Genomic DNA, 112,191 nt, shown 5'->3' on the forward strand with positions numbered 1-112,191 from the left:
TTTTTTTTTTTTTTTTTTTTTTTGCTTCCAAGCACTTTTGCATGGCAAAGGTCACGAGTCACAGGGGAGCTACTCCCGCGTGTTTGGTAGTTGTCTTCCGTGCCTGTCCCCCTGATCGCCTGTACACTCTCTGCCAGCTGTCTTTTACTTTCCTCCTTTCTCCTAAGCAAGTTTCCAGGTCTCTGTTTTACATATTTGGATTCGACAGGGAAGAGCCCGAAGGGGGCAAGGCCAAAACAAGTCCTGCCCTGGAAGCACTCATTGCTCATAGCCATGGGAAGAGCACATCCGAGCCAGGCGTGGTTGGCCATCCTGCTGTGGAGTTCTAGTTGTACTTTTTTTTTTTTAATAGATATATATAATATATAAGCAGCCATCATTGAGAGAGGAGAGGATGAACAAGGAAGGGCATTTACAAGTGAGAGGCAAAGAGGGACCCAGAGGGCCAGAAGACTCCAGTCGCCGCAGCCGCGGAGCCTCGGCCTGCCAACACGGTTCCCTCCGCCCTCAGCAGCAGATCTCCGTCCACGGGAGCCTGTGGGTTCCCAAACTGGCTTCCATCGGGCTCTACAAAGCGATTTCCCTCCAGCCCGGTGGCCCCCGGCTGCTGGCGGGAGACGAGGGTCACTGCGGGGAGGCCGCGGCTCTCTAGCCCAGGAGGCTGCCCGGCCTCGGCAGCTTCCAGGATCAGGTCCACGTCCGAGAAGGCCACCAGCGCCTGGGTGGAGTCGCAGGAGCTCTTGTCCAGCTCCGCGGCGGCTGCAGCAGCTGCAGCAGCAGCAGCAGCAGCAGCAGCAGCAGCGTAGGCCGGGGCCCCCGGGGAGCGCGGGCTCGGGCGGAGCCTCCGCAGGTCCTCCCGGCAGTGCGGGTTGAAGAGCAGGTAGAGCAGCGGGTTGAGGCAGGCGGGCAGGGGCAGCACCACCAGGAGGACGGACTTGACGGCCTCGGGCGTGACCGGGAAGAGGCCCAGCATGGAGGCGAAGCTCAGGAAGGCCACGGGGCAGTGGAGGAGGCCGTCGGCAAAGATGAGCCAGGCCACGTGGCGCACCATGGCGCAGTCCCACACGGCCTCCAAGTCGCCGCGCGGCAGCTCGCAGTAGAGCTTGATGTAGGCGCCGGCCACCACCAGGAAGCAGAGCGAGTTGACCATCACCAGGGCCACGGCGAAGCCCAGGGCATCCGGCCGGCCCTCGGGCGGGGCGTAGGGCAGGCAGAGCGGGGACGCGCCGTACTCGCCCACCGACGCCAGCGGCAGCGCGGCCGCCAGCCCGGCCAGCGCCAGGCACCCGAGCGCGCCCGCGCGCACGCTGCCCGCAGCCGGCGCCTTGCCGTAGGCGCGGACGCAGGTCACCGACACGCTGCACTGCACGGCGGCCAGCGTGAGCAGCAGCACCGACGCCTCCGACCCCAGCACGGCCAGGAAGCCCGTGGCCTGGCAGCCTAGCCCGCTCTCCCAGCGGGCGCCGTACTCGGCGAACTGGCCGAAGGTCAAGGCGTCCACCGAGGCCAGGAGACCGCACGACACGCCGGTCAAGGCGTTGGCGCCTGCGATCGCGCCCACCACCAGCTTGACCGGGGACAGCGGGCCCGGCCCGCCGGCGAAGACCGTCAGCAGCACCAGCCCGTTGCAGAGTACCGAGAGCAGCACGATGGCCCACACCGCAAGGCGGATGCCCCAGCTCTCAAAGAGATGCTCGCAGGGCTTGAAGGGGCCTGTGAGAGAGGGGGACACACATAAGCCCCGCGCACGGCCAGGCTGTAAGCTCAGACGACTCCCAAAGCGAGGGACACTAACACTAGAGAGTTTCGGGCTCAGAAAGGCAGACTTGGCCTCCTCAGAAACTCCTGGAATCAGGGGGAGGAACTATAGAGAACCTGCAAAGGTAATACACAGAAGTAGATGCACGGTACGACGGAAACCCAGGCCTGTGGAAATGCTACGAAAAGCAGTCTTTCCAAAGAAGCAACATTTGGAGAGGCGGAAGGAACTAACTGGCGTACACGGAAGTGAAGGGCAAAGGCAGATGAGGAGCTGTCCAGAGTAAGTGGCTCTGGCCAGAGAATCATTCGAGTTTCTGTGGTCGAGAAGTCCTGAGTAGATATAGGCTAGTTCTCCGTTGCATTAAACACAGTGCAGGCCCATCAGGCAATCAGTATTTGGAGACCAAGTACATAATGGAAATGTAGAAAAATCTGCCAAGTATGGTAAGTAGTTCACGTCTGTAATGCGGCACTCAGGGAGCTGAGGCAGGAGGATAATGACTTTGAGGCCAGTCTGAGATTATAGCAAGGCCCTAACTAGAAACAAAGAAAAAAAAAATACTTTGAACTTCTGGAGTTTTCCAACTTGACTCCACATTAGGTGGGTTAGACCCTGGCGTTTTTCCGTCTGTCTCCAGTGCCTATGCTCAAAGTCACCTTGTATAACTTTGGGCATATTATTTCTTCACTTCCTTTGGCTTCAGACTTGTTTTTCAGTGTATTTCTAGGTGGCTTGGGAATTTAAGAGATTTCTGTGGGAGCTATTTTTAAAACTTTTTTTCTGATTATGAAATAATAGATGGTAATTGCAGGAAATTAGAAAAACATAACATGGAAAAATTAAAACTGCTTATGACCTCACCTCTCAAAAAGGGCTCGTTATTTTAGCATATTTTCTTCCAGGTATTAATTTATTACTTAAAATACATTGAGTTTTTTTTCTCTTTAGGTTTTGTATATTTCCTTACTACCTCAAAATGTACTTTCAGTGGCATATAATAAATACCCCACCATAAGATGTTCAGTAATTCACTTAACTGCTCGTGTGAGCTATTTTTAAAGTTGGACCTTGTTTTTCAGAGTTTTCTCTTTACCTCACCCTTGCTGGTTGCTGACTTTCCTATATGCAATTCTTGAGGCCGGTGAAGCCTGTGTTTTCTGGCAAACTATGCCGCTAGTTTTCGTCCCCATCGGACACTAGGGGGAGCGCTATTGCCACTAAGTGCTGAGAGTTGGTGTTGAGCAAGGTCAGGACAGAAAGCTTTCTGGGCAAGGGGCTTAAGCCAATAAAGTCTGGAAACCTGGAAAACGGAGGTGGAATGAAATAGAAACAGCTAACTGTTCATCGTTTTGTGTTTATTCTGAACAGTTCTTGGCCCAAGCAGCTCTCTGCTGTCTTTTGGCATGGCCTGTTGGCATTTTATTTTATTATTTGGTTTTGGTTTTTTTGAAACAGGTTCTCACTATGTAACTCTGGCTGTCCTGGAACAGGGTGGCCTTAAACTCACAGAGTTTATCCTCCTCTGCCTTCTGAGTGCTGGAATGAAAGGCGTGCACACCAGGCCTTTCATCAATTGTTTTGCTAAATGCTAATTAATTTAATTGTTAGCATTTTATATACAGGAAAGGGACTCTTTACTCTTAGAAAGAAAGAAAGAAAGAAAGAAAGAAAGAAAGAAAGAAAGAAAGCTTAGGTTGTCTGTCCTCAAGGAAAAAGAGCCCCTCCCTTCTCCTTAGAAGGAGAACAACGTGGCTCTAATGTCTCTAGGTTAAATGTCAGAGGAGGCTTCCTTGGGGTTAGATAGACATTAGAAATTGTTCAGAGACGCTGGAGTGTTTCCACCCTGGAAGACTTTAATGAAGAGAGCTTCCACTCTTTGTGGGATGGAGAAGGTGCTCTTTTAGAGGCCCACCGAGCTCTGTGAGCCTGTGGTGTGTGTTTAGGGAATGTTTGTTCAAAAAGCAGCCACCGCAGCCACCGCAGCCACAGCCACGATTCTGTCTCACTTCTCTCTTCCACGAGAGCAAGTCTTTCCTAGACACATAACCTCTGATTGTCTGAATTGTGATGGCTGTTTGACCCTTCCCCTCCACCCCCACCCCGTGCTTCTCCTGTGTAGACACCCGAGGGAAAGAACGCCTCTCCTCGAGGATTATAAGAGGCTCCCCCACCCCACTGGGAAAAAAGAATATCTACAACATGGCCGTGGACTAAACTGGCTGCTCATCCAGGTGTCTGTGCCCTCCCCAGCCGCCCATCTCACCTGGAACAGGGCTGCATTGGACACTGGGTTGTGGCTTGGAGTCCTCCCTCTCCAACTGGAGCTCGTCCAGGTCTAGGTCATCTGAGAAGGGGAAACAGAACATGGCTAGAGTCTCAGTGTCTGTCAGGAAAGCCCACCTTTGTCTTAACTTGCACCCGTCTATGCTGACATGCCCCCTCCTAACTGCTCAGCGCTGCTCATCCAGCAGTCCTGTGCATCCATGTCTACTCTTGGGTGTTGGTATTTGGGTAGCTCCACGTTCTCTGCTTGTGGGTTTTGTGTATTTCTAGTTCTCCACAATGAACATTTCACTGTCCGATATTCTTCATTTGCTTGTGCCGAGTCATCTTTAGTCCCTGAGTACTGCTTAGAGTGTGGCTGGTGGCTGCTCTAATAAGAGAGGCTAGTGATTACATAGTTCTCCCTCCAGCCAGCCTGTCTTTGCAACTCCATGTCCTGTTATGAAAACTACGCATTAAGAATGTTGGTGCTGGGCATGGTGGGGCATGCCTATGATCCCAGAATTTGGTAGGTGGAGGCAGGTGGATGGAGGGTCCAAGGTCATCCTCATCTACAAAGCAAATCTGAGGCAAGTCTGGGCTACGTGAAACCTCTTTCTCAACAGCAAGCACGAAGGCTTGACTTAGACCCTCAGCAGCCACACAGAAGCCAGGCATGGCGGGACAGGGATGGGAAGATGGGATACAGGGACGAGAGGAACCCTGTATCTCTCTGGCCATGAGCTCTGGGCTCAGTAGGGGACCCTGACATAGAAAATAAAGTAGAAAGTAATAGAGGAAGACATGCACCATCAACTTTCGACCCTCAGAGCCATATGCATACACACACACACACACATGCACACTCACACACACACACGCACTCAAACACATGCACACACACACTCATATGCACACTCACACACGTGCACACACTCACACACGTGCACACACACTCACACGCACACACACACGTGCACACTTACACACACACTCATATGCACACTCACACACGTGCACACACACACACTCAAACACATACACACACTCATGCACACTCACACACGTGCGCACACACACGTGCACACACACTCACACACACACTCAAACACATGCACACACACACTCATATGCACACTCACACACGCACACTCACACTCGCACACTCACACTCGCACGCACGCACACCCACGTGCGTGCACACACTTACACACGCACACACGTGCACACACACTCACACGCACGCACACACGCTCACAAGCACACACACTCACACACATGCACACGCACACACACTCACACATACACGCACGCACGCACACACGCATGCACGCACACGCCAGAGTGGCTTCTGGACTAAGGCTGGTATCTGGGGCTTCGATTGTCTCGTCAGCTTCCTCCATCACAGAGGAGCAAACAGATGACATTGCTGTGTCCTTGTCTCAATCTTTGGCTCACGTGGGCTGGTTCCTGTGTAGATGCTTTCTCCCCCTTAGCAGGTAAACATCTGCTAGGAGTTCCCTTTAGCCGGGGCAGCCTCGGGGCAGATGGAAGGCAAAGGTGTGCCCACGCAGTCCTGTCCGTTTCCTCCCTTCTCAACCTTTCCTTCCCGCCTGCCCATGAGCTCCAGAAAGGACTTCAGCAAGTCTTTGAAATCAAGATGCATGAATGAAATACAAGGAGCGAACCCTTGCAGACTCTGTCTGAGGCTGGGAAAGTCACAGCCAAGGTGTTAAGTAACCATTCTTCAAATGAAGAGGAAATCGAATCTGGCTGGAAAGCAGCTCCTGGCTTTCTCTCTGCCCCTTTGCTTTCACAGGAAGTGGGGGGCCCTGCCCTAGCTCCTGTTACAAGCGGCCGGCCGGCAGCCCACTAACCCAACGGGCCTGTGGTTCTCCAAGACCTAAGCCCAGCGGAAAGTTTCACCTTGTGGAAGGAAAATTTCCTTTGCTCTTTCCAGCCCCCTTTGACTCCCCCAAGCCGTATGCAGCAGACATCTGGGACTGCCCCTGGGGGACAGCCCTCTGCTGGCCCAGCTAGTTTCGATGCTCCTCCTCCAGGGAGCCTATATCCTCTTTGAGGGATGCTTCTCTCCTGTCTCCATCCACTGGGAGGGAAGTTCTCAGACAGTATGGTATTTGACTTCCATAAGCTGTGTTCTAGATTATACAATGACACTATCCCCACCTAAGTGTCCCTGACTCTCAAGGCAGTATTGACAAATGCACTTTGTCTTGTGTGGAACCCTCCAGTCCTCCCTCACAGCCATTGAGAGGTATATATCTTCCCTCTCCCTCTCTCTCTCTGAAAGGTATAGAAATTAAACTCTGTTGTAGAATACTAGTTTAAGATATGTTACATTTGTTTATGCTGCAGAATATCTGCTTGATGACGCAAAAATGTGTCGCATCCTTTTATGTTGCTTTTGTTTTGCTACGTAAAGCTGTGTTGCCTTGCCCGTCTAAAACACCTGATTAGTCTAATAAAGAGCTGAGTAGCCAACAGCTAGGCAGGGGAGAGAAATATGTAGGGCTGGCAAGCAGAGAGGATAAATAGGAGTCTAGGCTTGAGAAGAAAAGGGAAGAGAGAGAAAAAGGGGAGGAGGGGCCAGCCACCCAACCACACAGCCAGCCCACGGAGGAAGATTAAAGATTAAGAAAGATTAAAAAACGCCCAGAGACAAAACATAATCGAAGAGAAACGAGATAACTTAGAGAAGCTGGCTAAAAGCAAGCCAAGCTAAGGCTGGGCATTCATAAGTGAGAATAAGTCTCTGTGTTTACTTGGGAGCTGGGTGGTGAGGCGGAGAAGAGGGAAAAAAAGAAAAGGAAAACAACAACGACAACTACACAACTCAGGTTAAAGCATGCTGAAGGCAACCCCAGTGGTACATGGCGTGGTTGGGTTTGGACCGAGTTCTCTCTACACCATCAGGCCAGCATGAGGTGCTGTAAATGAGTCTCGTGTAGCCCAGACTGGCCTTGAACTGACTCAGTAGATGACAATGGCCTTGACATCTGATCTTCCCGCATGCACCTCTGGAGTCCCGCGTTGCAGACGAGCTCCAGATTTAAGGTTTTGTTTTGTTTTTTGTTTTTTTTCTGTTCAGCTTCTCTGAGAGAGTGGGGAAGTTTAAGATGGAAAATGAAATCCAACAGGCAGTACTCCTTTCTCTACCCTAACAGGGCCTGGAGATGAGGAAAGCACTTTACCTCTCCTTTTCCTAAGATGTCCTTTATGCATAACCCCTCAGAACCCCCTGGCTGCCTACCCCCAACTTTCCCTTCACCCCAATTCTTCCAGAAATAGACATAGCTGCCCCAAGACAACCTATGCGCTCTGCAGGGCTATGTTCTCAGTGGCCGCTCAATTTCACGTTTGAGCTCATAGGAAGAATAGAAGCAAAGGGCATCCAGCCTTGGGAGCAATAATCCCTGAAATGTTCCATTTAGTTCCAGGACATAGTATAAGGTGTTTGTTTGTTTTTTGTTTTGTTTTTGTTTTGTTTTTTTTGTTTTTTTTCTCTCCCCATTGGAAACAGGTTTAATTCAATTAATATAATCCTATTCTGTTTGACTCACTTGGTATACCAATCAATCATCTTCTCAGAGAACACCCAAAGGGTGAAGGCCCGTACGCTACAAGGAGGCAGCCACTAAGATGGAGCGAATGAGCCACGCAGGGGGACAAAGAGAGGCGGCGCACGCACGAGGGGACTGCAAAGATCAGGAAGGTGTTGACATCCCAGCTCCCTTCCTTATGGTCTTTTTCCATCCAGCATTCTTGAGCGTGCAAACGGTTCCTTCCAGGTCACACACATCCCTACTAACACTTCCTCATCCCAGGGTCCCCGGCTACTCACAGTGGTTCTCAGCTTGTCCAGCGAGGAGACCCAGGGGCCTCTTGGGTGTGTCTTCTTCCTCCAGGCGAGAGTCCTCAGCCTGCCACTGCCCAGAGGTCTTCAGGAAGCCGGCACAGATTCCATAGGCACAGCACTGGTAGGCATATGGTACCTCCAGGATCCTAGGGTGGAGAAGAGGCTGACTTTGAGGGTTTGGGGTCTAACCCTCACACCTTCCTAATGCTGTGACCCTTTAAGGTAACCCCTCACGTTGTGGTGACCCTCAATCATGAGATTATTTTCGTTGCTACTTCATGACTGTAATGTCGCTACTGTTACGATCATGACGTAGATATCTGCATTTCCCAGTGGTTTTAGGTGACCCCTGTGACAGGGTTGTTTGTCCCCTTTGGGATAGAGGACCCACAGGGTGAGAACCACTGCTCTGGACCTTTCTTTAGATGAGTCTTAAAGCCTGATTCCTGACCCCAAAGGCCTCTGGAGAGATTGTAGTCTTCTCGTCTTCTGGTCCCTCATCTGAACTGCCTATTGATTAGAAGTCAAGCTCAGCAGGCTCAGAGCTGGGGGCATTTCCCCCGGGTCACACAGTGTTCGGAGTACTCTGCTCCGCCTTGGCAGAAACTCTTGTCTATATTTAAGAAGGCAATAGTAAGGCAGGGGCTGGGATTTGACTCAGCAATGGAACACTTGCCTGGGTTTGATTCCAAGTGCTGGGGAGGAGGGGCGAGCATTCTTTTTCTTTTCCCCTTCCCTGCTTTCTGTCTTTCCTTCCTTTCCCCTCCCTTCCCATCCTTCCGTCCTTTGGTTTCCTGGCCTCAAACTCTACCTGTAGCCAAGGACGACCTTGAACTGCTCACCTTCTTCCTTCTACTACCCAGCTATACATGGCCATGCACAACGGCTACCTTGCTTTCGTTATGTTTCAGTGTGTGCCGAGTGGCATGCAGACGTGGCCTCCCCTATCCTGTCTGCCTATTTCCTTAAGGACAGGGGTTCTCCCTGTCTCTGCCCTCCTCAGAGCTGGGATTACAAGCATGTATGGGATCTCAGCTTATTTTATATGTGCCAAGATCTGAACTCCCATCCTCATAACTAAACAGTAAGAGCTCTTAACCACTGAGCCATCTCTCCAGCCTCTCTCACTTTAAAAAAAATTTTTTTTTTTAAAGCAAAGATTTCCCCAGTGACTTTTTATCCTTGTCTTCTGTGAAACCAACACCCTGTCCCCTTCCCAGCTCCTGGCTTTTGTGCCCTCTGAGGGTGAGGACAGACGCCTTGGGCATCTTGTTAGCTTGCAGCAGACAAAGCTTGGGCCACACAGGCTGCACGGCATTGAAGGAAGCCTGGATGTCATTAGCACCAGGGACTGGCTGTATAGCTTGTTTTCCATTCACCAGTGCCCTGGGCTCTGCCCCGATTCTGTGCCTCAGATGATGCCTAAGTAAGGATGGGGCAGCCTGGCTGTGCAGAGAAGAATAAGGCAGCCGCAGGGGCCTCTATATCAGCTTATTCCTTTCCCCACAGGTCCCTGTGCCCTTAAATCAGTGGTTGGGATAGGGAGAGGGGATAAGGAGGGCAGAGTCAAACTCTAAGCTACCAGGCTATTGTCAGGGTGAGATCTGACTTCAAGGCATCTGGGACGCACCTCCTCAGGCACAGGGCAAGCCAAGCTCTCACCTCAGTTTTGGGAAACTGTCCTTGGAGAAGGCCTGAGACAGGGCCAAGTTCCCTTTGAGCTTCAGGTGCATCAGGCCGCCAAGCCCGGCCAGGGGCAGTGTGGTCAGCTGGTTGTTGGTGAGGTCCCTAGGACAGTGGATGGTCAGGGTTACTGGCAGTCAGTGGGGCTGCTGAGGGGGCAGGGCTTTGTGGAGGGCGTGGCCAGCGTGCCTGGGACGAAAGCAAGAGGGGAGGGGCAAAGGACGGAGGAAGATAAGTACAGGGGAGGCAGGTGCGTGCCTGGGGTCAGGGTGCTTACGAAGGCTCTAAAGGCATCCTCTATTAACTCGGCCATCATTCATTCAACAAACCTTGGTGACTGCTAAGTATCAGGGGCACGTCTAACTTAATGTCAAGCTGTCCCAGTCTATCGGTAACAGCCCCGTAGTTGGTGTGTCTGCGTCCCATCCAGGAACTCTTGCTCAGCCTCCTGGGAGACCTCTCTGCTCTCTCTGCCCGTGTCCCATGCATGCCCCTCACTTCTCTAATGATGGAATAGGCCAGGGCCAGGCAGAGTGGGGCAGAGCTAGTCATCCAGCCCTCAGCGGGCATTGGATCATCCATTCTGCCCTGCAGAACCTGCCTGGTAGCCAGAGGTGAGGACATACACAGACCTCCCCTGGAGACATCATTAGACTAAGCCGGGAGTCCAATGCAAACACTCGGACCACAGACTGTGCGTCGTGGAAACAGCCCTGGACTGGCAGGCAGGAAACCAGGCACTGTCGCCAGCTCACCGCGTAACCAAAGGGAGTCACGAATCTGTCCAAGTTCCAAGGCCCTCACCGTGCAAAGAGTAAAAATATCTGCCCCACCTACCCGGCCGGAGTATAGTAGAGGGAAGATGGCGGTGAGACTTTTACGAGGCCCAGAGAGCCACACGGACTAGGGAGGGGGACCCCATGCCACATGGGAGTCATGGGCAAGTCCTTAAGCGGGCTACTCCTCCTAGAAGTTGGAGATGTCAGCAGTGAAGTGTCAGTGGCAATATCCAAGGCTAGAGCTGGAGCTAATCTCGGGGAGTCTATGTTAGTCAGAAAGGGGCCCTGTGTGGGTGGGAATGCCTTTGGCAGGCAAGCAGTCAGGTGGGAGGCAAGCTCCCCCTCGGGTGGAACCCTTGCATAGTTAATAACGTGCTCCACGGTGTGTGGCAACCAGTTCAGAGGCCCCTTTCAGCCTGGCACAATGACCATGCACCAGACCGTCATACTTTCTGTTTGAATCCCGGGTAACTTAATGAATCCCTACTGCCTTGCAGCTCTCGGAGACCCCCGAGTCGCCTGTCATCTGCCATCCTCTTGAACTGGGAAGTTCAGGCACGTATGTTCTCTCTGTTGGCGCACGTGGAGGATGCAGAGGCCAGGGAAGAGATGAGGGAGGAGGCATGGTGAGGACCGGTGTTTGCAGGCAGCAGGCTCTCTGTTTACCAGGCCTCACCATGTGTCAAACGCACTGTGAGAATGATTGATTAGGCTGCCCAGGCCTCCCTGTGATGTGTGATGAAATGTTTATACAAGTCCCTGCTCAGTGGTGGCCCTCCTGTGCCACCAACCAGCTCACAGTCCTGATCGGTCCCCAGCATCCTGGAAGAGAGTTCAAGGTGTACTTACAGCTTAACCAAGGAGTGCAGGGCTGAGAAGGCCTCAGGGTGGATGGCCCGGATGGCGTTCCAGCTCAGGTCTCTGTGAGCAGAAGCGTGAGGTAGGAGAGGGTGTAAACACGTGGGCCTATCTTGGACTCGCTCTCACATACTTTCCATCCGAAGTGGCAGTGGCCTTGGCCTTTTGAGGAAGGTTCCTACTACTGCCTAGTTCCCAACCTGGCTGTAGCAACTGCAATGGGGCCATCATATCTTGGCTCTAGAGTCTCAGAAATGCCTGGGTAGTGGCGGGAGAAGGGGTCTGACCAACTGTCTGGATTGGAAAGTCTGTCTGTCTCTCTCTCTCTCTCGTCTCGTGTGTGTGTGTGTGTGTGTGTGTGTGTGTGTGTGTGTGTGTGTGTGTGTGTGATGGGGCTGTGGAGAAGAAATATGCACACATGTCATGAGTGCTTAAACTGGATACGCGCTATGGGAATGAGCTTGGAGGGGACATGGGGTCCTCCAGAACGCACCCCTGGTTGCCACAGGTACTCACAGAGCTTGTAAGGAGCTCAGCCGGCTGAAGGTGTCAGCACCAATTTCCCAGATCCGGTTGTGCTGGAGGCCACTAGGGCAGCAAGAGAGACTAGATGAGCCTGCAGGCCCAGACTCTGGCTCTGCTCCATGCCCCCTAAGCACTGGAAGGAAGAAAGGAGAGCCCCCACTTCTGGCACGGGAAAAAAGGCCCGGCCCGCGGAAGTCACCAGAATTAGAGGGAGCACAAGGAGATCCGGTTGCCTTGGGTAAGTGGGTCAGGAGACAAAGCCACAAAAACCATCCCTGTGGCCCTAAAGGGAGTCAGCTTCCAGGGTTCCCACCGGGCCTGGCACCCAGCCCAGCTGAGGTGCTCCCCACTTCCCCCCACCGCCATGGGCCCTCCAGACCCTAGCCTAGCCACAGAGCATGCCCAACTGACTACACTGAGTGGAGAGCAGGGTTCAGTAGACTGATGGTCTGAATAGGAGATCGACCCTGGACTCCAGCAATGTTGAAGACATTGCCACCCAGGCAGTGGACAGGCAGAAGGACAGACCCAGATACGTCTGCCCTGACACCACCCCATGAAGCATCTGCCGTGCCTAGAGTCAGGGGCAGCTATGAGGAACTCAAGAGACCACAGTTGTTTATAGAAATTGGAGGTGGGCAAATGGGACTCAGGGAAAATTTTAAAGCGACATTTATACATTGCCACGTATTATCTATGTGCCCGTGAGCACACGTATACGTGTAAATGTTGATGGGCTGTGGAACAGGATAGCACACGCTCCAAAAACCAGGGTTCTTCTAGTTCCTCTGAAGACTTCTTGTGTCTCACACAGAGCAGCTTGGTGGGCCCGCCCGCCCCTGGCTCTGACTACAACTGCGTTTGGGTGCTGCTGTTATTTCAGAAGCCATCCTGAGACTCCTTTGGGCACCCATTCCTAGCAATATCATCTGCTGTGAGTCCTACAGTATGTGCCCAGGCCTTACTGAGCTCCCAGGCCTTACTGAGCTCCCAGGCCCACGTCTGGGTCCAACAAACCGAAAAGAAAGAGGCGTTAGAGCACGCTGTAGTCCTTGGGTCCCCTCCCCACAGACCCGCCCAGAGCCTCCCTTGCATGGCTTTCCCCCTAGCAGACCCACACTTACATTTCCTCCAACTTCTGACACCTGTGCAGGCTGGGCAGCGCTTCAATCTGATTATGAGACAGCTCCCTGCAGAAGAGACAGAACCCGGCTCAGCGGGGAGCAGCTGGGAAGGTCGGGGACAGGAGCAGGGAGAATCTTCTGTGGGCAGGGCTATGCCTTTCTGTCATGCACTTGATGGTCATGAGGACCATGAGGGACACAGTATGACAGTACCAATCTCCACCATTAGATTTCGTTACCCTCCTCCCTGCTAAGCCCTGCCCCCTTACTGAGCCAGATAGAACCAACTTGGCTTTTTTTTTTTTTTTTTTTAAGCAGGGCTGCCTTAGCAACAGGTAAATCCTGCAGAACCCTTGGAACATCCTGGGGGGGGGGGAAACAGAGGACAAAATGAGCGGCATGGAGAAGAGGAGAGAGGCCAAAATCGGGGCACGGGGTGCTAAAACAGTCAGCAGGGAGCATGGGTGTCCCCGATCAAGATGGCCAGCGCCACCCATGGAAGCAGTACCCCATGGAAATTGTGCTTCTGATCACCATTTATGGAGCTGGCAGGCGAGAAAAGAGCTTCGAGCCCTCAGGAACATCTGGCCCAACCCTTCCTTTTAGGCAGGGGATATGAGGCCTAGGACCTCAGCATAGAACCTGCCCAAAGACACACTGCCAGTTAATAGACAATGGGGGTAGAGCCCACATCCCCAGATATCAATGTACCAATCCTGAGCTCAGCAGGACTCTGTGTTGACCACTCTCCAGAAAGACATGTGACGGAGTTAGACAGAAGCAGAAGAGGCTTTCGCGGGGACACGGGGCCAGGGGTACAATGCCAGGACTGTAGAATGCGCATGAGCCACACTCACAGGATTCGGAGCCTGGGCAGCTGTTGGCACATTCCCGGTGGGAGCAGCCGGATGCCTGCTCGGGTCAGGGTCCTGCAGGGAGATAGAGCTGGCATCAGGCCCAGAGCCCTGCCTTTCCCAGCCACCCGTCTCGAGCACCGGACCCGATACTGTCCGTGGGAGGACAGAGCTGGCAAAAGAGAAGCCCTGGGATAAACAGGGCAGGGGGTGGGGGATATGGGAACAGGAAGTAGTCTGCTCTCTCATCTGAGTGATAAGTTCCCCTGGCCTTTGGAAGCTGGGGTGCGAAGTAGAGAGACATGGGGTCCCGATCCGCAGGCTCTGCTTGCCCGATGATCCACACAGATCCAAACCTACTCATACGCCTTCAGCCCACACACATCCCACCTTTCATAACGGTCCCGGCAACACTGGGCCTTAGAGACTAAGTCTTCCCGGCTCCTGGGGCCTTAAAGGGGAGGGACAGCCCTGGCAGTGAGTAGCTAGGAAACAGCTCCAGTGGGACCATGGGAACACAGTACATGCTCTTCTCCCTCTGGCCGGGCCCAAGGCTGGGGTGCGCAGAGGTTGTGAGGGCAGACTGGAGAATGGGCCTGGATTAGGCACAGAGTAGCCCTAGAAAGACTCCAAGGCCAAGGTCGTCCTTGGGAAACCATTATTAACTCCATGGAAAAATTTCCGCACGCCACTGAGCTAGGAAGAAGACAATGGGAACACAGAGAAGTCCGAGCAGAGCCATGAATGGGCCTGTGGTGTGGGCAGGGGCTGACTTGCTAACACGGGGGTGCCTGCTTGCTCCAATTCCACTCGCTTAATACGCTTTGAGGACATACTGCGCTCTTATCCATGCATGCCCAGTATTTTGAGGGCCTATTATATACTCATCCCAGGATCCAGAGTAGCATGCGTACACCAAGAGAGGCTTTGCTGGACCCAAGCCCCTCAAACTCACAGGAAATGGGTCCTCATGCACCATGGCTGGGGATGAGGAGCTCTGAAGCCAGACCTGACAAATCTCAGCACAACAGAGGAACGCCAGCCTCCTCCCCACATCCTGCTGCCCCTGCCTTGCCTGGAGGCAACACCACATCTGGAGATGGCCAAGGCCCTGGGGCTGAGCCAGTCGCAGAGGCAGAGAGAGGAGGGGTAGCCGGAGGAGCATGTGGCCTGGGCAGCCTTCCGGGTGAAGGGAGGTGGAAGGCACCAGTGGAGGGTGGAGGGGGTCCACTCACAGGATCTCCAGGCTGCTGGTGCCTTTGAGGTCTGGGAATTCCTGGATGTCAGTGGCACCATTCAAGGACCTGCAAACAGAGGAAACAGGCTCTGGAGGGCGGGTGAGTCAACATCTGCTCTCAGCCCTGGCCTTCTGCTCTACCTTTTTGGGTAAAAGACATCTTCCCCAAGCCTCCTTCAAATCGGCCTCTCTGGCCCTGTTGGAAGTTGAGCCATGTTTAGCAGACTCCGATAACTTGTTTGTTTACTTTTTAGAGACAGAGTCTCTCTTTTATATAGTTCCGGCTGCCTTTCCTGGAACGCACTACATAGACCCGGCTAGCCTCCCGAGTGCTGGGATTAAAGACGTGCGTCGCCATGCCCAACTCTCTCAATCACTTTCTTAAGTTGATAGACAGCCCTGCCCAAGCCCCAGAAGTGCTGAGATCGAGCCCATGGACACCAGCATTGAGACTCTGGCTTGTAGAAAGACAGAACAAAACTCAGACAAGGGACATGGGAAATGTTTCGTGTTGTTATTATTTGGTTTTGAGATGGGGGTCTCCTGTAGCCCAGATTGGTTTCAAACTCATTATCTAGCAGAAGTTAGCCTTGAACCCCTGATCCTCCTGCCTTCCCGTCTGGAGCACTAAGATTGTAAGTATGTACCACCACTCCTGGCAGAAATGTTCACCTGAAAAGGCAAGTGTTAAGAGTGATGTCACTTGGTGATGTCACACGCCTTTGGTCCTAGCCCTTGGAGAGTGGAAGCTAGACCGTCAGGAGTTGAAGGCTAGCCCTGTCACAAACAAAGTGTATGAGAGACCCTGAGAAGGCAGAGTGACATCCAGTGAGCCCAGTACTGGAAGTTAAGGGCCTGGGCTCATGCCCGTTCAGTGCCTCAACACCTCACATTTCATCTGTGAAATGGACTGAAGTACCAGCCTCACAGTTGGGATGAACGGGAAATGCAATTGGGAACACAAGAGCGCATGCCTGGAGGAGGTTAGCTGTGCAGTGAGGCCACAGTGAGCTGTGAATAGTCCCTGGATTTTTTTTTTTTAAGAAGTGGGTGGGACCCTGAAATTGGAAGAGTGGGTCAGGACACAAGGGGCTGCCTTCAGGCTCAGCGTGAGGAAGATGGCATTAGCAGTTGCGCCGCAGGTGGCTGGAGAAGCAGCCTGAAGGACACACACAACCTCAGTCCTGTGCACTGTTTCCCTGTGGGTATGTAGGGAGCAACTGCCGCAAGCCAAGTAAGACCAAAGAGGTGAAGGAGGCGTCCCTAGGTGTGGAGGAGGACTTCCTTCATTCACATGGGGCACGGGAGACCATCGAGCTCCCGGGGATCCAGGCCTGACCCCCTTCCAGCTGAGGGGTGCCTGGCCACGGAGAGGTCCACAGCAGAGGGCAGGAGAGGGCAGGCAGGAGCAAATGGGGGAGAAGTCCCGAGGACAGCACCATACGGCAGCCTCTGGTGCCCACTTACAGCGTGTGCAGTTTAGACAGGTACTGGAACGCCGACCTTCCCACAAACTGGATTGGGTTGTCATAAAAATGTCTGGAAGAAAAAGACCCGAGCCCCAGGTCAGACGTTCACTTCTTTTCACTTCTGAGTGGAGACTGAAAGAGGACAACAGGTCTCCCAGCTTCCTGTCTCCCCTGCTCTTTCTAGCAGCATCCGGTCTATCCGCCCCGGACACCCTCCATCCTTTAAAATGCACAGCAGCAGGTGCAGTACTCACATTGTCTGCAGGAGGGGGTTGCCCATGAAGGCCTTCTCCGGGATAGCCTTGATGTTGTTGTTATGGAAACCCCTGGAAGACAGCACCCAGGAGCAGTGAGGATTGGGAGAGAAGCAGAGAGAGGAAGAGCATGGAGCTCCATGGGGCTTTCTGACAGCTGAGTAGACAGGTCCTGAGATCAAAGGGACCTCAACCTGGAAGTCTCCACCTCCAGCCAACAAGATACTCCAGCGGGTCTCTCTCTCTCTCTCTCTCTCTCTCTCTCTCTCTCTCTCTCTCTCTCTCTCTCTCTGTGTGTGTGTGTGTGTGTGTGTGTGTGTGTGTGTGTGTGTGTGTGTGTGTTGGGAGGGAAGTAGGAACAGTTCCAGAGTAAGTAGTTGAGCTCAGGTCCTAAGAAAGAAATCCACTCCTTGGTCATATGTGGTAGGAGCCATGGTAGGCCCCACAGAGGAAGCTAAGGATGTGTGGAAGGAAAAGGAGCATACAAAAAGGAAAGAACTTCCGGGGGATCCTGAGGGAGGGAGGGAGGGAGGGAGGGAGGCGCTTCCAGAAGTGAAGACACATTGAAGGACCAGCAGGGGGTGGGGGGGGAGCAGAGTCAGGTGATAAATGACTATGGATGGCATCTGTGGGTGGTGAACAGTGAAGTACCCCACCACATTTCTGGGGTCTGGAAACCAAGAACAGTTTGTCTGGGTTGCTGTGACGCTTTCCCAAGAAGCAGCCTGTGGGTTGCAATCACACAGCCCCGTCTGAGCAGGCCTCTCTCAACATCTCCTTCCCTACTGCAAAGCTATGGCTTTGTGCGTCCTAACCCTGCTCGCTTCTTGCCGTTTCCCATCATTCCTTTCACTTCCAAACTGTCACTCAAGGTTCATCCACAGACATCTCTGGATGGCGCTACCCAGCAAGGCTTGCTACCGTCTTCATTCCTTCTAGACACCCTTTTGTGTACCGGGCTGGGTCAAGCTCCGGGAAGTTGAGAGATTTAGATAATAGAGGCCCTGTCTGCAAGCAGCTTTCTCTCGGTAGATCATGCATGCACGGGTGGGTGGGTGGATGGATGGATGGCAGATGGATGAACTGAAATCTACATGTGTGCATTTTTTTTCTCCAGAAAAACTCATGAACCTTCATGTCTCCTTAATTGGATTCTGGACTAGCTATATGTTAGACTTCTGAGGTCACTGAGCATACCCCATCAAGGTTGGTGTCCCTTTCGTGGCCATCCCACCTTAACCACTTCCTGTCAGGTCTGTGCTTGTACTGTTCCACTGACTACCCACCCTCTTCCACCGTCACTGTCCCCCGAATCCCAATCATCCTTTGGAAGCAGTCTCCGCCGACCTCTGGGCATAGTGAGATGTCTGCTACTCTGAATTTTCATAGCTATTTTAGCCAACATACTATACCACAAGTTAAGGCTGGGATTAGACATTGCCTTGTCCTGTTCCTGTTTCATGACTGCTCCTTCGTGTCACGGATGGGTTTGAAGGGTCCCCACGTCTGCCTTACGCTTGGTTCACCTTAGCACCAAGCACAGAACCCAGTGTACTGAGTGTTCAAATAGAATGATAAATGGTTGGGTAAACGAGATGGCTCAGCAGGAGGGAAGTGCTTTCCACGCAAGCTGAGTTCTATGCCTGGAACCTACGTAAACGTAGGAGTGACTGACTTCATAAAGTTGTCCTCTGACCTCCACACATGCGGTGTGGCATGCACGCCCCCACGCTTACATACACCGCGCATACACGTGCATGCATGCTCACACACAACTAAAATGATAATAGTAATAAATGGCCATGGGGCTCCAGAGTCAATTTCTTAATCCTTCTGGGGCTGAAAATCAAGAGTGGCCATATAAACCAGTCCCAGGTTCTTCTAATTCTTCCTCAGACATAGACAGGGCAATGCCAGGCCCAAGCTTCAAGAGGTGGTTTCTTCCCTGTATGCTCCCAGGCTTCAAAGCCCCAGAGCCATTTATGCTGCTGATGTGGCCCCAAGAGATGTTCAAAGCCAAACTACCAGGAGCTGTGATTGCTAAGGGCTGCTCTGGGGCTATGGAGGGTTTCCAGCCACAGCTTCCATGAGGACCAGTCATAGGACTATGGGAGGTGATTTGGTGAGTTAGCTGTCCTCAGCCCCTGGGAGAAGCAACCCCGGAACACAGCAACAGAAAGAAGATCTTACAGTTCCTGCAGCCTGCCCAGGCTCCGGATGGCCACGGGGAATTCCTGCAGCTCGTTATAGTTCAGGTCTCTGAAATGGAAAGCAGAGCGGTCATTAGCTCAGAGGCTTAACAGGGCATGTCAGGGTCCCTGAGACATGGAAACTTGGCTAGAGGGTTGGCCCGGGAGATGGGTTTTCCAATCTGTTGGCTCCAGCTGCCAAGGTCTGAAGACACATTTTCTGAATGTTTGTACTCCATTCCTGTTCCACAAATCCTCAGGCTTGGAGCCTTCCTGGCAGCAGAACTGTTTTGAGTGGGGACAGGTTTTAGGGGTGTGCATATCTGGAACTGCCCACCTCGGATTGATCTCTACAAAGCTCAGGAAAGTCTGTTTTAGGTCTTTGAATTCATCCCTAATCCTCCCATTAGGGATGGGAGAAGAGAGAAAAGGAAGTGATCTTTAACATATTACCAGATCTGGTGATTCCAGAAAGTTCTTCAAATTACAGCTACCTTGGCTACAGCCTCTGCTGTTTTGAGATGAAACCTTCCTGTGTATTTCAGATGCCTTGAACTCTCTGATCCTTCAGCGTTGGACTCCAGTGTGTTGGAGTTAAGATGTGTGTCATCACACCTGGCTGGCTGGCTGGTTTTTACCATTGGGCGGTGTCATGTGAGTTAACCTTTACTTTCTCATTGTTTTGCAGCATTTTCCACTTTCCCTTTTACCCGAGGAACACTTATCACATGCATAATCAGGAAACAATGGAAGAAAGTTTTTTGTTTTTGTTTTTTTTAAAGGGGCAGCAAGCCAAGGTGGCAAGGATGAAGGAAACCAAGCTCTCCAATAAACTGAATACGTACAACTTTTAACAGCATGGTATCAAAAAGAAATTCACATAGTCAGGCTCTCTCATGTCCATTATCATACAGAAAAGCCCATTCCTGCATGTGAAGATATTTGTATAAAGACACTCATGATCGCATCCTTTTAGGCACTACAAGTCAAATACCAACTGAACCATAAGCAACCATAGCTCCCGCCCCCAACACACACACACGCACACTCACACACACTCATACTCCACAATACACATTCACACACTCACACATACACACACACTCATACTCCACAATACACATTCACACACACACTCACACATACACACATACACACACACTCATACTCACACACACACTCACATATACACACACTCACACACACTCATACACACACACACTCACACACACACTAACATATACACACACTCACACACACTCATACACACACACACTCACACATACTCATACACACTCATACTCCACAATACACATTCACACACACACATATGCACACGTACTCACACACACTCATACACACACACTCACCCATACACACTCACATATACACACACACTCACACACTCATACTCCACAATACACATTCACACACACTCACATATGCACACGTACTCACACACACACTCACACACACTCACACATAGACACATATACTCATACACACTCATACTCACACATACACATTCACACACACACTCACACATACACACACACTCACACATACACACAGTCACACACACTCGCATATACACACACACTCACACACTCACACATACACACACACACTCACACACTCAGTAGCCAGTGAATTAGCCTGTGTGGGGTGTGCCTAATTTGGGGTGGGGGTGTCTGGATGCCTCTAAAATCCTGTGTCTGGGGTGCACAGTCCCAGGCTTTGGGAGTGTGTGAGCTTCTCTAGTCCATCTTTTCAGCCCTGACAACTTTAATGGCTGCCCAAGGCTACAGCAGGGGACTATGTGGAGGTCTTTCCATTGCAAAGTAGCTTGGCAGAGTTTGGGGGATAAATGCCATGCTAACACAGAGATAATGACAGGCTATTCTGCATGGGAGGGTCATTACACTTAATAGGCCACAGGTAGAGCCAGGAACCCAGCCTAGGAGGCCAGAGGAGCAGGGACAAGCATCTGGCAGCCAGTGAGCTACAAAACTGTTCCCCTCCACACGCAGGCTAATTACGCATTACCCTCAGACTGCCCTATCGATCGTGGGCAATTAGGCCAGAAAACCCTTCTGCTCTGCTCCATCCTTTAGTAAGCCAGACACGTTTGGTCTCCCGTCTCTCACAGTTATATTTGCTCACAAAGATGCTCCCACCGTCTGTGTGGGGACAGGGCTGGGGACAAGCGGTGTGCAGGATGACTCAGGGGCAATGCTGAGATTGGGGGGGGGGTTCTAACTGTGGGGTTGGTTCTCGGAGCTCTGTCAAGGGCTGCACAGGTCACCCAGTGCATCCAGTGAGGAGTGTGGAGGGGGGTGTGGGCATCAGGGGAAGAGACACACACTTTTGTGGTCCTCGACTCCATGAATGGTTTGTTGTTAGGTCTCAGTGTTTTGAAATCAAGAGCGCCCTTTTATCTTGGTCCAGTTACCTTTAGGAACACCTCACTGTTGCCCATGAAGAATTGTATTTTCCATAAATAAAAAAAGATGTGTCTTCATTCAAAATACGTCATATGGGATATTGATGTTAATCTTAGAGATGATGGAATTATCTCTAACAAAAAAGAATTGCAGTGACCTAACCTGAGACCCTTTAGTTGCTAACCATTCCCCCTACCTAGAATATTCTGCGCCCAGGTATTTGTATAGCCATTTACTGTTATGAGAGTTTTTCTACCAGCCTGGTCCCACAATCATGTCAGCCCCAAATGACACACAGAGATGCAATATTAGATATAAAGCTGTTGGCCTGTTACTAGTGTTTCTTATTGGCTAGCTCTGTCTTAAATATTAACCTATTTCTATTAGTCTAAGTGTCTCCACATGGTTTTAATCTTACCGGAGAGAGGATCCTGACCTCTGCTCTCTCAAGTTTCTTCATCTTGAATCTCCTCCTATTTCTCCCCGAATCCTCCTTGTCTCCTAGTCCCGCCAATCTTGCTTTCCTATTGGCCAACAAGGCTTTATTCATTAACACAAGAGAAACATATTTACAGAATGACATCTCCCATCAACTTACTTATTTCACTCAGGTCCTTCCCTGATTGCCCCTCTTCAGAGACGCCTTCTCTGGCCAGTGGATTTTAAATGCACCAGGTACCTCCCCACTCCTTTGTACTATATTACAACACACCTCAAACACCTCACAGTTTCCACTTCAAAATGCAGCATCGCATAGCCGGCTCATCTTCACGTCTCACTGTTTCAAAGTCAAGTGCCCTCTTTTAACTTGGCTCAATTCCTTCAGAAATCTTCGATTTTTGCCCACGAAGAATTATATTTTTCATATAGTAGCAAAGATGTGTCACTCTGAAGACATGCCTAGTCTTCTCAATGGCAGTGACCAGAACAAGATAGAAGTAATATGGCATGACCTGGTCCTAAGTCATAAGAGCCTTAGCTTTCACAGCCTGGGAATCCCCAGTCTACACTAGAAGGAAGCCCAAACTGGACTCATGAGTGGTGAGCTATGTGGAGAGGATGAACTGGCAGCCAACAGTGTGGCTGCCAGTTAGTGAGCTAGCCTTCCTCCTAGCAGACCCCTTAGCCCTTGCTGAGCATCCAGGGACTACAACCGTCTGAATGAGCCCAGGGAGCTTAGCCAAGCTGTGGACTCACGAGAAATAATAAGGTGTTATTTTAGGACACTAAGGGATTGGAGTGGTCTTTTTACGTCTCAAGAGACATCCTGCTTGCTTTGCCTTCGTGGAACTTATTGGCAAATGACATATTTATTTTCTTCCTACCCACCAGAACAAAAGCTCCTTGAATGCAAGAATTTTGTCTGTTTCAAATTTTAAACACCAGGATAATATCTGACACAGAGCAGAACCTCAAAAACTATGTGTTGAATGAATAACTGAAAAGCTCTAAACAAGTTTATTAATATTTTTTTAAAAAAAATAAGTGAACTCATGAGAATTCACAGTGATTTGAAGCATGTTCTCCGTGTTTGTTTGGTTTTTTGTTTGTTTGTTTTGTTTTATTTGTTAGCTTTTGTATTTGCTTTGGTTGTTGTCAAAATGACACAAGACAGTCTGGAGTGACAGTTGGGGTCACCCTAAGCCACAGAGACCATGGAATGTATCCTGTGTGGCTTTGTTCTCATGGAGCTCTTACACAGCTCATTGGACCCATGTCCAGGCTGCCAAATTGAGTGGTTCCAGTTCTCCTTGGCAGTTTTTGGTCAGGAACTTTGCCAGGAGTAGACAGACAGTGGTAAAAGGCATGTGGTAAAAGGCATGCGGACCAGAAGGCTATTTTTATAGAGAAATGTGGGAGAAGAGAAATCGTACAGTTGTCCGAAAGAACTCTGCAAACTTCTTCCTCGTGAGGTGGCTACACTGGGGTGTCTGCCAAACCTAGCTTTGCTTGGTGCCATGTAGATGGAATCTAGCTCTGGCTGTTCAGGGACTGTCCTTGCAACCCTCTCTGCACCCAAAATACACAAAGAATTCTGCTGTGCAGCATGGACGATAGAGAGATCGATAAAAGCACACCTGTCTAGACAAATGCACCAGACAAGATGAGCTCCCTCAGTACATGCGATGATGTTGCAGGTCCTGGAGAGTAAGTCCACAGAGCATCGGGGCTGTCACATACCTGGAGAGACCACATCTGGAGGACTGTGTGGAAATGGGATATTTGAACTAGGTTTGAAGAGAGAAGTGGCGTAGCTCAACCGAAGCAAACGGAAACACGCGGAGGGAAGGGAAACTCACCCTCATGGGTTGCCACGTACTATCCAGAACAACGTTGGCTGGGCACTCACTATGGTGCACTGACTGATTGATCACCGCCCTCCCGTGGCCTGGAGAGACAGATTCTCTTCCTACACCATTTTGTTTTTATCAGTCCAAGGGAGTGAGAACACACCAGTTGTTCAGTCATCAATACCCAGCAAGTGGCTCTGGCGGAGATCAAAGCTTATTTGCCCAGATCCCTCTTCCCTTTGCTTTATAAATTGCACTATCCAATACCAGAGCCAGTAGCCACATACGGCCATTTGATTACAAGTAAACAAAATTTTGATCTTAGTTCTTGGTAGCCACATTTCAAGTGTTCTACACCAACATGTGGCTAGCAGCTATTGCATTAAACACACAGATATAGGACATTCCTACCATTGCAGGGAGTTCTATCGGATGGCCCAACAGAAGGAATATCTAAAAACACATCTAAGAGTATATTTCCCAGCCTCCCTTGCAGTACATGTCCAGATTCTCCCAAGGAAGGTAGGCAAACATTTTAATCTGCCATTTCTGTGTGTGTGTGTGTGTGTGTGTGTGTGTGTGTGCGCGTGCGTGCGCGCGTGCATCATTTTTTATATTGAGCTATGCTTTTTCCTCTCCTCCCCTCCCCTCCCCATCTCTCCCCTCCCCTCCCACCCTCCCCCTTGCCCCCCATGTTCCCAATTTACTCAAGAGAGAGAGTCTGTCTTTTTCCCTTCCTAGGTGGATCCATGTATGTCTTTCTTAGGGTCCTCCTTATTATCTAGGCTCTCTGGGGCTGTATTGATTTTTAACCCTGATTTTTATATAATAGCGGGCTTTTCTCCTCTGTGGCCTGTCTGCCTTTCCATTGGCTAAATGCTCTGGCGATGTTGATGCCAAGAACCCAGGTTCCAAGACCACCGCTTGAAGGAAATGTCACAGCGCCCCCCTCCCCAGTGTTTTTTCCTGGAACTGCTACATAATCCAGGAAACAAACCCAGCCTTCTGCTGTGTGTGAGCCATTGTGTACATCTTAGTCTGTTTGTTACAGCAGTTTATCCTATTGTAACAAATGGCTGGACTCTGGGGTCACCACTCATAGTTACTACCAGGGAGAGCTTTGTAAAACACAAAACTGGCTTCTCCCACTCTCCAATTCCCTAATGTCGCTTCATCTGCGTTTCAACCCTGCATGGATTTTCATAGGCCACTTCTGCCTTCAGCCTGGAATGCCCTTTCCCTACATCCTCAGCTGCTGAAGTATTAGTCATTCTTTGAAACTGGGTTCGAGTATACCTTCTCCACGGACTCAGCCTCATCCCTACAGTTAGAATGAGTCTCTCACTTTCTCGTGTTTCCTCCGTCAGCATGTAGGACATTCATTGTTGACGGTGGTGTGTTGGTAAGGACGTAAATGTCATGTTCCCTGGGGGTTTGTATATATTAATCCGTTCAATTCCCACCATTCCCTTGGAAGTGGGGACTGTCATCAGCTCCATTTGGGAGATGGGAAATGGAACACAAGACAGGCAGTCATTTGGCAGCTGGTAGTGTTATAATTGGGATTGGAGTCCAGATAGGCCAAGAGCACAGTGAGTTAATCTGCACAAAAACCACCCCTCCATGAGACAGGAAGCTTGGTGAGGTCAGAGAGCACCCGACTGCTTCTTTGGATCCTCTGCAGTCCAGGTACAGGATTACTTGTGTGACTAGCCATTGCCAAAGATTATCCACGTGGTGTGGAGACCCTGTTAGTCTTTGTGACTGGCTGCTTCAGGGAAGCATTCCAGCCCTTTGGTGATCTACTCCATGCTTAGAAACCACAGGTTAGTCTGACCCTTACAATGCTCTAAGCTTTTGATAGGAAGCTCGTCCATGGGTCTACAATGTCCCTAGAATCAGCCAGAAGCCCAAGAAGTTCATTGTTCTGTTTGCTTCTTGCAGAAGCTAAAAACAAACGGGGAAGGGCTAAGTTTAAAGAGAAACCATCCCCATCTCCAACTGGAGCTTGGTCTGGAAGCTGCCACTGCCCATGTCTTATCCTCCCCTTCATCTGCTTAGTAGTTTTCAGCCAAATCCAGTCACAGCGATAGCAAGCCGGAGTAGCTGGTCAGAGCATCCCAGAAGGCCACCCAAGCCTTAAGAGACTTCAGGGCCCCCAACTCTAGTCCTCTCCTTTCCAGCTGGGTCTGCAGAGTATCCAGCTCCTGAGATCTCTGGGGAGCCTTGCTGCGGGTCAGTGGGCACAACTCGTAGGGTTTCATACAGCTTCCTTTTATTGACGAGGAAAGGTAAGTTGCTGGGATTCTTAGAGGCAGACCTCAAACCCAGGCGTTTTGGCCATTGGCTTAAAACGTTTTCTCACCCAACCAGAGCTGGATCCCGGTATGTCTATGAACAGCAGGGCTCAGAGAGAAGGGGGGAAGGATGAAATGTTGAAGGGGAGGGTTCCATAGGTCTTCTTTTAGGTGCTTTTAAATATATGACAGCCAAATGATTATTATGTAGGAGCCATGTGTTTGTTTGTGGGTTATCTGCATGAGAGTAGGAAGTTGCTTTATTTCTCAGCACGCTCCTTTACCTGAAGTTGAGGGTACCATTTGCAGACATCCTTTTTGCCTGACCCAGAGACTGGCACAGAGTAGCTGATCAAAGGACACCAATGCCGTTTGCCCCGTCCTTTCCTAGACTCTGCACATTGCCTTCATCACGCTACAACTGCAGGCATTCGGGTTGCTCTGTCTCCTTTTCATAGCAATTAAGAAAGGTGAATTACATTAATTGGGATTCCACTTACATTTTATTATCAAGGCTAATATTTACGTTTATTACCAGATCTCAGATAAGGGTACATGGGGAATGTAGGGGAGTCCGCAGTGTGAGACACAATGCGCAGCCATTTTAGACAAACTGTGAACTCTGATCCGCTTTACCTCCCAAGGCCTGGAATAAAGGCAAGCCGACACAGTGAATGCATGTCTTAACTGCTCTAGCTATGCTGCAGATGGAGCACCCGTCTTGAATCTTACTGCACGTGCATGCTGCAGATGACTGCATGGCCAGGAACCAACACTTTATGACTAACAGCATTGTTTCACCTTCTAAACAGCCTACATAAAAGGCCACCCATTAATAACTGCAGCAATTAGTAAAATTGTCATCAGTTTCTATTGAGAGACACAGACACACCCTCCTTCTGCCTACACAGTCGTCCTTGCCAGTGTACATTCAGAACAGACCTGGAGCAATAGCAGGCTGATTTTAACAACAGAAGCTGGTCTTTCATACCGAGATTGCTTGTTTTTCTGATCTAATGAAACCACCTGGGATCGCGGAAGCCTAGGCTTGGAAACGAGATAAAAGGTAATAGTCTAATCGGCCCCCACAGCAGGAATCAACTCCAAGACTCTGGTCAGGTGGGAATCCAGTGTTTGCTTGGACTGTTGCAATGGTGGAGGAGCACACACTGGGTCTGCTGGCTGTCCAGTGCAGCCAGGGTGGGGTTATTCTACACACTCAGCAAACCTTCACCACCCTGAGACAGGACACCGCCTCCCTTAGCTCGTACTGCTGGCTGGAAGTCCATGCTTCCCACGTCTAACATCACACCACACCCAAGGCTTATTTATCCCCAGCTCTTCGAATCCATTTTGTAGGTACTCGTCCCCCTCACCTAGAAAGCCCTTGTCCCTCTGAAGATGAGCTACCCACAACAGGATCTAGTCTTCTGGGTTTGAGGAGATTCCTAAGATAACCTTGGCTACCAGAGTCCTGCTAGCTGGGCAGTGGTGGCGCTCGCCTTTAGTCCCAGCACTGGGGAGGCAGAGGCAGGCAGATCTCTGTGAGTTCGAGGCCAGCCTGGTCTACAGAGCAAGTTCCAGGACAGGCTCCAAAGCTACACAGAGAAACCCTGTCTTGAAAAAACAAAACAAAAAACCAAAACGCCAAACAGAATCCTGCTAATGCAGAGCACCTGAAGGCTCTACCTCCTGACCTCAGCAGTGTGAAGGGTGAGGAATCGTGCAGTGAGCATGACCCACATCCAGGGCATATCAGCAGGTCAGAGCATGGAACAACTATGCTAGTTACCAGGCAATGACGACTGACTTAATAGACACTTAAGTCTGAAGTTCACGGACAAGGTCTGGCTTGGAGTTATCAGCAAACTTGTAACATTAAAAGCTATGAGACCAGCTGGGAATGTAGACTGTATGTAGAGTCTAGACAGAAGGAGCCCCTGGGTATGATATTGCTAAGGGCTTGGGATCTCGAGTGACTGGATGTGAGCAGTACATTAGTGATAAATTTAAAAGGGCTCAAGACTTCGGGGCTAGAACCCTTTGGTATCGGCCATGCCTACCTGTTTCGGCAGAGCCTGCAGAGGGTTCTGGCTCATAAGAGAAGTTCAGAATTTGGGGGATGACTGAGCGCATGTCAAAAGAAGCAAACGGAGTGGCGATAACCGATTCTTCCCAGCTCTTCCTCCCTACAGATACGCAAAGGCCAGTCTCCATTTCCTCTCCGTGGCCCCGGTGGAGCTCTGCACCCCTACCCTCCCATCTTTCTCCATCCCAGTCCAGCTGGCTGTGGCTCCTGGGGGAGTATGGACCGCAGCTGCCGTCAGGGAGGAAGGGGCGGCAGTGACAGGAGGCGGCCTTGGCGACCCCCAACACCAGGGCGACGGGAAAGGGAACGCTGCTGGGAACAACTATTAATAACTCGTCACGGTCACAGAACGCAAGGCAAACTCATCGGGCAGCTCAATTTTCTGCCTGTTAAAAGTCATTAGTGGTTCTGTGGGGGAAGCCAGGGGAAAAAAAAAAGTTTTATATGGAACAATAAATTCCTCCATAAGCCACAGAAGCCCACAAATTTGCAGCTAATAAACCCACAAATGTGAGGTGATTAAGAATGGGAGAGGAAGGAGATCCTTGATACCCTGCCTCAAGAGGCCTTGTGGTCTGAGGCGCTGACACAGGCCCAAGGGCAGAGAGACCAAGTTCTGCCTCTCACCTGGCTGAGTGGCCTTAGATAAGTCACCTCCTGCCTGTCTGTCTGCCTCGGTTTGCCCATTATGACGAGAGGGTGCACAGCTCCTGCCTGTCTTCCTCGACAAGCGGGGGCCGGGGGGGGGGCAGGAAATGAGACGAGAGATGAACTAGCTATTGAAGAAAGGACATTCCACCTTTCCTAAACATAAGGAATGAATGTTAGAACGGGGATAAGCTGGGCAGGGCAGCTCACAATGGCAGTCCCGGCACTCCGGGACTCCGGGGGATTGAGGCGAGATGCCTGCTGAGAGCCTAAGGTCGGCCACGGACGCCTCGATGGACCCTGTCTTGAGACAAAACAAACAAAAGCAACAGAAACTAGTGAAGTGACCCGATTTGCCCTGAGATACAAGGCCAGAAAAGAGCAAGCCATGCGGCTTATCGGGTAAAGGTAATTGCCGCCAAGCCTAATGAACGGAGTTTGCATCCCAGGAACCACAGGGTAGTGTGAGAGGACTTACTCCTGAAAGTTGTCCTCTGACCGGAACATGAACATCTGTACACACACACACACACAGAGAGAGAGAGAAAGAGAGAGAGAGAGAGAGAGAGAGAGTAAATGAATACAATAAAACAGAGAAGGAAAGAGGGAGGAATGAATGAATGAATGAATGAATGAATGAATGAATGAATGAGGACAGAGGTTCGTGGTGACACACCTGTAGTATTAGCACTGGTGTAGGATGGTGTAGGGTGAGCACTGGGCTACATAGGAAGACCCTATCTAAAGACAGAGGAAAGAGAGTGCCCAGTGAAGTTCATTTAGCCCTCTGCCCACCCTCTGACGTGGAGCTTGCCAGTAGGGAGCCATACTGTCTACACTGTACTCTCCAAAGGATATTCCCAACTCAGTCCTAACTGCTGCTACCTATGAAGGTGACCTTGAGTTCAGTAGCTTTGCAGTAGAATCTAGCGGGAGAGCTCCAGACGTCAGCTTAGTTAATGGGGCAGACCCTAAGTCCAATGGTAAGAATTCTCGTAAGAGAAGGCACAGACATAGCTTTGTGGGAAGGGAGGCAGAGGCTGGAGGATAGTCTCTAAGCCAAGGGATGCCAAGGATGGCCCGCATCCATCAGAAGCAGGGACAGCCGCAGAAAGCACAGACTCCTACAGAAGTAACCAGTGCTGTCGACCCCTTGATTGCAAACTTCTCACCTCTAGAACTGTGGAAGAATAAATGGCCGTTCTGTTAAGCCACCAAGTATGTGGTAGTTTGTCATGGCAGCCACAGGAAATCAATACAGTAGTCCTGTGAGGCTGAGAATTCTGATTCATCGGGAGTGATGAGTCACGGCGGGAGCCCTGTGAAATGGTAACCCCCCGGGTAACACTGTCCCTGCCACCTCCAGCCAACGCCAAGCGGTGAGTAGGGAAGGGAAAGCCGAGTCAACTAAACACCTGGGCTTCTCCTATGGCTGCGCAGAGTTGCCTTATTTAACGTGAACGTCGCAACACCCTCTGGGTTGTAACAAGTTGGCTTTTGAGAGGTCAGGTGACTTGAGCATGCCTCATGTTAGTGGTAGTGTCAAATCTGCTGGTTCTGGCCTAACCCTTTGCTCCTCTCTGGAATGCCCCAAGCCCTAGAAGAGTCCTGGAGGCAATCACCCGATGTTCTGTTCCAGATGAAAGGTGGGTGGTCAGCCCAACGCTGAGGTGTAGCCAGACATTTCCAGGGCCAGTCCTGAGTGAGTGAAACCTGTTGATATTTGTGTGGTTTCTATGACAAACAGACGGGAGTGTATTCTGTAGCCACAGCTACTGTTGAAGTAAGAGTGCCCTTTGGAGACATCAGTGAGAGTCCCGATGGGGAATGCACAGTTCTGTACTTCGGGGTGGAATTCTACGGAGTCCCACCCTGTCTGTCACACTTCCCAGCCCCGTGCCGAATGCGGCTCCTGATTAGAGAAGGAGCTGAGCCAGGAGGCTTCTGTTCTCACTCAGGCTCAGGCTCTCTTCCAGAAGGAAATGTCCAGCCAGCCTGAGCCGCACAAGGACCAGATTTTTTAACAAGGTCATAAAAAGGCCCAGAGATCATTGCCTGGCCTGAGGAATGGGGGCTCTATAGTTTAGAGCATCCTGCACCCACCCTAAACCTAGGTTCTGCTAAGATACAGGCATCAAGTACCCAGACACGGGATTAAAGGTCGGTGGGCCCTTTGGGGTGCAATTGGGGGTTGCTAGTCTCATCCACATTTTTGTTAAATACATACATACATACATACATACATACATACATACATACATACATGCGGCCAGGACTTTGAACACTGGTTGTCAGACTAGCATAGCTGTCTGTGTTCCCCAAACTTGAAATCCCAATGATTGACCAAGGTGCCTTGGCACCTGTTTAATGGAGAATCTTCCTGAAAGGTATTTTTTTTCAATATGGATTTCTTTTATATCTCAACCTACATACCTAGGGAGTCCCGGAACTGATCTGCCCTTGAGGGTACTAGTGCCTTTAATGGTCCATCATGAAGAGAGAGGACACACTATTTTAGAGATGGAGGGTTAGACCATCTCCATTTTGGCATTTCCCCAAACCCCTCACACCCTCACAGTGGGAGAGCTGAGGCCTATGGATCTGGAACAGGGCGAGCCTGGTCTGCCTGTGGCTCCAAACCTTGCCAAGGTTTGGAATAGTGATGACCACTCTGGGAGAAGCATCCCTCCGGGCAATGCCAGGATCCTCGGGGAGCAGCAAGGTTTGTTGTTTAGAGCTTCGTGACTCTGCCCAGGAGCAGAGGGCATAACAGAGACTCACCCGAGACCCTACTCAAGGCTTCTCTAGAACCAAGAGTGCGTGGTGCATGACTTGTTTGCCCTTTTCCTGTCTGCTTTTGTTTGAGACAGAGTCTCATGTAGCACAGGCTGGCCTTGAACTCCTGAGCCTCCACCTTCTGAGTGCTGGGATTACAAGCACACACTACCGCTCCCAGCTGTGGTGGCCTCTTACATGAGTGGAAAAAAGCCGGGTTCCCGGAAGTGAGGATGTATGCTTTCGCAGTCCCTGCCTACTGGCAGAACTGGTAACCTGGCCTTCATTGCCCGGAGCCTGAGAGAGGTGTATCTTCTGTGGAGCACATTGCTGCTGTGTCGATACTATGAGGAGAGCGGTCTGTACGGAGAGAGGATGGCGGAGGACGGACGTGTGCTGTGTTGCGTGTGCTGCCTAGTTTGGGAGCCTGTGTGGTCACGCATGTACTGTACGTGCCCGCACCTGGCCCTCCGCCCTCCGGGTGGTAGAGCTGGGGGCTGCTCTCCCTCTGAAGAGAACGCTACAGTGGAGCCAAACCACAGCCTGGGCTGTGGGGGTTTGATCTTCCCTCTGCTGCCAGAGATGAGAGAGGTCTAAGTGGCAGAGATTTACAGGGCCTGAGGGAGAAGTACCCTTCCAGCAAAAAGTACACATGAAAGCTCCCGAGTAATAGCCAAGGCTGCTGAGTGCGCCAATTATGCAACAATTAAAAGACTTGACTATCATTTCTTTCCCCCTTTCATTCTCCCAACTGCCCCTCCTCCTCCACATCTGCCTTCCCCTGCAGGCTCCCCGAGAAAATGCTCTGGGGAACAGAAGACAAAGAACATCCCCCTTTTTTAATTGGAGATCAAAAGTTGGAAGAAGGGTTTGCTCTTCCAGGGTGGGGAGGAAATGGGGTGGCGTAGACACGAAGCCTCAGACGGAGGGCTGGGGAGGGAAATGGGAGAGGAGGGCATGGTCCTACGTATCAGACTCTGCATCAGTTTTGTATAACCCGGTGACATTGTGTGATGGTTTAGAAAACTAAGACTCTCTAGCAGGCAAGCGGCTCAGCTCACCGGGAGAACTGGCGTTTCGGGCTAGCTGCCAAGGGATTAACCACTGGGCTTTTTTGTCTGCACGGTGTAAAGGTTGGAGGACTTCTCCCCATCTCTTGGTCTTGGCTTTCCCGTCTGCAAGGTGGGCATAGCCCGGGGGCCTTGTGTGTTGAAGCCAAGATAGATGAAAGAGACGGCGAGAGCTTAGCGGCAGCTCTGCTCTATAATTCAGCCAACAGCAGCTGAGCCAAACGCCCGGCGTGGCAACACAGTGGCTAATTGAGAAAGTTCGGCTGCGTGCCCCGAAAGTGAAGAAACAGCTGCTTGTTGGCTTTTTTGAGGTGCCAACCCACACCCGGTATCTATGCCCCCATCCTCACCTGATTTCCCAGCAGAGCTACACAGCCCCACGTTCCAGGATGGCTGGTGGTATACTCCCTCCTGCCGTGCAGCTCCCAGCACCAGAACCCTGGAGCTGCACTTCTCCAGCCAAGTGTCCAGAGCCTAGCACGCGGTGGGTTCACCAGTTCGCATCCGACATAGCATAACAAGGCCCTCTCCTAAGCGCTTCTGGCTTCTCCTTAACACCCTGGTCTGCTCTGTGTACAGGTGGGTGGGGAGGTGACCCTGGGAGGACCCACCATCTGGGACGGACGATGCAGCCCTCTTGGAAATGAACTTTCTCTTAGGAAGAGTTAGAGGAGTAGACTAGCCGTTCTCACTGTCTGGGCATATGAAGGAGGAGAGCATTGTCTCAGCTTGCCCCGTAGTAAGAAAGAACAGCGTGAATGCTCCGAGTCCAGCCCGGGCGGGACATGCTGCCCCACACTACACGCCCCGGTATACCATTGGCAACAGTCTGGATGCCAGGAGAGCTGAGCCCAGCTCTGCCATTTGGCCTGCTATACACCGAGCACAAGAGAGCGGCAGCCATGTCCCCAGGAGCCGTCCCCACGGGAAATAAGATGTGACTAGGTATGAGCCTCTCGTCTGTCCCCCACACAACCATGGCGTCTGCAGCCAAGGCCTCTTGGGGTAGACGGTACACAGTGGTTTCCCCAACATGTTCCTTCCCAGTCACGGCGCATTGTCCAGAATGTTCTCATGTTCTCCTCTGCTGCTTTCGATTCCTGAGACCTCTTCATCTCAGGAGCAGTGGGGGGGGGTGGGCTGAAATTGCTTACAACTATAGTAGGCGCTTCGAGAGGAACTGTAATCAGCTCCTCATGTCATTAGCCTTTCCCCAGCCTCGGTGGCTCACACTTGGGGTGACCTGGGGCTCTTCTCTCCCAGAACCCCCCAACTCCATGCCCTGCACCAGGTGGCTGTGGCAGCCAGTTCCCTCAGGGGAGCCGAAGACCCCGGCTGGCATGACCGATCGATCGATCCCTCTTGCAGAGCCTAGATGGTTGTTTGCTCAGCCCACTCTGCAGGGGCTGGCAGGCCTCCAGAGGAAGTTGATGGGAGGGCTTGGGTGCATTCTGACCTTAACTGAATTCCTGGATGATGATGTGTGAATAATACGGCTTTTTAAGAGTCAACAGCTTGGGCGCTTTTTATAGGCGGGCTGAGGTGCTGAACGGGCCATCTCCCCATTAATCACTTAGCTAGTTAGATCAGCTGGCAAACAGTCCTGACATTATTCTGTGGGATTCCTCTCCCTCCTTTCAGCAGCTACCCTTAAGCAGACATCAAAACCGCCATCAAGTCAGTCCCAGCCCTACCCCCAAGCCTCCCAGTCTCCAAGATTCACATCCTAGTTTCCTCTGACTTCTGCTAGGCCTTTCATGTCTCGACACTATCCGATATCTCTGCTGGCAGGGGCCCTGCATCCCCGTTTCCTGGGCCACCCCGGCAGAGCACCCGGTACCCACCTAAAGGGAGAAGGGATTTGTGCTGAGTGACCTCTCGAGAACAGTCCCAGGAGGGACACATGGCTGACAAGCCTGGGGCCAGATCGTCCCCAGCCCACACCCCCCACCGCAGTCACAGGTGTCATCACCAAGCAGGCTACGACTCTGTCGGGAACTCCCACTCACAGTGTCTCCAGATTATGCAGCCCCTCGAAGCTGTGGGTCCCCACATGCTGGATGCGGTTGTTATGCAGATGCCTGTGTGGGAAGAAGAAACACATCAGAAATGGAGACACAACCTCAGGACCAGCCGGGGGCAGATGAGCATACCCAGCAGCAGGAGCAAAGCACAAGCAGAATGAGCTCGGTGGTCTAACCCCTTCTCTCCAGGGACAGGCAAATCAGCCAAGATCTGTCTGCGAAGCCACAATTGCCCAGGCAGGCTTGACCGTGGGTGAAGCCACAATTGCCCAGGCAGGCTTGACCGTGGGTCAGATACCTTTTTGCCTCCCTAGGAAAGGAACTGGGAAGAGGAAAGCCCAGGCCAAGACTACAGCAAGCTCCGACTAAGCACTGATGTCATAGGAGCTCACATCTGAGGCTTCTTCTCTGGCCCTACTCCGGTAGGACCCAGCCAGCCTGACTCAGTGGCCAGACGTTCATAGAGGAGCCAGCAGCAAACCGCCGTAGACAACATATAATTAAAGGCCTAGCTTTGTTACAACTGGAGAGAGCTGTGGTCATTCTGAGTAAACCGGGAAGCCCGTGAGGCTGAGGCAGCAAGGAAGGCCGGGCAGAGGCAGTGATCCCCAGCCAGGCCTTGACAGGCCATCTGCGTGAGCAGAGGGAAGGGATTCCAGGCATAGATTGGAGGCGGGGAGTTGCATGGGCTCTCTGTCTGTGCAGGCTTTTGGCAAGAACAGTTGTGAGTAAAAAAAAAAAAAAAAAAAAAAAAGAGGGTTTGGGAGAGATTCCCAAGGTAAACAGCTCACTGAAAGTAAGATGGAATTGTTCAGAAATAATCAAACCAAAATCCACAACACCTGAACCCTCATAAGGCGCAAAGAGTCTAGAAAGGCTCACAGTCTGGCATGGATACAGGAAGATCTGTGGCCAAACAGACAGTTGGGAAGTCCGTATCAGGGCTTTCTCTAGAGAATAGACAGGTGAGAAAACAAAATTGGAGACTGCTCCCTAAAAAATAAAAAATAATAAAAAACAAAAACAAAAACAAACAAACAAAAAAACCCTAGCTTGTGAGAACTAGCTAGGCAAATAGTCTTTTCTTCCCTATTCTGTCTTCCAAAGGGAATGGATGAAAGAAAGAAAAACCAAAGCTTGAGGCTACTCATTGAGTAGGGAGCCGGGTGCTAGCCTGGGGCACTCCGGTAGAGGGAGTGAACGCCACCCTTAACACCCAGCGGGGAGGAAGCAGCTCTAGGTGGTCTATCCAAGACTGGCCACCACCTCAGAGCATGGTGCAGCTCTCGTCCACCCTACCAGGGTACAGAAAATGGGACATTTCAGATGGGACAACCAAGGGGGCCTAGAGATGATGTGCTGGACCAGAGCTTTGCGAGAGTTGCCAGAGGAAAGAGACCACAGGGCGGCAAAGGGAGGAGATGATTGTAAGGGACAGCAAAGTTCCAAGCCCTAAAGAAAATACATTAATGCCAAGTGTGCTGGTGGAAACCTGGAACCCCAGCACTTTGGAAGTAAAGGCAGGAAGATCGGGAGTACAAAGTTATTCTTGGCTACACACAGTGAGTTGTGGGCTACCCTGGGCTACATGGTTCCCTGACTCAAACAAAAAAAAATCTACAGTCAATGAATGAGGAGCAGAAGGAAACGGATCACGGTTGCCTTCTGCTGCCAAACAACCTAAATGACGTTTCAAAGTCAAAAAAAAAAAAAAAAAAAAAATTAAATGGAAGGAAAAATGATATTGTAGGTTAAGGTAGTAACGCTAAGGCCCAAACTGCACTATTAATATACATGATATATAATATATGTCGCATATATTATATAATATATAGAGCCGATCAATTTGAAACAAGGAACAGAGTATGTAGTGGTGAAAGTTGACTCCTATCAGAGAGAAAACTGGCCACAAGGCTGGAGAGAGGACTCAACAGTGAAGGATGCTTGCTGTTCTTACAGAGGACTTGGATTCAGTCTCCATCACCCATACTGGGTCCCTCAAAACCACAGGCAACTCCAGCCTCAGGGGACCTGATGCCCTCTTCTGGCCTCTGTGGGCACTGCAGGCACGTGGGGCGCAGACACACATTTGGGCACACACACATAAAAATAAGATGATAAAGAAAGCTGGACATAGTCAGGGTGGGCATGGCAGAGCGAAGCAAAGGTTAAAATAGTTAAAAAGCCGGGGCACATCAGTCACTGAGGTCTCTGAAGGAAAGGATCCCCAACAGGAGGCTGAAGACACAATAATACAAAAAATTCTCCAGAAGAAAGAACAGAATTCGCCCTCAAAGGCATCCATTGTTCCAGGAAAATTAGATGCAGAACTTTCTACACTGTGGCATATTTGAGTTATGCTGTTAAAGTTCAAGAATTTACAAACATCTTTAGGCAGAAAAGGGAAATCACTTACGAGGGGTAAAAAGCAGGCTGGCTGGCAAAGTTGTTGCCGAGTTGTGCGGGCGCTCAACCAAAGCCGTCCAGCTAGGTGGGGAGAGCTGAGGGTCTTGTGAGGCTCTGTCCTCCCATCCCCCAGCTGCTCCCCCCGGGTTCCAATAAGGAAGACAGATCCTCCCCCCAATTCAGGAATCTTTTGGTCTTGTAGGAAAACAACCCCTGCCTTCTGAAAATAAGACCTCTTCTCTTACCAAGGCTAGGTAATTTTTCCTATTTCCTTCACCTGTCTATCCCAGCTGTCACCAAACGCCATTCAATCAGCCTCCCAGACCCTCTCCTCCTCCCGGTTCAGCTCTGGTCTAGACCGTCTCAGCTTTCTAGAACTCTAGTCCCAGGCTTCTCCCTCTCTCCTTTGAGCTTCCCATTCAGCTCTAGAGTTCCAGCATCTCTAGTAGCCCAGCCTAGACTGGGGCTGACAAGTTATATGCTGGACATTACTAGACAGTCTACTTAGTGTTGTTTCTGGTGCCTCCAATGTGGAAAGGATACACACACACACACACACACACACGCACACGCACGCACGCACACACAGGCACACACATGCACACACGCGCGCACATACTCACACACACTCACACATGCACACACACACAGGCACACACACACGCACACAGGCACACACGCGCGCACACACACTGTGAATGCGTATTATTGCCCACGTAGCAGGGACCCCTATAAAGTCTCATCTTTCCAGTCGTCTTATCGGGATACTTATCATCCGGGTACTTGATCCCATTCCCATGTGGGGTCACAGGGACATCACCACAACTAAAACCAACCACACCGACTCCCAGAAGGATGGAGGGTATGGCCATTGGAACAGAAGGAAATACTCTACTGGGGACAGTCACACTCAGATCCTGAGTTCCCGATAAAGAACAATGGGCAAACAAATCACTACCTACACCTTCATCTGTCACGCGGAACTAAGCATCATCCATTCATGCCGGCCTAGAAAACCACAGCAGATTTCCAAGAACAAAGGAGGCAAGGCTGCCATTCAGCAGAGTCACTAACATACATGTTCCTGCAGCAATTAGTATGTAACCCAGAGCAATTACACATGACCCCCAAGCCCTTAGTAATTAGACTATGAACTTACCAATCATTCATAGCAATTAGCTAGAAGCTAATTTGCACTGTAAAAGTTCCCACTAGGAAGGCAGAGTTAACCCCAGCCCCTATCCCTGCCAGGGATGCTATCTCCCAGGTAATTACCCCGATGGGGCTTTGACATCTAATTACATGTGATGGCCTTTCCTGCTTCTTTAGGCCTGCGAAATTAGGTGGGTTTATTCTATCCCTATGCCAAAGCACATGATTGCATCTTTTGGTTGTCAAAGGTGGCGGGAATTACTTAAGAGACCCTTGATTTATATTCCAATTAACATGGGATGCTTATTATACTTGTATAGAAAATAAAAAAAACAAAAATATTTCCATTTTCTGATTGTAATGATGCTGCTTAGTCCCTAAAATGACCCTCAGAGTATCTCTGCAGGCTGACTGTCGCTTGGCTTTGAGACTACCCTGTGGACGACTCCATAGGATGACAGGGGGGATGGTCATATTCATAGTGCACAGAGAAGAAACTGAATGAGAAGGCATGACTACATGCAAAGGATAGCAAAGCTCCTGAGCCAGCTGGAGGAAACGTGCAGCTTCCCGTGCCCGCAGATGGTGGGGACCGAAATAGCACTCACAGGACCACAAGACTGGTGAGGTTCTGGAAGGCGTAGTCGGGAATGAAGCGGATGTGGTTGAGAGCCAACGTCATAGCCTGCAGTCCAGGAAGGTTGTTGAGGGCTCTGACTGGGACCTCAGCGAGTGCATTGTCATCCAACCAAAGGTGGCGGAGAGAAGACAGCCCCTCAAAGCTCCTCTCGGGGACCAGGGAGATGAGGTTTGCGTCTAGGCGCCTGGTGGAAGGAAAAGCGGATGGAGAAGGATCGGTTAGGTCAATGCAGGTTGCAGATCAAGCTTTTGGATGCACTGGGCTTGGAGAGCCAGGCCCCCAACAGCACTGTGCACTCTTAAGCACAACTTGTACATTCTACCTTTTCAGGTTCCTGTACACCAACCCACAATTCCTGGTCCTTTATGGCGTTTCTATTTATGACCCCAAATGCTCCTCTCAGATCCAACATAGAAGCCATGATAACCAGAATTTCCCCGACCCTGTCCACTGCAAGGGAATATAATGGACTTATCCCCTGCACTGGCGGAAGGGAAAACCTCAACCTTCTAGACATAGACATAACCAATGCAAAATGACTCTCCAAAGATGTAAGCCGTTCTTTGTGAGCCATCCCTAACACTACCTGTTCCTTAACCCTTGGGAGTCCCTGATAAGTTAATGACCTATGGGAACGTCCAATCATGCCACACGCAACACCCTTTCTGGTGGAAATAAGAATGGCCTCCGTAGCCTTGTATACTTGAACGCTTAGTCATCAGGAGGGGCACTACTTGAAAGGATTGAAACTGTCAGCAAGTTCCCAGTTAAACGCTTTCTCCTCCTATAACAGTTGCACTGGTCACGGAGTTGCTTCACAGCAACAGAACAGTGACCAAGACACCCTTCGATTGCCGCTTCTCAGAACAGGTAAACAAAGGATGGGTGGCTAGGTGCACAGAGATTCCAGGACACAAAACGTGTGATGTGGCCCCTAGACATCTCAGTCGCTCAGCAGAATAGAGTGCCCGGCTTAGCTTCTCCAACGTGTGCCCAAGCCAGAAGATGTTACTACTCTTGCCTCCTAGTGTGGGTCTTTCCAAAACGCTTGTTGTGTACAGCTGGTCCCAAGGGACAAAGGCGAACTGATCTGTGACAAGCTCTTGGGTGTATGCTTAGACTTTGCTGTCTTGAAGGGGGTCTTAACCCTGAGTCATGGCTTCCCCACACAGACCTCTGGTACACAAATAATGGAAACCCTAGGTCTTGTTCACAAAGCTTGAAGTCCACAGTCCTAAATCCAAAGGAGAATTGTTTGACTGAAAGAGTGGGAAGAAACGGTTTTCTTTTATACCAACAGCACAAGCCTGCTTGAGCGTGTCATCATCGGCGGGTCTGTCTCTTGCCTGCGTTACTGTAGCAATGCTGTCTCCGACACCCGGGGGGACTATGGTGGACAGGCTGACACACAGCCTTTGGTTATGAGGATAAAATGACTAGGACATACTCTGAAGGCTGCAGTTAGGAAGGACCTCCCACCACTCAAGCAGAGCCTGGCAGGAGGTCCTTGAGCATCTCTGTTTCTTGCTGCAGTATTCACAACAGCCAACACAAGGAACTCGAGCCCATCAACGGTGAATGGAGGAAGAAAGCATGGTAAATACAGACAAGGGAGGTTTCTATGACTCAGAAAGACAAAAACCGTATTAAAGTTTCCTATGGTGTGGAATCTTGATTAAATATATACTATGTATAGGCTGGGGATATAGATCAAAGGCAGGATGTTTGCATAGTATGCTTAAGACGGATAAAAAAATAAGTAAACAACGTGCGCGTATCTAAATACATATATGTAAATATGGACATGTAGACATATGCACAGCGTGATATAAAAGTAGAAGGAATATTGTGCACGCTTGGAGGAAGGGGCCTAAATTGGGAGAGGACAGAAACAAGACAGGATAATGAGGTCAGGGAGCAGTACAAACAGCGTCTGATTTTTCTCATGAAGAATGTGGTTATAACCACGCATGAATGCTTATGAGGCAGGAGAGATGGAACAGCAGTTAAGAGCACTTGTTCTTACAGGGGGCCTGGGTCAGTTCCCAGCACCCACCGGTGGCTCACACCCCTCTGTAACTCAGTTCCAGGGGATCTGGCGCCCCCTTCTGACCTCCGCAGGTACTGCATGCACACGGTGCAATGTATGGCTGTTGATACAGATATGCAGGAAAACACGCATTCACATAAAAATTAAATGAGCCCCCCCCCCAAGAAGACTGTGAGAGTACCGAGGGCAGCGGGCAGGAGGTTCGGGGGAGAGTAGTTGGAGATGGGTAAAAAATGAGCAGTGATACACATGTACGGGAACGGCATAATGCGACTCATTATTTTATCCACTAATTAAAACTAATTAATTAAGTTTTAAAATTGAATGCCCTCTATTCAAAAGGCCTGTCACCACAGACATGGCCCTTCGATGGTAGTTACTATGCCTGTGATGCCTTTGACTGGAGGGGACCCTGTAAAAATTATAGGCTCACCCCTTGCCTGCCGGAAGAGCCCAGATGGACTGGGATGGGGCCGGGATTTATCTCTGAAGATGTCACAGATATTTCTAGACACAAACAGAGGTGGGAACCACCGTGTTAGGAGAAGCTACTTGGCGCCTTGAGGAAGAGGCCACTCTAACCTGAAGCCCTCCTTAGGAAAGCCGGGTTAAGAGTCTCAGCGCAGCATCGGGATGTCCAGTCCAGGACATCAGGGAGCCAGGGCCACCAGCAGGACATGACACTGGCCACCAGCAGCACATGACACTGGCTGGAGACCTGGCAGCCAAGTCGCATCAGTCCGGTGAGGGAGCCAGAGCGTTCCAAGCAGAGCAAGCAGCATGTGGGCAGATGGAATAAAGTATCGCCCGAGACCCGAAGAATGCGGGCTTCCAGAAGAAATGTGGATAAGAGGGGGAGAGAGAGGTGCCTGGTGAGGCTTCAGGGGCCTCAAAACCAGGCCATGTGGTAGGAAATGGGAACCGGAAATGGGAAGGGTCGTTCTTTTGTTTCTGTTTAAGTTTTGTTTGTTTCCTTCTCTCCTACATTACATCCGTTTTCCCCTCCCCCCACTCCTGCCAGCCCCACCCCCGCCCCCTCCCCCCTCCCCTCTGAATCCACTCCTCCTCCTTTTTAAGCCTAGGAATAACATTGCTTTTTCTTTCTTTTTTTTTTTTTTTTTTTTTTTTTTTTGCTTTAGTATTAAGACGAGACCGGTTATTTTATATTTAATATATACTAATTTTTAAAAGAAAGAAAGGGCCGAGTGTGGTGGCACCCTAGCTCTTGAGAGGTAGAGGCAGGGGGATCAGGAGTCCAAGGTCATCCTCGACTTCCTGTGGAGTCGGAGACCAGCCGGGCCTACCTGAGATCGTACCTCCAAATCATCTTTTCCCCCCAAAAGTCCAAATAACTAAACAAGTGGGAAGGAGGGAAGGCACTCTGCAGTGAAGGTGGCTTAGGTGTCGGGACCGGCGACATCAGGCAGGGAGCTGGTGCTGTCCAGTCTGACAGGTCTGAACTTCGCCCTCTACATCTGCCTGCCTTCACCGTGCCGTGAATCCTGATTTCCACGTGCAGGCGACTCTGCAGTGACACAAGCAATAGTCACTGCCAGGTACTGGTACCTGCCAGAGCCAGGTACAAGTAGGTGACCTGTGTCCTCCTTACAGGGGTTGGGCTGCTAAGTCACTCGGCTAGTGAGCCAAAGAAATACGGTGTGAACCCTAGTTTGTTCACACTTAAACCCATGTACCTCCCATTGTGCGATGCCGGTGCTGCTGGCACATCAAGGGAGATGAGAACATGCTCACCTACTTAAGGAGGCAGGAAGTACGACAGGAAGGGGAGGGGCTTTTAATCCTGTAAGCCTAGAATGGGTGGAAGTCACTTACTAAAAATATGAAAAGTTAAAAAAAAAAACTTGCTTTGCACTTACGATTTGTTTTGTACGTTTGTGGGCACACATGTGAAGGTCAGGGGACAACTTTCAGGAGTCAGCTCGCCCCTCCCACCTCAGGAGAGGAGACTGAACTCAGTTTGTCAGACTTGGCAGCAAGTGTCTCTACCTACTGAGTCATGGTGCCAACTCTCTAGGAAGTCACTTCTTTGCGAATGGGCACGTGTGAACACACAAGCCTGCCTACACACATGCGTTGCAGGCTTCCATGTGTACACCACAGTCCTGTTCAGTTCATCTCCTGCATTTTGTGCAGCTCGCAGGCAGGAGAGCTTGGGGAGGGCCACCGCGGCCAGGCTAGTCATTTAACATCCAAAGACTTCCTGGGTCTAGTTTGTTTCAACCTCGTTTGGACAGGGCTCCTTCTCGGACCTCTCAAGGAAGGGCAGAACCTTCAGGCCTCCTTCTCCTCAGGCAGGAAGCCAGGGTACCTCCACAGCTCACGCAGCTCACCTCAGGCAGTCTCTTAGAATGCTATGGTAGAGCTGCTGTAGGCCTTGGGAGCACAGACATTTGCAGCGTAGACCCTGACACTTGGGGACAGGGCAATGCCAAATCAAGCAAATTGGCAAGCAGAGACAGACAGGACATGGACATGGAAATAATCATGCTGGCCTGTATTCCTGTTTGGGGGGCCATACCTGCTCCCATGCCAGCTTGGCTCTGTGATGGAACAGACCAGGGGCAGTACGGTTGGGAACCATGAATCCAAACACGCACTGCCAGCTGGGGATAGTGGTACCCACCAGAAATACAGATACCTAGAGACCGAGGCAGCAGGATCAAGAATCCAAGACAGCCTGGACTATATATATCATGAGTTCAAGGCAAGCTTGAGATTCAAAGTGTGACCCTGTCTCACAAGCAACAATAACAGCATATATGATATGCTATCCAATTAAATTTGAATTTCACATAAAGGAAAATTTTTAGCAAAAAAAAAAAATGTCCTGTGAAATATTTAAAACCATGCCAGTAAAATTTAAATATCAGATAAAGAAAAAGAAAGACTAACTTTATAGTATATGTGTGTCCCTGGCAAGATTTTTATTTTAGGGGTTATAGAGATGGTGTAGTGGTTGAAAGAACACCCTGCTCTTTGCAGAGGGCCTGAGTTTGGTTCCCAACACCCACGCTGGCTGTAAGCTGTAAGCTGTAAGCCCAGCTTTAAAGGCATCTGATGAATCTGTCTTCTGAAGGCACCCACACTCAACACGCACACACCCACACAAGTCATACGCATGCACATGCCATTTAATAGTAAAATTTTAGGTGTATTTATGTGTATGAGTGTTTTGCCTGCCCGTGTGTATTTGTGCCACACGCATCCCTGGTGCCCATGGAGGTCGGAAGAGGGTATCAGGGTCCCCTGGAGTTAGGGATGGTTGGGAACCATGCGGATTCTGGGAACTAAACCTGGGTCCTCTTTAAGAGTAATATGTGGTTTTAATCACTGAGCCCCAAGAAGATAAATCTGGAAAAACATTTGAGTTTTGTCGGGCAACTCTGCTCCTGCGTGGAGAGTGGGGGGTTGGTTGCTAGATGCAGCCACACACCCCACACCGTGTGTGGCACCCATGTCCTGGGTTGTTCCCCCTTTTCCTCTATCTAGGGGGCCCTAGGGAGGACGGGGAGGAACCGGGCACCTGGAGACTTTGACTGCGTGTTGTGTTCAAGGCGTCCGGCCGGAGTTGTGGGGGAGATGGCCCCGCGGAAGAGCGGTGCACTGGCCCTAGCTCTGCCCTCTATAGTCGCCCGCTTCCCGCCCAGGATCGCCCCACTCTTAGAGAAATCTCTCCTACTCTTTCCTCTCCTGGTTCCTTCGTAGGCTGGGGCACTTTCTGCACAAACCCTCCCAGCCACTTTGAGGCGGGCTTCAGGCTCCCCAGGGATGCCTACTCCTCCGCGGTAAGTGGGCTTCCCTGCCACCTGGGAGGGAAAGGGGCTAATGGGGGCTTCTGTTCAGACAGCCTGCAGGACCTGCCTCTGGGGACTAAGAACTTTGGGAGCCGCTCCCGCCCGCACGCACGCACGCATGCAGGTGGGAGAGCCAACCCCGACTCTGGTTTGGCAGGCGGAAGAGAGCAATTATACCAATTAAGCGCTGGAATAAAATCAACAGCGTGCCTCTCCCCCACGTGGGCCTGGCCCCTCCAGGGCTTTCCGATTAGAATGCTTCCCTGCGGTGATAGGGCAGATTAGCAGGGCCCCGGCAGGCCAGTTGAGGCTTGCCTGGGTTTTGGGGAAACAGCTTAGCATCTCCAGGGCCCAGCTGCTCTTCCTACTTCTCAGCCTCCTGCTGAAGTAGTAGCAACAGGTAAGTAAGTGGCAAGGGTCTAGATCCAGAACTTCTCAGGGAAAGGGGAGCTTGGCTGTCCCTCAACCCAAGAGAACAGAGGACCTAAAAGGGGGTAGGTTCTAGCAGAAGCGTTCCAGATCAGGCAACAGGAGGCAATCCACAAATAGTGACCCTGACGATTGTATAAACTCAGAACCACATTATATGGGGACCCAAAGGATGCCGGGCTCACTAATGTCACACCAGGATCTTGATACCCTATTAAAGGAAATGCCGAATGGACCATCAGGTCTGGAACTCGAATTCAGGGCTTCTTTCTGCCCTACTAGTCTGACTCCCCCAAAGTGATGAGAGGGGTTTGGGGTGTGGCTGTTCGTAGAGCACTTGCCTAGCATGTTCAAAGCCAGGTTCAGTCATCCAGTACTACATAACAATTGCTGTAGTGCACACCTGTAACCCCAGTGCCCTGAAAGTAGAGACAGGAAGTTAATTCACAGTTACATAGTTTGTGGTCAGCCTGGGCTATTGCGGACTTTGTTTTAAATAAACAAAAATAGGTAGGTAGGTAGGTAGATAAGATGGATGGATGGATGGATGGATGGAAGGGAGGACGGACAGACAAATAACAAAACAAAGATGTGTCTCTCAGCTGTAGGAAGTCAGAGCTCTTACACAGGGGAGTAGTAGATCGATATAAGGGAAACTTTCTGAAACTTTTCCCTCTATGGGACACTAGCTGACTCATGAAATCATCAGAGGTTTTTCATTCATCTTTTTAAATGTATTCGAGGGTTCATATGATTGCAGTGTCGCACGCGTGTATGTTCATGATTGCAGGGTCAACAGAGACCAGAAGAGGGCATCAGATCCCCTAGAGCTGGAGTTGTAAGTGGCTGTGAACCACCATGTGAGAGTTGGGAACTGACCCTGGGTCCTCTGGAAGAACAGCTGGGGCTCTTAACCCCTCTCTCCAGCCCCAGCCAGGGATTCCTTTCGGGGGGCAGGAGCCTCAGGAGCTCCAGGTCTGGTGTCTGACAGTTCTTGCTTTCTGAGTCTGGACTGATGAGGATGTTAAGGCCAGTTGGCTCCAGAGAGACCAGGAAGGCAGCTGAGAAACCAGGGCTAGCGTGCATCTCTTCTGTCCTGCTCAGGTTAACTGTGACTTAGGTCTCCTCTCCAGCCAACCCACATGATGAGACAGGACACAGCAAATACAGGACAGGCATCTCCAAGAGCAGTGAGGGGCTGAGAAGCAGGATTCGGGTGGGAAGGTGGTTTGAAGGAGGCTTCACCTGGCATGGCTTCTCGGCTTCTCATCCAGTTAGAGAGAGCTAGGCCTTTACGTCCCTCTGTAACGTCACCCCTTCATAAGAAGAAAGGCCTTCTGCCAGGCCTAGGGCTCTGAATGCTCCTTGCTCTCATTGGCCCACCAGCTTTTTGCTTATGTTTGGTTTGGTTTATTTTTGGAGAAAGAAGGGCACAGAGGTTCTATTTCAGACATTCAAGTTCAGAGAGGGGACCCCTAGCCAGCAGTCATCCCAGCGGCCACTCAGATTGGTGGACTCCTCCGCCCCAACTCCGCCCATCCTGGCTGCCTTGTCTCTCTTCGGAGTCATCCTCCCCTCTGACCCTCAAGGCCAGATGCGTAATTCCCAAGACTTGGTGCAAAATAGACTATGTGACATCCTTCAAGATGATCCTGGGAATGCCGAGTCTTGCACGCATTCTCAGCGCTTGGGATGTGGAAATAGGACTGAAGGTATTGGACCAGCCCAGACTACATAGTGAGTGCCAGGCTAGCCTGGATAAGAGGGCCCAGACTCCCCACCACCATAAAAAAAAAAAAAAAAAAAGGTAAAAACAGCACTAAACTTTGCTCAAAACTTCCCCAGGAGTTGTGGCTCATTTCTGTTCTCCTTTCCTAGTTGGAACTGTGAAGAGAAGGAAGAAATACGATGGGAGAGACCTTGAGGACAAGGACGGCGTACACGCGGGCCTGGGTTTTCATCTCTAAACCCTACCTCCAGCTCAAGAGAGGCACGGGCTGACTTTGAGTGGTGCTCTGGAGAGCGGGTGGGGGTGGAGGCTCCCTGGACTCTGACGAGGGTAGAAGAGGGCATGGGGAAGAGAATGGGGACAGGCACTGTGGAAATGGTTATTCTGTGGGGAAAATATTCTCCATAGAAGCCGTTGATTGCCTGGAGGGACCAACAGCCCTGACCAAGAGCCTGCCAGGGGAGGTAAGGGTTCCAGAAGAAGCAGGCTAGCACCTGCAGAGCAGCGAGGGCCCCTGGCGCCCACCCCAACACTAGCCTCAGTACCGGTTGCCAGATTCTGCAGAGAGGGCCGTGGGGCTCCCGTGGTGTGGGTGTGGGCTCCTTGAGCACGGCATGCCCGGGCCCTGCTTGGCATAAGGACTCTCTATCCGGGAACTAAGACTATACTGACTCAGGCATCTTAGACATCTTAGTGTCTTTGCCCGTGATGCTGACACTACTCCAGGCCTCTTCTGTTAGGAAGACCTCCAGAAAGCTCTGCTGCCCTGGGGGTATCCCCTGCTGCCTATCGGGTTTCCTCAGATGCCCCTCACTGCAGACAGCATCCAACCAATGGATGAAGCTCAACGATCCATTTATGCCAATGTTGTCAGGGTCGTGCTCAGCTCTGAGAGTCGAGCTTGAGTAACACGTAATCTCCCCACCACGGAAATTCTCAGCCTATCTACTTTATTATTTACTAAGACCGGACAGGCCTGGCTAACATACAGTGAGGATGAGCTGACTGGCAGGTGTACACACACTATCCTTCTTAATCTTTCCCCCAGCCCTTTGCATACAGTGAAGGAGGCTCAGGGAGGGGAAGCCACTGGTCTGATTCCAAAGCCTCTGGCTTTAAATCCATAGCTACACGTTCTTTGATCTAGCTTGTAGAAAACACTCTTGGAGCCAGAGCCAGGGTCCAGGAAGGCCTCCCAGAGGAGGTGGCGTTTAAACCAGCACCCAAGGTAGGGCTAGGGATTTTCTGAAGGTGCAGTGTTAGAGAACAAGGACAGCGGGCAGCAAGAACAGTGGGAGCAAATGCCCTCCCTTAGAGGAGAGAAAGGGTTTGCTAGCGGGTGAGCCAAAGCTGGAGAGGAGGTTGCAGAAGCAGGAAAAGGTGGGCGGCAGTAGATCACAAGCTGGGGTGGATGAAGATTACCCAAGGTATGATGTTAACCCTGGACTGGGGGTGGGTGGTAGGGACACTCCCCCGCCCCAGTCTTCAGCAATCGAGCGCCTCTTATCTCTATCCAAGGGAAGACCTGGGTAACCCTTGAAGCACAGCCCTTCATCTTCAAGGGACTGCCATGCAATCCAGGCTCCTGGCAAGTCTTCCTTCATGCAGGTGTGAGCATCTGAGCTTGTCCTGAAAGGCCCTACCTGGTATCCCAGATCAGGAGGGCAGTCCCAGCGCAGGCCCTTGGGGAGTCCCACTTGGAGCTTTTTCCAAATAAAGACCGGGCAGAATACTGGTTCTAGAAATAGTAACCAAGCCTAGAACATGCGATAAGACTCCACACCCAAAGTTCCTCATGCAACATCTTCTCTGTGCCGTGTGGTCTAGGCAATGAAAGATTCCCTAGACCCTCCCTTCTCCAGGATGGTGGCCGAGTGTCCCTGGTGTTTAGGGGAAAACTGTCCAACAGAACATTCTATGACCAGCGGAACGGCGCTGTCCAACACAGGGGCCACGAGGCACCCAGGGCTGTTGGCGGCTTCAAATCTGAGACATACCTGATGAATCAGTTTTTGATTATTTCATCTTCATTAACATGTCAAGCTAGAGGCCGTCAGACTGGATGGCGCTGAGGAATTAGGTCCTATGTAAGGCGTCGGGATTTCAGTGACACGTGAGAGCTGTTCTTGCCTTTTTTGGGGGGGGGACATAGTACACATGAGCACCAATCCTGAGGCTATGTAAGCGTGTCCCCGTCCCGGAGGAGAGGAAACAGCGTCTAAAGAGGTGACAGAGTGACCCGTGTGATCATTAGGACACGGAAGGCAGGCCAGGCTTCCCAAAAGAAGTGAGGGTGTAGCATTCACAGTGAACCTTACCAACAACGAAAATCCTCTCAAGTAAAGGGGGGGTGTCTGGCAGTGGGAACACATCTGGCCAAAGCTTGTGGAGTGAACAGGAGCTGAGGGAAGACGGAGAGGAGAGGCAGGGGGGAGGAGAGCGTGCTGGCCTTGAGGGTGTGGTGCACCTGCTCTCCAACCACAGGGACTGGGAGGGCTGAAGCTAGGAGTGGGTCTCAGGTGGTGACTGTTGGGGTCTTGTTCCTTTGAGGCACGGAGCATCCAGCACATTCCTTTCTTCCCCCTGGGTTCAGTTTCTTCGCCTGCACAGGGTGAAGGGTTCTTGGGTCTGTACCCAAGAACAGGGGGTCTAAGCCTTCTCTGGATAAAAATCTTCCTAATGCTGCCCCTGTGCCCCCAGACAGGGGCTCGCCGAACAGGACAGTTTACAAGCATACGGTATGATGAGATGCGGAGGCTCAGGCGGCCAGCTCCACCCCTACGCTGTAAGCATCTCAAGATGACTGAAGTCCCACCATTTGAACAGCATTACCCTTTCCACCGTGCAGGGTCTGCCTGCTATTGTTTTAAAAACCTGGTAAGTATTATTTGCTAACCCTTCTATTGGAGAACAGCTTTTTGAGGGAAGGTTCCGAAAACGGGACACAGGCGTGGAATGAAGGGAGGGGCCAGACACCCAGGGAGCGGGAAGGGTGTCAATCAAGGTGGAGGAAGACGAAACTGACTTTGGATCTCCTATCTCAAGGCCCACTTCGATTTTTTTTTCCCCCACACTATCCTGGGAAAGCCCTAGGAAGAGGAACTATGTCACTTCATTCCCTGAACCTCTCCACAGTGGATTTGGATGAGGAGTGGTACTGGAGATTGAAGGCAGGGCCTTGAGCAGGCTGGCCAACCACTGCAACCTTATGCTCCCAAGAATGTTCTCTTATTGGTCAAATTCAGCACTGGGGCTGAGCGCCAAAGACCACCCAGGTAGAGCAGCTAGCTCCCTGTGCTATTCCCTGGATCCAGTCTCTAGCAATGGACTTCCAGCTCCATCCAGAGAGCTGCCTGTTATGAAGGGACCAGGGTCATGGAAACGAGCACTGGAAGTGACCCCGTTTAACCAGAGATTTCTGAGGGACCAAGCGATTTGGCCAAAAATCGCAGAGTGAAGATAAGGCAGAACCTAGAGGATGGTGGGGTCCCAGGGAAAGCTTGGGTGCCAAGAGCCATTCCTTGAAGACACCCAGCATTTTGGGTCCTCTTCCGTGCCTCCCAGCCATGACCTCCATATCTGGAACCTAACCTTAAGACCTCACAGAGAGCACACCCATACAGAAGCATCCTCAGACTGAACTCTGAAGATCTGGGGCTGCATCATTCCTAAAGGCTGGGTCCCAAGCAGACACCGATTAAAGAGCAGAGGGCAGCTGCCTGAGCCATCAGGAGCTTGAGCTGAGGACTGTTAGGGGTGGGGTGGATTGCTGCTGATGTGTTCCCAGCAGTGGCTGGAGGAATGGAGAGGCCTCGGGGGAGAGATCCCTCTCCCCTCCCTTGCCCTACACAAGGAAGGGCTGAATTTGCTGGCATAGAGGGATTTCATCAGTTCTGATTTATGTCACCTAGCGAGATGCTTTTCCTCTTACTGTCAGCCTTCCAATAGATCAAAAGTAGGATATTAACATGAAGGCAATTCCAGCTCGTTCTCCAAGCCATGCTAATGCCCAAGCCACCCTTCCCCTCCATCTGTCAGGAGACTTGATGGGTGTGCAAGAGCCCCAGGAGGCAGAGCAGTTGCTTCCTTTGTGTACATCAAAGGCTGCTACCTGAGCGTTTCTGCAAGCCATCCCTTGTGTTCTGTTCCGCAGCAATATATAAAAATAATTACATGCCCTACAGGAGGAAGGTAGCAGGAGACTCTTTAGCCTTTGTGAGCTTCCCCTGAAGACATGGACCTACAGATCTGGGCAGAAGGCCAGCTTTGTGGGTGACAATCCCGGAATCTGGGGGTGGGGACTTCGAAAAGTTATCCCATCTCCTCCCCCGCCCCATTGGATTCCAAACTACAGGCTGGTTTCTTGGGGACCTGCCTGGCCGTCTGAGATGTGTTTGGGAGCCGAGTTCTGTGGTTGCTTGGGCCTGGTGCCTGCCCTTGGCAGAGGCAGCTGTGGTTGGTGGAGTAGGAAAGCAAATGGGGGTTTTCCCCAACTTGCCACTCCAGACAGAGGACAGTGATGTCAGAGCTTAGGGAGTATGAGCAAAACCCAGTGTTTTAAAGGCACAGTCAGCAGGCTCTGTCGTACATAGGTACAAGAGGTTAAACCAAACCAAGTCTTCTGTTTTTTTGAGACAGAGTTTCTCCGCATATCCTTGGCTATCCTGAGACTCGCTTTGTAGACCAGGCTGGCCCCAAACTCAGAGACTACTCTGCCTCTGCCTCCTGAGTGCTGGGATTAGAAGTGTGCACCACCACCTTATCTTAACACTTGTAAAGGAAGAAACAAGAGAAGACGAAAGGGTAAAAATCCATATCAGTTCTGGCTCTCCTAGCTTGAGGTCAATGCCCGGGACCCACATAGAGGAAGTAGAGTATTGGCTTCTACCACCCCACGTACTCCACTCTAGCGCAAGCACGCACAAATGGGTAAATGTGAGAGCGACTTTGAAGGGGAAATGAAGTAAAATAATACAATTGTTCATAAGGAAACATGCTGTCCTCGAAGTAAACGGTAAGGGCGACCTCTTGGGACCTCTGGCATACTGCACGCCAGAGACCAGCAGAGCTGTATCATTGAGTTAGTTGGGCATCATTCATGAAATTGACACAAATGTGTTCTGTGCATGTGTATGTCTGTTTGCATGTTTCTGTGAGCGTGCATGTGTTTGCGATTACACACTTGTATACGTGGGGGGGGGCACCATGCACACATTGAGGCAGAGTCTCTGACCGTCTCGGAGCTTGCCAAGTTGCTTGGCTGGTCAACTAGCCAGACCCATGCGTCCGCTCGTCCCTGTCTTCCCGGTACTGGGATTACAAGCATGTCACCGCATTCAGCTCCTTTACACGGGTTCTGGAGACCAAACTCAGGTTACCATGCTTGCAGGGCAAACACCGATTGCCCCAGCAAATATATTCCTAACCATGAAAGCTCTGCGTCATAAGGGATCAGAAAAAATGACAGCCAGCATCGAGCTGGGCTTAAGAGAAAATTACTAAAAAATGACGAGCAAGGAGTCAAACCCAGGCATGAGGGCTTTCCCGGCCCCTCTCAGTTCAGGGGATCAAAGCCAGGCCTCAAGCCTGTTCCAGCAGCACTCAACACAGAACTATACACCGCTAACCTGGAGAACGAGGGCATCATGACGTCTATTTCCAGGCAGGAGGAAGCAAAAAGAACTGGGCCTGCCCTTCTGCCTCAACTGGAAAACCACAGGCCACAGGCGGCACAGGACTGAGATTCTTCAGGGAAAGGAAACCGGTGTTAGAAACCTTCCGTTGTCGCTGTGCCTAGAGAGATCGTCTAGGCCTCCAGACAAAGCAGGGTCTCAAAGAGAAATCAAGTTTGTGGCACCTGAGGGGACAGCATTCAGCCTCAAACAGTCAAGATGGTTCAGATTTGGGGCCTGTGTGCCAAGAAGAGAGGAGGGGGTGGGTGGGGAGTGGGAAGGTGGGGGGAACTCTGGGAATACCAGTGAATCAAAAGTTTGGATCGTGCCTGGAAGCGAGAGGAAGTCACCGCACGCACGCGGCATTTCCTCCGGGTCAAACGACGTGTAGGCACAGAGTGGAAAAAGTATTGCCAGCTGAGTAACCAGCAGAGTGCAAAGCCAAAACCAGGTGAGAGATGGGAAACCGAGAGACAAAACAGTAAAAGAAGAAACGAGAGACGTTAGCGAAGACCAGGTCATTTATGGATAAAAGCTTCCCAACTCAAATAAATAAACACATAAGTTAATAAGTACATAAATCTCTTACTGTGTAAAATGGCACAGGGACAAGAAGGTTGGAATGATACTCAGCTCCCTCGGCCTAGCTGACCATGACAGTCACAAACAACAGAAGCTGTCAGGCCATAGCTATTCACAAACATCTTATTATCATGTAATATGAGAATAATACTAAGAGGCAGGTGGATCTCTGTGGGTTCGAACCTGGTCTACACAAGTTAGTTCCAGGACAGCCTCCAAAACCACAGAGAAACCCTGTCTCGAAAGACTAAACAGAAAGGAAGGAAGGAAGGAAGGAAGGAAGGAAGGAAGGAAGGAAGGAAGAAAGAAAGAAACCAACCACCTACCATCTTTTAGGTGGGCATTAGTGGTGCACACCTTTAGTCCCAGCACTCGGGAGGCAGAGGCAGAGGCAGGCGGATCTCTGTGAGTTCAAGGCCAGCCTGGTCTACCAAGCAAGTTCCAGGATAGGTTCCAAAGCAATACAGAGAAACCCTGTCTCAAAAAAAAAAAAAAAAAAAAAAACTAATAATAACACTAATAATATTGCTAGAGTGTTATGAAATGACCTGTTGCTTAGTTGGTAGAGTGCTTGCCTAAACAGTGTTCGTGAAGCTTTGGATTGATGGCCAGCGCCGCATAAACTAAGTCGGGTGCCTGTAGTCCTATCACTTGGGGAGCTAAGGTAGACATACTGTCATAATCCTGAGGCAAGCCTGGGCTATATAGTGAGTGCCAGGCTAGCCAGGTCTACAGAGTGAGCTCCTCTCTCAAGAGTGACCCAAGAGCTGGTCATGGTGGTGCACACTTTTAATTCCAGCACATGGGAGGCAGAGGCAGGTATATCTCTGAGTTTGAGGCCAGCCTGGCTGACTTAGTGAGTTCTAGGGAAGTCGGGGCTACATAGAGAAACCCTGTCAAAACAAACAAACAAACAAACAAATAAAAGGCAACCTTCCCAAAAAAGAAGAAAAGGGAATAGGAACAGTCTCCCCAAAACATGGGGGCCACTCATATTAGCGGTCGTCCACCATTATACATTCTGAGAAAAATACTACAGATTTTCCTTTCAAAATCCACAGCAAGGTAAATATGCTCATTGTCATAAAAGCTCTAACATGCAAGAGCAAAACAAGAAAAGAGAGGTGTGAGTTATTATCTGTAGGCAACACTAGATCTCTATATATCCTGCACCTATGAATCAAGGAGAGCAATAGCAATGCCCTGCAGGTGAGTGTGCGCATTAAATGAGGTGCCCAGGTGATGGTAAGTGCAATACGTGCTCTGATTCGGATACAGTTGAATATGTCCCCAAAAAGGTCATGGGCTGGAAGCGTGGTCCCCAGGCTGGTCATGTTGGAAAGTAACAAACTGTGAAGAGAAGAGCTGAGATTAGGCAGTTAGGTCGTTGCTAGCGCCACACTTGGAAAAAACTGCCGCGGCCCTTGTGGACGCTCATTGGTTCCCTGGAGAGTGGTTTGTTGTAAAAGAGAGTGGGCCAACTCCGAATCTCTCTACCACGTGTTCTCGCCTTCGTGTGTGTGTGTGTGTGTGTGTGTGTGTGTGTGTGTGTGTGTGTGTGTGTGTGTTCTCCTGCCACGGTACCAGCCTCCGTGATGTAGAGCAAGAAGACGCCAGTCAAGCTCCTCCAGAACTGTGAGTTAAGACCAGTGTTTGGGCTGAGGCTGTAGCTCACTGATGGAGCCTCTTACTCGCCTGCAGAGGCCCCGGGTTCAATTCCCAGAGCTTCTCTAAACCACACACTTCTCCTTATACATTGCCAGGGTACAAATATTTCATTATAGCCACAGAAAACAACCTGGAACAGCACCTGAATACTCCCCCTAAGCTGCGACGAGGAGCAGGAGGGACAGTGGAGGAACATTCCTTTTGCATTAGCAGTAGCCACCAAAACAGCCTACACAACAACGAAACCCAGGAAACACCACAAAGTAATTCCAGCAAGCAATATATAGTTCCTTAATGGGAGCAAGCGAAACCGAGAAGGAGCCCACTGTGATCTACAAAGATGTTTTGGATTAAGAAAAATAATAAATCCTCTGGGCATAGACTAAATTTCCTAAGTACGTGAAACAATGACAATTCAATGTATAGACAATGTAAAGCCTATGTCCCCACCAAGCTTTTTTGGCAAGGAGTTGGGGCATTGAAGAAATAAAACTGAAGTTCCTGTCATAAAATGAACAGTGAGCAAAACAACAGAAAAAGAGAGATTTCCCTTACCTCAAAACATCTGCCAGCAAGGAAAAACCTAATTAAAATCCACAAAAAAAAAAGCATCAGAGCCACAGACCGAGTGCTGCAAAGATACACATGGATGATTGTCTCTACATACATGCAGAGAATGTTTGCTGCACATGATACACATGGATGACTGTCTCCACATACATGCAGAGAGTGTTTGCTGCAAAGATACACATGGATGACTGTCTCTACATACATGCAGAGAATGTTTTCTGCACGTGATACACACGGATGACTGTCTCCACATACATGTAGAGAGTGTTTTCTGTACGCGATACACACGGATGACTGTCTCCACATACATGCAGAGAGTGCTTGCTGCACACGATACACACGGATGACTGTCTCCACATACATGCAGAGAGCATCTCCCCAAAGGAGAAAACAATTCCACATACAGCAGCATTAATGAGAATAAAATACCTAGGAAGACACTGAAGAAAAGAGTGAGTGAAAATTGTAGAAGCTAGAGCCATGTCTTAGTGGTCCAGGGCTTGCCCTAGGGTGTGCAAATCCCTGAACTCAATCTCTGGTGGCCTTAGAAAGTGCTAACTCTATGCTCTGAAAACAGTAAAGTCAAGACTAAGGAAAATAAAAAGGGGGGGGGGAACCCACCAAGAGATACATGGGTGAATCAAAGTACAGCTCATCCATAGAAGGAATAGTACTCACCTATAGAGAGGACTGAGTAATCAGGAGGCATGAAACCCTGATTCAGATTAACCAGAAACAGACCAACAAAATAAGGAATGAAGGGTTGAACCACAGTTACAGAATATGGATGAACTTTGAAAGCATTGTGATAGGCCGAAGGGTAAGCTGCATGGTATGCAGTTCCATGAACTGTCCGGAACAGGGCAGCCCAGAGACAGGGTTGGTTGCCAGGTTGGGGTACGGTGGAGGATGACTGAAGGACAAAACCTTTGCAAGTCGATGGGGCTGAATTTCATACCATGTGAATCGCATCCCAGTTTTTAGCAATTCTTTACTTAAAATTCTTACATGCGTGTTATACTAGTGTGATTTTAAGATGACACCAAACCAGAGCCAACGAAAGGTACTGGAACATGCATGAAGTGAGCATCCGTGTTGGTGTGTTCAGAGGGAAGCACCCAGAAACGCCAGCAAGCAGTGTGCCTGGGTGGTAGGACTGAGGATGATTTTCATTTTCTTCTTATTTTTTTTTTGTATTTTCTAAATTTTCTACAATGAGTCAGAACAAAAATAAACATGTTTAAAAAAAAAAAAAAACAAAGTGCGTCAGTGTATAATTAAGTTCCAGACTGCTGGAGCTCTGAGGAGAGGGGGCCAGCAAGGGAGTGCTCCACGGAGACTGCAGCTTGGAGCAGAGGACTTCGGGCGCGGGCTGGGGGTGTGCGGAGGAGACCTGTTCCCCAGCTGCACCTTGAGATCGCTGTACCATACCTCCCTCTGCATCTTTCCTATCCTGTCTCCAGTCCTCAGCACAGCCTCACTCAGTGCCACCATCTCCTGTGGGTAACAGGGCCTGTGGCAAAACGGTTTGGGTGATTCAGAGAACCTTTGGTAGTGTGATGCTAGCGTGAGATAGACTGGTGTGTGTGTGTGTGTGTGTGTGTGTGTGTGTGTGTGCACATATACATACATACACACATACATACATGCATACATTTCATGCACATTGGTGTTTTGCCTGAATATACTTCTGTGTTAGATTCTTTGGAACTGCAGTATGGACAGTTGTGAACTGCCATGTGGGTGCTGGGAATTGAACCTGGGTCCTCTGCAAGAGCAGTCAATGCTCTTAATCACTGAGCCATCTCTCCAGCCCTTATTCAATTATTTTTATAATTTATTTTTATTTTCTGTGCATATTTGTCTGTGTGAGGGTGTCTGATCACCTGCAACTAAAGCTACAGATAGTTTGAGCCGTTATGTGGGTGCTGGGAATTGAACCTGGGACCTCTGCAAGAGCAGCACTTAGCCACTGAGCCATCTCTCCAGCCCTAGAGTGGTCTTTTAAGAGGACTCGACTGTAAAACCAGATTATTTCAAGAAAGACAGCCCCTTAGTCAACCCCCGAACTCACAGCTGACTGTCCCCTCTCAGGGACATTTGGATCATTTTTTCCCATTACCCTGTTTTGGGGCACAGATCTGCATTGAGCGTCTTCACCATCTTCGCCATGACTCACCGCTTCTAGGGAGTTTGCCTTGGGACGCATTCACAGACAGCTCATGTTAGGGTAGAGTGATGCCTAACAGGATTGGAGTATATAGTGGGACAGGGAGGAGCTGCCGTTTGTTGGCCATCAGCTATGTGGCAGTTGCTGTACTGGCTTTTGAGGGGGGAGTAAGAGTTGAACTGGTGGAGAGCAAAGGACAGCTTTCGCTGGGAGAGGAGGAAGAGCTTGGCAAAATGGAAACTTAGGGTGTTCCCGGTGGCGTGCGCGGTCTCTCTGCTCATCATCTCATTGTTTCTCAAAATGACCCCTTTATACAGATTTCAAAGCTGAGGACCAGAATGCTGAGCTAATCTATGACTCTTTTCCAGAAAAAAAAGAGAGAGAGCTGCCTTCCAAATAAAAGCTTTCTCATGGAAAGACCCTATAAAGCCCCACAGCACTCTATCCACCAAAAACAGGACATCTGCTGTGGCTTCAGAGCTCAAGGAGCCTGGACGGGGTCTTCTGGCTGGTGACGGGTGGCATGGGGGGGAGGGGTGAGAAACAGCTGGGCACAAGGCTGACATAGCACTCACAAGCCAACATTCCCGATGCCACCTTTCCCTCCCCCTCCTTCCAAGACCTAGAGCAGCTTGGGCACCAGGATTCAGACAACTATCAGGTCTTTCTAAGAAGGATGAGCCAGGACAGATGCCATTTGCCCTAGGCTGGACATAAACGCCTTCCTCAGCACTTTCAAGGCTCCCCCCAAAATGTTGCCATTTGGTGTCCCAAGTCCCTAATTCCCTAGGGAATCCAGATCCCTAGCTAACGCCCACGCCCTCATCCCATCCCTCACTCCAAACCCTGACGTAAGCAACTGTGGCGGACCCCAGGTCCAGCAGGACAGCTGGTGTTGGCGGCTGCAACAGAGCTCTCTCCATCCCTTTCATCCCCAGAGGTGCTTGGTTTCGTTCCCACAAAAGCTCAGAACCACCACCCAGCTGTGGATGCAAAGGCCAAGACGAAGAAGAGAGAAGGTTACAGGTCCTCTGGACCCGGTTGTGAGCGTTCTCCATGAGCCTGGTGGGCCCAGAGCCAGACAGGGCCATCACGGCAGACTTCCTGGAGGAGGTAAGTGCCGAAGTAGCAGGCAGGAGAGAAAAAAGGCGTGGCAGCCTGGAAAAAGAAAACATCTTGGCTTGAGAAACAATTCAGGCATAGTCTTAGAGGCAGGGGAAGCTGGGCCTAGAAAAAGGAGGGGACAGCTTCCTTTGCTGGGACATACAACACAGAGTAGGGACGATACAGTAACACACAAAGGAAGGTTTGTCCCAGGCAGTCTGGGCTTCTTATGTGGTCTCTAATGAAAGGCACAGGCTACCTAGCTGTGCCGTGGGAGCCCTGGGTGCACACCTCAGCCTTTCCCCACCTGTCAAAGGACAGTCACAAGAATCCCAGGACTAGCGCGGTCCCATTTCCTCACCAGCACACAGCATGCCTTCCTCCCTCTCCGGTTCGCATTCCCTCTCCTCTCCCATCTGCCTTCCCTTCTCCCCCTTCTCGCCTCCCCTCCCTTCCAGGTGGGGCCCACGTACCCCAACATGCCAGATGTTCCAAAGGAGTTTTATTCCTAAAGCCCTTCAGACCCCCGGGTTAGCAGATGCGCGGCTGAGAGGCAGGTTAATAGGAGCCAGGGGAGCAGGCTGGAGCTGGGGGCCGAGACAGCTGCCTTGGCCCAGAAGGCCGGGTTGGTCCCTGAGGAGGCTGAACAGCTTCATTCTTGAGAACTGCAGCTGACAGAGCAGGAAGGAAAGGGGACTAGACCGAGGGGGGGCGGAGCATCTCTGGGGAATTGTGCCTCTCCTGGCTCCCTGGCCTCATGGATCTGGAGGCTTCTCCGCCTTCCTCCCACCCCGCCCCCACCCGAAACCAGAACTCTGGGAGTTATGAACACCCCAAATAGCCGGCTTTTGTTACTTCTCCACAAGCCCCTGACTCTTTGCTGTAGGAAGATCGCTGGAGCGGCTGGAGCGGCTGCAGGGACATAGGCCACCCACAAGCAGCAGGTAACTCTAAATAATGCTATTCTCGGCTCTGAGAGCCATGGCATGGCTTCCTCAAAATTAACAAGCCTGTTGTTTTGTTTATGGCGATGTTTATGGCATTCCACGAAACACTATCAGATGGTGGAGACCCACCATTCCTATGCTTACTCACCCCGCCCCGTCTCTGGCACAGTTCTGAGCCAGCTGCTTTGACTGCATTGGCTATGACCTACATCCTGTTCGTGTCAAACACATGCTTACCTGCTCTACTCACGTCTCGGCCCTGTCTGCTAAAACACCTCCCCAGAAAGCGAAGACGGTCAGGAGAAATCTGTGAGCCCTCGTCCCTCCTCCTTCCTCAGAACTGCCCACCTACCACATGGTCCAAGAAAGAATCTAGAAAGTGGGAAGGGTCAAATAAATTGTGGTACAAAGTGCCTGGCCTCAGGACCCAGACACACACACCTGAGTGGGAATTTAACCCCGGGGTCTTCTAAGCTGCTGCCACTGGGCAAATGACTAAGGTTGCTAATCCTGCCCCTGTTCACAACACACTTCTGTACGGCCCCTTCCGAAAGGGAAAGGCAGTCTGGGTCCTTAAGCTCTCTCCACCTGGCATCAACCCCCACCCCTGCAAATGAACTGCCATCAGAGGCGTTTCCAGGGTGTCCTGCCTGCCCTTGTTGACTGGGGATGGCTGGACAGAGCACTGCTAGCAGTCATGGTACACTCGGGAAGCAGAGGCAGGAGGGTGATGCATCTGAGTTCAACCTGAGCCTACACGGGGAGACTTTGTCTGAAACATTAAATAGCAACAGCAATGATAAAGACACATTGTCTCCTCCTGGATGGAACTCACAGGGCTGGAAACACAGAGACCGGAAGGCAATGGAGAGCTTTGGGTGCCTAAATATCCGCACAATTGCACGAACCTGGGGATCAGCAAAAGCATCCTGCAGCATGAGACATCCGTACTGGCCTGGAGGACAGGAGTGAGTGTCCCAGAGAGAGCAACAACGGCAGGAGCAGATGCAAGCCCTCTACTAGGATCCCAGAAGCCCTGAGCCGCGTGTGGGGTAGGAAGTGGGAAGGTGGGCTTCGCCTTCCGAAGGACACTGAAGAATCTTGAGCAGAAGCAATTTGCTTAGGTTTGTATTTTCAAACCCATCTGGCTGCAGTTAAGGGAGGAGGGCAAGTTCAGAAGAGAAGCAAGTGGACAGCTAGAAGCAGTTGTCACAGGCCAGGCAAGAGAAGTAGGCTTGTTACAGAGCAGTCACCAGAAGCCAACCCATCAGATGCATGGTGGTGCTAGCGTCAAAGCTGACACCAAGTTTCCAAAGTAGGGAAGTAAATGAATAGAGGACTCCGGGAGGCAATAGTGTGTGGAAAGGAAGGCGGTGGAGTCACTGTGGGTGGACCTAGCAGAGGCCCCACTGGTCAGCTCAGTGGACAAACCTAGACTTAGGAAGCAGATCCCCTGGGAAACATCAGCATGCAAGTGGGCACAGAGCCCAAGACCGACGTGAAACTAACTGCCTAAGGGTACAGACGCCAAAGAATGGTGTCCCTCAGAGGGAGGACTGGGGAGGGGGGGCTGCAAGGAAGATGGAGGAGTGGCCAGGGGCAGGGAGAAGGGGAGGATGCGTTTTAGTAGCAGCCAAGAGGAAAGAGTCAGGCAAACACTAGAGCCACAGGTGGAGGGCACGGGCACAAAGGCTCGTCCCCTTCTGTCGTCCAGAAGGGCCCCAGAGACCCACTGTAGGCGGCCTGGGAGAGCTTGAAGGCTCCAAGAGCTTTGAGGCTGGAGGATGTGCAACAGGCCCTGGCAAGCAGACCCGTAGACCTGTGTGTGTAGGGCCCTGCATGGACGGGGCCGCTTGAGCAAGCCGGAAGCTGTCGGCTGGAGCATCTTGACCCGCCCCCCAGAGTTGTTATTGGTACTCTTCTTGTTTTTGCTAACACACATCTGCTGGGGAGGAGCGAAGCCTGAAAACCCTGTTGTTTTCCACTGTGCTGTGAGTCAGTATATAATAAGCCCACCCCATCCCCTCAGTAAACGGTATTTGGCATTCCGACATTTCTGTTGAATGAATAGCCCACATTTCTGTTGAACGAACGACCCGCTGGCTGTCTTCAATCTCTTAGGCCTTCGCCCCATCCATGGAGCAGATTGTAAACGCAGGCTGAATGAAGACCTGATGAGGTACATACCACACTGGAGATGCTTAGGGTCCCTTCCTCTCTACTCCCTGTCTCCTCCTCCCATCTTGCCCCGACAGTAGTGGCTTGGTGGTGATAAGCACGGGGCTGAGGTCACGGCTGCTGAAGGTTTTATGGCCTCTGGCCCCAGAAAATGCTGTGCTCTCCCCTCAGCCGGCAATGCAAAGGCAAACCCCACTGAAGACACGTCTAGAGGCACTCCTTTTATGAGACAAGGGGAGAGTGGCAAAAAGCTTGTGGCCACAGTGCCCACCCCACCCCTACTGAACACAGACACTCCTTAGCAGAGCCCCTTCCTAACCCTGCATGCATTTGCAGCAGCCATCCACAGTAGCTCATCTTCCAAATGTTCACTCCTCACCTGCTCCCGCCCAAGAGTCCAGGGTTCCTTGGTACAGCCTCCCGGCCCGCCCCGCCCTGCCCTGCCCCACCCACTGGAGCTGGTGAAGGGAATGTTGGGGGGAGGGGTTGGCTCTAAAGTCCTAAAACAGGTGTCAGGACCGGTGAGGGGAAGGAAGCCACCTTGGCAAGAGTCCCTGGATAGGGTCACATTCCAGAGCAACTGACCTTACAGCCAGCTAGCCAAGTGGTCACATGCGCTCGTAAACTGTTCATCCCCTTTCTGAGGGGAAAAGGAGGAGGGGAGGTCTGCATTGATTTCTGGGTGATGCTGGGAATGCTCTGCCCTCCTACGTGGTTCGATTTCCTCACCTGAAAAGGAGGCCTGTGGCCTCTCTGCTCTGCTATCCTAGGACCCTGTGGGCAGCCTCTATCCATGCATCTCTGGCTGGGCCACAGCAAGAACTAAGGTCAGTCACTGCCTTCCCTGGGCGACACGTGGATTCCCACACGACAAGTGACCACCTGCACTTTTGAGGCTCATGAATGGGTGGGAATTACTCAGAGACTGTCTCTTACTAGCTCCTGATCCATCTTCTCTCATCAGAGTGACTAGGGGCGGAGCCCAAAGGCAGCTGCTAGCTACACCTAGGTGGCCAGGCTACTGCCTTCACCCTTCCTAGTGCCACCTGAGCTTTCTCTCCCCTCCCCTTTGGGCTGCTCCGAAGCCTCAGTGGGGGGAAAATCCTGGGAAAACGCGAGCTCTGAGATGAGAGGAAGATGGAGATAATATTTCTCCCTTTTTCCCAGCCAAGTGAGGAGACTCTGACTCTGAATGATCTTCACAAGGAAGTTAGCTTGCCCACGCCTTTTTGGAGTTATCGACCACTGGAAGTTCTTCACGGAAACCTAACCTTTTCTTTCCAACTGCATCATCCCTCAAGGAGTTATCTGTTGCTTCTCACAGCCTCTAGGAAGTTCTACAACTGAGCCAATTGAATTCTTATCTTTCTAGCCCATATGCACGGGCAGGGGAATGAATAAGGAGTTCTAAGCGTTGGGGACTTGGTATCGAAAGTCCTTAGCATCTAAAATCCCTGGGAATTTGACAGTTGGTGATAACCTGCTATCTATCTTAACTGAGATTGGGAGGCAGAGAAAGGTGACTTCCATCAAGCTCAGGGTGCACCCCCTCCCCGTCCCCCCTCACCTCCACACCCCCACCTCCTCACCCCCACAAAAGATTCTGAAGCTGAGCTGTACTGACCACCTGGGTTGGGGGGGCGGCTTGTTAAAACACAGATTCTGAACCAAGGGTTCCGGGTGACGCTTGAGGTTCTATGAGCCAGCCTTCCCTGCTCCAGGAGGCTACAGATGCTGCAGGCACAGCCAGCATTGAGGGTGTAGACAGTGTCCCAAATGGGTAGAGAACCAGTCACCAGGGGCTAGTTCCCTAGTGTCTCCATTCAGGAGGTCTGAGAAGGGATCTGGCATCTGCATTTGCTAAGCTCCCTTGGTGTTCAGAGGTGGATAGTCTTTTAGGGTCCCTCACAGCTAAGTCTCTGTGAGTCTAGAGTCCTGCTAAGAGCAATGATCCTGGGTCAGGCGTGGTGGTGCAGGCCTATCATCCCAGCTGTCAGTAGGCAGAGGCAAGAGAACCACACATTTGAGAGATCACTGTCTTTAAAAACAAAAACAAAAAAGACATGGGCTCAGAATTCTTCCCTGGAGACGTGTGGTAATGAGTGCATGAGCGTGTGTCTGTCATTTGGCAAGCCTTGCCACACACTAAGTAAGCACCCAGCAAATATTAGCTCCCAGCTCGATTCATATCACGCATCACGCACACTCGATTTTGCCAGGGCTCCAGCCTTGCAGTCAGCTAGCTCCCTTTCCTACACCTGCTTTGAACCTGTGCTCATGCAGTGGCTTCCCTGTCTTTGGGAGCTTGGCTCCAGCGGTGTGGTTGAGGGGAAGATGAGGACCTGGGTATCTGGCATGTGTTTATGAGCCTCAATTATGAGCTCAGCGTCTTCTGTACCATGCATTGCAAGCGCTCTACAAAGCAGGAAAGAGTCGATAAATGGAGGTGGGCAGGAGGGAGGGGAGGGGGATGCAGGGGGATGGGAGAGCAGGGAGGAAGCAAAGCACAGGGAAGAAGGGAGGGAGGGAGGAAGGAAGCAGGGTGGTGGAGGGAGGGATAACAGCCTTGGAGGAGCCTCACCTCTGCAAACTTTCCCAGAGTCCAGGCTAAGGCCCTGTTGTGGCATTGAGTGCTCAGAGAAGGGCTGTCTGCCCAGGTGGAGGAGACACCTGGGCAGGAGGGGTGGCTTTGCTTGAGGGTTCCCTGAGTCCAAACCTAATGGAGCTTCCAGGCCGATCCCTGGGTGCTCTGGCCTCTTAGGCCAGGGCTTCTAAGGGGCTTTCAGAGTCAAGAGCTTCGGTCAGAGGCTGTCTGCCCCCCAGAAGTCACCCAGCACCACACATAGTCCCAAAGCACCTGTAGGAGAGATGAAAAGGGCCCGACTCTTTGTGGCAACGCTTCCTATCACACAGGAGCCCAGTGCTGCTTCTGGGTGGCCCGGTTAGTGCCAAGTCTGTCCCAGACTAGCATCTATGGCTAAAAGAATCACAAAGAGGCCCCAGAGCCCTTCCCACTGGGGACACTCTCTCTCGGTGACTCTCGGGAGCCAAATGACTCATGCCGGGACCCCATGGGCTGCAAGTGTTGTTAGTCTGCTCACCCGCCCACCTTGGAGCAGCCTTTGGCCAGACACATGTAGTAATCAACTCCCGGAACCCTGGGAGAAACCAAACAAGGTAACATATAATCATGCTGCCTGAAATAGCCACCTCAGGGAGGCCATCACCCCCCCACACATGCCCCTGGGGACCCCTTGCTAGGCCCCCTGACACAGCTGGGTCCCAGGGCCCTCTCTAACTAGCAGCCGAATTGGGGTACCAGCAGAACTCACCAAATCACCAGCAGGGCTGGAGGCCAGCTGTGGAGGTGGGGACTGCCCTTTCTCCTAGCAGACTGAGCAGCTTCAGGTCGGGATCTTGGATCAGAGCTCTTAGGCCTCAGGGCCTTGTAGCTCCCTCTCCAATCAGCTCCGGGTCCCCCTGTGTAGCACCCCGCTGGTGCAGGCTACGGTTCACGAGCCCTCCCCTCCCCTCTCTGTTTACTTCCTCTTGACTCAACCTCAGCTCTTTTGCTGTTTCTATGTTTTGTGAGAGTGTTGTTCAGGCCCGGCTCCAATTCACTACACAGCCCAGTCTGGCCCTCAACCCCTGATCTCTGTTTCCACCTCTCCAGTGCTGGGATTATAGAGAGTACCATCTCATCTTCCCCTACCCAGCTCTCGACTATCGCGCATGCTCTGGGCCCATCTTTCCTCCCCCCCCCCACCATCCACAACTTCCCGTGCAAGAGACTGAAATGTGACCCCAAATGATATGCCCAGAACCAGGATGTGAGATACTGCTTGGGAGAAAAGGGATTTTACAGATACTGTTTAATGAAGGTTCTTAAGATGAGGTCATTACAATCCAGTGACAAGTATCCTGTGAGAGGTGACAGGCAAAAGAGAAGGGAGAGGCCATGAGAAGATGGGAGGCAGACACAGGACCAATAGGGACCTCAGGGATGCCAGTAGCCAACAGAACCTAAAAGAGGCAGGACAAGCATCCCCTGGGACCTCCAGCCAAGGACCGCCTGCTGGAGCCTGCAGGACTGAGTCTGTGTAGATTGCTGTTGAGGTCACACCATTGTTGTGTGGGGTGGTGTGGAAGAGGAGGCTCCCCATATCCCTATTTTATCTTCCGTGGATCATAGTAACTTGAGGACTTGCTAAATCACAGTGAACCCCAGCCAAGGCCTTGGTCCGGTAGACAGGGGCCGGAGCCTGGGAAAGTGTCCACCCCACTTAGAGATCCCTCTGACTATATAGCCTAAGCTGCTCTCAGAGCCAGAACTCATCTGCCCCTGCCTCTGGAACACTGCCCCGCCGGACTGAGAATACAGTAGCTAGCAGGATCCCAGGTGATACAATCAGCTCTTCTGGACAAGAGCTGGAGAACCATTGTTCTGTGAGCTCTGTCAGTGACTGAGTTTGCCCATTCTTTGCCCAAAGACACCTCCCTTGGCCTGCCACGGTACCCTCCTCACGCTTCTCATGGCTCTCAGGAGACCCAGGAGAATGGGTCCCGGAGGGCATGCCCCATTCCTATCCCAGGCCTAACTGGCTCTTCTGAGATCACTCAAGCCTCCCCTGTGACCTCCTAACAATTTACATATGAATGGAGAGGAAAGTCCTCCTGCCACCCCAGAAGACTGTGCCCAGTCCTGTCCAATCCCGTAGAGCCTCCCCCTGATGCATGCTATAAGCCAGGCTGTACATGGATCAAAGCATGGTCCCTAGGCACAACAGGCTAGTAACCTCCCTCGCAAAGTGATCAGGGTCCCACCAAGGCTAAGAATCCTCAGGGGCAAAGCTAATATCATATTGGCAGACCCTAGCTCTTCAGGCTACCAGCATCTCCCTGTCCCATCCTCCTAGGCTCTACTTTAGAATTCCAAGATAGAGGCAGACATAGTTGGATCTAGGATCCCCGGGCATCTATGGCAGAGCTAAAGAGCTCCTGGAGCAGGTGCCCTGGAAATACCCTAGCCCCCGGATGTGGCCAAGCCCCCAGGCTGGCCATCCTCTCCTCTCGGAGGCAGCTACGGGTGGTGGATGTGTGAGTGGCGTCCTCTTGGGACCCCCTGAGCTTTGATGGTGTTTCCACTGCAATGGCATCACCTGTCTGTGTCTCAGGGTGCCCGTCTGTGAAGTGAAGAAGGGAAGTCAGAGGTAACACTGGTCCCACGGGAGTGGCATGAAGACCTGACAGGTGCAAGGGACTGAGGGCCATCTGTGTGCTGCTCTTACTAACCTTGCCTGGGGCATCAGTCTGTGCACAGCTGTCCCCTCAAAGTAGGTCACAGTATCAAGAGGGGGGTCACCTGCCTTATCTTTCCCGGGACCCCTCTTATTCCTCTCCTCAGGGGACATCTGGCATGGGACCGAATGTTTGGTCATTCGTGTTTTTCTTCTCCCTGTCCAGCTCTGCTGCATTTCCACGATGCGAGGAAGGTTCCCAGGGAACATGATCACAGGACAGACAGTAAAACTGAGCCCCAGAGTGAACAAGTCTCAGGAGTCATCAGCCATTCCAGAACGGGACCAGGGACCTTATCAGAAAGTTATCATCTCTAAGAAGGATATTCTCTTGAGAGCCTGGCTGTCCAGCCATCTTATTTGACCTTTCCACCTTAGAGATGGAGAACCCTAGGCTAAAAGAGGAGAGGTGATTGGCAGCTAGCGATAAAGACAAGACTTGAAACAAAATCTCTGGACCCTGAGGTGTGAGAGCTCTGAAGAGGAGTTAAAGGGCAAAAGGAAGATGTGGAGTGTGATCTCATCCAAAATCCCACCCCTGCTCTGTCCTAGCTGCGTGATCTCCAGCAAGCTGTTGAACTTCTCTGGCTTTAGTTGTCTTATCTATAAAATGGTCACAGCTAGAAGCTGCCTGGAAGGGCTTTCAAGAGTAGCATAATGGCCATTGCCAAGTGGCTGTCCTTGGTGATATACACTCCGCAGGGCTTCCAAGACTCCAGGGTTCTTTCCTGTCCTCTTCTGTTTTTTGTTCATTTGTCTGCTTTTTGTTTTGTTGTTGTTTATTCTTGCCATTGTGCTTCCCAAGATGCCCAGGCCCAGCCTAAGCTCCTCGGGCTCACAGTGGTTTCTCTTGGCCTGGACTCATGCCTGATGTAACATGACTGGTGTGGCTGCACTCTCCTCCCACGCTGGTCCAAGAGGAAGTAAGTGGTGCAAAGCGGGGTACTGGGGAGTACGGTGCCGCCAGCCCAGCTGCCAAACCAAATATCTCATGTGCCACATCCAGCTCAGTACATGGCCGCTGGAATGCAGGCTGGCTGCCCTGAACCCGCCCCAGGCCCACACTGGGCTCCCCCCTACCTAGTTCCTGTTCCTTGTATCTGGTTCTAGCTGGTAGAGGGTAGGCCCATCCTTGGGGTTGAACCATGCATGGCCCCGGGAGAACAGAGATGCCCCCTGTATGGAGGTGTTAGAGGGACAGGGGTCCCACTGTGCCTCTTGCCTGCTCTAAGAGGGCAGCCCATGCTGTGGGAGAGCATGGATGGAAAGAGATAAGGAGGAAGGGATTGAATGATGGGCATCAAGGAGATGGAATCCCACATCTGAATGCCACAGCTGAAGTACCCCTGTCCGTGCCTCAACAACTCGACTTTGGATGGCCCCAAAACGCTCCTGCAGGTGCCCGCTTCAGTTAGCTGAGGCAGCCACACGGTAGATCTGACACACGGAGCTGATGCATAGGTTTGTCACACTGGCCTTGCTACATTTGTCCTCTTAATCTGCTAACAAAGCCTGGTCTTAACCGTTGCTGTCTGACATGGTGGGGACTAAGCTTGGTGGGGAGACCCCTTCAGTGTCTGAGGTGCCCTTTCCTTGACCCCTCCACTTCCCAGAAGCTCGGGATACAACACCTGCCATTCTGAGTCCTCACATTAGGTATTTCCTCCTCACCCTCCCCACACACATGCAATTGCACAGTCACGTACATGCATGATTGCGCGTGCACGCATGCGCGTGCACACACACACGCACACCTGCACCCTGGAGACAGAATGAACAACCTCTGGTTTATCTGGGATCACCTTGGTTAAGCCAGGACTCGGGTTCTATACGAGTTCCACCATGTGCCAAGCTCTTGCTGACCAGATCCTCTTACCATGGTGTCAAAGCCTGAGAACTGGGTGTCGGTGTGACTGCTCCCCTCCCCCTACTCCCACGACAGAAGGCACTGCTCCAAGTCTCTCCCGTACCTTGAACTCATCTCGTGCCGTGACATTAGTAGACCGTGGTTGTGTGGAAAAGGGAAAAGAGGATGGAGGTTGAGCGATCTGCCCCGGCCTTCCTTCCAGGAAGCCTGTGGAGCAGCCCAAGTGTGAGCGTAAAGAATTCTGCCTCCCAAGTGCTGAAGTTTTCAGAGCCCATCAGTTTCTCCCCTCACTGCCGCCCCTGCCTGTCCTCTGGCCACCGCCACACCATCGTCAGTCACCCTCGGCAGCCTGGCCTTCACCCCACCCCCTCAGCCTCCATCACTGCTGCCAAAAGGGGACTTTTCAAAAACCTAAGCGTTCCCACTGCTGTCCTGCTCAGAGTCCTGGGTTCCCTTCGGTCATTGTTACAGCATCCTTAACTAAGTGACAGCCGCCTGTCAGAGGGCATCATTTGCCAATCCCAGTTCTTCCTCCACGGCTGCCCTGCCTGCCACGCGCGCACGCACACACGCGCACACACTTACACACTTCAGCAAACTCCCCAGTGCTCAATTCTTCCCCTTTACCTCTCTACCTTAGCACCCTGAGGGCCCTCTGCCCTTTCCTGCCCTCTTCACATGATCGACATTTCCCTATCTTCAAGACTTAGTGCAAACACTGCTGACTTAGTGCGGCCTCAGGCGTATTTTGAAATGAATGAGCCCATGACTGGACAGGTGTACAAACCCTGTCACAGCTGTGTGCAGCCTTCCGTCTCTCCATCCCATCACTCTCAGATGCATTCTGTGTGTTCTTTTCGGAAAAGCCCTTGGAGGTGAGGAGGGTATGTATGGTCACGAAGACAGAGAAACTGAGACCTGTACCGAGTCCAGAGGCGGGGTCTGGGGCCACGCTTTCTCTGGCGGGCTGGTGTTCTCAGGGTCACAAGAGGCGAGACCTAGCCATCTGCCTTGGTCTCTGCCCTCACCTGCCTAAGCAGAGCAGTGCAGTGCGGCTGGTGAATGCTCTGCCCACTTCTCAGCACACACGAGGGAACTTGTGTGTCTAACGGAAAGTGTCAGGCCTGCTCTGAAAACAACAGCTTCGGAGACCTCAGCAAAAGGTGTGACTCACTTCTCTTTAATTAATGATTTAACTTCAAAATAAGCCCAAGATTTTCCTATGAGTCTGTTTGATGCTTTGATTGAAATGCCAACCTCCCCCGCCCCATCCACCTCTTATTTTTGGCTCTCCAAGCTCTTCGCTGGTGCCCTAAGCAAATGTTTAGTCTGCCTGCAAGACGGCACCCACAGGCTTCCCTGGCTTTCATCTACTGACCTCGGCCTCCCGGGGGCCACCCAGGCCACTCAGCCAACTAGCCAAAGAGGGGAAAACCCAAACTGTGGTGGCTGTGACTAGAGCTGGCCTGGGACCCTCTACTTAAAGGTAGAGTCCAGAGAAAAGCCATTTCCCCTGTCTCTTGCCTTCTGCTCAAGGACAATCAAAACAGGCTAAGGCTGTGTGGGTTCCACATCCATGCCCTAGGCAGGGCCACAGCAGAACCGACATCCAAGGACATCGCAAGCCGTGTCCCTCATCTCACGGGCTTAGGTCCCTACATGCTGAATGTCACCCCTACCTGAGTCCTATCCGCCAACTCTGATTTTCCCAAAATACACATTCACCCCACTGGATGGATGGATGTGGGTGCAACCAAAAATTCAGTTGGCTTCTGTAGGCAGGTGTGAGGCACCTACCATGTCGCCCATGTCCCCAGCCCTGCGCTGGGCAGAGCACGCATACAACCCAATAGGTGTACATGACTGGCTTCCTTCAGTCAGTCTTAGCACCCTCTCCCACTCATGGGCAGGCTTAGTCCTGTGGCCATGATTCCCCTGCTGGCTAAAAGAGGAACTACAGGGCCCCCTGGAGGGTGGGATCTACCCTGGGTGGCCCAGAGTCTGTGATCACAGTCCCTTCTCTTAGCTAAGGAGCTAGGGATGTAGGTGTCTGAACCTGACCCCCTCCTACTACTACTACTGAGCTCCAGGGCAAAAGCCAGCTAAGGGGAGGAGACAGCCCCTTCCTGGTGCTTCTTTGGGATGGAAGTCTCCACCCCACATCCCAGCTCCCATGGCAGAACGCCAATGACCTCAGGACTGCTGCCCTGGTGGCCCTACCTAGGGAGGTTCCATTCCCACAGTCCTGCAAACACTCACGTGTCATAAACACACACTTAAAACAACAACAACAACAACAACCAAAAAAACCCTCAGAAATCCAGAGCCAGAAACACCATGGGGACTCGAGAGTGGGCTTCAGAAAAAGGGACACTATGCAGCAGGGCCTGGCCTCTTCCCCAGATCCAGGCAAGTGGACCCCAGTGACTCACAGTGACTGCAGACTGGGCAGCTCCCACAGTGCCTCTGCTGGGATCCCTCGGAGCTGGTTGCTCTGCAGCATCCTGAAGGGGACAGAGAGGTCTGTTAGGAGTCACTGGACTAAGTGCAGTGGGGTAGGGGCTCCTTTGAAACTCCCCTCCTCTCCTGTAGCCCCCCGCCCTGTTAGTGGGGAATGGGGTATTGCTGAGGTCCAAGGGGGGATTGGAAGGCCCCGTGTGGGAGAGGGGAAGGTGCCTCAGGAAGGGCTTGTAACACACGGGGGGGGGGGGGCAAGTAGAGACACAGACATTTACCCCAGTACTTGGAAAGCAGAGAGACGTTCAAGGGCACTGATGTATATTGAGCTCCAGGGTAGCCTGGGCTACAGTGGGAAAGGGTTCCAAGAAAACAGGAGAGATAGATAAGATTCTGCTGAATTCTGGCCAGGAAGTGTTTCACTATTCTTTCCCGGGCCTCAGTTTCCCTGTCCATTAACTGAGCTGCTAAGGGCTTCTTTGTGAGAGAGGAAGACATGGATGAAGCTGACTGAAGAGTGTCCCTCAAGTATCGGGTCTAGGGGACATACGCTTTCTGAAGTTCTGTCTACGGAAGTAATTTCAAGTGTCACCATCATCAGCCTGATGTGGTGGCTTCATCTCATAGAAGCGCACGCGCGCACACACACACTAAGCAGTTGTTTCTGAGGCTGCTGGCCTAAAACAGAGACAGCCACAAAATCCAGGAAGATACCAAAGGAAGGAACCACAAAGCTTCTGGGGGCCTAGAAACCTGTGAAGGAAGTTGGAGAGCATGGGCACCTCTACAACAGGGTGCTGCTGGCCCCAGGGGAATCCAGGTACGACAGGGGCCTTAACTAAGCTGTGCAGGGAACCTCAGAGTTCAAGGAGTTATGCATGCTTAGTTCTAAGGACAATACTGAGAACAGAAATGGGAAGAAGGAAAATTAAATAAATACATAAACAAACAAACAAACAAACAAAAACAGCCTGGAGAGACGGCTCAGTGGTTAAAGCAGTGGCTGCTCTTCCAGAGAACCTGGGTTCCATTCCCAGCACCCATATGGGAGCTAACAGCTGTCTGTAGCTCCAACTCCAGGCACCTGATACCCTCTTCCAGACTTCCTGTTTTGGCATACATGGTGCCAAAACATACATGTAGACAAAACACCCATACACACAAAATTAAATGAGTACATTATGAAAAGGTTATCTATCACCAGAACACTGTGTGTGTGCGTGTGCATGCGTGTATGTGTGTGCATGTATGTGTGTGCATGTGTGTGTGTGTGTGCGTGCATGTCTTCGTGTACATGGGTGCTTATGTATGTGGAGACTAGAGGACATGTTCAGGAGCCATTCCTCAGGAGCTGCCCACCTTGTTTTCTGAGCCTAGAGTCCCCTGGTAGACTAAGCTGGCCAGCTAGAAAATCCCAGGGATTCGCTTGTTTCTGACTCCGCAGAGTTCCAGTTACAATCTCCGAGGTGTAAAACAACATGGGGCTTTTCCTTAATGTGGGTCCCAGGGACTTCACCAAGTCCTTGCCCTCAACCAACTGGACCATCTTTCATGCCCCATGGGCATTTTTGTGTTAAATCTCCAGGCTCTACATCCAGACATGAGGCACAAGACAAATTCAGGGAATAGGCAGGGAGCAGAAAGGGGCCGAGGACCTGAGCCTCCCAGGCTGCCCTAAGCATTGGCTCACAGAGGTAGCCATAAGCCCGTACAGGTCTGCCGCAGCAGCTGGCCGGGCTCCCAGGACGCCTTGGAAAGGGGGCACCCAGTGAGGACCTACTGTGTGCTCGGTATGTTGTCTACACTGAGGGGTTCAGACTTCCTTTTTACAATGAATCACCAGCCCATTGCTCAGAGCAGGAGACTGAGGCTCTGAGAGGCTAAGCACCCTCAGGTGATGCCAGACTTTGGGAGAAGCAACCTGTCCTCTGACCTAACAGCAACAGTTAATGGGCCAGAATCAGCCCTTGGGGCTTCTCGGGTGCCCCTGTTAGGTGTTAACCTTGATTTACGGGGTTACTGTTATCTATGTTGAAGGCCACAAAGTGGATAAAGTGGTAGGACTGGGTTTGGTCCCCTGAGGGTTAGAACCCAGTCTGAGCATGTTACACGACACAGCATGTCTTGAGAGACAGGAGACAGTAGGGCCAGAAAGTGCCGAAGGGCCTCACCTCAGGGTGAGGCCAGCCTGGCCGTTCACACCTGCTCTCACTGCTGGCCTCCTCTTGGGGATTGGGGAAAGTCGCGTGTGGGAGAATGAAGGGGGGCAGGGCTGGTGTGGAGTGGTGTGTGAGAGCAAAGGCAGACTTTGGGACCCCTGGGACCCAGGGCCATCACTGGAGGAAGATAACTTGAGGGAAAGTCGGGTTGCAGGTGGAAGAAGCTGGAGGGCCCAGCCCCCTTGCGCATGCTCTAATGCAGTCGTCATTCTCTTAGCCTCCTGTCCCTTCCGCCCAGGCTGATAAAGTGCCAAGGAGACCTTACTGATGACAGTAGTTTGTTTCATGGATGGGACTTAAACTTGGGTCTCCCCAGCTTACTTAACAATGCCCCATGTCCAAGCTCTGAAGTTTCATAGCCGGGATCCCCTGCCTAAAGGTCAGCTGTGTGACCATGTAAGTGCTCAAACTTCAGGTCCCCACCCGTGAACTTGTGACAGCCACGTGTTTGCTTGCTGGTTACACGGATCAAATAAAGTGGGTCCTGCAGAGCATTCGCTTTATAGCAATGTGTTATATATTTATACAGACAGAACTCATAGCACCCTAGCCAATACAATCAGGTATTGCCATTACTGTCTGGTCTCTTCGGACTTACTGGTTGAATCAAGGAAGTCACTTCCCCTCTCTGAGCCTCAATTCCCTCCTCGTTCAAGGGAAGAGACTTACAGGACACATACAAGACTTTTTGCTCAGAAGGGCTGGTGGAGGACTTGCCTGGCATACTCAAGGCCCTGGGCTCCACCCCAGTGTCCAGACGGCAATGGCGATGATGATGATGATGGATACAATGACAAATAGTGATGCTAGATGAGATGTAGCTCAAGCAGTAAGCTCGGGTCTAGCATGTGTGAGACTTTAGGTTTGAGCTCCAACACCACCAACAAACACTTCCGTCGGTGGTAGAGCTAGCAACGCAATCTCATAGAACCACACAGAAAGAAATAACAAGACAGCTCTGGAAACGGTCACCTGACACAGCTCTCCCGAAAGGGGGGGGAGGGGCAGACCCCGGGCCTGAAGATGACTCCACAGCCCGGGCTCCCGAGCTCCCTGAGGACGAGGTGAAGGGGGTAGTAGAAGGTTCCAGGCTGAGACCAATGTGCAAACACGTTTTGTCCAGTGGAGGTTGGAGGTCTGACCCTCAGCAACCCTCGCCCAGCTCATGTACAAAGAGCATGCTCAGAGCCTCTCTCCTGCCAGAGAAGCATCTGAGAACAGAAACCAGGAACTACAGAGACCTAGGGGGCAGGTGTCAGAGTCAAGGCCCTGCCCAGTGTGCCCCGAAAGGTTCTTCCTATGAATGTGGTGCCATTGAGTTACTTACGCAGATGAGTGAGTCAGGGTCTGGAGCTCACCCACCCTCTGCACCCTGTAGAAAAGCTTCTCCTCCGCCAGGCTCATGCATTCACGCTTCTGTGAGCTCTTGGTTTGTTTCTCCCCACGCGGGGATAGAACCCAGGGCCTTGGCATGCTAGGCAAGTACTCTGCTACTGATTTTTTTTAAATGTATAGGAGTTTTGCCTATATATATATGTATGTATGTATGTATGTATGTGCACCATGTACATACATGCCTAGTACCGGAGGAAACTGGTAGAGGGTGTTGGAACTGCTGAAACTGGAGTTAAAGGCGGTTGTGAGCGAGCACGTGAGTGCTGGGAACTGAGCCTTGGCCCTCTACAAGAGAGAAGAGCATGTGCACTTCGCCTCGGAGCCGTCTCTCCAGCCCCAGGCTTTGGCCTTTTGAGAGAGACAGAGTCTTGACATATAGCCCAACTTGGCTTTGAACTCGATGATTCTGTATCTCGGCCTCCTCGGGGCTGCTGTACAGGTATGCGCCGTTACCCACTGGCCAATGTTTGGAGTTTGGGTTTCAATTCTGCAACTAAAATTACTGAGGAATTCAGGCCAACTCCCTCACTATACAAGGAAGAGAAACTAAGTCTTAGAGAGTAGAAATCTGGACATCTTCCCTGCTGCCCACACGGCCTTGAGTCTGCCCTCAAGTCTCTCTGAAGCCACTTCCTGCCATCGAGTCCCTTGTGGGGGTGGGGCTTGGCCTCTTGCTGAGGAACAGCCTTCTCAAAAGCCAGGCTGGAGAGCCCAAGGCTCCCAAGCAACAGGAGTCGTGTGTGGTGTCCCGCCCCCCCCCCACGCCAGGTCACTTTCAATCAGTCCAGAGAGAGAGGAAGCAGCGTCCTTCTGAGGTAGTCCACACAGCGAGGAAAGGGCTAAAATCGAATCGATGCTTTGCTAGGTTTCCTTGGGCTGAGCCTGAGATCTAACTCCTCTCTGCCTCCAGCCAGGCTTTAGATGGATGGGCCAAGATCAGAAGCAGGGAATAGTTTCTACAACTTTAGTCTTTACTAAGAGGATACCGGCTAGAGATCCTCGGTCATAAACTCTGGGCTCTGGGCTCTCTCCGGGAGCAGAGCCTCCAGGGAAACCCTCCTGCCCAGGCTCCTAAAAGCAGAGAGCAGAGGCAAGCCCCTGAGCATCCCTCCCCGACTCAAATCTGGGCCTGGTATGCGGCAGCTGAGGCTTGTTCTAGGTGGGGCCGCGTGGACCTGAACCAGGATGACTGTGGTCCTGAGAGGTCTGCAGAGGATGGGAAGGGCCAAGGCTAGACCACACTTGCTTTCTAAGATGACAGCTTTTGAGGGAAGTTAGTGTAGGGAAACCCAGCACATACGCACACCCCTTGGGCTGCCCTTGGACTGGGACGGGGAGCCAGGAGCTCTGCCTGAAGCTACTTGGTGCCCTGCGGGACAGTCAGAGGATTGTGAATTTAGCACCCGGCCCTTGAAACCCACAGAGGAGGTCGCCTGGGAGGAATTCTGCTGCACTCACTCCCTTAAGAAGGGAGAGAGACCCCTTACATTTCACTGTTCGCTTCCAGGACGAAAGGAAGGCAGGGCATCCATCCTGTCATCCTGCCCACATCTCCCCTTTCCTCTCCACCTGGCCAGGCCCCGGAGAATGGAAGCCACAGCCTTGGGAAGGGTCTGAGTGTGGACAGCTACAGTCTCCTTATATAGGGAGAAGCTCTTAGCGTGGGGGTGGGCTCTAGTTTTCTTATAACCTGCAACCAGTGACAGTGACATTGGCTGTCGGAAAGGACTTCGCACCCAGGACACACATGGACTCTGCGACTCTGAAGCTCTAGGGGAGAAGAGCGTCCCCCACTGGCCCTGGACAGGGATCTCTGCAGACACAAGGCCCTAGTGATTGGTGATTTCAGAGATGGAGCAAAATGGGGGTCACTGGCAGGGTGGGGGTGAGCAGCCTGGCTGCCCTGGCTCCCACCCACAGCTTTTGGCCAAACTGCTCACTGGGCCCAGGCGCCCGCTGCTGGAAAGGGGGCGGGCTGTGGTTTCTCCCAGGCTTTGATTTATTGCCTAATGTAGGCAGAGAAGAAAGAGAAGGCTCATCTCTAAAGCTGGAGCCTTAGGAATGGGACGTGAGCCTCGCTTGCTCGCATCTTCTGAAGACCCAGCAAACAGAACCCGCTCTCTAATCCGCTGCAGGTCTGAACCTGCCACTGGGCACAGATATGCCACCAAGCTGCGCTATGGGTTCGAGATGCCTCCTCCCCCACTCCCCTTGCACGCAGGCAGCTGTAGGGAGTGAGACAGAGAGGCAGCAAGAACTCAGAAAGCTGGTAACTGGCTGACAGGACAGAGAGCAGGGGGCCGAGGATATTGGGGAGCCGCAGTAAGGCAGAAGCCTGGGAGCCCGGGTGCCCAGGACCCCGGGAGCCAGAGATTAAGCGTCAGGTGGAGAGAGTAGCTGAGGATACCAGAGACTAAAAGTGCACAGAATCAGACTGACTCTGGAAGCAGGGGCTCCAGACGAAGGACCACTGTCGGCCCATGAGCCACTTTGAGAGAGCAAGAAAGGGATCTCCCTTTGGGTGGGTACCATTCCAAACCTGGACGCAGAACTGGAGTTCAGACCCTCTCCTCTCCGCCAGATACTTTTGTGCAGCGGACAACCTGCGCCACTGTATGAAGGGTCGGGGCCAAACAGCAGAACTGGAAAGCTGTGCCCCACCTTAGGGAAGTCCCAGGTGCTTTAGGATCAGCCCCTCAAATGCTCGTCTTCTCTCCACACTGGTCCCTGGAATGCTGTGCCCACTCTGGGATCTCCACCCGCCTTCAGCCCTGTATCCCTTTCTCCCCATCCTCTCCCACCTTTACCCCTCTTGGAGAGATGGACACAGCTAGGCCAAAGTGCATCATGGATTGGGGTGGGAAGAGATAGCGCCTCAGCCTTCCTTTCTCTACAATGGGCTGACCAGCTCACTAGCAAGAGGAGCCAAGTGAGAGACCGACAGGTCCTCTCCCAAGCTCTTGCTGCTTTTGCTCATGAGAAGGAACTAGGGGCATGGAGGAAGCAGCCTGGTCTGAAGGAGATCCCTTCACAACGGCCATGGGAGTTCAGAGCTGCATGCACAGGCACTAAACAAAAAGATGGAAGCTGTAATTCCAGTACTTCAGAGTCTCGGATAGGAAGGGCTATCCTGAACTAAGCAAAACTTTACCTCAGGAAAGGGAGGGAGGAAAGGAAGGAGGGAGGGAGGCAGGCAGGCAGGCTGGGCGGGGTAGCTCACACTTACAAGCCTAACTCTCAGGAGGCAGAGGTGAAGGGAATCACTACAGATTTGAGGGCACCCTGGTCTACATATCAAGTTACTGAGTTGCAGGTCAGTCGGGTTTACATAGAAAGCTCCTGTCTCAAAAATCCAGAGACCCACCAGGCATTGGTGGCTCACGTCTTTAGTCCCAGCACTCGGGAGGCAGAGGCAGGAGGATCTCTGTGAGTTCGAGGCCAGTCTGGTCTATAGAGCAAGTTCCAGGATAGGCTCCAAAGCCACAGGAAAACCCTGTCTCGAAAAACAAAAGAACAAAAAACAAACAAATCCAAATACCAAAAAACAAAACAAAAGTCCATCAAGAACTTCAGGGTGGGAGGTGGTGGGGAAGTGTATATGAGCGGCCATACAATGATGTGTAGACGAAAATGTTACAGGGCATACTATGTGTCACCAGCTAGGGTCATGAGATATGTCCTTAGTGAGGACATTTAAACGACTTTAACACAAAGCAAAGTAAAAATAAAGTCCATTGTCTTGAATGCTAACTAAAACAAAACAAAACTGCGCTGAACTAAAAAGTACTAGGTTAAAAAAAAATTTTTTTTCAAGTCACGTAGCTGAGAATGACCTTGAACTTTTGTGTGTGTGTGCGCATATGCCTGTTCATGCTGTTCATGCTTGTACAGATAGATACACGTGTGTGGCTTCCTGTGCACATGGAAGTCAGCCTCAAATGTCATTCTTCGAGAACCAACCACCTTGCTTTCTTTTTCCTTTCTTTCTTTTTATTATTTTTGTTTGTTTGTTTTTTGTTTGCTTGAGACAAGCTTTCTCACTGGGATCTGGTGTTTGCCAGTTAGGCTACACTGGCTAGCAACTGAGCCCTGGGGGCGTCCACCAGTCTCAGTCTCCCAAAAGCTAGGATTTGTAAGCATAAGCCACCGCTGGCTTTCTAAGTGGTTTGCTCAGGTCTGCAAGCTCATATGGCAAGCATCTCATGGGCGAAACAGTCTGATCCTCTGAGCTTCTTGATCAGCCTGAATTCTGGCATGCACCATTGTACCTGATTTCTACAGTACTGGGGACCTAATGCCAACACTCTACCAAGGAAACTATATCCCCAGCCCTCAAAAATTAAAATAAAGGACCAGAGAGATGGTTCAGTGAGTAAAAGCGCGTGCTGTCAGGCCTGAGGCCCTGAGTTCTACCCTCAGAACCCAGCTCCAGAGTTGTCCTTAGACCTCCACACTCATGCTACACACACAGACATAAATGCATGATAAATGCAGTAAGTAAGTAAGTAAATAAATAAATAAACCCCAGCTGAGCCCTACAGTGATCATCATCCATAAACAAAGTCCCCTCCTCCCCAAAGGGCTGCCAGGCACTTTGGGCTCCTCTTAATCTTTGTTTACAAATCAGATGAGGGAAAAGCAAAGGAATGGAAATAATGGGTGAATTGAAAAGTGGAGACAGGCAATCAAGGAGCAAAGCCAAGAGCGAAGGAGCGAGCACACGCACGCACGCACGCACGCACGCAGGCACACACGTACTGATGTGTAAAGTGTTAGTGACTACTTACAGGATTTTCAGGCTGTGGAGGCCGGAGAACGCCTGTCCGGGGATGTGTGAGAGATGGTTCCCAGAGAGCCGCCTGGAATCAAAGACCGAGGTCAATGCTGTTGCCAGGTAACCCATGAAGGGGTGAGCTGCTGTCTTGGTGTGCGGGGGGTGGGGTGGGGGGGTGACAGTACAGGCCACTTACTGCATTTTTTGGTTTACTGTACGATGCACAGGCATTGGCCCCAGTTTCACAGTTAACCCTGGGAGGTGCACAATACCGTGAGTGAGTATCCCCTATTTGAAATGCTCGGAGCCAGGAGTGTTTGGTGCTGAAATTCTGTCCAATTTCCAAATATTTACATCTAGAAAGTGAGCTGTCTAGGGTATGGGTCCAAGTTTAAGCATAAATTCAGTTGATTTCACGTTTGTTTGGTGTGTGTATGTAGGTAGATGGATATGTGCCATGACCCACACATGCTCGTCAAATGACAACCCAATGTCTTCTCCATCCACCATGTGGTATTTGGGGACCGAACTTAGGTTGTCTGGCTTGGTGGTGAGTGCCCTTATTCCCTGAGCATCTCACCAACCAAACCAAAACTTGATTACTTGATAAACATGGAACTGAAGGTAGTTTTATGCAATGATGTCATGTTTGGGTAGGGCAGTACCTCAAACGAGTTGAGTTATTAATCCAACACTGAGCTACAACCCTTTACTGCTACAATAAGTTCATTGCTCTGTATTTTGATTCAAACTTGTCACATGACGTCAGGTACACAAAACGCTTCAGATTTTACATTTAGGTATGGCAGTACACACCCGCAATCCAAGTACTTGGAAGCCTGAGGCAGGAAGATTATGAATTTAAAGAGAGTCTTGGTTACACAGAGGATTCTAGTCTTGCCTGGGCTACATACTGAGACCCTGTCTCAAAAAAGTTCCAGATTTCAGATTTTGGGATCGAGAATGCTCAACCTGAAATTCCCCCTAAATTTCAGATAAGGAGACTGTCGCTTGGTGTGTGGGTGTGTGTGTGTGTGTGTGTTGTTTGGGTTTTTGTTGTTGTTTTCAGACAGGACCTCACTAGGTAATCCAGAACATCTGAGCATTCACAATCCTCTTGTCTCCACCCTCTACAGAGCTGGAGGCATGCGCCACATCCGCTTTAGAAACTGCTGTTTAAAATTGCTATTCCACAATGAGGATACAGTTGAGTGAAGAGCCATGTGCCCAGGGCCCTGTTTAGTCCCCACCACTGGGGGGAACTCTGTCTCTAGTCTCTTTATTTCACATTTGTTGCTTTAAAAGGTGACAATTGGGACTGAAGAGATGGCTCAGAGGTTAAGAGCACTGGCTATTCTTCCAAAGGTCCTGAGTTCAATTCCCAGCAACCCCATGGTGGCTCACAACCATCTGTAATGACAGCTGGTACCCTCTCTTCCAGCCTTCAGGCAGAACACTGTATGCATAATTAATAAATAAATCTCCTTTTTTTTCAAAGGAGACACTTGGGTCTCCACACTTGGGTTCTGTATATGGGCCTAGCTGGTAGACTGCTCCTTCAGCTAGGGCCTCTAACACAGAGGCAGCCGCTTCTCAGAGTGGGAGACAGCAAGTTTCCTGGGCCTTAGCTCTCCTTTGCACTCCGATCCAAGCTGTGCTGCCTTTAACAACTGGCTTGCCTGACCACTGCTAGCCCCATCCACGCGGAGCATCCCCTCCTGTGGCAGACAGCCTTGGCATTAGGGGTGATGGCAGGTCAAGGGTGATTTCCAGAGAAAGTGGGATCCCTAGTGAAAGCCGGGGCCTGGAGAGATGGCTCAGTGGTTAAGAGTACTGCCTGCTCTTCCAGAGGACCTGGGTTCAGTTCCTAGCACCCACATGGCAGCACTCACAACCTTCTATAACTTCAGTTTCAAGGAATCTGATGCCCTCTTCTGTCTCCTGGGGCAACAGGCATGCATGTGGTATACAGACATACATGAACCCATGCACATAAAATTGAAAAAAAAATTAAAGAGGGAAAGCTACGCCGGGTATGGTGACTCGTGCCGAAATCCCAGCCCTCGGGAGGTTAGGCAGGAGAATAGCAAATTCAAGACCAGTTTGAGCTACGGTGGTGAATTTCGGGCCACCCTGAGCTACATGGTGAGACTGTCTTGGGGAGGGGGTTAGGGCCGGAGAAAATCCACAGGGAGCTTTGGCTCAGAGCCCTGGTGCCGCGTGGCTCCACATGGGCACTCTAGGAGTCCCGGTGTGTCCCACACCCGTTTCCCAAGTCCAACTTCTTCCCTTCTCCCTGAGTTCCTCCTGGCTCGAGGAGCCCCGTCCCTACAGCTATTGACCAGAGAGTTGTGTCCCCCCTCCACCCTGCCCACACCCCCACTCCCAGCCACCCATCAACTCACAGCTCCTCCAGGAAGCGCAGGTGTCGGAAGAGACCGGGCTGCAGTTCTGTGAGGTTGTTCATACTGAGGTCTCTGCATGGAGAGGGGGTGAGAGGGGGCTGTGAACACCTGCCTGTAGCAGCTGTGATATCCAGCTCCAGCCCTGTCCTGGGGACCCCAGGGCTCCCCCTCCCCCGTTCCTCTACCTCCTGACATGCCATCCTGACCCCATAGGCTGTCTGGCAACAACAGTCACATGCAGCTTGGGAGCAAGGGGAAAACAATGGGGTCACTTTCTGGCCCTCTCTGATGTTCGCGATTCCTTTGGCAGGTTCTTCTGGGGCTAGCCAGTAAACCCGCCTCCCTGTTAAGAGAGGAGCCAGGAAGGGTGAAAACAAGCACAGAGCCTCAGCTCAGGGAGGCAGAGTCCCTAGTGCAAACACAGGCTCCACTTGGAGACTCTGTGTCACTACCCGAGCTGCAGAGTCTAATATTCCTGGGCCTGGTTTCTTCCCCCAGCCACATGCTGTCCTGCTCAGTAGTGGTGGGGTTCACTGCCTGCTGAGGTCTCTGCCAGCCTCCTTCCTCTTGGCTCGACTTCTCCAGACTAGACCCCTGCCTTTCTTAATCCCTTGGCACTTCCCAGAAGATGCCTAGGTACCCGAGTAGCTGGACGTGCACAGCTGGTCTCTCTGTGCATCCACCATCTGGATCATCCCGGTGGCCTATATCATCCAAGATCTGGACTTTCCCGAATGGCCTATGTCATCCAAGATCTGGACCTTTCCGAATGGCCTATGTCATCTACCATCTGGATCTTCCCGAATGGCCTATGTCATCCAAGATCTGGACCTTCCCGAATGGCCTATGTCATCTACCATCTGGATCTTCCCGAATGGCCTATGTCATCCAAGATCTGGACCTTCCCGAATGGCCTATGTCATCTACCATCTGGATCTTCCCGAATGGCCTATGTCATCCACCATCTGGACCTTCCCGAATGGCCTATGTCATCTACCATCTGGATCTTCCTGAATGGCCTACGTCATCTACCATCTGGATCATCCTGATGGCCTATGTCACCCAAGATCTGGACCTTCCCGAATGGCCTATGTCATCTACCATCTGGATCATCCTGATGGCCTATGTCATCCAGAAGACCTTGTGTTGCTACTCAAATGCCCGGCACACACAAGACCGTCACATAATCATATCAGCATTACTGAAGACACACCTTAATACCAGGCACCGACTAGCCTTTATCCACATAATCTCATTTAACCCTTACCATAATCCCGGGAGAGCTGCTGTTTTTATATTCGGGAAAACAAAACAGGGCTAAGGCTGACAATCTGGGTCCATTCTCTGAAAGCCACGTGGTGGCAGAAGGAGAGAACCAATCCCCGAACTCAGTTCTGTGATCCCCAGACAAGCCCCTCCTCCAACGCACACAGAATTTTAAAATTTAAAATTAAAAAAAAAAAACAAATAAAAGAGGATTGAGTAGAGTCGGAAAGCCCACAAATCAAAATCAAATGTCTCCTCTAGTTACCCATCCTGACCACCATGACCCTGCATTTCCTCATCCATTAAAAAAAAAAAAAAGGATGAATAGGTCTTTGTGAGGATTAAGTGAGCTAATGTTTACTGACTGCCTGGTAAATAGTACATACTTAATAACTATTTGCCTTCTTCCTTCCACCTTCCCCTTGGTACCTGGTGTGCAAGAATCTCAGCTCTACAGATCTGCAAGTGTGAAGGGCCAGCGGCGTGATGTGTGGGGACTGCCCAATTTCAACATTTTCGGTGTCTGAGGTTACAGGCACATGCCTGACACATTTAGGTTCCATCCTGTCTCCCCGCAGAGGCAGACCAGGTGGCCGAGCAGCATGGGTCCTTGTGTGACTTCCAGCTTTTCCCAGAAGTACAATTCACCCTCAAACTTCCCAGCTTCCACGCGCCCAGAAACATGCTTTCTTTCCAGGCATGCTCAGAGAGGCAGGCTGGGAATGGTGGGGAACACGTGTGGAGAGAGCCCAGCTCTGGTCTATAAAAAGACTGTTTAGTCTCAAATGTTTTATCTTTGATAAGGCTTGAGCTCTGGCTCCGTGTCTTCCAAGGAAGGAAGACATTCCATGCAGGGTAAAGCCAGGGAAACTGGCATGCACAACATAGGCTGCTCTTGCCTGGACTCCCTCCCTGCGGGGCTAGAATGGGCTCAGTGGAGGCTGCGGTTGGCACAGGGGTCCCCGTGAAGACAGGGGCCTGTGGAATTAAGAGGGTTCCTTGGTGGTTGTCAGTCAGGGTCCCACCCTCATGACGCCCGGCTAAAGCAATGCTCACACCCAGGCTGCCATTCTGATTGTACCTGAATTCCTTGCCCTCGAATCCCAGACCTGGCTCATCCTCAGTAAGGAGGAGGTACAAGGTACCACACACACACACACACACACACACACACACACACACACACACACACACAAAACGATTACCTCTAAATATTTACCCTGTGCATTTCTGGATGTGTTCTGACAGGCAGAGGAGCAGGAGTTCAAGGAGTATGCAGGGCTTGTGACTCAGGCCTCATCACTCAGCTGTCCCCCCGGGGGCCGCACTCAGAGGCTCTGAAGCAGCTCCATGCCCCCACCCACTCCCTCTACCTCACCACCAAGGCCAGCCAGCGGCTTCATTGTTCTCCTCCGGGGAGGAGGGGGCTGCACCCACCCCACCCCCCTCCCCACATCCTGCCCCAGACAAGCACCCAGCCCAGCTGCTGTAGAGGGGCCAGGTGGGGTTGGAGGTGGATTTCAAATGGTGTCTAGCAGGGCAGCCCCTTTCAAACTGGCTCTCACTAAAGGGAAAGGGGAGAAGCTGGTGCCAAGAGAAGGGGGGGCGTGAGAGGAGGGTAAGGATTGGAGGAGGGAGGCCAAGCAGAGAATCCAAAGCCTGGACCCCCCACACCCACACCCACACCCAAGGGTGGCGCTGGGACCCCTCAGGGAGCAGAGGGAATAGAGACACTCCCAGAACAGAGGTTGTCCTTTGACCCATGACTGTCCTAGGAGACGGATGTGATTGTCTGTGTGGTTTTGAGGCACATGTATGTCTGCATGTGCCTTCCTATATTGCCCTTCAGAGCCGGGACATCCATGTGTCTCACAGGCAGGTACTTCCTCATTCCGGCAGTTTGCATGCTGGAGCTATAACTTTTCAGAGTTACAAAGTATCCTGGAGCGGCTACATATAAGGAAGGCAGAGGCTCTTTGGGAGAAGACTGAGGTCTTTCCCTCAGTGTCGGGTAGACTTCCTTCCGCTGTGTGACCCTGGACAGGCCTGACTCCTTTCCTGCCTCTGCTGACCCTTCAGTCTGTTTCCTTGTCCATGTAGACATGGTGTTGAGTGATGCTGTTTGCGAATCTAGCTAATCTGTGACTGAACAAACGCTGCTGTACCACTGTGAACATGAACATCACCTGTAAACATCATCTTATGAACACACCACATCACACAGTATAATCACCACACATCACATTGCATGCTACACCACACCCATGAGCATGACTACACGCCCTACACATACCACACACACTACATTACACACATAACATATGACACACACCACATACTACACACACATCACATACAACACACACATCACATACAACACACACCACATACTATACACACTACATTATACACATCACACATGACACACACCACATACTACACACACTACATTATACACACCACACATGACACACACCACATACTACACACACATCACATACAACACACACCACATACTACACACACATCACATACTACACATTACTACACATACCACATACTACACACATATCACATACTATACACACACATCACATACTACACAAACATCACATACTACACACACGTCACATACTATACACACATCACATACTACACACACCACACACTACACACATATCACAAATACACATACCACATACTACACACACATCACATACTACACACACATCACATACTACACACACCACATACTACACATACATCACATACTACATACACCACATACTACACACACATCCCATACTACACACACACCACATACTACACACACCATTTACTACACACACATCACATACTACACACACCACATACAACACACATATCACATACCGCATCACCACATAGCACACCACATGTACATACACAACATATATACCATACTATACACACATACACAAAACATACATGGACAATACATACAAATACATACCATACTCATGCATGTCACACACACAACACAAATACATCATAGCACATATAACACAACACACACACACACTCAGCTCTCCAGGGCTAAGTTCAGGGCATGGGGTCTATTCAGTTGTGTGGGACCCCACACTCCACAGTACCCAGGCTTAATTATCTACTGCTGCCATTATGAAATTCTTAATAATTTTTGGACACCAAAGTTTTGTTTTGAGCCGAGCTCACTACTGTTGTCATTGACAGCCAAGAGGGTGTGGTGGGCAGCTGTCAGTAGGCCTTGGGACACCCAGAGGGGCCATGTGTCCTCTCGACTGGACGCAGCACGGTGTGGTGGGAGGGAAATGGAGGGTGTTGATGGGAGAGGCTGCTGAAGTGAAGGGTGTGGCGCTATGAGAAGGGGTAGCCCTGGGCACAGGAAGTGGAAGCTTCTGGCGGCACATTAGGAAAATGTTCTCAGAGGTTTACCCTGTGAGGCAACCAGGCCACCCAAGGAAGCTGGGTGAGGGGGTGTCGCCACGGAGACAGGGAACGGGCTTGATAAGAGGGAGGGTGCTGGGAGCAGTAGAACCATGCTGGAGAGGGTGGGCACCCGGAGACGCTCCTCTAGGATCTGGCTGAGACCCAAGGACCCATGAAGAGTGATCTGTTTGACTTTTCACTATGGGAGGAAAGACAGGTGGCCCAAGCTGCGGATTCTGCGGGGGGGGGGGGCAGAGGAAAGGAGACCCACACTGGAGAAGAGGCTGGCGACAGACACCCCTTTTTCTACTTCTGGGCTAAGGACTCAGGTTGTCTATCTGCACAGTTAGTTATGTTGGATTATTTTTATTGCACATATTTAAGGTATGCAACTTGCTTATTTGATACTCATTTGCACTGTGAATTAACTTACAACAGTCAAACTAATTAACATAGCATATCCTCCTCAGCCACTGTCTGTGTGACTGTGTGAAAGAGAGTGTGCGTGAGTGTCGTGTGTGAGTGGAGTGTCTGTATGTGTGAGTGTGGGTCCACTTGTGTGTCTGTGTGTGTATCGTGTGAGTGTGTCTGTGTACGTGAGTGTCATGTGAGTGTGAGTGGAGTGTCTGTATGTGTGAGTGTGGGCCCACTTGTGTGTCTGTGTGTGTGAGTGTCGTGTGAGTGAGTGTGAGCGTGTCTTGTGAGTGTGAGTGAGAGTATCTGTGTGTGAGTGTGTGTGTATGTGAGTGCTGTGTGTATGTATGTGTGCATGTGTGGTGTGTGTGTGTGAGAGGGAGAGAGAGAAACAGACCCTGCCCTTGGGAAAGGGCCTTTAGCCTGGTGAGAACCCATCCCCTGCCATGACTGTGTCCCTGGCAGAGCTTGGCCAGGGGTGTCCCTGTGGTACTTTGTTCACAGTCACTCAGTGAGCGTGTACTAACATCATAGCCGCCTTTAGCACCGCCTCAGCCACTGAATGACAGTGACCCTGTTACTTTCTATCTCTAAGCTCCCATTCTCTCGCCTGTAAAATGGGATAACAATGGTATTAATTCTCACCTAACGAGAGTTATGGTATGAAGCTGTCAGAGTTCACAGTGTCACAGTGCTTAAAGAATATGACTTCATTAATGTCATAGTTATTGAACTCAACTATAATTATTAATACGCAATGACACATACTTCTTTTGGAGAATAGGGTTTTGATATGTGGCCATACTGGTCTTGAACTTGTAATCTTCCTGCCTGGCATCTTGTGTGTTTAGATTAGAGACGAGTACCAACTCATCCAGCTTTACTACACAAAGCTGGATACAGCACCTGCCTAATATGCTAAAGAACTTAGGACCCACCTGCAGAAGAATAAATAAATAATGAACACAGTAAATTAAGACTAAAAATGGCATTACCTGTATCTGCAGAGTGCCCCCCTCCCCAACACACCCTGAAGAGATCTAAATCCCAGAAAGACCTCAGGCTTTCCAGCGTGGCCTCCTCTGTGGAGGCTATTTCCTCAGATGACACCTCTTATCGGAGGGAACTTGGACACTATCTTCTTGGAAATCCCAAACACATAAGATGACACCGAGTTCTCTTGGATTTTTGCAGTTTTCATAAATCTCCTAACAAGGGCATTGCCTCCCTCTGGGAAAGGGCATCTCCCTGTCCGAATAACAGCACAAGCCGTTCTCTTGGGCTTTTTGGAAAACCCTTTGTGAGCAACAATGCCGTGTTTTTAAATAAAGGCCTATTGCCTTGGCTTGGTCATTTCTTGGCTCCCTCTCTGGTGACAGAATGTCTCCCCTGTCTGCCTAAAAGTGGCAGGAGGGCTCTTGATGGGGGGAGCCAGAAGCGGCAGGGAGCAGAAGGGAGCGGCTGGAGGGGAAGCAGGGTTGGGGCATTTGTGAAGAAGGGGGCTCTGGGGAGTCAGACCGTACCAAGGAGAAGCTGCAAACCCAAAGCATCGGCAGGTGGCCCAATTAATTAAGGTGGAGCCAGGATACAGGCAAGGGGAGGGGGCATCACTAAAATTCAGGTGCGATGGAAGCACATGCTTGTGCCCATGTGCATACACTCACGTGTGTGTGCACACACAACTTTGTGAGTGTGTTTAAAAGGCCATGGAACTGGCCAGGCGTTGGTGGTGCCCGCCTTCAATCCCAGCACTCCAGAGGCAGAGGCAGGTGGATCTCTGTGAGTTTGAGGCCAGCCTGGTCTATAGAGTGAGTTCCAGGAACAGGCTCCAAAACCACAGAGAAACCCTGTCTCGGAAAACAAACAAACGAACGTGAAGCCTGGAGAATGTAACATCACCAGCACTTTTGTGGGTCTCCTCAAAGTCTGCTGGCACAGATAGGAAGCCAAGGACAGAAGAGACCTGGGCAGCACCCTCCCTCTCAAAGTTGCGTGGTCTGGGCACCACCATGCCCAGCCTCCCCCTCTTTCTTATGGAAAGGGTTTTTGTTGGTTTTCTTTCTGCCAGACATCGTAGTGCACTGCTGTAGTTCCAGGACTCGGGAGTCAGAAGTAAGAGGCCTGGGAGTTTGAGGCTAGCCTGAACTACATACAGAGTGAGTTCCAGGACAGCCTGAGCTACATGGCAGTTCCCTGAACAGGAAAGAGATACCACATCACAGCGGCAGCAAGTTGGGGGCCTGGGCACCGGACAAGGAGGTAGTGGCTGCTCCTACCCCTCAGTACCACACGGGAATCTCTGGGAGGAGCCCGGCCCATGGAGCTGAGTCATCCCAGCAGTGCTCCATGGGGCAGCTAAGCTAGAGCCTCCGATTCTAGACAGGCAGAAGTGACCCAGGACATTGATTGCAAGGTGTGACCCCTGCCCTCTACCCCTTGCTATGCATGGCTCTTAGAGAGGCAGAGGCAGCGGCACCCGAGTCAGGTGACCGTCCTTAGGAGCAAAGCGTGGTCCAAGGATTGCACAGAGCTTACGGGCTGCCCTCTTGGCTCCTTCCCCCTTGCCAGATCTAGAGCACACTGTCAGCATGTGTCATTCTGCGGGTTAGCAGTGACCCTGCCCCTGCAGCCTGACTGACCTCTTCCTGACCCGATGACTCAATGGTAACCGCTTAGGAGAGGCCTGGCAGGTGGCAAACCAACACACATCACCTGTGTGTCTCACTGCCTGCCTCCACCGGCCCAGACCCCTAGTCGAGTGGCTTACCCGCGCAGCTCTGCTGTCTTCTCAATAAACACTTAAGTGGCTGCAACATTCAGGCACCTGGCTCCGTGATGAAACCACAAAGTCCAACAACTTGTGTTCCCTGACCTTAAAGACCCAAGTCTACGGGAGACGGTGACAACAGAGTAGACTGGACTTAGACTGGAACTTTAGAGTCCTAGGGCCCTCTCAGACTAATCCCTGCGGCTTTGAGTCTGGTCCCTGAGGCTTAAGTCACATGGTCAGGCCACAGGACCCTGTCCTTGATTAGGAGCTGTCATCCTCTAGCCTCGGATGGATGATACACTCCTGGGGCTGCTCTCCCGGAACAGTCTGGGAGCTCCAGCACAGGTCCCAATTCTCTGTCTCACACACACACACACACCCCAGTTTCGAGGCCCATTTTCTTCTTTTTATGTTTTATTTTTATTTATGCGCATGTACCTATGCGCGGGTGAGTGTGGGGGAGGGGCGCTTGTGCAGGGTGCCCTCAGAGGTCAGAGGAAGGACTGTTACAGGCAGTTATGAGACTCACAGTGTTGGGGCTGGATACTGATCCCAGGTCCTCGGGAAGAGTAGCAAGCACTCCTAACCGATGGGGCATTTTCTAGCCCCACAATAGCCAAGGCTGTGCCTCTGAGGAATTACCCACAGAGTCAGTCCTGCAGACCTAGGTCTCCTGCAACTTGCCAGCTTCGCTTCTAGCCCTCACTTTGGACTCTAGCCCCGGCTCCGAGGCCATCGTGTCTCTGTGATGAGGTGCTTTGCGCGGGTGTAAAATCTAACTGCCCTTCCATACCCCTTAGATAGAGCGATCCACATCAGGGTGGACCAGACAGCTCTTCTAGAAGAACTGCCCGGGCTCCTCTGCCCTTACCACGGGATTCTGGGATTCCCATACTAGAGCTGACCAAAGAGCCTGCCGCAGGCAGCAGCAGCAGCGAGGGCCGGGTCCCCGCTCAGCTCGGACCTGTTTATTCCTGGGTTCTTTATCTCTGGGAGACACAAGGCCGGTGCGGTGCGCCTGGCTGGAGGACTGGTGAAGGGCCTCGACCTTATGGTCTGTGCCCGCACAAACTGAGCCCCGCCCCAACCTGGGACCAGAGGGGTGGGAGGCGGAGCCAAGGCGGGTTAGTGGGGAGTTTGGGGGGAACTCTGGCCTGGCTGCACCTGGAAAGCCAGCCCGGACGCCTGCCCGAACAGCAGCACCTGCCCGAACAGCAGCACCAACCCCCTCCTGGGCGCACCAGCCTCGGGTGTTCAAACCGGGTCTCAATCCGACCGGAGTTCCCGGTGACGGCTGCCTGTGCGGTCCACCTCTCCTTGCCTCAGCCTCCCCTCTTCCTTCCTTCCCACCCACAGAGCTGGCACCTTCTAGGTCTCATTTAGTTAGACCTGCTTTTTTTTTTTTTTTAAACGGGCAAGGGGATGAACACTGTCCCCGCGGGGGAGGTGGGGGGAGAAAGGAAGGAAGGAAGGAAGGAAGGAAGGAAGGAAGGAAGGAAGGAAGGAAGGAAGAGAAAACGGGTGGTGGGATGGAGGCTGGGACACGCCACCCGGCCTCCTGGTCACGCAGTCCCGCAGCGCGAGCCCACGCGGTTCCGTTCTGTTGCGCGCGGGCGCACCTGGATACAAGGACATCCAGGGGGCGCCACCCACACCGTGCACCTCGGGGTTCCTTTCCCCGGCAGCTTGTGGAGCTTTCTGGAGCTCCGCACCCTTCCCGCCCCCAACCCCACCCACATGCGCGGACCGCGCTGTGGCCCCGCCCCTAGGGCCCCGCCCGCCACCGGGCGGCTCGGGTGCTCTGAGCTCCATCCAGTCCCCGACGCCTTCTGTGCGCCACCCCTGCCCATCCGGCCCACGCCGATCCCCTCTGGTCCGGTTGCCTCCGCCTGCGCGGCCTTCCCTGTAAACCCTTTTCCTCAACCCTTTACCTATTTGGTTCATCACGACTGCAGAAAGACTAGATAGAGGCAAGGGCCCGGGTTCAAAGCTCCTGCCCCGCAAGAAGCCTTTCTTGCCATTGAGCCCCACTCGCTCGCTCACGCGGCAGTCGGACTAGCGTTCTCGGTGACTCTGCTGTCGCGGAGCCACTGCGTGGCCTGGCGCCAACCCTGAACAGTGGTTTGACGGCCGTAAGGGTACTTACGCTCTATGTGCCTCAGTTTCTGGGTCTAGGGAAGGTTGTATGAAAGTGAACTGTTGTGGGGCGCGTGAGGGTAAGAACTCTGCTCGCCAGCGGGCATTCCTCCCTTCAGGAGCGTTCTCCCCCCCCCCAACACCTCCACCAGAGAGAAGCCGCGCGGAGATGGAAAGATGGCGAGGGAGGGCGTTCTGGGTCAGCCCTGCCCTTGGGAGGCACCAGCAGGCCGCTTCTTACGGCGGCAGTGCCTCCTGCCTCGCCCCGATCTTCTCTTCCTTTGATCTTCTGATCTCTGGCCAGGGTCTCCCAGCCAAAGGCATTCCTGCCTTCCAGCCTCCTCCAAGGAAAGGCAAAGGGCTGGGCTCACTCCATGCCCCGCCCGCCCGTCCTTCTCCCCCCCCCCAGCCCACACCCCGCTTCCACGCTGTGTGGATCGGGTCCACCTGCGGTGGCATGGGGGTGAGGGTGGTTTGGGGAAGAAGGGATAGTAAGAAAGGCTGGCTCTGGGAGCTACTCCAGGCTCAGCACCTTAGCTGGACCAGATCCCTGTGGAAAGGTACCCAGGGTCAAGGTCTTTGTTCTCAGTGTCCTGGCATGTAAATCCCTTGTTGAGTACACAGGAAGCGTGAGCGCCTGGTATGAAAAGGAGAAAGGAGGGCTCCAGGTCCTCAGGAACTCTGGGTCTGAGGGAACTGCAAATCCACTCTGGACAGAGCACAGAACACTGGCACTAGGGGACTCTCAAGAACCTGTGCATCAAGGTACCATCAGAGAGGGCTTCGTGGAGGAAGCCGGGTCTGGGAGCATAACGCCCCATCCGTAAATGCCCAGGCCTAGGGCTCACCTAGGGAAAAGTTAAAGTGTGTAGGAGGAGCACGGGGAATAGTGAGGTGGATAAGTACACACACACACACACACACACACACACACACACCCCACAACTGTGTGCCTGCCTGGGAACTGTGAATATATTGCTGGCGGGGGGGGGGGGTTCTTTTAAGATATTTTGAAGTGACAGGTTTGAGAAGATAAACCCATCCTGGACCCTCCAGGAGGGCTCAGAAACTGTTGATACTTCCCCCTTAATATACAAAGATTATACATGCCAAAAAAGGCAAGGTGACATTGTAGTGATGTGGCCACTAAATGAATAAATAAATAAAGCAGAAATCCAGCCCAGTGATGGTGGCACATGCCTTTAATCCCAGCCGGCACTCGGGGTGGGGGTGGGGGTGTATCTCTTTGAGTCTGAGGCCAGCCAGGTCTACAAAGTGAAAAAAGAGAAGAAAATCAAAAATCCTCCCCCACCCAGAAGAGGTGTGATAGCCTTCCGGCTCAAGAGCTGAAAGAATAATTTCTGTTTTAGGCCACCAGGTCTGTAGCGGCGTGCACCATCCTTCACCGTAAGATCCTCCTGCCCTCTCCCTCTGCTAACCCCCATCATTACCCTGTCATACTTTCCATCTGCAATAGTCACTCCACCTCTTGAGACATGTCCTGGGTCTACTCTGACCCAGCAACTCCCGTCCTGGGCATCCAACCAACAGAAATGCATCTGTGTGCTCATTAAACATCCATACAGAACAACTCTTAGCAGCGATAGTCGGAACAGCCCAAACTGGGGAGTGCCCAACACCATCCCCAGCAGAATGGACAAACTGTGCTCTGTTTGAACCTGTGAATACCACACAGCCATGAGGCTGAGCAAATGAAGATGAGCGGCCATAGGCAGGAATCGCAAACACGCTGAGGGAAAGAAGCCAGATTCAACAAAACTCCCCTCTCCATAAAGCTTAAAGACAACACTCAAATCGCTTTCTAGCTGCCTCTGTGGCTAGATGGTGTCCAGAAAAGGACATGGGAGTTGAGGATTTCCACAAAGGTGGTGACGTTCTGTTTCTCTGAGTGCTGGTTACTCAGTGTATTCACTGACAAAAATGTATGAAGCTCTCAACCCATGCTACATGCCTTTTCTGCAGTGTGTATTGTACTGAAAAGCTACGGAGCTGTTTATTTTTGCAGTACTGAGGATGCAGGCCATGGCCTTGAACATGCTAGACCAACGCCTACCGATGAACTATCTAGAAGTTAGTTTTTAATTCTTTGTTTATTTGAGCCGAGCATGGAGGCACAGGCATGTTTGGCCAGTATTTGGGAGGTGATGGCAAGAGAATCTGGAGTTTAAGGTCATCTTTGCCCAAATAGTGAATTTGAGGTCAACCTGGCTACAGGAGACCCTCTCTAAAATCACAAAATTGGGCCAGGGAGATGGCTCAGATCTAAAATGTTTGCCATAGAAACATGAGGATCTGAGTTCTGATCCCCAACACTGACATTTAAAAAAAAAATCAGGTGCATCTCAAAAGCACTGGGTATTGCTTCAAAGGACTGGGTTCAGATAGCAACACCCACATGGATGTTCACCGGCCAGCCTCAATTCCAGTCCTTCTATCGTACTCCTTGGGTACCAGACACACACGTGCTGCCCGTACATACATGTAGTATGACATTCATACACACAAAATAAAGTAAACAAATAATTTTAAATAAAGTGGTGAGCAATTGATGAAGGTGTCCTACATTGACCTCTGGCCATTACATGTACACAAGTACACACACACACACCCCTAAAATTTAAAACTATGGAAGTCTTCTGGGAGGGCCTGGAAAGATGGCTCAGCGGTCAAGAGCATTTGCTATTCTGGCAGAAGACAAAGAACCAACAGCCACACCAGGTGGCTCAAACCCCCTATGACTCCAGCTCCAGGGGATCAGATGCCCCCTTCTGGACTCTCCAGGTACCTACACATTCTGTGGCATAAACACACATACACAGGAATAAAAATAAATCTCTTAAAAAATAAAAAGAAGTAAAAGTCTCCAATAAATTTCAGGCTGACAAAGGGTCCCCTCTATACCAACAGTAACTTGTGGGTACTTCTTAGGGTTAGCCCACTGAGCTGTCTTTTCTGAGTATGCCTTGCACCTTTAACTCTGGCACACAGCAGCCCATGAGAGTCATTGGTATGGCTAAGGGCATCGGTATCTCCTGATCTCCCTCTCAGGGCTCCCTGGCATCAGGTCCAGCTCCCTGGACCCTCACAGCATCCCATGAAATGCAGCCCTCCTTCCCAATGCCCCACCCCATGGTGCCTCATGACCAGCCTGTGCATACCTCCTGCCTGGTGTTTTAAACGCTTAGGATGGCATTTCCTGACCCACCAGCCTGGGGTCTCTTTTAACACAGAATGCACCTCTTACTCATCCCGGGGCCTTCAGAGACTCCGCAAATGTCAGGCACACCCTTGGGATTCAAGCGCCCACCACCTTGAGCCCTGGGAACCTCCTGCCCTATCCAGCCTAGGGGCAGGCACGAATCTTTGTTCATCTTAGCCTGTTTAGAACAGGGTGGAAATTTTCAAAAGAAGTCGTCCTTTAAACATAAAAAATAAAGGGAATGAATAGGAAAGGCCAAAGCCTCCGAGTGAAAGGCTTTATTGAACAGATGTCTCACTCTAATGAAACCCAAGCCTGGCCATGAGCTGGCTGGCTGGCAGCTTAAGAGACTCCCCTCTGCGGCTCTGTCCTCACCGCAGCCGTCTGGGTCGGATGCCACACCTCAAGCTCCTGCCCACAGTGGAGCCAGGTTAGTGTCACCACCTGTCTGGAGAGAGCTCCCTCGATCCCCACCCTGTCTCTCCAGAGTCCATCTGCTCCAGCCTGAGCTGGTTCCTGCTCTGTGGCTCCTGGCATCTGGCCCTCCGTGTATTCATTCCTTCCTCCATTCATTATTTACCTCTTCATTCACCCCAGCAATACTCCTGAACCCCGGCATGCAGTGAGGCTGGTGCCTTTACTGGGGAGACCTTTGGTGCACTGGTGGCCAGGGCTGTGCTCCCGGAGCTCTCACCATAGTTTGAGAAACAGACAAGCATACCCCAAAGAGCCCAGGTAAGAGTCCCAGGGTAGGATGCAGAGGGGGGTCTTTACAGAGCGGAGGACTAGGGGCAGTTTTCTGGAGGTATCTGCATCTCAGGCAACTCGGCACACCTGGGATCATCTGGCGCTTTCTGGCCACCTCCAGAGCCTGCCACATCTGCAGGCTTCTTGTCTGAACCTGCTTCTCAGCCATGGTCTTGCAGTAACTCAACAGCGATGTCCACAGGGCTCTTCCTTACAATCCTGGTCATGAACTAATGACACCTCACCTAAGCACAAGGAGCTAGGAGAGACAGAGTCTCTCTCTGGGACCTGGAGTTGCCAATTAGGTTTGGCTCTCTGTCCAAGAAATCCAGGAATCCACTTGTCCCGGCCTCCCCAAAACTGAGATTATGAGGGAATGTCACCACAACTGGCTCTTTTAAAAATGTACATGCTGAGGACCCAACTCGGGTGCCCGTGTTTATACAGCCAGCATTTTACCAACCGCACCATCTCTCCAGCTCCTGACATTGGCTTCTAGCTTCGGTACACACATCATACACATGTGTATGAGTGTACACACATCCACCCATACGTGCACACACACATGTGAGGTGCAGGGGTCATGGTGGCACCCTCCTGCAGTCCCAGTACGGGGGAGGCTGGAGCTGAAGGATTGCTGAATCCAGCCTGCGACACTATTTGAAAACAAATAAATAAATAAAAAGGACTATGGATGGTTTCTGGCGTTTTCCAAGCCGATTCCACACTAGATGGGTAAGAGCCTGGAGTTTTCCATCTCTTTCCACCCAGCTCTTCTTAAGTCATTGTAATGTCAGGTGTATCGTGTGGTGGTGACTTCCTTTGACTTCAGACTTTCTTTTCCAGTTTTTAAATATTTTTTCAACACCTTTCACCCTAAGATTGACGCTGCAGTGTGTTAATCCCTCATGCCTAAGTGAAGTTCCTGGCTGAGGGTCCTGGAAGAGGCTAAGACCCTGACTCATTCCCACTCACCCACTCTGTCCTTTACATGCGCTGAGGCTTTTGTGTAAGCCACCACCTGCGCAAGCTGCAGCCCCATGGCGGGTGTTCTGCAGGGATGTGAGCAGAGTCTTGTATCAAAATGGAGAGGTCCTTTGGCTCCTCAGCAGCAGCAGGCAGACTCTGGCCGATGCCTGCGTCATGCGTGTGGCGGCTCTGAAAGCTTCTCTATACCAAGTGACCTTCCTCCTAGACAAAGTGAGTCCTTCCATCTCTCTGCTGCCTTTGGAACTAACAGCGGGAGCTGGCTATTGCCTCTCTCCTGGACTAATAGAGGAAAGAAACTGGCGGCAGAGGATAAACTTGGGGAAAGGGTCATCGCAGCTGGAGGGGGGGGGGAACTAGGAAGAACTCCCCAGCTTATCCCCGAAGTCAAATACCTAAGCAAGTGTGTGTGGATGATGGAGGCGGTTAATCTGCCCATCTGTAGCGTCCAGCTCCGTCTGGGCCAGAGGCCAGAGCAAAGCAACAAGAGGGTGGATTCTTCAAGCCCAGCCCTAGAAATCCTAAATGCTCCTCTGTAGCTACACTCGCTACCCTCTCCCCACCATCTGAGGCCCCAGGGACCGCTGTCTATCAACACCAAGCATCCAGGGTTGGCCAGATGTTTCCCAGTGCTAAGCAGGTGGCAATGGCAAATGCCAGCCCAGAGCCTCTCATTCCAGCTCTTCAGAGAAAAACAGAGTCAGGGGAGCTGCAACCATAGAGGAGGTGCCTGCTGCTCCCTCATCCCTCCACACTGCCAAGAACACTGCAGCGGGAGAGGCCCAGTGGAAAGCGGGGTGAGCTGGCAAGGCTGGATGGGCAGCCAGATAGGAGGGCTTTCCACAGGTGCGAGTCCAGGAGGTACCTTCCTCCCAAGATGGACTAGGGAATGTCTATTACACAGTGCAACCCCTATCCAAGAGGATCTATTTCATGGTGCTCCCCTGCGAGTGCCTAAGAGCTCATACAATACCAACGTCTATATACTGTATAAGTATTTTCTCCTCTACATTGTGAATAAATTAAACATAGTAGGATGCTATCAACTGTAACAAATAATAAAATAAAATGATTATAACAATCTGCTATAATAAAAATTAAGTGAATGTGAGTACATTCTCTCTCTTTAAAATAATTATAAAAAATAAAAAATAAATAGTTTATTACATCAGGCATGGTGACACACACTTTTAATCCCAGCACTCAGGAGGCAGAGTCAGGTAGATCTCTGTGAGCTCAAGGGCAGCCTGGTCTACAGAGTGAGTTCCATGACAGCCAGGGCTACACAGAGAAACCCTGACTCAAAAAAACCAAAAGCAAAATAAAACTAGTTTATTTTATATATATATATATATATATATATATATATATATATTTTTTTTTTTTTTTTTTAATTAGAAGGAAGTGTTTTGCAGCTTGTCTTTGGCATACCCCAACATGCCGGTTTACCTACCCTTGCACTTTGGTCCATCTTGAAAATAAATGAAGGGTTGCCTAAGTCCACACCCCACACTGCAGTCGCTGACAGTTGAACTGAGCACAGAAGGCCACTGCGTGAGTAGCGAGAAAGTAGCATGCACGGCATGGAGACCCTGGACATGGGGCGGTTGTGAGCTCTGCTGACAGCATGAGGCTCCCTCGAGCTACTGAGGGCACCGCGAAAGCAACGTTTATCAGACCTCGTGTGGCCACGGATAACTGAAGCTACAGAAAGTAGAACCTTTAATAAGAAAGGACCGCTAAACCGAGAACTCACACCACGCCACTGTCTAGCTCGGCTGTGCCTGATACTAAGTACACACTCGGTAAATATTAGTCGGCTGAAGCTGATGTGATAACTGCCAATACTCACTCACCGGTTATGTTATATGAGTTCAAGTAGTCCTCACAACTCCAATGAGGTGGGTGTCACTATTGCACTAACGGGCAAGACAAGTCTTTTCCTGAGTACTGAGCCGGGATCTGAACCCAGGCACTGACTGCAGGGTTGGTGCCCTTGACCACTCTGATGTACTAGGATGGAGTTTGCCATGCAGGATGCTGACAACACACACCCCACCCTCACATTTAGCAAACGCCTTTCCATCAGAGCCCTGTCTCAGTTGGACTGTGGTGTGCCCCTGTGCCCACCTCAGTATAACACATGCCATAGCCCTGGCCCTCTGCAGATGCCATTCATAAACCAAAGATCACTTGGGATGCCCAGACTTTCTCTAACCCTAGGCCCCTCAGGTGCTTCTGGACAGAGGCTCACTTTTCTATCCCCTCTCTCTGGCATCCCACAGAAGGATGTCCCTCCCCTCTTCCCATCCCCCAGCCAAGGGGTCACCATCTTGGCTGTGGGAAAGCAATGTGCCTATTGTCTTACAAGTCATGGGGCATCTGTTATGTTGTTATAATTGTCCTGTTTTATTTTATTATACTGTTGGTGATATCTTCCAGTACTTAATTAATACATTACAATTTGTCATGGGTACGTAGAGGTGCGGAGTGTATCGCATTTGGTACTATCTGAATTTGGTACTACTGGGGAGTCTTGGGATGCGTCTCTCTTGGGTAAAGAGGACCACTATATGTAATAGACAGTCCCAGGACTGTCTATCCAGGCAGTTCCCGGTCCATAGGAGGAATAACACTCAGGAACAGACAAACATATGACTATCCTCGCTCTACAAACCAGAGTGTGGGGTTCTGGTCCTAAGAGCAGAGATGGCTGCATACTTGGCGGGATCCAGTGCAAAACAAAAAATATAAATCCCTTCATTTCAAAGCCATCACTTTCATAAGGCACCAGTAGTTCACTAACCCACTTTCGGGACCTTCAAAGCACCGGGCCCTACTCAGCGCATAGGTAACAAGAGTATGAAGGGGTCAAGGCCAAGGGACTTGGGCCAAGCCACACGGCTGGCTGGCGCTACATCCAGGTAACCCTGGATGTTGAAGGTAGCTGACTCCACCCTCCAGTTCTCTGGGGTCCTGACAACCTATGTGTTCTCAGGTAAGCAGGGTGGGAGCCTGTCCCAATTCTTCTTGCTTTTGTCCCAGACAATAGTTTGCCTTTCTTTCCTGTCTCCTCCCAGCCTCCTAACCTGCTCTGTTTCCCGCAATGGCACAGGATTTGTTTACAACCCTTCCTGACTCAACCCTTACAACACCAGACACTTGATCTAGCCTTCCCATCCTCAAACACCTGCACTGCCCCAGATCTGGTGCTGTGGACTGCCTATGGCCCTGTCCGGAGTACCCCCTGGCAGGTACTCGAGCATAGACCCTCCCTGCAGAAGGTCCCCAGTCTAAGGGAAAGGAGTGGTCAGGACTTCAGAGTTCCCTCATTCTGAATCTGATGGGGGCAGGGGGGAAGCCCCATCAGAGAATCAGAGAGACAGACACATTCCACACAGAGGGTTTGTAATACTACATAATATATTCTCATGGGAAATAAAATCACATTCCCTGTGTGAAAAGCACTTCCCTTAGGCAGGATCTCACTTCCTAAAAAATCATCAGGGGAGACTTATACTACCTGGCAAATGAGTGTTAGCATAGATTGTCTACTCTAGGGCATGTGGTTTTTCTCTCCCCCACAACTGCCTCTCCAGGGATTCCCACATAAGGCATCTGTTAGTTCAGCAGAACTGTCCACCTATGCCCCGCCTGCCTGCCTGCCTGCCTGCCTGCCTGCCTGCCTGCCTGCCTGCCTGCCTGCCTGCCTGCCTGCCTGCCTGCCTGCCTGCCTGCCTCCCTCCCTGCCTGCCTGCCTGCCTGCCTGTCTACTGCCTGCCTGCCTGCCTGCCTGCCTGCCTGCCTGTCTACTGCCTGCCTGCCTGCCTGCCTGCCTGCCTGCCTGCCTGCCTGCCTGCCTGCCTGCTTGCCTGTCTACTGCCTGCCTGCCTGCCTGCCTGCCTGTCTACTGCCTGCCTGCCTGCCTGCCTGCCTGCCTGCCTGTCTACTGCCTGCCTGCCTGCCTACCTGCCTGCCTGCCTGCCTGCCTGCCTGCCTGCCTGCCTACTGCCTGCCCGCTCTCTGCATTTGGTTATCTGGCCCTGCCTCCTGAACTTCTCACTTCCCACAAGGTGCTTGCTTGTGTGATTTCTGTGCTTGTCTTATCACGCCCCCCCCCCTTGAGCCTCCCATCTACGTCTGCAATGGGAATGAGTGAATGAGTGAGTATTTGCTCCCATGACAGTCTTGAGTTCAAGTACCCATCACTGGCCATTAACAAGGGACAAGGGGAACTGCATGAGTTAGGGTGAGAGGTGTCACCGGAATCCACAGGCTACCAGGCCCCAGCCTCCCCACACCAGGCAAGGGAACATGGAGCAAGCTGGGGGTGGGGGCTGGGCACCTAGCAGAAAGAAAGCCCAGTGGGCAACCTGGTAAGGCTTCTTCCTCTAGGACTTGTTAAGAGCCTCTTAGCAGCAGCCACTTCAAGCCTGCTTCCCAGGAGCCAGGAGTAACAGGTGGGGGGCTACCCAAACCCCAAGTCGCACTGGAGCTGGAGTCACCCTTGGTGTGTTGGGGCTGGGCCTCTGCCTTCCCTTTGCAGAGAGCCCAGAGAGCTACTGGTTTGGGATGAGAGTGGAGATGGCGTCTCCGCCACCACAGTCCCTCTCTCCTTCCCGCGCATTAGCCCTTGGCCTTGGCCTTGGCCTTGACACTGGTGTGATGGGAGTCGCTCAGCACCTTCCTGCCTTCCTGCCACCTGCCTTAGCCTGGACACTTCCTCAGGGACATTCCTTCTCCAACACCCCTGACGGCAAAAGGGATGGGGATGAGAGGCAGGAAGAGAGGGTAGAGGAACTGTGTTCATACCAGGCTCGATTTCCTCCAAGTGCCTCTCTCTCCCAAGGGAAGACCAGAATCCCTACTGACAGAGCTGCCTTGTGCCAGCCATGGTGGTTTGCCAGGCACTGTGCCAAATGACAAATGTCTGTCTCAGAGCTCTGTGTGACTGTCTCCATTTCGGAGCTATGGAAACAGGCTGACAGGGTAAAGAAACACTGGCACAGTAGGCGTGGGACCAAGCACCCATGAGGCTAACTCTCATCATACTCCCAACTCAGCCTCATGGGTGCCCACGTCTACAGTACCAGACCTGTGGCCTTTGTGCCCGTTTTTAAAGGCCGCAGGTACAGGAGAGATGAGCCAGTGGTTAAGGGCACTGCCTGCTCTTCCAGAGTTCCCAGGTCCCACTTCCAGTGTACACCTGGTGGCTTACAATTGTCTGTGACTCTAGTCCCAGGGAATGCAATGCCTTTTTGTGGCACCAGGAACGCATATAGTACACAGATATGCACGCAAGCAAAGCACAAAACACCTTAAAAAATAAATTAAATTTAAAAGCCAAAAACTAGGAATGTAGCTCGGTGGTACTCACCTAGAATATGCAAAGCCCTAGACCCAATCCCTGGTGAGTGTACACACACATACACACACACACACACAGGTGTGCACACACAAATACACATATGCACACACATATATATGCATGCGCACACACAATGCACGCACAAACACACACATGTGCACACACAAATACACACAGGCATGCAGGAATACACACACATACACTTGCGCACACACACGCATGCACACACACACACACACACACACGAGCTCTTTCCTCTACAGCAATGGTTCCAGATGTGCCAGATGTTGCCTGGGGTTGACAATGCCTGAGCCCTGAGAAGAACAACTGATAGACACCAGCTGAACACCTCAAATTGTGTTGTGTGTTTTGTGGGTGTCCCAAGGGAAAGGAAAAGAGCCCTGCTCTGGGACCTCCTAGCTCAGAGAAAGACGCAGGAAGAGCAATTGAGAATGCGTAAGGAGGTACCAGTGTGTGCTAGGTATAACGAAGAGTCCACGTAACCCCAGCCTTCAAGGGGGCTGATACAAGAGGGTTGTGAGTTTGAGGCCAGCCTGGACCAGATGGCAAAACTTGGTCTCAAAAATAAAACAAAAAGATTGGATATTCTCCTGGGACCCGAGGCTGTCTCTTCTCTTACAAAGTCTTCTGCCTGCAGATAAAACTCTTCCGATCTTGTCCTGGGTTTCCCTCGCAACACCATGCCTCTCTCTGAGCACCTGTCGGCTCACCATCACTGCTCTGAGGATGCTCCCTGGACCATCTGGTCCATAAGTCCACTTTTCATGGACACTTGGCCCGTTTCCCTTAATCACATCACCATTAGCCACACTGCCTCACAGACAACTCAGCACACAGTAGGTCTCTGACAACTCAAGGATGAAGTCTACTCCATCGATGGTCTCACCCTCCCCGGCTCCTTAGCTGTGCTGAACCCCGACACCTTCCTGACATGGGATTTGGGAGGCTGCCCAGCCTGGGATGCTACCATGCTCAGAATCCAGCCGGTCCCTTTGGAGCCCAGAGCCCTGCCGAGCTGACCTCCAGTTGGTGAGAAGGACTGTTCCAATGAAAGTCCCGCATCAGGGACCTTGGACTCGAAAACCCTCATTTTCCTCAACCACAGATGGGCCTCACAGGAGCCCCTCCGTCACAGGATCTACAGGAGTTGCTTCAGATAAAGGACTTGAAGGCAGCTCTTACCGCCTAGCCAGGAAGTGTCAGCGGTTGATATGGTGGATTGAGGGGTGGTGAGGCATCTCTGGGACCATCAGGGGCCATCCTGGCTGGGCCCCAAACATGGGCTTCCTGATGAACTAGTGTACCTCTGGGGTAAGGTCACAATCAAAGGAATGTCAAACATAACCAGTAAGTCATTCCCTCTGTACCTAGGAGTAGACCGGAGTGGCAGAAAGCCGGACATAGTGTTGCCGTGGCCTCTGACCCTGATACTGGGCAAACGCCCCTTGGAGGTCTCTGGGGGGGGAGGTGGGGGACAGGTCCTGGCAGCTGAGAAAGGGCTGGGAAGGGACACAAAGGAAACCTCTCCTCTGGAAGTACCTTGTCTTTGAGTGGCCGGCCCAGCCCCCACCTGCTCTGGCATAGCTCCGGGGGCTCAGTGCCAAGCCCTGAGCTTCCCCCCCCCATGTCCTTCTACCGCTTCCAAAATAACTCCGCTCACTGCCCAAGTTTGGCTTCTCGGCTGTTTTTCTCCTCCTGGGACCTGTTCTCCCATGTCTGGAGGGCAGCAGGAGAGTCCTGACTTATTGTTAGAAACAGGAGAGTCCCGACTTATTGTTAGAAATGGGGGATCACCTTTTCCTTAGTTACAACAAAGGGGCTCCCACAATTCTGAGAGCACCCAAGTCAGTAAGTCCATTCCGTTTGGCTAACAGAAGTTATTTCCAGTAAAGGGAGGGGTGGCAGCTTTCCTCCACCTCCTACTCTTGCACCTCCCCAAGGTGACCAAAGTCCCGGGAGGACTCTTTGTCCTTGGCCCTGTTCCCAGTAGAACCAGTTACTGGCCTAAGGTCACCCAGTCCAACATGGATGAGCAAGGAGGAGGCCCCTCGGTACCCTTGCAGGCACACAGGGACCAAGCCTGGGCCCCAGCACCCAACCACTTCTCAGGCCATGCCTGAGAAAATGCATTCCAACTGGGAGGAGAAGCCGGCCCTCCAGGCAGCCTGACCTTCCCGTCTGGAGAGCCTCCCGTCAGGCAGTGACCCTCCAGGCTGTGCAGCCTCACTTCCTCCATCACCCGGCCCAGAGCCCAGCAGCAGCCTGGCTCCTTGGAAGGCTGTTTTCCTGAAGGTAGGTACAGGGGTGTTACTAAAGGAAGAAGGTGATGGGAAGGAGGAGCCCTCTGAAGAGCCCCAAAAGACGAAGCTCCTGGATCACACACACACACACACACACACACACACACACACACACACACACACGCCTTCTGGACCTCTTGGGGCACTTGTAGTTGAAAGTGCTGAGGGAAACGAAAACATGGCACCCAGGCAATGCTCTTTAAGTGTCAGTACTATGAAAAGGAGCCACACATGCCATGCTTCCCAGTCCCCTTTGCTCCCCCGGACCTCCCTTCTAGATAGGCACAAGTAGTGTTTCCATTTTAGCTTAAGAAATTGAAACTTTGGGCCTAGGGTGAGACACCGCCCCCATGCCGGAGTTGCCCCTGGCAATCTCCAGAGCCTGGCGTCCTACCAATACCTAGCTAGTGGCACCCATATGGACACCTTCTCCCATGCCCTATTCATCATCTGTCAGTCGTGGGCCCGGGCCAGTGCAGGAAGTAAGCTGTGGCACAAGGGACCATCCACAGTGGGAACCCTCGGGAGGGGGAAGGTGGTGGTGCTGGGTGGGCTGGGGGCCAACTCCCTCTGAGCCAGGCTTTCTTCTCTTACAGCACCCCACCCAGCCGCACCCATGCCCGCTGCTGCCAGAGCCCAGAGGTTTCCTTTTCTTTTTGCCTAAGGCTGTCTCCTGCCTTCCCTTTGAACTGGGGTGTCGGCTCTCCCGTACAGCCACTCTCCCCCAGCAACCCCCCAGGCTCCTTCCACAAGGAGGGGGGCCCTGGGGACCCCACTTCCTGGAATTACTCCACCCCTCCCCCACACACACACACCAGCCCTCCCTGTCCCACACCGGCGGGGTTCCATACCTATCCTTTTCTGCTTGCAGCAGAAATGTAGGGCACAGAGATCCAGAGAACCCCCAGGACTTAGCTGGGGTCTCCCACCCACAGAGGGACTCAGGGCTAGAACTCGAATACTGTGCTTCACAGCAGAAGTATGATGTCTCAGAGTCTGCTAGGGAGGTAGTGGAGGCTGGACCAGGAAGGGAGCCGCCGAGGTGAGGAAGACAGCGCACAGAGTGATGCCCACATACACCCGCCCCAGGGCCAGTGTTCCCTGACTGGCCTTCTGCTTCCTCATCTGACAGTCCTCTGGGAACTCGGCGGAGCAAGCAGGAGAGCAGGCTAGCCCCCCTCCCCCGGTCACTCTCCTCCCATTGCGTGAAGACTCTACTGGCTGGTAAAGGTGTTCTGGACCCCCAGGGTAGCTACCATTGCCTGCTTGGCAGTGTGCTCTCCTGCCACAGCCCCCAACACACAGAGAGGCAAGCAGGGCGTTGGGGGCACACTTTAGTCCCAGCACTCGGGAGGCAGAGGCAGGTGGATCTCTGTGAGTTCGAGGCCAGCCTGGTCTGCAGAGCAAGTTCTAGGACAGGGTCCAAAGCCACAGGGAAACCCTGTCTCAAACAAACAAACAAACAAAACATACACAGACTTGCCCTACAACTGCTTCTCCTCTTTGCAATGCTAGCCCAGGGTCTCCTCCTCCAGGAAGCCTTCCAACACAACTACCTCCTGACTCTGGCTCCATAATGCCAACACACGAACATTGCTCTTTCTGCCTTCCACCCTTTACCAAACCCTCTGCAGACACTGCCTCAGTGAATCCACACAGCAGCCACTTGAATCGGGCATTCGCTTCATTTATAGATGAGGAAACCAAGTATCTGAGCAGTTTGCCCAGGTTCAGCCAGCATGGCCTTTTACAGCAATCCTCAACCCTCCCCCCACCCCGCCTCAAGACAGGGTTTCCCTGTGTAGCTTTGGAGGCTGTCCTGGAACTAGCTCTTATAGACCAGGCTGGCCTCAAACTCACAGAGATCCGCCTGCCTCTGCCTCCCGAGTGTTGGGACTAAAGGCGTGTGCCACCACTGCCCAGCCTGTTCTCTTCTTCTGCTTCTCTGTCTCCATCTGTTTGGTTACCCTGGGCAATGATGAGGGATGCTAATTACCCTGAATTACACACAGGTGAGTGTACACGTGCAAAGAAGCATGCTCACGAGCACTCAAACTCACCTGACCTTTCACACAAACCCCGCTGGTTATCACCGCCTGGCACAGAGTCAAAGTCCTGGCAGTAGCACAGGGACACCTGCCACTCACAACACCACTGCAGTGTCCCAGGGTCAGTGGCTTCTTCCTTCCATCCCTTTCCATAAGGGGCCTCCCCCCAGGGACACACAAATTTCACTGAGCCTTGGCCCAGTGAGGGGGGGGAGCCCTTTAGAGACACTTGAAGAGCTGTGTATAAATGGGTGACTCCTAACCTTGATCAAACAGGGCTGGCACTGGGCCCCAGAGTGCTCATGGGTTGTGGACTTGTATTTCAAATACATAGAAATAAAGGAGTTCTGGTGTCCTCTGAAACTGGAATGGAGGGAGGTGGACGAAGCCGTTTGTGACAAGTGTAGCCTAGGAAGGAGCCTTACTATTCCGGGGTGGGAAGCAGATGTCAAGTAATTTGTACTGAGATTCTGTCAAGGAAGCCACAAGAGGGACCGCCAGTGTCTTCTATGACCCACAGGCAGGGTCCTCAGGTTGCCAGGAGGGGAAGGGGCCCCCAGACCCCCTTGGCTCCTCAAGGTCCATCTCTTGCTACCTTTACAGAACTGGGGGGGGGTCTCAGAACAATAGTATGTTTGATACACAGTCATGAAGACCTGATTCCTAACCCCAGAAGCCATGAAAGACAGTGGGCACGGTGGTGTGCACGTGTAATTCCAGAATAGGGTGATGCATTCAGTTAGATCCCTGGGACTCCCAGGACAGCCAGCCTAGATCCCTCAGTGAGCTCCAGATTAGTAAAATCCTTCCTCCAAAAGACATGCAGATCACTTCTGGGAATCCAAGCATGAGGTTGGCACACACACACACACACACACACACGCGCGCGCGCACACATGCACACACACGCACGCACAAGCATACACACACACGCATGCACGCACAAGCACACACACACAGTGACGTAAAATGCCCTTGCAGCTCTCCTGAGAAGGCGAGCACACACACATACACACACACACACACACGCACACATGCACACACACGCATGCACGCACAAGCACACACACACAGTGATGTAAAATGCTCTTGCAGCTCTCCTGAGAAGGCAAGCACACACATACACACACACACACACACGCACACATGCACACACACGCACGCACAAGCATACACACACACGCATGCACGCACAAGCACACACACACAGTGACGTAAAATGCCCTTGCAGCTCTCCTGAGAAGGCAAAGAAGGAAGGATTCGCCTAGATCTGAGCCACCTGTGGACAGCCGCTGCCCCTCCTCCTCCGTCACCCACCTGGGACCCCTGCAAAGCCAAGGCCAGAGGGACTGTCCTCTCCACCTCCCTCCACCACCGCAGACACTGCTGCACAATTCCCTACACCACCCCAGAACCCATGCCCAGCCCTCCCTTCTGCCCTCAGAGACACTCTTGAGCCTTATCTTGAGTCTTAGAAGAAAAGGCTTTCCTCGACACCTAAGAGGGCTCAGGAAGAGCTCAGAAACCCTCTCCTCCTCCACCCCAAAGATGCCTTGCATCAGAGGGCGCTGGGTCGGAGTGCCAGGGAGCTGTCAGCCTGGGTGGTGGGACACTTGGATCCCCAAAGTGAAGCTCTTTACCTCTGTCCCCAAGTCCTGCCAGAATAGATCCACAGATTATTCTAGAATGTCCTGAGGGCTGAGAAAAGTAGGTGGTCTGACCTGCCATGCTCTGGAAGGTCCTGTATCCTCTGCCCTTTACCAAAGGCAAGAGCCTTCTCTTCTGCTGTCCCCAAAGAAGACTCAATAGACTTTATTTCTAAACTTGTTCTAGCCATCTGTCCCATCTTCCAACGAAACAATCTCATAGATCCCTAGTGCATAAAACTGCCAGACACAGGACTTCTGGGGGTGTAGGAGGGTGGGCCAGAGCCCCATAAGGGGCCCCATTAGAGGCTCTAAATGAGGGTCACACACACACACTCACTAGGACACTGCCCCCTCAGTGCATCCTGGCCCCCTGCTGAGTCTTTTGGGACAAGCCCAACTCCCTCTTCCTGAGGTACTAGGACCTCAAAGTGGAGACAGCCTCTCCCAGGCCTGGGGGAGCCCTGGGATCCTACCCAGATTTTTCCACCTGCTAGCTGCCTTCTGAGGAAAAGCCGAGAAAGCCAGAGGTTTCCTCTTCCCGGAGCAGGAGAGGGAGCCAGGTGGTCTGGGATGTGCCCATCCCCTCCTGCTCAGGTAGTGAGCAGTTATAGCCTCTGGCTGTCTGGTTCTGGGACAGCTACCCCCAGTAGGGTCCCCTTCCTGCCCCACCTCACCCCAACTCAGACTCTAAAAATGGCTCTCTGGTTTTCAGTCTGGGAGTCTGCCCACAAATTAGTGTCTCTAACACAGCCTCCTGGGACGTGACTTCAGGGAGGCCTGGGGAGGGGGCAGAAGACCTCCACACAAAAAGATAGGGCGGGCAGAATCCCTTTCTAAAGAGAGTGAGTGGCAGGGACCCCTCACCAAGGCCCCCTGCCTCCTCCGAGGGACAGTTCTGCTTCTTGCTGTGGTAGAGGAATCTGTTCCCTCTCTCCTGGGGACACACTCCCCTCACCTCACACCAGGGCGGTAACGTATGCCTTCATCAACCCTCCTGGACACTGTTCTGCTGGGGAAGACAGGGAAAGAACGGGCTCCCCAGCCTCGCGTTCCCCCATTTTCTTGCTCAGGGTTCATACCCCCCACTTTCCAGGCCTGGGCTCCCACGCTGAGTCTATGAGGATGGGGAGCACCTGGGAAAGAGGGGGGAGGCCCAGGCTCACTCCCTGCCTCGCCCTTAGTTTCCTAAGGACCCTCCTCTGCCCCCTGGCCCCTCAGTCTTAGACTGGGAAGGGGAAGAGCCTTCCTAGGATGCTCATGTCCCAGAGCACCAAACGGTGTTTGTGGGGCAGGCAGCCATGACGCAGAGCAGGACGAGCAGGTGAGTACTCACAGGTAAGCAGTCAGGGGGTCCAGGTCCCCCGGCACCACCGAGAGCCCGAGCTCGGAGCAGTCAGCTGACAGCATGATGCCATCCTCCTGGCAATGGCAGGGAGCCGGGCAGGCAGGGCGCCCCGGGCCAGGCTGGGGGTCGCTGCCTGCGAGCGCCGAAGCGCGCAGCACCGCGCAGAGCCACAGCGTTAGGAGCCCGGGCGTGCGGTGCATCTCGGCGGCGCGGCGGGCAGTGGGGGCACCTGGCGGGCGCTCGGGCGGGCGGGTGCACACGGCAGGGAGCTCGCCGCTCACCTCCTGGTCCCCGGGCGGGCCCGAGGGCTGCGCCGTCGGTGGGGACCGCCCCCCCCCCCCGCTCTACTTGGCTTGGGCGCGGCGGCAACAGCGGGCGGCGGGACGGGACGGTGCAGTCAGAGAGGGGCAGGCATTGTTGAGTGATCTTCGTTATTCAGTTTCACAGGCTGGGCTTGGCAAGGGAGGGAGACACGGGGAGGGTGGGGTGGGGTGGGAGGAGTCAAGGAAACTTTCTACGCTGTGACTCGCCCCCCTTCCTTCCTTCTCAGCTGGCAGGAATCTCATCCAGGGGGCTGGGGAGAGATAAGAAAGCAAAGAAACTCAAAGCCCGGGCCGGCCAGCACATCGGAGAGACCTCCAGTTGTCTTGGAAAGGGTGCCCCGAAGCACCCAGGCCCAACTGTGGGGTCGAATTCCCCTTGACTTTGGGAACAGCCACGGGCTCTCAAGGGACCAGAGAAGGCAATCAGGGGGGAAAAAAAAAAGTTAAGAGGTCCGCAGACGCCGGTCCCACGTCCAGATTTTACGCTGAAGGGAAGAAGGACCCGAGAGAAACAGATGTTCAAGGTCACACGACTGATGGGGACAGCCTCAGGGCTAGCCCCAGTCATTCCTCCGGGCTCCATCCGGACCAGGGGAGGGAGGAGGCCCTGGGCTGAGTGGTCCCTTGCAGTCCGGCAGTAGGAATGAGGAAGGGTCCCCTCACTGAGGAGCCACAGCCTGACAGGTTCCATCAGATGCACAGGGACATGGGACCTCAGGTCTGAGGTCTGAAAATCACTGATCTCAGGACACAGGACCGTTGAGCAGCTGCCCTCTCTCTGCACAGCTGGTTTGCTAGAGCTCGCCAGCGATGCGGTGCATTGGCGCCACCTGGTGGCTCAGTGCTGCAGATGCAGTTAAATCAACCACCTTAAGGGTCGGATTCCTTCCATAATCCATCCCAGGACCTTGGAGAGCAAGGGCAAGCAATGACCGCTAAAACTCAAGACCCTGCTCTCTTCTTGAGCCACACTGGATTCATAGTTGTGCTTTCTCCGTGTTTATCTGGTCTCCACATCTTTCTCTGAGCCAAGTCCCAGGGTAAAACTGGGCTGACTCCCATGGTCCCCACCAGAAACACGAGGACCTCAAAGGGGCCAAGATGCCTTCCACCCTTCACGTCTATGCTCCAAACCCTCTCATCAACCCCTCTCCATCCTCTGTGGACACTCTGGGACTAGTGAGGAGAGAGTTGCACAACAGGACCAAGAAGCCAGAGGAACTCTGTTTCCAGGACTCCCACTGACATCACGATAGAAGTGGAAAATAATCCCTGGGGAAGGCCACAGAAAGACACACACACACACACACACACACACACACACACACACACACGCACGCACGCACACGCACGCACGCACGCACGCACGCACGCACAGTTCCCACCCATGATGCTTCACAGCTCTTGCCAAGCCTAGACAACCCCATTCCACCCCTGGAGCAGCCCTCTGAGCTGAGTTTCCACTCTGCCCGTGGAAGGGTCATTCAGAGGCCAACTCCTTGGACTCCCGAGAGATGCAGAACTGAAGAAAACATTGATATTCGGTCCTTGCGTTGGGGTTGGGGGGGACGACACCAGAGCCCAATCTCCTAGCTAGCAGAAAGCCCCAGTTTAAAAAGAAAAAAATTGCGCTTATCTTGTGTATGGGTGGTGTGGGCACGTATCTGTGGCACATGGCACAAGGTTGGAGGTCGGAGGACAACTTGCAGGAGCCAACTCTCTCCCTCCACCATCTGGGCTCCAGAGATGGAACCCAGGTTGCCAGGTTTGGCACCAACGGCCCAGCCCCGTTTTGTTTTGGTTTTTTTTTTTTTTTTTTTTTTTTTTTTTTTTTTTTTTTTGGTTTGGGTTTGTTTGTTTGGTTGGTTTTTTTGTTATTTAGTTCTTTGCTTTTGTTTCTTGAGTCAGAATCTCCTGTAGCCCAGGCTGGCCTCAAACTTGTTGTGTAGCTGAGGATGGCCTTGAATTCTGATCCTCTTATCTTCACATCCTGCGTGCTGGGACTCCAGTCACAGGCAACCATGCATTTATGTGACGCTGGGAATCAAGCCCAGATCTCATGCATACCAGGCCAGAATTCTACAAAGGAGCTCTCAGGGCCTGTAAAGTGTTT

The 112,191-nt window shown here is 51.7% G+C and overlaps 1 protein-coding gene across 1 annotated transcript; it reads right to left on the reverse strand.

The window, feature by feature from the left end:
* Positions 1–379: 379 nt before the first annotated feature.
* Lgr6 (leucine rich repeat containing G protein-coupled receptor 6) lies at positions 380–109,957 on the reverse strand. Its single transcript, XM_051204065.1, has 18 exons — positions 109,744–109,957; positions 82,038–82,109; positions 79,646–79,717; positions 71,220–71,291; positions 38,678–38,893; positions 34,497–34,568; positions 18,875–18,943; positions 16,685–16,756; positions 16,429–16,500; positions 14,960–15,028; positions 13,728–13,799; positions 12,871–12,936; positions 11,738–11,809; positions 11,213–11,284; positions 9,564–9,689; positions 7,887–8,047; positions 4,026–4,106; positions 380–1,713 (listed from the first exon to the last, which is right to left on the reverse strand). The coding sequence occupies exons 1-18, from the start codon at positions 109,953–109,955 to the stop codon at positions 413–415; spliced, it is 2,949 nt and encodes a 982-aa protein (XP_051060022.1). The 5' UTR covers positions 109,956–109,957; the 3' UTR covers positions 380–412.
* Positions 109,958–112,191: the final 2,234 nt, after the last annotated feature.

The sequence above is a fragment of the Phodopus roborovskii genome, unplaced genomic scaffold, assembly GCF_943737965.1.
Source record: "Phodopus roborovskii unplaced genomic scaffold, PHOROB, whole genome shotgun sequence".
Taxonomy (NCBI): domain Eukaryota; kingdom Metazoa; phylum Chordata; class Mammalia; order Rodentia; family Cricetidae; genus Phodopus; species Phodopus roborovskii.

Bases quoted from the DNA above. Each gene is read 5' to 3' on its own strand.
- Lgr6 (XM_051204065.1), bottom strand. From the start codon at position 109,955: ATGCACCGCACGCCCGGGCTCCTAACGCTGTGGCTCTGCGCGGTGCTG. The intron at 9,690-11,212 runs GTAAGTACACCT...CCACTGTCCTAG, and splicing joins CTGCACTCCTTGGTTAAGCT to GGACCTCACCAACAACCAGC. The intron at 1,714-4,025 runs GTGAGATGGGCG...CCTCTCTCACAG, and splicing joins CCAATGCAGCCCTGTTCCAG to GCCCCTTCAAGCCCTGCGAG.